Genomic DNA, 143,810 nt, shown 5'->3' on the forward strand with positions numbered 1-143,810 from the left:
GACAGATGATGCCGGGTACAAGCCTCCTCTACCCACCCCTCTGTGTCTCTCCCCTTTGTTGACAACAACCACCACCAGCTGCTTCTTGGACTGCATTATCCGACCAGTTTTGTATTGAAGCTGTGTTTTCCTGGTTTACTTGAAGGCACAGCACCAACCCCATGCCCAGACAGTGCTCCGAAGAGGAGATGCTGTTGGCAAGACAGCTGGGAGGACACCCTGGCACAGACACCTGTGAGGTTTAGGCATTTTCCCACTCAGCTTGGCCATGTTTTAAGAAGCCAGGTACATCCCAGATGTCTGAAGGCACCTGAGCAGAGAAGTTTAGCATGAAACCTTTGTACTCAGGTGTCTCTGGGGCCACTGAGGTTTGGTTTAGGCACCTCTGCCTGTTTGCTGGCTCCAGCTCTCACAGTGCAGCTCCCTGCTAGGCCAAAGGGCACAAACGCACGTCAAACTGAAATGTTTCACTCAGTCCTGGTCACGTGTTTGGAGATGGTGTTCTGTCTGAAAAAGACTCCCAGTGTTCATTCACTGGTGTTGTTCTTTTGGAAAACTTCTCTGTCTGGGAAAATACTGGATACTAAGAACTTCTATCCCAATTTATCGAGGAGAAGAAATATCCAGGTGCTGGACAGGGCTACAGCCTACAAGACCACAGCTCACAAGCAGCTGCTGGGTTTTGCTTGTCACTAGCCTTGTATTAAAAGCCAGGAGTTGCTCCACGAATCAGGGGTTTGAGGTACAGTGAAACCTGCGTTCTGCCTTCCCCTCACCCCCTCCTGGCATTAAAACCTTGAAGGGCTGCAGCACACACAACAAAGGAGAAAGCAATAGGAGAGCAGCAAGGTCACACATCTGCTGCTTTCCACACTTTCTTATCTCTGACATCACGGGCCTCAAGGTCTTTCTTCTCATTAAAACAGCTGAATAATTGCAAACTGTACACAAACTGACTAAACCTGTGGCCTTCTGCCTTAGTCATAATATGGGATGTCTGGCTAGGGAGGATGTTTCTTGGCGAGGGAGGGTGAAGGGGCTGAAGAAATGAGCAGCTCTGTGCAAACGCAGCGCGAAGCTGCTGCCTCTGCCCCTTGGGCTAAGCTGCAGGACATCCAGCCAGGTGAGCGTGGTGTCATCGATGGTGGTACTGAAAGCACCGGGATGTGACCCCACTCCACCCTCAGGAAATGCAGGGCCAGCACCAAAATGACTTTGTGGAGGGCTGATTTGCAATGATCCCACCAGTGCTGCCTCTAGTAGAGGTTTACTTCGTTAGCAGTGGAGACAGAAATAATAGGCCAGGGAAGGGAAGGGGAATTATGGACTGAAAGAACTGTGGAAAATCAAAGGATAAGACATGTTATGGATGCAGAGGCATTAAAAAATGACGGCAGAAAAAGCAAAAAAATTACCTAAATCATCAAGTGTTTTGTACAGCCTGGATTTATTCAAACGATACCAGCCTAAGCTGACCTCAGGCCCCTCTGTCTCTTGCATTGCTTCACATCTCCGTGGTTTGGACAGTCCAGTCACTTCTCAGGTCTGACCATTGCATGCACTCCTGCTGCTGCCTCTGTGGCTGCTGCACCTCGAACAGCTGCCACTGGGATTTCTGAAAACCACACCTGCATCCCCCACCCTGCTAGTCCCGATGAAATTCATTAATGGCAAGTCATTTGTCATGACCTAACGTGGGATGTAAAAGATCTATTCCTGGTGGTTGCACACGCCTCCCTGCTTGGTGATTAGTGTTTAGCATCTGGGAGTGCAACAATCTGGGAAAGCTAAGGCATTAGCAAGTGGATGGGGGTGGTCTGCTCTGAGAAAAATCATATGTCTATTGAAGTAAGTGGATAAAGATGCTTTCGAGGTTCCAAACATTTTCCTACAGGAATAGAAATGATTGCGAAAGATGAAAATCAGGAAAAATTGTGTAACAGGTGGCTACTGACATCAGCAGCTAAACACAAGTGTTAGTGGTTTTAGTCCTTCCAGTGTTATTTGTGAAGCTTTGAAGGTGCCAGAGCACAGCTCTGGGGGTCTCCCACACAACACTGGCCGCACAGCTCCTCCCTGCATTTTGTCCCCCTGGGGAGCCCAGCAGCTTGCTGCCATTCTGCTCATGCTTCACTGCAAAGAATGTAGTTGTAAGTCCTCACATCAATTTTTGTTTTCTTTTTTTTTTTCCCCCACTTAATCTGGCTTCAAATTCCACTTCTTTATATTGTGTCTTTCCCTACCAAAAGTAAGTGGTGTTTGCTATGTGACACAGTTTCCTTCTGAATGGATTTGTACCACCAGCAAGCCAACCCAGCCTTCTTTTAAAAAGCTGGACACTGACTGAGAGATGCTGCCTCTGATCTGTATTTTCCTGCACATTCTCCACTTTTTTGGTGGTTTTGGAAATCTTGATCCCAGAGCAAGAGTCTACTAGAGCTGTCTTCACTTCGCTGAGACTTGGTGAGACCCCATTACAACCTTCTCATCCTACAAAAGCAGTACGGGCAGAGGCAGAGATCTCTCCAGTAACAAGAATGCACAATTCTACAGGTGCATTATGGGTTTATTTTTACAGTATTTTTTCTTAAAATGATGGGTCTTGACTGCTGCTGGAAGGAAAGTTTCAAACGGATCGAGTTTTCCTTGGAAATGAGCTATCTAGCAAGTTTTCTCTTTGTGACGGGTTCTTAGATCAACATGCTGCTTATCTGATAAAACTCTTATGAGAGACAATTTGTGGCATGTTGCCCCAGTACCATGGCACAGTCCTTTTAGCTTTACTCAACTGCATGAAGACAATAGAAGATGACAGTGCAAATAGTAAAGAGCAAATGCTCCCTGCGTGTAGGTATCTTCAGACTATCATTCCATGGTTTGAACAAACAGTCAAATATCTACAGACAAACAAGCAAAAGTTGGCAGGAATTAATGGTCCTCTGGAATAACAATGTGCTGTGGGAGTACTGTTATGCATCCTGAGTTGGACAACTGTGGCAAAATTTATGGTTTCTCCTGCAAGAAATAGCTTATTCATGGATTACTGACTCTTTTAAATTATCTTCCTCTGGGTCCTGCCTCTTGGCTAATGCCCACAGGCAAAGTACAAAGAGAATAAAAAAGATGCAAACTAGCGACAGTGATGCTTGGTATAACTGCAGGATATATTAAAGCCTGAGTGGAACAGTTATTCCTTTTTAAATTTCTAAACATTTCATACAAAAAGAATTCCAGTTCTGATGGGATCAAATATATTGAAACAAGTCACTAAGTCTTCTGCATTTCATGTAGAGGATGAAATTAAAACCTGTTATCTCAACATTTTACTCCAAGTAAAGGATTCAACTAATGAATCATCATCTTTGGCAAAGTGAACTTTCCTGGAATTATCCCAACAAAGCCCTCCTGAATATCAATTTTGTAATTTAAAATAAGGTAGCAGCTCAGGTTAATACTTTGGTATCAATATGGCAAAAATCTTGTAATGGTAAAATAATCTGCAGAATAGAATTTGTCATTCCTAACCACTACTAATGAGAAAGAAAAATAATTCAAGTCTATGAGCTGTTGCACACAGAATATCCTTTAGATAGCCTTATGGCTAATGTATATCTGCTGGTATGGGTACAGACACATCTCTCTTACATATGTATAGCTTCAAACCCATGGAAGAAAAGCCACTCAAGAGCTAGAAAAATACAGCCAGATCAAGCGTGATAATGTCAGGGGTAAATAACATTCAGAAGTACAAACTCACTGGTAGGTCTTCCCTAATGATCAAGGTGGGACTTCCACAAAATTTTGTATCCCCATGCTCAGGCCATTCATGTTTGACAGCATTTCCTCAGCATCTGGCCTGAAGCACTCAGCCTGTATGCACTGCCCTCCCACCCCCAGACACTTGTCCTCTACTAACAGAAAATTATCAGCATTTATTACAATGTTGTCCATAATGGATTTCAGCTGCTGGTGTCCCAGGGAAGCAGGACTCCATGGTCTCTTGCTCCTCCCCTTATCAGGATCGTTCACATTGCTGCAGTACCTTGGGATCTGGGGATCTGTTGGTCTTGCTGTTGCACACACACAATTGCACACACACAAAACAAGGCAACATCGTGACCTCTAGGATATGTATTATCTAAGTAGATTCCATAGCTCAGAGGCAAGTGAGCTCATGTGAAGTCCACAAGGCGAGCAGAAGTGAGCAATAGAACCAGAGTTTGCGCTATCCCATGCCTGTGTTCTGAGTCACTGGGCCCAGCATTCCCATCTTTAGTGCCTTCCTAACGCCCTTCCTCCATATGTGCTCAGTGTGATCTGGAACAGCAGGCATCACTCCTGGGAGACCTGATCTCTTGGCTGCTTCCTCCTCTGGAAGTGGCATTCAGATCTTCCCCTCTTAGCATCGCCTGAAACATTCGTAACTGGAGTCACCTTTCAGGTGGCATCAAACACCGACTGAGACAGATATCATGTTCACCCTCTGCCCCAGTGTCAGTCCTTCTCATCTCTCCCTCAACAGAGTGTGCAACTTTTCAACAACAGTGGCTGAAAAGTGGCCCAGTGCGAAAGGACCGGGGTGTGCTGGTTGGCAGCCAGCTGAACAAGAGCCAGCCTGTGCCCAGGTGGCCAAGAAGGCCAATGGCATCCTGGCCTGTATCATCAATAGTATGGCCAGTAGGACCAGGGCAGTGATTGTCCCCTTGTGCTCAGCACTGGTGAGGCCACACCTCGAGTGCTGTGTCCAGTTCTGGACCCCTCAATTCAGGAAGGACATTGAGGTGCTGGAGCGTGTCTAGAGAAGGGCAGCAGAGCTGGGGAAAGGTCTAGAGGGTAAGTCCCATGAGAAGCAGCTGAAGAAGCTGAGGTTGTTTGGCCTTGAGAAAAGGAGGCTCATGGATGACCTTATCACTATCTATAACCCCCTGAAAGGAGACTGTAGCCAGCTGGGGACCAATCCCTTCTCCCAGGCAACAAGTGGCAGGATAAGAGGACATGGCCTCAAGCTGCACCTGAAGAGGTTCAAGTTGGACATGAAGATGAATTTCCCCACAGAAAGGGTTGTTAAACATTGAAACAGGCTGCCCAGGGAGGTGGTGGATCACCATATCTAGAGGTGTTCAGGAAATGGCTGGATGTGGAACTTGGTGCCATGGTCTAGTTGACAAAATGGTGTTTAGTCAAAGGTGAGACTGGATGATCTCAGAGGTCTTTTCCAAACTACTTGAACTTGCAATTTTGTGATACATTCCTGATCCTAGAGTTCATCTATGGGATCTCAGGACATTAACTGTTGCAGTATTTACATTCTTCCAAAGAGAACTGGACCCTAAACTGGTACTCTAAACAGCTGTGACTTAGTTCTAGTTTAACTGAGGCAGTTTCTACTAACCTTATGCTGCATTTTATATTGATTTAAACTGAGAAAGTAGCTCTGAGTACATCAGTACCATGTTACTAACCCAGTCCAGGGCTAGGCATCTTTAGCAGGGCTTGTCACCTTGGACCCAAGGGGCTTGAACTACTCCTGCAGTCAAGTGGTTCTTGTCAGCCAGCTGTGGAGTTTCTGCTCTGCAGTCTCCTGTGCTTTGGGTCTAAATCTGGAAGTCACTACATCTAGGATGTAAAATCACCTGTGTCAAAGAAGTTTAAATACAGGCAATGTTGAGGCCTTTCCATGCAGGAGAGTTTTTCAGAGCAAAACATTCCTGATGAACTCATCAGCTTTCAGAACAGGAGGTCCTTTGATAAATTAATGTAATCTGCTTTAGAGCTGACCCAGAGGTTTCCTGCATACAGTGCCTCATCTGCAAGAATGACCACAGAGGAGCCTTAATTAGGTGTGTCTTTAATTATTTATTTATTCAGAGCACACATTCATTCACATTGTATTCACCGCGCTTTGGTCAAATCCCAAGTCATTGTCTGCCTGCACACAAGTATTTACCCAAAGGTATGGGTTTAAACTGATTAACTCACTCTGGAGCAAACGCCTGTGTAGACACTGATATTGGCTTAATACCTCACTCAGAAGTACTCTGAAGTTGGCTGAGGTCTTGTACAGATCCTCTTCTTTGGGAGTAAAGTGTTTGCACAGGGGCAGGACTCGGCTTTACTGGGTTGTACAATGGCTGGGCTGAGCTGATACCAGGCTGACTGGAGTGCGTGGAAGCAGCAGGTCTGGAATTGGGCTGCTGGAGATCTGGAGATGGAGGACCTCAACTGCATTCCTGGTGGTGGAGACTGACTTTGTTTTTCCAAAGTTTCAAGTAAGATAATGGTGTTTTAGATCAAGGTGAGCGAAGGCTGCCTGTAGCTTCCCCTGGTAGGATGTGTCCTTGCCCTGTCCCACAGCAAACTCATTTGCTTTGCAAAGTGCTCACAGATGCCTGGAAGTGGAAAGGGGTACAAACCCACCCCTTCTGACCCAACTCCATTGCTGATGAACCACACACACATTTTCTGCCACTGGGGTTGCCTTCTCACTTAGGTCTGCCTCCTGGCTAATTTAATCCTCCTCATGCAGGAGAGAGACCAGAGCAGTAGAAGAAGCACACGGCTTTATCAGCTCCATTTCTTCCTTCAGCTTATCAAAAATGAGCTCCCAGTTGGCTTTGTTTGACTTTTAGGGTTTATTGAATTTGTTGCTTCCCTTCTTCATTTTCATATTAAAGGGTAAGGTTGGGCTGTGATCCTGCTGCTGTAGCCTCCAGCTCCTGAGCTGATCCTACGAGCTCTAATTGCTCAGCTGCCTGATGTAATCACCAGAAGGTATATTGTGTGTGTGGCTACAGGCACTTCATATTTTCTACCCAGCCAGATGAAAAAAAAAAAATAAAAAAGAAGAGAAAAAAGTCAATTGGCTCTAGGTCTGTCAATAGTGACTAATCAGGTGCTGTACAATTAATTATGAAGGGGTGTCATTTTAAAACAATTCTGAGGTGGGAAAGAACAGGCCTGGGCCCTTTACCTGCTGGCACTGTTTGTGTTGCTAAGCCAATCCAGGCTGCGTCCTCTATTTCATTTACCTTTTAAACTATTGCCCCCGCATAAGTAAACACTTTCTATAAAGTGTGTGTGTGTGTGCATGCATGTGTGTAAGTGGGTGGAGGGTGATCTGGGAAGCTCTCCACCCTAGAAAAGAAATTAATGATGGGGAGGAAAAAAAGAGAGACCAGCATAATTTGGCAGTAATTTCTCAAGAACGGCGGGAGATAATAGCAGGTGGATGAAGCAGGAATAGGATGAAACAGTCTGGGGCTGAATCCCGGTAATCAAAACTGCTGTGAGAGACAGAGATGGAGGTGAGAGGCATTCCTGTAATGCAAATGGCCCTTAGCAAGGAGCCTGGGCTCCCCAGCAGCCACCTGCCAGCGCGTGTCCAGGGGGCAAATCCCTGTCCCACCTAAATTGGCTCTCCCAGGCTCTGCCGCCAGCAGTGGCCAACACCTCCCACCCACTCCCCTGGAGATGTGGCTGCAGAGACCAGGATGGCATTCCTGCTCTTCACCTTGCTGGCAAAACAGAATTTTCCCTTACAAAGCAAAACTCATTTTTCAAGGAGGACGGCAAGGGAGCTGCTACATTTCAGAGCTCGGCTTAGGGCACTGACTGGGGAAATCGTGTGCGTGGAGGGGAAAGAAGGGCAGTCACGGAAACGACAGAACAGCTTTGTAGAAACAAAGTGACAATGCTAAATGACTGAGCTTCATGGAGGGAGCCGTCAGTCATTGAGCCTGTGATGACACTGTGTCTGTTGCCTGGAGTGCTAGAAGATGGGCTGGAAATGTAGAATCAAGGTGGTTGGGGGAAAGCCTCTGCTGGGACCACCTCCCTGAAGATGCTGACTTCAAGAGATCTTCTGGAATGAGGAAAGGGGACAGGGTCATTGTGTCTAGTAGAAAAAATTAGAAATACCCTGTCCAACCATTTAGCTTGCTAAACAAAATGGCCCTTTGGTCAAAAATTCTGCCTGCAGCACTTGCAACTCTGTTCCGTGGGCAAAAAAAGGTAAATTCCTGTGTGTGAGAGAGTGTATAATTGCTAAGATTGCTTTTTGCTATAATAATTGTAGAATTAGATGGATAATTCTGGATAACAATTTATTAGCAAATTTATTTTAGGAACAAAATGCCAAGGCACAAGAAACCCTGTCCTGAACTTTTCAAAATCAAATATGTTGACTTTGCTCCCCAAAAATTAATTTTATTCATTTTACTGGTTAACATTTTAAACAAGAACAAGCATTAAAGACAGAGGAAAACATTTGATCAAAATGCACAATTATTTCATCTAATGGGAAGATTTCTAAAACCTTACTCAAAATTAGTTTCAGAGCTTTGTGTGTATTTCAGTATCAGTGCTGGCAGAGTCCCCGTCTCCCCAGTCTTCAAAAACCCGTGTTAAATTGGCTTTGTTAACAGTGAAATATTTAGTACCCTTAACCTCTGTTTCTGTCAGCATTTTGATGACAGCAGCTACTGGATCCCAGCCACAGCATTTCCTTGCCCTGCGTCAGAGGACTTTGAAATACGACGTGAGGAGGTTCGGTTTGTTGGGGTAGGGGTTGCCAGCCTGGTTTAGGTCAGAAGTCTGGTCAAACCTTGGTCCTGGTTTTGAAGCCTCAGCAAGTCTTGCACCAAGAGAATGGAAATGCATTGCCCAGAGAAAGAGCTTTACCCTGAATCATCCCAGAACCAAGTCAGTGCCCGAAGAAAGGCACCGTGGCACTGAGCAGTGGCTAACCTGGGGTTACACAGCAAAGCAAAATGAACGGATGTAAAAGTGGAGCTTACAACATAAACATGTGCTCAGATACTGGTGTAATGAATGTAGTATAAATATTTAGATGTATTCCTACATCTAATTCTTATACTCATCATTCTTATGTCAAACGGTTTACAGAAGGCAAGACTATAGTTCAGTTACAGGCATGGCTTCATAATTCTTCAAGTTAATTAAGGCATCCAAATGTGCCTCATGTCTGCCGCCTCTGCTTTGTAAATGGCACATACCTGTAGGTAATTCAATGCTTTTCATAGCAGTGACAGTAATGGCAGTTTAGGTGTCCAGCCTCAGGGAAAAGAAGCAGCTATGAGTGTCATTTGTACAATAAACAGATTGTTGCTTGCACTGTGCATGTAGACGTCATGTAGAGAAAGAATTAATTTGGTTTGGGATCTCTCTGTACTGAGAGTCCTGGTGCTGCTGTAGGTGCTGAGTGGTGCCCTGCAGATGGGCTGTTGTTATGCTGATGGGTGCCCAGGGGCGCAGGGACGCCTTTGCCAGCCGTGGTGTCAGAGCAAGGGGCCTGTGGGGGCCACCTGCCCAATACAGCTGCAGTACTGTGTGGCTCATGTTGGCCCAGAGCTCCTCTCATTGCTCTGTTTCTTTCTCTGTCTGTGCCTTTATGCATAAACCGTAACTGGCTGCACAGGCCAGGGAGGAGAGGGGTGGCCTGTCTCCAGCTGGGGTGTCCCCTTGCAAAGGAGACAGGAGAGCAGGCGACAGGGTGCCACCCACAGCAGAGATCTCCTCAGGGACCTGAGGGTGGGCTGCCTGTGGTGGTCCCAGAGCCTCACTGGCAACTGAGATCTGCTTGGTGCCAGGTGGGGAATCTCCCTTTGCCAGGGGAATCCCTACCCGGCCACTTCATAGTGTTTTTAAGGACAGCAAGGATCCTTATCACGTTTCCACATCTGCTCCAGATGCTTTGCATTCCAGCAATGCTCCACAGAGGTGCTGAACCCGACAGCATCTCTCCAAAGAGGACTCACTTCTTGCCGCCTCGGCAGCTGTCAGCTTCCTGCATGCAATCCAAGGGGAAGGGAGCGGCCGTGCTCTCAAGGATGTCCCTGCAGAGCTGACAGCAGGTGACACAGCCCTGCCCCTCAGCCGTGTCAGCAGGACCGTGTGTGGCAGCAGGAGCTGTGTGCGCAGGAAGGCTGGGCTGCCTGCAGCCAAAGTTCAGACAAACAGTGGAGAGCAGAAATGGTTTCCGACCCAGTGGCACCAAGGCCGCTGTGGCCACTTTTGGGTTTCACCTTGAAGCGCAGCCAGAGCACGAGGCGCTGCTGGCACTGGTGTCTGTGCAGCGGGGTACGGCTCTCGGGGAGTGCTCTGTTCCCATAAGAGACAATAATTAATAAATGCCACTCACAACGTTTTCCAAAGTGCTAATACCCATCGGTCCCTAGCCAAACTCCACTGCTTGGCCATCTCATTGCTGTGTGGGGTACCAGCATCCCCTGTTTTCCATCTCTCTCCCTCTATCTCCCACATCTGTGCTGTTCCAGGGCTTCTTTCTCTTTAAGAGGAAACTCCGCGGAAGCCTAGCTATTCAATATTGTTTCATATTATTTGGTTGTGAAACAATTTAATTTGTTTATGGCTCTAAAGGTCAGATTTGACTATTGCCCAAATTTCTAAAGAATAAAGAATGCATCAGGGACTGAATGGGACTTCATGGCATGATCAACTGGAGAAAAAGAAGGGGACTAGTGAGAATATTTAACTGCAACAGCAAGGCAAACTTACCTTCAGCTCAGGTTTAAAAGCCTAGTCAATCATTACACATTTTTTATTATTTATCTGGTACAAAATCCCCCTGGGTGAAGAAGTAGAAAAACTTACAGGCCGCACTCTTTCAAATTTTTGGTGGCTTACTCAGCATTTTTTTTCCCTCTGTCTCAGGACAGTTGAAATGGTATGGGCTGTGATGGTGCCTGTGGATAGATAAGAAATAAAGTGGAAGAACATTGTGGTTGTAGCTCCAAGCAGGGATGTTTGTATCAGTAAGAGAGCAGGGCCAGCCAGGGACTTTGAGAAGGAAGGTAATTCTCACACAGTCATCAGAAGACAAAGGTTGCATTTACACCTGGCCAGAAGGTTTAATCATCTACTATTTCCAAACATTGCAGGCTCACAATCTGTTGTGTCTGAGATCATAAAACATAATCACAAACTGGAGACAAGAGACCTGGGGCTTGATTGACCAGACCTTATCTTTTTCTTCGTTCTTATTTTTCACTCAATTTTCTGCCTTTTTGGGGGGAGAAGAAAAAAAGATGCTTTGGAAAGAACTTGCTTAGGTCAGAAAATTCTTGATGCAAAAAAAATCTGAAAACCAAGGATAAATGGGCAATTTTCATTCTTCTTTGTCTCACTTGTGTCAAGAGCACTTGGGAGACAGATAACCTGCCTGCTAAGATCTGCCTCCCAGGCTTTCAGGGAACAGAAATTGTGGTAAAGGGACCAAAAAGAGAGAAGTATTCAAAGAGAACCAGGTACAAACCTCTCATAGCAGGTCCCACCACAAAAACAACTAACATTCAACCACCTGAAACACTGGGTGTAGGTGGCTTTCATCTGTCTTTGGGGGAAGGGTGAAATTATGGTAACATTGAAAGATAATCTGGCGGTGATGGGAGGGTTTCTGGGTAATGTTAGCCACATTTTTGCAGTTTGAGACTGTAATTGGTTTCCTCTGTACCTGTGAGGTTGGTGAGGAGGTTTATGATGATCAGGGTCTCCAATAGCACAGAAATTTTGGGGCAGCATTACTTCTGCTTGCCTCGCCCCACTGCCTCCGCACGGCGACCGCTCTTTACTGTCTGCCCATGGCCAGGCTTGCAGAGAGGAGCCAGGGGTTTCTCACCTGATATTCCTGACGTTTCTGGAAGAAAGGGTGGAAGGGCAGTGTCCCAGCCCCGGCTCCAGCCTGGCTCCAAAGCCTTGTGTCGGCATCAGGGAGGGACCCTGGAGTCGTGGATGTTGCTTTGCACCTCGTTTGGGCGTTACGGTGCGGATTCATCAAAGCGCTTGGTGCTGGGAGGAAGAGCTGGCCCTGTGCAGATGAAGGGCTGCCCTCGCTGACTTCAAAGGGGGCTGAATTTAACCCTTTCTCTTCAGTGGGGTTTGAGCTCCTGGCTGGAGCAATTGCACGTGCTGTTTCTGGATTGGGACCTTCCTCTCCTTGTTTGAAAGGGAAAATAAATAATCCAGTTGATTTGCAGTAAATCATCGTCTAACTGATGATGCCTCTGTGTGTTTTGTGACTGGCAGCTCTGAAACTTCCCTGCGTGAAAAAAAAAAAAAGAAAAAAAAAAAAAAAGAGTGGGAGCAATAAATAAGAGCTTTCCCAGGAGAAGTTCATTAAACAAGGCAGGCTGGAGAGCCATCTGCCCCTGGCACTGCCTGGTGCTTTCGCAGTGTCCCTCACCTGGCTAGGGCTGCCTGCCACCTGATGAGAGTGGCATCTTTGATGTCGTCTAGGGCAGCAGCCATACCCAATTGCATAATCAAGGTCACTGGAAAATTACACAAAACTTTGCCCAGGTCTATTGGAAAAAAAAGAAAAAAAAAAAAAAAAGTGAAGCAAAAAAACCCCAACTCCCCCCCCCAAACTCCTGCTCATGCCACCAACTTGCTACTCTGTGTGACTACACACACAGAGCCAAGCTGCCCCCTTACACTGCCCTGCAAGCATTGACAAAAAAATTATATTATCCACATTAAGGCAATTGCAAATTTTCCCTGGTAGCCACATGAATCCCTGTGGTTTTCCCTGTCTTTCCTTCAGCTATAGTTTCGAGTGGATAATAATGATGTGCAAATGCAAGAAGTAATAGTCTCACGCTTTGCATTGCTGAATGTTGACCTTCTGAGGATTTTAAGAATCAGGGTGGTGAGTTTGGTTTCACATGCCCTTAGGAGCTATCGAGTCTTTCCAAGCCTTGATAGAGAAAACAGCCAGCTTGAAAATCTGTAAATGAAAATAAAAGAAGAAAAAAATTCAGAATTTATCTCCAGAAAAAGAGAATTCTTAGAGAATTTTCTGTTATTCCTCCAACATTTTTCCACTTCAATTTGTGAGTAAAAGAAAGTCATGGATGTGGCACAAAGAGGAAGAACACATAGCTTGAAAGAAACCAGGGCTAAAAAATGGACCAAGAAAAAAGTACAGAAAAATTGAAGGATTTTCTTTTTTCCTGCCAAAAACCCTGGGGAGAAAAAAAAAAAAAAGCCTCTGAGTGCCTTGCTGGGCAGGTGCTCTGTGTCAGGGAGGGTGCACGTCCAGCCCTGTTTGCCCAGCTGAACTAGCAAGGGCCATGTTTCCCAGTTCCTGCCTGCTGTCCATTCAGTGGGGACATCCTGCTGGTATTACACCACCAAAATGTGTCACAAAAGTCCAGGTGGTGGTGAGCAAGGCACTGTGATGCCCCTTTGAAAATCTTACACCTTTAACTCTGAATTTACACTTCTGACTAGCCCCCTCTTGCTGCCAAGTCATGTCTGGGTAATTTGAGTTTGTCTCCTACCAATTTCTGTCCTGTAAAAGCTCTTCTTCTCCAAGCCTTTCCCGGCTCCCTGAGGAGGGTTGGGTGACTGTCAGTATTTCTGGTCATGAGAATATTGTGGCAGAACTTTTAAGCTTCTCTTTCCATAGACCCAGGTAAATGAGTGATATGAAATATCTGTTGTTTCCCAACTTCTGGAGTTCAGGTATGCTAGAAACAAAGCCATCTTTCCAGCCCACAGCAGAAGGGCCTCTGTCTTTCCGTTCTTCTCATCATACATGGAACAATAATTTGAGTCTGTCATCTTGAAAAGTTTGAAAGTTTAATAAACTCTTTATCCTATTTTTATTTGCGAGGAAGCTGTTAGTAAACATCTCCATGGCTTTTGAAGCCAATATCACATCCTCTGAAAGAGAAATCAGCCTCCTTCATCACATCCTTAAGCCAGAGGACTTAATTGCAATATAGGAGTCGAAGGGAGGTCACAGTCCATCTTACTGAATTTCCCTTGTGCTCTCATTTTGGTTTTTAAATTGACACAGTGGGTAAAGATACTCAGGACACAGACATTTGTATGGTTGTACTGCTTATATTATCTCTGATGGGCACTTTGTTATGTCTTAAGTAGTTTTAGATTTCCATCATCTAATTTCATGCTGGAGAAAGAAAAAAAGAAAAATCTATCCATCCTGGAGAGCTCCTAAATGCCTGCGGACACCTTCCCACAGATGGCTGGTGTGCAGCCAGGCATTCCACTTGATGTCAGCTACCAGTTCCTCTGTCACCACAACAGAGTCATTTGCCAGTTTATTAAGGAATAAGACTTACATTACAACTGGCAAAGCATGTAGTAGGTCAGTCTCTCCAAGAACTTTTGGTTCCTTGCTCAGGAATGAGATGAAAGTTAAATGCTGGGGTTGGAAAGCACAGAGAGGAGCTAGCACATGGAGATCTTGTTCTCCCTTTATTAAGAGAAACTGCAGCAGGCCCAAGGAAGTTCCTTGTTTAGCATTTGTTTCCTCCAAGGGCTGTTACTGATGGTTTAGCTCTTGAAGGCTTCCCTCTGCCCTTCAAGAAATCACCCTGCCCCCATGAAAAGGGGTGGTTTTGGGGCTGGGTAGCTGGGAGCCACACAGAGCCAGCAATGTCTGCACGTGCCCGTTCCAGCTACGGGGTGGAAACTTGTTGGGAATTTACAGGAATCCAGCTAAACCCACGCCTGGCCTATTGGAGTAGTGGGATGGCTCTGGGGCCATGGGCAGGGCAGGGGCCTGGAAAGCCAATAAATCCAGGAACTCTGCTTGCTTGGCTGCTTTATGCAGAGATGTAACAGTACCAGCTGGGACATAGCCCTCTCGCACATACCTCGAGCGTTTACTGTCACCCTCAGAACATTTCCTGGATTAGCAGAATGGCTCTTCAGCTATAATTTTTGTTGAAATATCTTGCTTTAAACCTAGAGAGCACCAATGAAGGCCTCAAATCTGTAAATCAGCTGCACTTTGGAAAACAAATCATTGCAGTGGAGTTTTGCCAAGTCAATTTTCTGTGCTCATTCATTATGTAGTTTTCATTTTATGAGCTGATTTAAACCAACCATGCTCCAACTGTACCAGTTGCATCCTAGATAGGAGCCTGATTTACACTTTGAAAATGTTAACTGTTCCATGGTTGCATTTCCAGGAGGAAGAAATGCTGCAAAGAGAGGTCGTTTGGCAGCACCCATAGGCCTTATAGACGAGAGATTGCAGGTTGCCTCTGCTAGCCTGCTTGAGCTGGTGTAATGTTATTAGTGGAGAGAAAGCTGTGATGTTTCCATGTGCTGCAGAAAGAGGGATGTCTTCCAGGGAGAAAATGACAAAACAGCTCCAACTGTGATTGCCCAGTGGGAAAGTAGAAGATAAGAAGGTAGAGTGGAAGAAGTATGCATGGAAGTAAAGGGGCACCTGGAAAAAAGGGTAGCAGAGAAGAGACAATGGAGATGTTGCATTAACATCTGCAATTTGTGAAATGAACAGGAAACATCCATGGCCTGTGAGAAGAATGGGAAGAAAAGAATGGAAAATTTTATACATATTTAAGTGGCCACATAAAACTCAGCTCAACAAAACTGTGCCTTCACCCAGGATGTCTGCAGGGGCATGGTGAGATTGTGTGTCTTCAACTGCACTGTAACAGCCATTAGAGAAGATGGAGAGCCATGATTTTTCATCTTGGCTTTGAAGGTTTCTGTATTTCTAAGGTTTCCCATGGTAAAGTGAGACAAATTTGGTAAAAAATTGCTTGGTTCAAACACTTAACTAGCACTGCTAATAAATGTTATTAACCTTAGCTATTTATTTTTTGGAAGTTAATCCGTTAGAAAAACCTTCTCTCCCATTTTCAGTCTGCCCAACATGTTTTTCCCCTGGTCTCCCTGTGAGATCAGAACTTTTTGATTGTGGTAGTGGGACTGAGCTTCACCCAAAGTAACTTTGTTCCAGTGACAAGCAAGGCAAATGTGAAAGTGGAATTGCTGTCATACAGTACAGTTTCCACGCCATTTTTGCTGTTCCTGTAAGTCTGTGTAATTACACTGACTTTGAGATGAACCCCACATATTCCTTCCTTGCTCATGGAAAAGCCTTTCAGTCTTGTTCAAAGTCATTATAATAGTGCTATATCTAAGAACACACAATTTTTTACATCTATCATAAAGCTTATTTTTAAAGAAAAACTTTCTTCAAAAGGAAAATGGGCTGCCTTGTTATTAATATTGCAGCATCCTTGTTTTCTTATCTTGGTGAGCAAAAAATATCAATGTACAGGGCATAGGCTTATATACAGAAATATGAAATCCAGAACTAGTATATGGGCATGACTGAAAAAAAAAGAATCTGGGTCTGTAAAATTCTCTGATTTCAAATTTGTCCACTCATAGGATTAAGGAGATTTAAAACAGTTGAACAGATTCACATAAGAACAATTGTTATAGCCTCTATCAAAACAGCACTATTGATATCCTCGTTAAAATGCTTTATGCTGCCAGAAGCAGAATGAAGAAGCCTTTGTGTAAAATCCCACTGAGTCCCCTGTGCTAAGATTTTAAAGAGCTTGGAAGGGCAGCTGTTGGATATGCTGGAACTCTGTGTTTTCCAGCTTCTGTGAAATTCCAGGTACATGTCTCCTAATGGTGAATAACGGGAATAGGTCCCCTTGACAAGCTCTTTTATGTGGATAGCAGTTAGGAATGGCAATTACCGTACTTGTTAATCTGAGTAACATTTACATTGGCCCATCTCTGATGTTCCTCCTGCTACTGCAATTCCCTTTCATGTAGTCAGAAGTATGTATCCCATCATCCTTCTAGGGAGGTGATCACAATTCCTCACTTTGGGTATGTCCTTCCTTCAGGTGGATCCTTAAGAGATTGTTATCTACATTTCAATGCCTTCTTCCTCCCTGCAGCTGTAAGCATCTTAAGCCACATCTTCCTAGCACCTGCCTTGCTTTTAGTATTTCCAAGAAGTCATCCTGGTGGGATATCGAGGAATTGAATGTGGTGCCAGGGGTGTTGAGCATTCCCCAATAAGAAGGCCAATTGCATTTTACAGGAGAACAGTTGTGCAAGGATGGGCAGGACAGATGGCTGAACCTGCAGAACAAGTTTCAGCCATAAATGCTCTGAACACCGTAAACGTTCGGTAGCTTTTCTTTTTTTCTTTTTGAAAGCAGAAATATATTTGGGAAGTACTTGTTCAAACTACAGACTCGGTCAAATATTAACAAGTGGAAACTGAGCGGGGGGAAAAAAAGATACTTTGAAGGGCTCAAGCATGTGTGGGTTCTTGCTGTATTTGCCTAACTATAATCACCGGGGCCACACTTGCGACAGGCTGAAATGTTGCTGTGAATAGAAAGTATACACTAAGGGTTCTCAAATATGAAAGTGGGGCTGGAACAAAGAGCAGGCACCAGACAGACTTCCCCTGTTAACGATTGCTGGCCTGTCACCCTGGTGCCAGCAGTCTCAAAAATCCCGTTGGGAGCGGGCGGCACTATCTCGCCCAGTGTGACGGGGCTGCTTTGAAACCCTGCCCAGAGCCTCGCTATTCCTCGCTACCGCCTCGTCCCGGGGGAATGAACATTATCTCTGCGCTTTTAAGAGTGTTTGCTTTAAAGATGATTTACCACACTTGACAATTACCGAATTTCCTAAATTCAGCCTGAGGTATTGTTGTTGTTGTGTATCTTGCGCCGTGCAAAGCAGCGCCTCAGCCGCAGCACGCAAAAGGTCACCGTGGCTCAGTGTGCGGCAGGTTGCTCTCAACATATGCCCAAGGTCCTCCAAGGCTGTTTCCCTCTGCAGTCCCATGGCTCAGGATGTCAGTGGAGACATGGAAACCTTCTGACTGGAGGGCAGAAGAAAACAAAGCTGTAACCCAGTCTTGCAGGAACATCAGCGCACCGCTGAGTAAGGATTCCTCTCAATAGTGTAGCATGGACAAACAGACAGGTGAAAATGCTCCACAAAGAGTTTTCAACCTTTTTTTTTCCTCCTTGTATTTTTTTTTTTTAAACCATATTTTGATCCCGGTAATCAATGGGGTAGCATCTCCAAAACAATACCTATGGATCAGTAATGAATGTGACCCATTTGGTGCTAATGTGATTTTCTTTATGCTGTTGCTGGCGCAAGTGCTACAGGAATGCTCTTCCTCCACTCAAATGTTAAGCAATACAAGGAGTAATTGTTTCATTTGTATTTTGTTGGGAAAACTACCAAAACCTTTATGTTAGAATATTTGACTACAGTGTTAACAACATTTCCCTGGACTGCTGCTTAATATATTTTTAATATTTGTTTTCCATATGTTGGTTTTTTTAATCTGTTCTTATTAAAGTCTTCCATGTTTTAGTAATTTTGTCCCTGTGTTTCTTTTGAAGAAGGCAAGTGTGTGTACTGAAAGATTAGATTATCCTGTTAAAAAAAAAGAGAGAGAGAAAAGGGAGAAATGTCTTCAAAATGAAGCACATCAAAAGTAAAAGTAGGTGACAAATGTTAATATTTGCAAAGTGCTTCTGCTTTGATCCTGCATTTCTATTTTTTTAAGAGCTTGACAAATGTGTCCTGTGGTTTGGCTCAAACCTCTTTGCCTGGTGCTTTACTTGACCCACAATCCATTTGATCTTCCACTTGTTTTTCCTTCTGTCCATGAGGCCTCTGGACCTGATAGAGGCTAGTTCTTATCTTCCACTAGCTGCTGTTCGGGGAAATAATTTTTAATTTTTGGTTGGATTAGGTTATTGTGTCTATTTACTTAGGCAGTTTCTAAAGAGATATTAACTTTGCTGTTATTTGGGATGGTTCCCTCCCCATTTCCATGCCAGTAACAGCTATATCAGATCAGCATCTGCTTTGGCTGATTGACTCTGGCACCAGATGCGAGGAAGACATGGATGCTGGAGTGCCTGACTTAGATGGCAGGCTGCCACTTCGTTTCTACAGTACAGTTTCCAGGTGTGCTGCATCCAGTACCTGAGCCTACAAGTATTTAATATACCAGACACTTTCAGGGGCTCTGGACTGGCTACAGCTGAGTAAAATGCACATGCTTCTACAGCCCCCAAACATCCATCTCAGTCCAGCTGCTGGGATCCCAACCCCAGCATCATCTGCAGGGTGTCTGATCTGCTTCCATGGTGCTGCTTGCACAATCCCAATATTGCCCAGCTCGGTAAGAGCCATCCTACAGCCCAGCAGCCTGAGCAATCTGGAAGATGCTTCTACAAGTATGAACATTGGCCATAAAAGCTGACATGTGATTTACAGCCTGTTTTGTAGCATCAGCTCCCTTATTCCCCCTTGGGAGACACTTCTACCAAGAAACCATAAGCCACAAACCACAACTGAGGGAAGCCTGGAGTTTTGAGCTGCCATTTCAGCCAAGTAGGCCAGGAGGTGCAGCATCTTCCAGCCATCCTCCCTTCAGACCACTCCACTAGCTCCAGGCAGAAGGCCACCTCTCCATGTCTCTTCCTCAGGAGCTTTCTCCTGTCTTTAAACCAATGGAGAATAAACCATAAATTGAAGGAGAAGATGCCTGCTTATTTGTCACCCTACAACTGAGTGTGCCCCCATGGTAGTGCTGCCCCAGGGCCTTGGGTGCTGACAGTGAGGTTGGTGTTATTGATGCTGCTCCCAGGTTTCAGGACACAGTACATCTGTCAGGGCTCCCATGTGCTATGCATTTGCTTTCTGGAGACACGTTTAGGATAGCATTTGCATTGCAGATGTGTGGCTCCATTGCACTCAGCTTCTGTCCCCATAAAAAGCTATTGACAGAGTGAGATCAAGTCCACTGCCATTGCAAGAGACATGTATGTTTTGAATAAGTGTGAATGTGAGGGATGAAGGGAAGCCCGCTTTTGGGAGCAACAATTACAATGTCTTGCTTAATTGGGGTGGTTAGTCAGGATGTTATAACAATTGTAAACCTCTGCAGATACATTTATTGTCTTTAACGGCAGTATGACACCTGCCAGCTCTCCAGCTGTTTCCCTCTCCTGCAGAATGCATGCCTTCAAGTGAATGAAGAAGAGAAGGTATTCAGCAGAACAGAGCAAGGTTCAGGTTTTCACAGGTACAATTGTCTGTCAATTAAAAAAAAACCAACCAAACAAAGCGCATAAAAATTCTGAGAATGAGGAAAATTGTGATGATGGCACTCAGAGATTCAGAAAGAGCCTTGCTGGGTAAACACTTCAACACCATAGTGGCCTCCTTTGTGTTTGTCTATCCCTTTCCATTCACTCATTTTTTCATGCAGAATAATTTCCTTTTGCACTTAGAATTATGTGACTCCTTTGCCTGTCAACTTTGTATCTTCTAATACTTTATCCATATTAAGACACTCTGCCTTTCCTGGGGTGGCAGAATACTTCTCTTCTGGTGACAACTAATTTCTTTTCTCTTAAAAAAAACCCCATAACAACAACAAAAAAATCATAAAATCATTCAAAAAATGGCACCAGGATTTTGCACCTTTCTTATTTCAGGGAATATCTGCAGCCAGATCAACTATTACTTTCCAAAACTGTTTTCACAGGCATTTCCTGAAGACAGGCTATCAGATAAAATGCTGACTTTAGCCTTTTCTTTATCCTCAGCCCAGGGTATTTTTATTGCTCTTGTTTTTGCAGTTTTTCTCTCTGGGTTTTGCTGAGAGCACTTTTACCAGTACATATTCTCCTGCCAGTACCGGAGTTCTGGTACCACTTTCAAAGAAGCTGTGCACATCTCTGCTGGATAGATGCCTGAAATTTATAGCCAAACTAAATAAAACCATTAATCACAATAAAGGAATGAATTTGTTGGGGGTTTTTTTGGGGGGGTTGTTTTTTTTGTTTTGGTGGGGTTTTTTTAAGACAGTCTTTGCAAGGATTCCTCTGCTTGGAGGATGTCTCTGATGGACAAAGGCTGCTGTAATGTCTCTTATTCCACCTTTCAGTCTACAAGAATGCAAGTGGAGAGTGGAAATAACTAATTCTTGGTGCTGTGCTGGGGTCCTCTCCACCAGCTTGCCAGCCTTGGAATGTCAGAAATATTGTCACTCTACTTCTGAGCAGGTCCAGTCAATATTTAACTATTTGGTTGTTTCTGAGGCTACAGGTCTGCAGCTTTTCCACAATGGTTATCATCAACTGAATGCAAGAGGATGTACAAAATTACCCCTTAAACACAGTGCTGCTTGGTGTGGAGTAAAACACCCAACAAAATGACCCAAACCGTGTGAAAGGGAGGATGTAGAATAAAATATTATAATACTAAATATTTCAGAAACAGTACGGTTTCTCACCTTTCCAGTAGCTTTCTCTTGTGCTTGCTCCACACACTGTTAGGTTGATAAGCAAATTTTTTTGCATTTCCTGAGGAGAAGACCAAACATAATCCTTGTGCCAGGCTACTGGTTCAGTCAGCAATAATTGCTTGATTTGCATGAAGATAAAAGCATTGCTAAAGGGAAGGGTGTACATGAGATTGAGAATCCCAAAATGCAGCCTCTCCAGGGAGCTCCTCTTTTTCTTGGACAAATGACTGCTGCATTGTGTCTCTGAAAAAATGTGTCATGTGGGAAATGAGAACTTTTGAACATCCAAGCATCTGGATCCCAAGAGAGAGAATTCCTTCCACTTGCTTGAAATCTAGATGTTTCATTTCAGCTAATTGTCCTAATTAGTTGATGGCCACAGAGATTTAATGGCAAGGAGTGATTTAAACTGGTTTAGTCTGGACACTAATAAGAGGCAGAAAAGGACAGTGAGGAATGCAGTGAGAGGAAGAGTATCAAGCATCTCTCTGAAGATCACCCTCTGAGATGCTTGTGCTCTGCATGTGTACATTACTGCTTCTACTTAGCACTTGTTACTTCCTCCACAACCAAACTGGCATCCCAACACTTCAAATTCAGTCCTGATTTCCTAGTTCTGGTTGTGAGGTTGCTTGTGTAAGTAAGTTCTGTAAGTGCATGTGGGGGTTGACCCCCTCCACAGAGAAGGGCTTACTGGTTGGTGTGTGAGAAGAATTCCTGTACCTCTGTGGGGTTATTTTTCTCCTCTGGGTCTTCTATTTCAGCCCAAGCACAGCCTTGGTGGGGAGATTCCCAGCACCATGCCTCAGACAGAGCCTAACCCAGGGGGGACAATGCCAGCTGGGGCCATCACAGAGGACCCCTGAGGCTGGGCTCACATTCACTGGCTCTTCTAGACACTGTGCAAGATGGAGAAAGTCTGTCTTTGGCTTTTGTACTTGCAGAAGTAGGAGTGGCTTTTTGCCTTGGCTCAAGCAGAGCCATGAAGCCTCCAGGGAGGGTGGAATAGCAAGAAGAAAAGTCTGTGCAGCAGTTTGTAGAACAGAAAGTTTTATAAGTTGAGGTGGTTCAGCATTGTTATAACACCTGTCAAGGGTAGGAAGCAATACCTTGACCCTTCCCCAGTGCTGCTCAGTCAGGTGCTGATACAGTGATGGATGTTACTTACACAGGGATAAGGGGGAGGCAGGAGGAGGGGCTCATTCTTTCCAGAGAAACATGTTACAAAAAAGGTGCAGTTTTAGCAGGTCTGGAAATGCTGGGCAAGAGTAGGAAAGGATAAGCGTGTTAAGGGGAGAAAAATGAGTACAGCTCAAAAATAAGCAAGTAAGCAGAGTTAATCCAAAAGCCCAGACTTGAACCAAGGCTCAGTTGTTTGTTTTTGTTTTGTTTTTTTTTTTTAACTTGAAGTTGGCATGTGCATAGATATCTTACATAAAATATTTTCCATTTTAAGGAAGGAAGCCATTGCTTCTGATCTGACCAGAATTGGCTTGCAAGGTGTAGCACCGTGAAATGTTCAGGCAGGATTTGTAGCCTGCCTCGAGATGGGAAGTACTGGAAATCCCATGAGAACTTGTGATTCTTAGTTCCATTTAGTTCCATTTTGGAGGTGCAAGAAATTTATCTTGATCCAGCAAGACAAGTAGCCGTGTCTGACTTTTACATGTGTGAGTAGCTGTTTTATTTTTGTGCAACTAATGCAAAGGCTCAGCATTACAATAAGCGTTACACAGGTGGAGAGATACCCCACAAAACCCATCCTTCCTTTGTGAGACCCTATTAGGTACCCAGGTGTTTGTGAAACATCCAGAGTGAGATGGATGCCACCGTCTTGCGAAGTTTGTTCTCACCTCGAGCTGCCTGGGTTCAACCTTTTGCCCAATAAGATGTCACTAATATAAATTATGCAGGTAAAACAAATAATTTTAATTTAATACCAGCCTCTCATGTAAAGCCTGTTATTGCCTTCATGCAATTAACTGGTAACCAGCAGGGCTATCTGAACCTCGTGCATTATTTGAGGTACCTGCATGTTAGCATTAATCATACACTGCTCAAGACAAGTCTTTAAAGGGATGGGGAAAGATGTAATCTTCTGCCTGTCCCTTCTGGTATTAAGAGTTTATCTTTCTGCTTGATGTCAAAGACAGGAGGCTTGTTGTGCATTGTTTTCCCTCACAGATGACTGACATAGGCAGTGTCCATCAGCAGCACAGCCATCTATTTATGCTCTTGCCCTTCCTGAAATTTGCCAAAGTGCTGGCATGCAGGGGAGGAAGTCAGCTGTCGTTCTCACAAAGGGGAGTCATGGTGTGCCCTGACATTCCTCTTTGCTCCCTCATCTTCCATTTGCTGGTGTCTGTTGCATTTGGAGCCAAGCAGCTCAAATAATCTTCATTTCCCCAATCTGAGTTGTAAAATTTACGTCTTCCAGTTGATGGCCTCCTCAGAAATAAGCAAATCAGTTCTGCCAAAGAGCCAGTGGTGGAGGCTGTAAGTGGAGGTCTTAGGTAATCTGTGGCTTTTATTAAAGGCTCCTGTAACTCCACCAGGAAAATGGTCATCATGATCTTTCTTTTGGTCATTAGTGTGGCCATAGCCAAAACCCAGTTTGCCACAGATCTTTGTGCTTTGGGCATGAGAGCTCTGGGAGCCTGGTATTCTGCCTTGCTTAGCTCTCCTGTGATCTTAAACAACAACAAAACATTTCAAGAAAAAAAAAATGAGGGCTTTTTTCTTTTTTTCCCGAGGATAAATGGCCTTCCATGAAACACATCTGAAAATTTCCAGGAGGCCCTGTGGATTTTGACCCATCACACCCTATAGACCCAGGGTTTTTCTACTGAGAGCAGCTACAGAGGTTTTCTGTCTGGTTTGCTTCTCTCCTGCCTTCCCCCACATCCTCCATTTTGCCTCTTGTATTATTACCTTAAACAATGCCTTTTTGGAAAGCATACCCTTTTGAGAGGTGCTTTGTTAAAAAGCAAAACAAAAACACAAACCCAACAGCAAATAACAAACTTCCCCGAAATTCCCACAGAAACAAATAAGACAGCTTTGAAATTGTAAAACACTGGCACAGGGTGAGTGCCACTGATCCCAGAAGTTACAGCCCTAGCAAACCACAGTTGCCCTCCAGTTGCCCTCCTGACTTATTTTTCAACTTCCATTTGATGCTCTTCCATTGAGCTCCAAGGTTTCCAGGCTCAAGTACCAACATCCAGAGAGACCCGAGTGTGTACAGAAATAATGTTCCCTCTGCTCCCTCCCTCCCTCCCTCCCTCCATATCTTGGCATCTAAAAGGGTTCCTGAGGGACGTGGCTACAATGGGAAAGGTGCACTACACACTATGTGCTTGTAAGTGTGTGGACAAAGGAAAGCTCAGAAAGGCCCCGCTGAGCTGGAGCAGCTGGCACGTATGAGGACTGAAGGATTTTCTTCTGTAAACCAGGAGCTGCTGTTCTTCCTCCCTCAACCCTCACGACCTTCCTGGGAAGAAACAGAGTAGGTGCCCCACCTGTGTAGTGCCACATGCCCTTAGCTAACCCTCAAACCTTTTTGCAGCAGAGAACAGCTGAGCTCTTCCATTCCAGGCAGAAACTTGGAACTCCTTCTCTCCCTGTGTCTTGACTACCAGATAAGTATTTTGTGGTGGGTGCATCAAAATAACCACACCAGGAAAAAGTGTCCTCTTTGCACTGCTCAGTGTTCATAAAGAACAGACAGATGAGTAGCAGGGGAAAAAAAAAACTGTGTAGTTCTTTCTCATTTCCTTTTGAAATTGTTCATGACTCTTAATGTTACAATCTCACCAATTGTTTGGAGACCGTGTTTATCGTCTAACTTTTGGAAGGACCTTAGGACTACTGAATTCATTATATCACTGCTTCTAGAGGAATTTCTGTATTTTAAGCTATCCTCTGGGCCCAGGGCTGTATAAAGTGTTCACACACTTTCACTGTGTTCAGTTAGTGTGAATACGTATTGAGGTTTTTTTATGTCCTGTCACGTCTGTGGTGTTGATATCACAGGACTGATTTCTCTTGCCAGATACTCCTGGGTAAAGCAGCTTGTGTGAGTATCTTCCAGCACATGCAATTTGTGTGGAGGGAATTGTATGTGACCTTCTTTGCATTGTCCTACTAATGACCCCTTCTGTAATCAGGCAGAAATCTTGCTCCTGAAGAGTGGGAGGTAGGACTGCTTCCATGCTGGTCTGTTCCTGGGCCCCCTCTGCACAGACATTGCCAACAGTAACAAATTGCTCTGAGTTATGTGCAGTGCTTCAGTGATGTGGACCAGTTATTTATTAGAGAGGGAGCTGAGACATCAGCAAAGGGCAAAAGAGTGAATAAAAGAAAAATCCCCAATCATATGAAATGAAGCTGCCTCGTCAGGCAGGCTTCTCGCAAAACTGCTCTCTCTTCTGGATCACACCTTCTTTATCTATGCAGGGGGGATCACATGCAGAGTTTTGAAAGTAAACCCCTTAAAATAAAGGAATGTCCCCAAAGGCTGCGGATAAAGGTGACAGAGTTGGACTAAACTGCATTTCCAGAGGTGGCAAATCAGTGATTTATTGCTTCATTAGTCACAGTTTCCTCAGCACAAACCTGTCTGTGATACTGATTGCCTTGCTCAGAGGCACCTTTTGAAGATGTATGATAAAGATAAGGGACCTCCTCCCATGCACTTGGAAAGAAAAGGCAGCTCCAAAAGAGTGAGGGCCCCGTCTGGTAAAAGCCAGACCAATGGAGGTCACTGAAGCAGCATTCAATGCCAAGAAAGTCCTGTGTTTGTTTTGACTGAAAAGAAACTTCCAAGTTTAACACCATGGGTCTATAATGTGGGCATTCCAAAAATGGGAGGAGAGGTCTTTATGGTGGTTCTTTATGGCTTGGTATTCCAACAATTCTTTAATGTTGATGTGCAAAAGTGATGCCATTAGACTACTAGTCTGCAAACGTAATTAGGTTTCACCCTCATCGACTGAACTCAGTTTGCCCAGCATAGGATTCTTGCTCTTTTTCTTCCCTTCAGTTACTTAATGGTCACCCATATCAATACTCAGTGCATTTTCCTGATGCAGAGTCCTGAAGGACTGGAGGTGCTCTGGAGAGGACACTGTCAGCTCTTGGAAAGCAAAAGACTTCATGGTCAGAATGGGATGTGACAGCAACATGACCCAGACCTGGAAAGATCTGGAGCAGAAGAATTGGTGGGAAGGGGTGTTGATGCAACCTCCAGTGCAAAAGGCAGGCTGTGCTGAAAAAGGGCGTCTCACTTCCTGGGCCTCTGACTCCTCACCAGAGAGCTTTGTGTTTGTCTGATGCACCAGAGAAGTTGAACGTGGTTTTCAGCAAGTGTGGCACATGTCCCTGGGAACAGAGACCCAAGGAACTGGCGCTACTTGCTAAAGTTATCCCTCCAAAATCCTACAGCACATTGGAGAAGTGACTTTCCCCAGGCTTTTTCCATTAAGAAAGAGAACTAAAGTAGGCTGTTACATTTATAGATGTAGATATGTGAATTCTGCTGGGGAAAAAAACAAATCTGACTATAATGATGGCTACAATATGGATTTGGGTCCTCCTAATCACTGAATTGTATCTTCAGGATAAGCGTTTGAAGCAAAAAGGGAGATTGGCTTGGTTCATGTCTGATCAGCTCCTTCCCAACAAAAGCATTGTGACAATACCCTGGGAATCAGTGAGGCTTTCAATTATGATCTTCAGAGGTTCTGAGGGCTGTACCTGCAGGGATTTGCTGCTGAGACTGCAAAGCCATACGTTGCTTACCTGTTGGCCACCTGTATGCAAGGCAGGGGTTGTGCATGCCTTCCACGGGGACAGTCACTAGCAGACCTCTTATTTGTGAAATTGTTCATTCTGTAAAAATAGAAATACATTTTTAAAAATGTTCTTTTTTTAAGTTATGGACTTCTTAAGTATGGCATTAGCTTTCTTTTCCTCTTTCTCTTCCCCCCCCCCCATTATCTTTTTTGTTGAGTAGTGTAATAAGTGGACCCGCTTGATTTCCCTCCTTTTGCCTCTTCCTGATATTTCAACATTTCCTCAGCTTTGGAGGCTTACTGACCAGTTAAAGCAAAACTAGGTGGATCGTGGATATGTTTCACTCACCAGAAAAGAAATGTCTGGGGACGAGGGCAGAAAACTTTTCCAAGTGATTTAGGACAGCTCCCAAAATCAGATGAAAATAAAATCTAGTGAGACCTGAAAACTAAAAACAACATTCAAAATCCAGCTCGCCCAAGACAGTACTTCTGTTATTTGGCCACCTAGAGCAGCAATGCTTAAGATGCTTTTCACCACCTTGCAAGCATGTAGTGAAAATTTATGGGAAGCTGCAGCATTTCCAGTCTGACATAATGGACATTAATGCTTTTTTTTTATAGACATCAGTAACAATGTGTCTAGATCCACCCAAAACCCTAAAGCCAAATCAGCTTCGAGATGGAAAAGAGGCATTTCATTTTTCCTCACTTTCACTGCTGGGACAGACAGCCTTCCTCCCTTATGAGGTAATTTAATTTTCACATTATGCTTTATGGGATATCCTTTATTTACCTAATGTTTTCCTGTCAAGTCTTTTCAGACTATGAATCTTGTATATTTCATATACACAAAGGTGACTTTTCCTTCCTTTAATGACCGTGGCTTATCAGTGCAGGCAACCGATACTGGACTCATAAATATGTCACTCTTGGGTTTGCTGCAGCCCCTTCTCTGCCGTAGGACTGTTCCTTGCTGCTTGCTCCTCCCTTCAGCTCGCTGCATATCCCTGGTCCGCTCAGCCCCTCGGTGCCGTTGGACTCACCATTGGCTGGTATAAATAAATCACTGATTTAAGCTATAGGTGAAAATCATTGTGAAAGGAGCACCCAGAGGAATGCAATACAAGGTCAGCGGAGCCAGCGCCTTCCGACTCCAATTAAACATTTCCTGTAAGTCGGTGCCAATTGTGCATCTTGTAAGAACATTTGAAAGCGGGAGCTTGAACTCTCTGGGACCCTCTCGCCTCGAAACCTGTTTCCTGTTTAACAAGATTTAACGAGTACAACCAAACATGCGCCATCAGCAACAAAAGTCATTGTGAACGGCCCCAATGTGCAAAGGTGCTGGGTTTCCTCTCGGCCCCGAACGCCAACCGACCCCGTCAGGCAGTCACAGGGTGGCTGCAGTGCCGTGGTGCTGTGCCCTGGTGCCACAGGACTGGCGTAGGCTCAGCCCTTTTGCTGAGAGAGCCGGAAGAAAGAGGAAAAAGGCAGCCTTTTCAAAAGGGGTCAAAACTTGTTGGGTGGAAGCTTCAAGAGTTGGTCTTGCTGTCCCAGGAGTTTTCTACAGAGGATGGAATAACATCTACTCTATGCTGTCTGCCTCTTCAGCGTAAAACACAGCCTTGCTGTGGTGCAAGCCTGCTGCATGATGCCTTGAAGATATCACTGCAGTCAAAGACATCACCTTGGGGCCTGCAACAGGCTGTAGCCCAGGCCGAGCTCCCTGTCCAGGCAAAAGAGATGCCAAAGGCAGAGATCAGCCAGCTTTTGATTGTGCAATCAAATATGGGGAGAGTGGGCATGAGAGCTCCAAAATTTAGAGTCCTTCTGGTTGAAAATGCAAGGGAGACACTGAAAACTTGTTCACAGTGGCCAGGCACTGAGAGCACAGTACTGCTTCCCAGAGGGCTGTACAGTGGTAGGAGGCATCTACAGACATGTGCATACATATGTATCTATATATAAATAAATAAATAAATATATATATATATATATATATATATATATATATATAATTCTTACATGTAAGATACATATGAATGCAAAAAATGTGTGTGCTTATTTATCTACATGCATCCAAGTGTTCTACATTACTGTGCACTATGCACATAACTCATACTAGAAACTGTTGGAACACACTCTCTGCATCTCTCCGTATCTCCCTGGTTCAAAAAGCCCGGGACTTGGGATGAATCCTCTGGTGCTCCTGAGGTAACAACAACAACAGTAAGAGGAACAACAATCCCATCAGTTTACTGAAAACTGTAGTGTCATCCTACAGCAGAAAATACACGTCTGACTAAAGTTTCCAAGTACATAGCCCATGTCTTGCCTCTCATCTGCAATCCACTACTCTTTCCACCTGTGTCATCCCTACAGTAGCCAACAACCAGAGCAAGGTCTGTGAGCAAAGGGAGGACATGGGTGGAAATGATCCAAAGAAATGAAGTGGAGCCTAATGTGATGCCGAGAGCTCGGTCCTCAATGTTGCTCACACACTGAAAATGGCATTGCAGCCATGAATGTTAAAATTAAATCTTTAAGGCAGTCAAGAGCTTGATATATAAGATTAATTTAAACAATTTTCTCATTGTTAGGGAGGAGGAAAAGCCTGAGAATTTGATACAGGCTCCTTGGCTATGTACTAAGTGGGTCATCCTTTATTTGAAATCTGTCATTATGGGATATAATTCAAGTTCAGGGAGGGCAGCACTTTGCTGAGAGAAGTCTCCTAGGTCTTTTCTTAGACTCCCTAGGTCATGCTTAGACAGGAGCCAAATCTGCCCTCTCTGCCTGCTGCAACACAGAGTGTCAAAATAGTGAGCCCATTCTTCAAAGGAATGTCTGCACAAGGCCCTCACCACCCAAAGCAGAGATGTGCTGGTGTCCCTGCCTTGTGGCTGAGGGGTGGACAACTCATCAGGTCCTCTGGGTTGGTCTTCTTTCCTCTGCAAACTGCTCATGACTCTCCACCCCCCTGCCTGAGGCAGTTATCATGCCCCACGTCCCAAGATCAGCCTCTCTTGTGCCCGTGTCATGAGGCATCTTTCTTCATCGTCCTAAACTGACTCCAAAATAATTCTTGGTGTGAAAGCAAGGCATGTTATGGTGCTCTGCAGACTTCAGCAAGGCCATCCTTTCCTGCTGTCTTATCACAGCACAGGGGCAGAAGTTAAATATTCTGGGACCTTGGGATCTGGCACAGCAAGTGAGAGCTTTGGGCACTTCTCCAGCAGAGGAGTGTGCAGGAGGAAGGCAAGACTCCTGCTTGTGAAATCTACAGTTTAGCCATGCAGCTTGGAGGAGACCTTACAAAGTACCCACAGGCAAAGCAGTGGCACAGGGCAAGACTGCACTTTGTCCTTGAAGGGGCTCTGAGTCACAGTATAATAGACATGTTTAGGGAACCATGAAATCAGCACAGCTCCTGTCAGCTCAGGCTGAGGTGGCTCACTTGGTGTTAGATGAGGGAAGCAGCTCCCAGCCTGAGGAGCCTGGTGCCTCACTAGGTAATGTACTGACAATGCAGAGGAAAGAAAGCTGTAATCTATTTCCCTCTCACAGGTGGGAAACTGAGGCAGGCTATGATCTTGTTCTCCAAGAGTGTGACTTGGATTTATATGAGGTCTCTGGAGCACAGCTGGGCATTAAAATCAGAAACTACTACTTATGTCTGCGCTCAGGAGGAGGAGGAGGGGATGAGCTGACTGGCAAACATTTCCAGACAGACGGTGGAGAGGATTAGTACAAAAGAGGATGCAGATCTGGGCTGTTCAGCTGCCAGCAAAAAGGAGGGGAAGCATGGCCAGGCAGCTGGTGGAGAAACAGGTGCAGAGAAGGTTTCCTGATAGCCACGCTGTCATCCTGCTTTGAACCCTCAGCTCCTCAGTAAATCTTCCCTCTTGGAACTCTCTCATCAAAGTTTCATTTCCTCACGTTCCTAAAATAGTTCTTGATAAGCAACTTGTCATGCTGGTAAAGCCCTTTTGGTTACTTTTCTAGAAATCTATTTTCATGTTTTCTCACTGGGCTTCAGCTGCTTGCATTCCCATGCAGAAAAAAAAAGCATTGGTGAAAAAAAAGTACAGCCAAGGCTTAACACAACAAGGAGGTGAAGTGTTTATGTTTAGTAGCACAGCAGGACCTTGTCTGTCAACTGAATTTCCAAGCACTGACATAAAATTATAGTGGTAGAACTCACACCTAACCAGAGGGAGAGGGGAAGGAAAATATGAAAATATGTATATTTTTAGCATGTAAAATATATGCAGGAAGTACATACTTTGCACTTTCAGTGGCTTTCTGTGGGCATTTTGTCTTTACACTCCAGTCAGAAATGGAATAAAACAGAGGCGATCAAGCTGCAGTTTTCAAGGCCCAAGGGGAGCCTAGGCAAAGGCTCTTGCCATGCTCAGCTCGGAGATACACTGGGGCTGTGCTGGCACGGGGCTCCTGGCAATCCCAGGTGCTGGGGGAAGAAAACTGGCAGGGTGGATTTGGTCTAACATGGCTAAATGACACTTCAACCAGTCAACATCCAAATCACCCCCATCTCAAAGGAAAGCAGCAGGGAATGCCTGTTATCCCCAAACAATGAGCTTTTGCCAGAGCTCCTCCCTCAGCGTTCCGATGCCCTCGGCGTTGGGTTGTCCCATGGCTCTCATCTGGAAAAGTTTTTGACACATATGAAAGCTTGCCTGGGGAAAAGTTGGCCATCCTGCTTTGTAGGGCAGGAGTTTTCAGAGACTCATAACAATGTGGGAACCCAGGACTATTACAGGAATGGGGGAGCTGAAGGGAATAAACAGATTCTGGGTGGGGAAGCAGTTGGTTGTACCTGGTCTTTTCAGGTCAACTAGCTGCCATTCCTTGGGGCAAGTGCAGAAGTCTCTGTATAAAAATCTACAGTAAGAGAACAAGAGGTGATTTTATTGGCATGGCACCAAGAAAAAGGATAAAGAATTTGATCTGGAACGGTTGGGCTGCATCATGGCAGAAGAGCCTGATGAGAGCATGCAGGGAAAGAGTCAGTTCTCTTTATTTGAGCTCAGACAAAAGTTTTGCTTCTTCCGAGGATTAGGAAAACACGTATCAAAAGTCTTGGTTTTTCTTCTGGGTGATTCTTAGCTGATTTTGATTGTCTAACAACAAATGAAATATCTAGTGCCAAATCTGTGTCTGTCATTAGAGAATTTGTTTCCACATGAGGTGTCAGGACTATTTCATGGGGTGAGAAAGGCAGAATGAAAATTGTGCTTGAAGTGGCCTGCTCACAATAGCCCTGCTTTTACATCCTCAGCGATATGGAAAAAAAACCTGGGCACTAGATGCAGGTAAGTGCTGTCTGGAGCCCTCAGAACAATTTATCCAGCCTGTCAACTGGTCCTGGTAGCCTTTTTTTTTCCCCCTGGGAATCTATTGGCATCCCAGATGAACTATTCTGGTGTTGCAACCTGCCCATGTTCACCATTTTTTTCAGGACTCCTTTTTCTTGGACACAGAGCTGCTAGGAAGAAGCTGCCACTTTCCCAAAGGATCAACATTTCCAGTGCTGATTCTCTAACTATTCCAGAGGCCTGCACCTTTTCTTGCAGGTGACAGGCAAGGGACATGTGTGTGCACACATGCAGCAGGTCTGCAGCAACTCAGTGTCTCCAGGAGGGACAGTGCCTGGCTCTCTGGGTCTTACAGCTCACTGAGGGGAGGCAGTGCCCAGACCTCTGCTCATACTGCAGGACAATTCAGGACTTTTCTGAATGGAGACGTGGAAAGAAGTTCACAAGTTTAAACAATATTCCTAAATAGATAGGTCATCACAGTGTATCTACCCCACCAGCAAACAGCATATTTCTGTTTGGTTTTCATGTATTTCTTCCCACTCAAGTCTGACACAAACAGAAAACACTGCCCCCAGCTTTGCCCAGAGATGACCTCTGGGCAATACAGCCTCAGAAGTACCCAAACTGCACACACCCTAAACACAGACACACATTTTTCTAGAGTCAAGAAGTCTTTTGTGTGGGTTTGCTGCAACTTACAGGCATCTGGGAGGGAATCAACCAGGAACCAACACGGTAATTCCTCTCCTGTACATCAGACGTTAACAAAATAGGCCAGTACCCTGCTTTTTCAGACAATTGCCCTGTGAGCAAAAGCCTTGCTTCCCTGGGATCCAAGAGATCCACCATCCTACAGATTGTACTAGAAAATCACATTCATTTGGCCTGACTACAAACTCTGGATCAAATCACTGTCTCACCTGGGTTAATGGTAGCTTCTCATTGTTACTCAGAATTTCTCTTTGAGTCTCAAAGCAACACAAGAAGGCTGCATCCCAAGATGCACATGGGAGTGATATTTATGTTATCTTAGAATTTAAACATTTCAATATGGGGTATTTTAGCATCAGTGGTGTATAATTTTCCAATTTACTGAAGATGGGTTCCCTAGTGATGCGAGGGGCTCCTCTCTGGTGCCTGACCATAAAGAATGTTTGTTCCCACTAGTCTTAACCGTAATAATTGCAGCAAATTGATTTTAAATAGTGGACCAGGAAGGTCGGCAGAAAAGAATTACTTTTTTGTCTATATTCCACATATTAAACATTCAGAATGAAGAAAATTGAGAGTCATCAAAGCACCATTTCCAAACAGACTTGCATCATTAAAAAGACATTTGGCATCGTAGTTCAAGGTTAAGTTTGTTCCCAGAAGATGAGGTAATTTAGTAAAATAATAAAGCTCCCATTAAACAAACCCTGTAATAGAACTGAGCCTTAGCGGCTGCAAAGGAAGGAAACTGTAACTTCTGTCAAAGCACAGAGATGAGATTAGCGTTAATAAAGCATTCCTCACAAAGCAGAGTGATAGTAGATGGGGGAAGGCACATCCAAATAGCCCTCATTTCCACAGCATTTCCCTTCAGATATGGGCTTTTTAATTAGCCATCGGAAAGAAAACTGAAAGTGTACTTTCTCCTTCTCGGTTTCTCCCTGGCTATTAATCTCCGTGCTGAAAACAGTGCCACCAGCCCATCTTATTGTTATTAGCTAGTGGAGACGTAAAAGAGCCACATTCACAGTGCTTATCGCAGCCCAGAGGTATTTCCTTTGTGTTATGAGGAGTATTTTGATTAGTTTTGGCTGTGTCTGCAGGGAAGACACAGTTTATATTTTCCACAGCTAGAATAATTTCTAGAAATACAAAGATTTGTTCCAGCACTCGCCAGTATTTATTGGTAGGGTTTAATGATTGAAAGAGTTTCATTGTTGTGCCACAATTGTTCCTTTTTTAACTCCTCTTGGCTTTGTGACTAAGTTTGAGGCAAAACATTGATAGTGGGTTGTTCCTGGAGTAGGTTGCTGATTTTCAATGAATCATTAGTTTGAGGAATGCAACTTCTCTCCCCTGTGACTGCCCTGTCCACTGGCAGATGCGGATAATCACACATTTAAAGAGCCACAGAGGGGGTCTCTTGGGAAGGATCTTAGAGGGACATCAAATCCTTTTTTCACTACATCTTGACTTCACTTAAAGTGTTTTACCTCCTTTTAAGAGCACAGGTGATGGCAATTCTCAAGTTTTCTCTGGTGGATCCCGTATCTTCCATCTGTCAATGGAGACAAAATATTCCATTCCTCTTTGCAGCACCCTAGTTTGTATTATTGAAGTCCATTAACTGAAGACTCACTCACTTTTCCCTTCATTTCATGAAATACTCCATTTCATTCCAGACAACGCAGCAGGTGGGACCTGGGGCCACGCAGCAGTTTGAGGTGGTTGCCACTGGCAGATGCTCTCAGTCATGCTTATGCTCCATGCTCCCCCAGAGCCAAGTCTGTTTGGAAACTGTGCTTTGATGACTCTCAATTTTCTTCATTCTGCAGGGGGAATCACGCGTGGCACTGTGCTGGGCAGGAGCTGTTCCGCCCATCCCATTTCCCTCACACAGCCATGCACAGGCAGACGAGCAGTCACAATATTTTGCTTTCCAGTAAGAAAAGCTCCTGACTGGTAAATCTGGTCATAGCAATCCAGAGTGACACAACTCAGTGGCTCCCTGTGGCCTCTTACCACATGGAGGGGAAAGGGAAGAGTAATGCTCTCCTTCCTTTCTCTGCAGGAAGATGAGGTGACTGGGCTGACAGCCCACAGGTAAGAGCCATGACAGCATTCAAAAGAAAATTTGCAGCAAACACGGCCGCTCACTTGTTTCTGAAGTCTCATCAAAGGGAGACAAGAAGAAAAATTACAGTGCTTCCCAGGTGTGCAGGTTTTGCTTGAGGGAACTGATGGGAAATGTAACCCACTTTTGGGTATAACAGGAATAACACACACTTGCACTTTCCTTCTTGAGGTTGCTAATTTTGCATGACTACTTTAGCTGAGGAAACCAGATTTTAAAAAATCAAGTGCTGGCAAAGTTCCTGTTGACTCGAGGAAACTCAGAACTGCATTCTTCTTTGGTTTATCTTTTGTTTCACTCACAAACCTGAAGCAAGAAGAAGGTTTAGGAGTACTAATTTGGGATCATTAGGAGTTCCTAAATAATTTCATCATGACCTCTATTGTTTTGTATGTGGAAAATTTAAAAAAACAAATCAAAACAAAACAGAAACAAAAAAACCCGAAACAAAACCAAAAAAAACAAAAAGCCACACCAGGGTAACAATGGAAAATGGCCCCCTGATTCATGGATTCCTGTCACTTCAGACATTTCCTACTCTGACAGACTAGGAATATAGCTCCAGAGGAAGGATCAGGGTACACTTCACTGTGAGTTTGTTTTCTGACACTGTTGTTAAGCTGTTCAAGCGCTTTCACTCTCCACAGTTGCTATTACCCTAAACCAGGCAGGTCAGAGTTTTGCCTACTTTGGCTAATGCAGAAGAGACCCAGCTTTACTCTCCTAGTTGAGCCATTGCAGGTGGCATCTCACAAGTGGTAATAGCTACACAGGAGCATCAGAGAGGAAACATTCTGCACCTCAAGGCTGGGTAGGCAAATGTCAGCACCCAGGGCTGACACTGGCACCCAGGAACTCAGAGACTGGGTGCCTGAAGCACCCTGCTTCTCTTTGCCTCCCTTTATCTCCAGTCTCAATAGGGCAAGAACAATATTCCTCACGTTGAGGCACTTAGATACAGCGAGCTAACTCTGTATTTATGGAAGGTCTAGAGCAGATTCCTTCCATTGTTATAGCATGTGCCTCAGAAGAGCCCTTGTCTACTGCAGAAATCTCCCTGCACCCTACAATCAGGGGAGCAATAAAAAAGGTATCTAAAAAATGTGGCAACAGTGCATAGTCAGCAGCGCTTGAAAGCAAAACAAGGTCTTCAGGGAGCAAAACAAGCTTCCCACTCTGGAAAAATTCCTGAACCCCAGTTTCCCAAAACGCCATGGCAAAACATAATTGTTACGGCTCTTCCTATCTCTAGCATCTGTCACTGAAATGGCCTGAATGAAGCTGTTATTTGGAGTGCGTAGCTCATCCAAAGCCTCTATCAATGAAACCACTTAATTGCTTTCTTTGGGATATTATGCAGTTGGCTTTTCTGTTGTAGTTTTCCTTGTCAAGGCGATAATCTTGTGACTCACTGTCATGAGGGAGGCTTCTCTTTCCTGCCAGCCATAATCGTAATCCACTCACTCCTGGGTCTGTGCTTGCTCCTGCAGATGGGAAGACACCTTCTGACTCTGTTACTACCTGCAGGAACACAGCAGAAACTATTGCTTTCAAATGAGGGTAGTGAGGAAAGGCCCCTAAGAGAAGCTGGGTGATGAAGGTAATGGTAGATAAAATTTCTTATGCAGTTCATTAATATTGAATCATTTATTGGATAACTATTTGGGAAGTATCGCTACATCTTGATTTCAAGCGGAGAGTTGCCTGTGGAATCCTTCATAAATACAAGCCTTCCCAGAGGCTACCCCAGACCTGAGCCATTCTGCCAAAAAATCTAACTGAGGAGCTCTGTTCACAAGGGTGGGGTTCCACCCATCCCTCTCATTTGCTGTAAAGCAGGTGCTTTAAGCTCTGTGAATGTAAAAAGTGTGTTCCTGAATGAGGGCTGGCATGAACAAGCTCCCTTAAAATCCTGAAAATTAGTTGTTAAGCTGATTCCATTATTTAGATTCTCTGTCCAACAAAGTACTGCAAAAATTCAGGAGCTCGTTTCAATTAATGCTGGAGGCATTTAGATTCCAAGGTTTTTAACATGCTGGGGACAATAACCAGCCTTTTTGGAGGAGGTTTCTCTAGGCGCCTGCTGCTGGCAGCTCTCAGGGATGGGATATGAGGTGAGGGAAGTCTTTGAGGGTGCAGTGCAGCATTTCTCTTCCTACTGCAGATGTTTCAGGTCTCCCTTTCTCCTCTCTTTCTCTTTCATGCTCTACTCTCTTTCTCTTTTTACCTTCTTTCCTTCTGGCTCCTCTCCTTCTCACCAGGCACTGAGGCTGTGTAGCACCTCCCACGATCCGTAAGAAGCACAGAATATCAGGTTATAAGTGTCTAGCAAAGGGTGTTTAGGTGGGCAGTCAAGCTGAAACACAACTTTTGGAGGAGATGTGCTGCTTTGGTTTGTACTGAATTTTATGACAGATCATGAAAGCCTGCTCCATCATGGCTGCTTCCCCACGGCCAGGCAGCTCCAGCAAGCCAAAGGGAGTGGTAGTTTTACTTGTGAAGCCACAAAAGCAGGCTTCATCTCTTGCTCTGTCAAAGTTTGCTGCCTTTGCCAGCTACCAGAGCTTATTCTACTGCATACCTATTAAAAAGAAGTCCAGGATTTATTTTTTTCATGGGGTTGACCCAAGCTGTCGGTCCAAGAACCAACTTTACAAGGGGTGTGTGATGCACACCCACCTCAGTGGTGATGGAACAGAGCCCAGCAAAGCTCTGCAGGGTGCAGATGAAACATTCCCTGGCTCAGAGTGAGACAAAAAGGTGATAAACAGCAGCACCTGGGGAATATTCCCCTTCCCACCTACCGCCACCACCTTCTCTCTTTCTCAAAAACACAAATAAGCCAACTCAATTTGCATTTTCATAGCTGGGAGTGATTGCTAAATTAATGAGCACTGCTATTTATATCTAAATAATAAGCAGTCCTAAACAACTGCTTGGAGGCATCAGTGTGGAAGGTAAGATTCTGGGCTATGATTTGACGAGTTTCACGCAGCACTTGTTGTCTGAAGAAAGAAAATCCATCCCAACTAAAAAAAAAAATAAAAAATCTTTACGATATTTCAGACAATCTGAGGGGGGAAACTGGAATAAGAAAGTTATGTGAGCAGTGTATACAGACTTGGCTTGCTTACCAGACTATACTGGACTGAACATTATTCAGAGGAAATACTTTTGCTAAGCAGCTTCCTTTAACCATCTGAGGTGCCACAACCCTGCTAGGGACTTCAGCATTAAGCTGTCCTGCACAGGGTGCTCAGCATTGTTCCCAGAATGTGTGAAGAGCCCTTGCAAACCAGCTCTGTCCTCACTGCCTTTGGCTGACTTTCTGCAAAGTGAATCTCTTGGCTTAGTGCAGAGCTTGTGAGGCCACTTAAATCTCTCTGACCCCTTAATGAAGTTTTTAAAAGGGCTTCATAAATCTTCATCACTAAGAATTGCTTAAAGCCCTGCAGGGTTTCTCTAGTGGCATTAACCACTAAAACAACTAGACAGGCTCAGGTCTATTTATTGCATTCATCTTCATTATTTCATGGCTTTTCCTCCTTTATAGTCTTTTGCATAAGCTGCAACCGAGAAAGGGAGCTCAGTAGTGGGAGCTCTCAGTCAACACTGCCTGTCTGGCAGTTTGTAGCCATCCACTGTGACTACATCTGATCAGTCTTCTTCTCTGGGATGTTTACTGTGCAGGCAGCAACTAAATGTTGGTCATTTATCCTTCCTTTACATAATTGTGTTGTTCCTCATTAGGGAAAGAACCTCATTTTTGTCTTTCCTGTGAAAACATACCTCAGGTCACAACCTGACAGCTTCAAAATGGATTAGTTACCTGCCTGCCCTTCTATTTTCTTTTTTTTTTTCCTTGGAATTTTGGCTGACTTTGATAATGGCTCTTTATGAGTAGCATGAGTATTCTCGGAAATAACTTCCACCTAGATGGATATGTAAAGACTGCTAGGAAAGTATGATTTTTAAAAAATCTTCTCCATACCATGTATTGTGCTCTCCACAGTGAGTCTGTGGATTCTATATACCCTGTACAGGTTGTTTGATTCTTCACCTCTGCAAAGTGAGAACAGAAGAGTCATGACTGAGGCTCACAGACAAACAGAAAAATACTCCAGTGAAGGCAAAGCTACTGAAACCTTGAAACCATGGTTTCAAGACTAATTCTGCAGACAATTAAGGACAGAGGCTCTAACAAGCTTTTGAAGGATTGGAGATCCTTGTGGTCCAACATGGTCCAGCCAAGCTTGGGCTGTCCCATTCCATCACAAAATCATACTTTTGTGAGCTGGATTATTTTCTTCTTCTCAGGTGGCATTTTGTTTATGCAATCAATATATGGTGGAGTGCTGTGGAAGCTCCACTTTAGAGCCATTGTGATGTCATTTTATTTTGTTTTAAATTTATTTGGATTACAAGAAGGTCTCAGGGACTTAACCTCAGGGAGGATGGAAACAGTGTGCACAGAGCAGAAGAGAAGCATTATGCTTCTGAAGGCCAACAAGGTCTTCTTATTGAAGGGCTTGACACTGAAATATTAAATTTGCCAGAAGTGCCAGTTATGATTAGAAAAAATCATCTAGGTTCCTAGTCTGTTTCAAAACTGGAAGAAAAAGTAATATCTGATGAACATGGGGGAGGCTCGAAACTCAGATTGTGATGTGTGAAGTGAGTTACTTGAGGCATTGAAGGAGAATCCTGACTCAGTTGAATTGGTATTTCTTCCACCGAGGTTAGTGTGCTCCAGATGATGTCATGCTGCGGTGCTTTCACACGTGAGCCAGTCAGATAATTGTTTTTAGCATAGGGAACTGCAGGATAGGTTATATGATGCACTGATGTCTGCTCTAGAAAGCATTGGTCAATAGCATGCTAGGGACACTCTTTACCCTAACAAGGATAAGATTAGATATTATCTGACTTCCTGGCTGCTTAAAGGCTATGCAAGTTCACCCAAGTGCTCACTTATATAGCTGTTAACAAAAATTCAAATTAGGTCATGGCTTTCAAGTCCTCAAAAGACCAAAACTGAAGGCAGGGGACAGAAGAAGTCAAAGGGCCAACATAGCCTGAGGTCTGTAAAATGTCAGGAAGTTGGAGAGATAATAAAGAAGGTTTCAGCAAGTGACTCACGCCCTGTGCTTTAAGAAAAGATGGAAGAATCCTAAATTGTGGCCCAAATGACCTGCCAGAAGTCCTCACTCGGTCCTGAGTCCCACACACAGCTTGATGGTTTGCATGAAAGCCAAACACAAAAGGTCTCTGCAGTGAGAAGAGACCTGGGAGGGTGGGTGGGTGGGTAGGTGGCTGCTGTCCTATGCCCAAGGTATTGTCACTGACCATATGCCTGCTCCTGACCCTGTCCATTTAAGCCTTCCACTGCCTTAAAGTTGGCTATCTACATGTCCTTAAGGGTGTCAGCCTGGGGATTCAGCTGAGGCTTCACAAACACTCTATTTCTCGGTGATACGGCTCATGGTGGTGGCATGAGCTGATGTAAAGGAGCCAGGCAGGGGGAGGAAAGAGACATGGGACAGGCTCTCCTATACTGGGAGTTTGGAGCAGAGATCCTTCATGACCATGAAAACACTCAGGAAAGGCAAAGTTTAAGTTCATTCAGTGAACTATCACACCATAGTCCTATGATACACTGCCTTTGCCAGCTAAGCTGCTGCAGCCAGCTCCTGCCCCAGATGCTTGTTCCCACCTCTGGCCTGCAGTTTGTCACCTCCTCAGCTGTGCCAAAACAACTATGCGTAGAGCAGTGCTTAAATCAGCACACTGAAGTGATGGAAGTTAAAAATAAACTCTTTGTGGGAGGAGCAGAGGAAGAGCTATTTTTAATTGTAATCACTTCAATGGTCTTTCTTCCAGTCTGGTCCCACAAGGAATTTCATTAATACAGCTGGGAGAAGGCAGTGGATTGCTGTGCTGGCACTGGAGTGACTCCTCCAGGCAGAAGAGTCCCTCCTGGCAGGGGGAAAAGATTTCTGGAGCCAGGATTGCACCAGGGCAGCGTGCTGCAGAATTGTACCTTCCAATATGCAGAATAATGACTTCCCTACCTGAGACAAAACTGCACGCAGGTGTCCCAGGCTCTCCATTAGCTATTCTGTCTCTCTCACAGCATTCATTAAAAAATTATTGCATGCAAGCCAGGATTGTCATTAATAAAAACAAATAAAGAGACACTGAGGTTTTTTCCTGTTTTATAAACAAATACTCCTTTTAATCATTCTGAATACTAGCCTCCTCCACAATTTACTATAGTATGGTTAGATGTCACCCATTAAAATCTATTCAAATACAAAATGCACAGTAAATTGAGAATTAAAAAAACAACAGAAGAGATGCAAAACCAGATTTTATTTAATAAAGTTTCTTACATGATGAAGAAAGGAAATATTTATATGTTCCTTAAAAAGCATTAAAAGTTTAAGGAAAAACATCTGAAAAGAGTTCAAACAGTTGCAGTGCAGCTACAACATGAAAATTCACAGAATAATTCAGCAACTTACTTTTGTTTTGGCTTTGGTCATTTCTGTGCTTCGATGATCTTCTCTGTGAGTGAGTGACATGAGCAAAGCCTTGGCAATGTCTTGTGTTCAGGCATCTCAGTGTTTTTTTTCTGTTTGAACATGAAACACCTTCACTTGCATTCAAATGTTCCTGATGCATTTTTCCAGAAGCTTTGTACCAATGAAACATGTGAAACACGAGCAGATCTCAAACTGCTGTCACCTTTTGAAATAAATAACTAATTACACTTCTTTTTGTGAGTCATTAACATTATTAAAAGTTTTTCTGTGATATTGACTGAGTTTCAAAGCACTTCTCAGGAAAATGGGGCAGTAGTTTAACTTCCATCACACAGGACAATGAAGTCGTATCCTGAGTCCCACATCAAGGCATCCCATCCTTCTTTTGGGAATTACGATCTATGCTCTGGATCACACCAGTTCCTGAATGCTTGGGTGTGCAGGCAGGATTTAAATTTAAATTCCTAGACTCTGAGTATGTTTAGTATGTCCTTCAATTCTCTTCTAATAAATAGAACCAAGGACATAGTGAGTCAGTTTTGTAATTAGATTATATAATTGTTTCATGAACTCTGTACAAATTACCTCTTCTCTGTATTGTTTCTGCAGTGTATTGTTTCTCTTGAATAATATGGCACATATCCAGTGTATATTGCAGTCAATAAAGTACCCCAGTTTATAGTTTGATGGCCCAGTAATAAATAGCTGACATCAACAAAATTAATGAAGTCATTGCCCTTTTTAGTAATATCAGTACTCTTCATTTAGACCACCAAATTTATTTTAAAATATGAGCATGTTTCCGTAAAAGCATCTCTTTACATTTTTTTATTACCAAGAGGTAACCACAGATGAGTTCTATAGCTCAGGTTTCAACAAATTTGTGATTCTAAGCTTGACATTAGCATGTAACGATGTAAAGGAAATTGCATTTTATTGCATTTTAATTAAACAGGTCAACTTGAGCAGGCCTTTCTCCAGGAGAATTCCCATCAGAGTTTAGTCCTTCATCACCAGATTTTATTTACCTCTTGAGCTTTGCACAGCAGGTTTTAGCCTTCCAAATGGAGGACTGATAAAGTTATTTAATCCATTAAGCACTGTATTTTTGACACATGGAAAAAGTGCTGGTTTGAGTCCATACTCACATTTAGCATTCAGCCAAGGTCTTCCAGGTTTGTTCCTGTTCATTTGGTCCAACACCATTAAGTTCAGCTCCTTTTCCAGCTGAGAAGTTTGTTTTCCAATTCTCTGCCTAGGCTCAGGATAGTCAGCTCTGTGCTCCACAAGTCCAAATGCTGAGCAACAGTTAACTTATTTCAGTACAGAGTATTTTTAATATTCTGGTAGCTGCAGCACACAATTAGTTTCTCCTCTCTACACTTAGTAGGGGAATCACTTGTGAAAGATATGTCACCTTCTGGACCTTAGAGGTACACATAGTTCCAAGCAGGCACAAGGAAAATGCATTCTTTCCACTTCTCGCAAGGAGAAATGAAGTGAACTTGTTTGGAAAATTCCTGCTGAAGGAAATGTTAATCAACAATTCTGTGGAAGCTATCAAAACCAAAACCAAATGAATTTGCAAACTTAGCACAGGTCACAGACACAGCTTGTGATTTGAGTAGTAACTATTCTCCTAGGCAGTAGGAACTAAAATAAGAGTGCAGCATAAATCCTGGGTTCAGGCTGAATTACACCCCTCTCCAATTCCATGAGTGAAATATCTTGGAGCATATTCATGCAAGCCCCTACCTTTAAAGTAAAACAGTTTAAAACCTTCAACCCAGAGCACAGGCAGCAGTTTCAACCAGCTTAGGGGTTGTTGCTTTCTCTGTGCCCTGCTGACCAAGGAGAAAACTAGAGGTTTTGCTGTGGTTTCTGGTGGCTGAGAAAGGATGAGATGCTGAAGGCTTCTGGTCCAGGCGTGACAGACCTTTCCTACCACTCCAGATGTGAGCCTGTTACCAAACTGAAAGAGAAAAAAAAATACAGAGCACTTTTTCTGACCTCTCAAGATGAACCTTGTTGCTTCTTTAATTCCAAGCTAATTTTCTTTAAAGGGCTAAATACTTCAGAAACAGCACAAAAATCTTAATTTTGGATAATATGAAATGTTTTGATTGATACAAATTTTTTTGGAGGGAAAGAGTTTGGCTTAGTGTAGAAGCTGAAACACCTGATTTAAGTAGTGGTTGGTAAAGCTGTGTCCCTACAGCTCAGCTGGGGGTCTGTGGGGAGTGGCACTGCATAGGATGTCACCCGTGGGGCATTTGGGGGAAAGCTGAAAATAGCCAGGGAAAAGCCCTCCAGCCAGCTAAGCACTGCTGAGTTTTCATCTCCCAACACTCCAAGGCTCTGACAGCCCCAGCTCTGTTGCATTTATCTGTGACGCCATGAGATGCCACTGATGTCAGTGCTCGTGGTTGTCCTTTCTGCTGGGGTCACTGACCCCCAGAATTAAGGGCAATGGAAGTTTATGAGGGTGTGCTGGCCATGGAGCTGGATCTGCCACCTTTAGCGTCCAATGGCATGGCATCTGTGTCATAAAGAGGTGCTGTTAAACCTGACAGAGCCTGACATAAATAACAGAGAGCACCTACATTACCTTTACTGGCAAGTTCCTTACAGGAGCTATGGTAGCTGCTGAGCTAGTGCTGATGAGGTTTGTTTGGGACCAACGACTTCCAAGCTGTGATAGCAGAAAACTCTGCATTAGCTGACCAAATATCCATCTGAAGTTTGTATAAGAATCTGCTTAAAGCCAGTTTAGTGAAGTTGAAACCATGACTTGCAGGGCCGAGCAGCAATTCTTGCTGGTAAACTCAGAAGTGAACCACTGGCAAGGTTTATTTCTGCAGGAGGTGTTTCCATGGAGGTCTGTGGCACTGGCTCTTCGTGTTTAAGTCATTGTGACCAAGGACAAATTTCAGCTAATGAGTAGCCTTAGACCTTTTTAGAATCTGGATAAATGAGCAGAGACACAGAAGCAGGGCTTCTTTGTAAGCCCCGTTTCACACATCCTATCGGAAAAAAAGCAACCTACAGTAAAGTTGCAGAGAAAATGTGCTGCTGAAAAGCAAATAATCGATGTAAATTTATACTAAAACTGTGTTGTTGGGGGTTTTTAGAGTATTATTATTTCAGAAGTGAATATTAAAGTTGTGTGCTGCTGAACTTATGTTTGGTTGTCATTGGCAAATGCCAAATGCATCATCCAGGTATCATCCTGGTTACTGATGAATGTTAGCAACTCTCTGAAGTTATTCTATTACACTGTGGCATGGTATTTTCTTCAGAGTTTATCGAAAGTGAATAGGTCCATTTTTTATTTTTTTTTACCCTTGGACATAGTAGTCACTCTATACATCATATTGATTTACTCTGAGAATTGCTTACTCAGAAAAAGGCTGCAAACTCTGTCCATATTAAGAATACAAAAAAACCCCACCAACCTCGAACCTCAGTAAGATGAGGATTACTCCTATCTCCTTCGTTACTGTGTTCCATCTGTAATACTAAAACTATTTTGTCCATCAAGAAAGACAAAATAAGAAATTATTACAATGTGTGTATGTAAAAAATGTAAGAAATTACAGCAAGAAACCTTACGGATACTGGACTATGCTACCTCTTGCTCTTCTAATTGGAATGAAAAGAAAGTCGTTTGACTCTTTAAAGCTCAGTCATCTGTGACCTCTTAAAATCAATCAATACCAGCAGGGGAACAATATATTACAGCCACCTAGTTTGGGGACGATCGGCTTTTTAATTGTTCTTTTGCCTGTTTGCAGATACCGGCGTCCTTTACTATTGAATTGTGAATTCAATGTGAGCAGCAATAAAGGATGCATAAACCCAACCTTTTCCTAAAGTAATCGAAAAGTGCGGATTATTTGCGTGCCCTCTTTGCTCGTGGAGGCTTAGGCGAAATGGATAAACACTGGCAGTGATTACATGAACGAAATGGAAATTGCGGTATTCCCACGTGGAACGTATATATTTATACTTCTAACTGCAAATAGAGGGCTGTGTCCGCGAAGCCATTAACACCGAGGGTAAGAAAAGCAAAAGGAGATGAAGGCGTCGCCTCCCCGGAGGTGAATTAGCAGCATCCCTTATCTTCGGGCCGATGGGGATGGGACCCGCCCGGCCGGGACCTGCCTCCGCGACTCCCTCCGACACCTCCATCTATCAAAAGGAGGGAGAAGCCTGCGTCTGCGGGGATGACAGGCAACGCCAAGGGGGGGTACACGCATTTTGCCTGTCCATGGGGCCCCACAAGTCTCGCTGGAAACCTCTCCCCATCTCCTCAGTCTCCATCCTACCTCCCGTGGCATGCTCGCTCATACCTTCCCGAGGCAGGAGCCGTTCACTTACTTTTGATAGCAGCGAGGAGCAAGGCTATTAATAGGCTATCTAATTACCCCGAGCTGCTAACTCTGAAATCTCTCATTCTGTGATGTGGTTGTTTTGATTTGATTTTCCAATCTAGTAGCGCTTGCATGTACAGAACTGGTCAGACTCGCTCTGGAAGATATTATTTTAACGTTTAAAAAGCCACTTTCATTCCAAGCAGGAACAGAGTCCCCAAACTTTGACATTTCACACGAAAGCAGCAAGTCGAAACATTATGAGTGGGGATGGAGGGAAGCGGTTTGCTTAGCTGAGATTACGAATGTCGTTGTTTGGGGGGTTATTATGATTATTGTTCACACGTGTTCTCAGACATTTCGGTCAGGCAGGTAAATGGGGAGGAAAGCGGTTTCGAAAGGGAAGGCGAGAGGTTGCCACGATGCCAAGAGAAACGGAGCGGCCCCGCCGGAGCTCAGCGTGGACACGGCTGAAACGGAGCTACTCCCGAAAAATGCTTCCAAGAGAACACATTCATTTTGATCTGTGGAAAACATTTCACTGGAAGATTGCGACCTGTTCTGATGGTTTCTTTTATTTCCTGGACAGAGAAGTAAGAAGACAACTATGAGGGGGGTTTCCCGGCAGGTTTCGATGCACGCATAAACCGATATTTCCTTCACGGTGTGCGGCAGGGGCGACAACCGTCCCAGGGAACAGTCGGTGATGTTTTCTGTTTGGTTGTTTTTTGTTGGTGTTTTGTTTAGTTTAGTTTTTGTTGGAGTTCTTTTGGGAGGGGTGGGTTTAAGTGGGAAAGAATTAACTCTCTGTGCTGCGGGCGTGGGGGCGGAGGCAGGATAGCTAATTGCAGATCGGATTTGATATTGCCTAACATCCGTGATAGGGAACGGGGGGGAGGATGAGGAGAAGCTCGGCTCTAAAGCGCTGGGGAGGAGAAGTGCGGCTCCGCCGTGCCCCGCGTCCCGCCGTTCCCGGCTCTCTCCCACAACGACCTCTCGCAGCAAGAAACTGTTCCCTGGGTTTTCCTGTCAGATCCAGCAGAAGAGAGCCCTGAAAGCCTTCCCCAGCGCCCAGACAGGAACGGAGAGTGATCCCCACGGCTCCAGCCCGGGAGACGCCGCGGCGGGAAGGGCTCTGGGCTCCCACCCCCCCCCTCCCCGCCTCCCTGTTCCCCTCGACGGGGCGGCGGGAACCAGGGTGGGAGCCTTTCCTTCTGGCCTTGTTGTCTCGAAACGGGTTCTTTCGCTAGGTGTGAAATCCGATTCGCACACAGAGTCGAGGCACTTGATTTATCTACAGTTGTGCGCAGAAAGGGGTACTGCAGTCAAAAATATACACAGTATTCGTCACCGCAAGCAGTGAGTGGAACACGGCCGCACTGCTTTGTAGCAAAGGCATTGAGGTGCCCGTGGATAAAACGGTCAGAATGAGTCCATTTTAGTCACCGATTCTCAAAACACTTAAAACGGCCAAGGAGCAATAAAAGCAATCCCTAACTCATTTTCAAAGTCCCTGGGTGTGTGCTGGAAAGAGACAAAACCTGTGTGCGCCTGTTGGACAGAAGCAGCTAAATCGTGTTCTTTAGGGTGCTGCGCGGGTCCCGGCTGCCTCCCGGTCACCCCGGGAGCTGGAGGGCATCGCCTTGGTCCTGCGCGCCCCACCGGGGCTCGGCGTGCGGGTACCGCGGAGCGCCGGCTCCGGGAGTCAGGTTACGCGGCAACAGGAGCCTCCTCCGCGCGTTTTGTTGATTTTTTTTTTTTTTTTTTTTTTTTTTTTTAGGCTGAAATCATTAACCAGCAGGACCCCAGAGACTGGAGGGAGGGCAAATAAAAAGAAGCTACCGATCGTTATTTTTAAAAAGTCCCCAAACCTAAAAACCCCCAACACAACAAAAAAACCCAACCACACTGAAACCACACACTTGGACACGTATTGCATAAATGTCCGTGCGGGGTCTCTGCTGCCTGATGCTTGCTTGAGAGTCAAGTGTTTAAAGACACGGTGGAAATCACCCAAAAGCACGCAGCAGCCGGTCACCAGTGACCGGGAGGCCGCTGACTGCAGTGGGGAATATCCTTCTGCCCCGCTCCCCGCCGCCGGGCACGCCTTCAGCCTGGGGGGAGCCGAGCGGCCGGCAGAGAGCGGGCAAGGTTCCGAGAGCCGGGTCAGGGTGTCCTGCTCCACGGGGCCTGGAGCCTGCTGTCGGCGACAAGCAAGGACGTCTGGAGCTGAATCTCGGCCTCTGAGCACCCGGCAGCCCTTCGTTAGGAATTTCGGGGAAAGAAAAAATAATCCCTCCTCATCCTTGATGGTTTGGGGGTCCGTCCTCACTGTGGTACACATCTGATCTATCGCAAAGGGCGCGTTCACCGTGCCCGCCCCTGCTCGTGCTGTGGTGTGTAGGGGATCTCGCTGCTTTGGGCGTCAATTTTGGCTGACCACTACCCTCAGCTCCCCGGGCTGTCCCACCCGGCCCGAGACGGAGGTGATGGGTGGTGTCAAAGGCCCGTATCCCTCTGAAATCCATCTCTTCCAGGGCTGATGCGGATTGCTCCGCCGGCTTCGGCCGCCGTTCCTACGCGGGGGCTTGAGCGCTCCGCGGCCGGCAGCTCCGCGCTGGGCTGAGCGCTCCCGAGAGCCGCCGGCGCCCCGATCGATATGTCCGCTTCAATGTCACAGCCGCTGGGCAATGGAAACAGTCCGTATCGTGGGGTGGTGGCCTTGATAAAAGTATATTTTAAGTAGCGCGGATAAGCGAAGGGGAGAAGAGAGGGGGAGAGGTGCCGGCACGTCGCCCGTAATAACCGCGGCGCTTATCAGCCCGGCCTAAACTCCCCAGCAGTTTCTAAAGTACATTAAGTTACATAAACACGTCTCGGAAAAGAATACACTCCAGCCTGCGATAGTCACCAAAGTGACCCCTCGCACCCGAGCCCGTCGGGCCCCCACGGCCGCAGCGCCACGGGAGAATCGGGGCCCGAGCCGGCGGGCGATGCCCGGTGCTCCCGAGGCTCTCCGGGCCGAGGGGCAGCGAGGGTGCGGCCGGACCGAGCCTTCCCCTCCTCCCTAGTGCACCCCTGGTAAGGAATCACGTTTGCAGAGACCCGAGAGTGGGGGAAGGAGCAACAGCTCTGCGCTTGCACACGGCTTACCCCCAACCCTTTTTTGGGAGGTTGAAGTGCCCGCGAGGGAATTTGCCTTAATTGGATACGAAACTTTTTTTTTTCCCCTCAATCTGCCTTCTTCCCTCTTTGGCCACAACGACCACGAGCGATGGTCACCTCGTTGGCACCTCCTCCCCGGCGGTGTCTTCTCGAAACCGAGCACCACCCTGCCCTCAAAAATGTCCCCGCACATGCACCTCCGGGTACCTAAAGCAGGCATGGTGCAGGAGACACCTGGGAGCCTCCCGGAGCCCCGGGGTGAAAGCTACGTCAGCAGAGTGGGATTTGGGAAAGGAGTGACGTAATGAAGAGTTAGGAGTCTATGATTTGAGCGGTTCCACAGCAACCCCGAAACGAAAAGGAGTGGAGAGGAAAGGGGTGACTGGGAATGGTTTCCCACGCTGGTCCCAGTTTAAGCCGGGTTTTCTTATCGTGTTTATCGGAGGAAATAAAATGAAGCTTGCAGCCCGGGTATAACGTAAACAGGCTAATCGGCAGGGGAAAAAACCAAGGCGCCTGAGTGTAAAACACGGGTCACTTTGGAGCCAGAGAAAGAGGCGCCTGCCAGGCCAACGTGGCCGTTCTTCCCAGCCATCCTCACCTTTCGGGCAGGCACCCTCCGGGCCCAGGCGGGTCCCCACCGCCCCCCACGGGCTTACATAGGCACCGGCAAACCCCTCCCAACGAGCAAAGCCCGTCGCTTGGAAAAAAAAAAAAAAACCAACAAAAACCAAACAAATCCTCACGGTATTTATCCCTTTATATCCCTATATATACCCTTTATGCGTGTTTGAAACACTCTCGTGTTAAACTGGAGAAGGGGCGTCCGAAAGACTGAAAAGAAACGCGAGGTTTAAAGCTCGGCTCTTTTCAGCTCAGAAATTTGTAGTGGCAGCACCCAAGCCGGGGAGAAGCGGCTTGGGCATCGACTCCCGCGGCTTCCGCTGTGCTTGTCTCTCATTTGCAGGTAAAATCCACGGCAAAAATGTTTTACGTTTCAAGCTAGGATCGGAAGACGAGCCGTGCAGAAAACAAATCACTGCCCTCTCTTGCAAAAGCTACTTTTCTATTAAATATTGCACTCGCTAAAATACACCTAAAAGTAAAAAGGAAAAAAAGTCGCTTCAGCCTGGCAGGGTGACCGGTATTATTCAACGATATTATTTAGAGACAACTGACAAGAAAGGAGTATCACCTTTAATAATACAATTTAATAAAGAAACGGTTTCTCGGGAAAGTGATTGTTTTCCGATCAAACCCCTGCCGCGCTATACCACAAAAATTAACGCGCACAATAAACTTCCAAGTCACAATCAGTTCACCCACGCCGGCAGAGCGGATCGCTACAGCCGTACCCCCAGCACTGCAAATTCTTCACCTCCCGTTCACCTCGCCTGGAAAGACCGAAAGAAAAGCCGTGCCTACCCCAGGAGCGACAGCACCGCGCATCAGCAGGTTTGGGCTCGGTTTCTGTCGGGAGGGCTCATGCCTGCCGGCTGCCGAGAGCCCGGCTCTGCTCTAGTCCAGCCCTTTGCCGCAGATGACTTTCTGTACAAACTGATGATGACAGATATCCAGCTGATAACCTCTGGTGAACGAAGTTATTTTAATTTCCAGTCACTTTCCTGCTAAGTACCATATCAGTTTGTACACAGCTGAGATAAGAGGGTTGAGGAGCGGGGGGGTAATAAGAAAGAAACAGAGGAAAAATGCCTACCGCCAGCTGTTGGGATGGACACATCCCACAGCTTGCTTTGGCTTCACCTGATAGTTGGGGCAACTCAAGGAGGAGCCACATTTTTTTTTATCTCGGATAGCTCGGATTTTGACGAGCACAAACTATAAGATTTGATGGACGGATGCGTTCGCCTGGTCGCTTAGGGCGAAAGCAGGCACATTCCCCCCCGGGCCGCTGCCAGGGGACATTCGTTGACATGCCGGGAGGCGCGGAGAAAAGAAAAAACCTTACAGAAGTTGAATATTCACCATAAAAAAAAAAATACGGGAAGGAGGGAAGAGTGTGTATTATTTCTGGGTTAAAATAAATTAAAAAAGAAAAAAAAAAAAGAAAAAAGAAAAAGGACTGGCAGAGCCAGCTCTCTCTGCTCGTTCCTGCTCCCCGAGCAGGGGTCCGTCGCCCCTTCGCCGTGGGCGCCCCGAGGTGCCCCCCCGCCCCCCGCCCCCGGGGCTGCGGCGGCCCGGCTGGCCCCGGGACTGGCACCCCTGCGGAGCCCCGTGTTTGTTTAGGGCTGGCCGAGCCCAATCAGGGCCGGCTGCCTGCAGTTTTCCGGCAGGGCTGTGAGAGGCGCCTCCTCTCTCCTTTTTATACATGAGCCGCCGGCCGCCGCCGCCGGAGTCGCCGCCGCCACTCGCCCCCGCCGCACTGGATTTACCGCCCGACGCGGCCCCGCGCCCCGGCCCCATGCGGGGCACCGGCATCAGGTTTGGCCCCTCTCTTTCCTTGCCTCGCCGCGGTTTCGCTAGTTCTTTCTCGGTCTTCCGCCGCTGCCTCTCTGCCCTCGGGCGCTCCGAGGAGAGCGCGGCGCGGCGGCGGCTGCCCCTGGCTGGGGGAGCCCAAGGGAGAGAGACTGTGTGGGCAAACATCCGAAGCCGCTGCCTGGAGCTCTTATCTGCCGGAGCCTTATCTTCCAGTTATCTCGCAGGAGGGAGAGACGTATTTGGTGCCTATCTGCGAGGGGGCTCTGTGTGTGTCCTGTATTCTTGTGTCTGTGGTTATCTGGAGTGCCCCGAGGTGGGCTGAGAGCGGAGAGCCTCTCCTTCTCCTGCTGTCACTTCTCTGTGTCCCCTTTCGCTTTCTCCCCCTTCTCCCAGGGGCTGGGCACCGGGCTCTCTGTGTCTGTCTGTCCGGCCTTCCTCATGCTGGCAGCTCCGAATTGACACGGCTCGGCTTGGCACGGGCGTCACCGCTGCAAGGTGCGCTGGGGCTCGGGGCAGGCCCCCAGCCGGGGCTGTCCGCTGGATCCTGCCCCTGCGGCAGGCACATCCCGCCTGGCCTCGGTCCGTGTCCCGCCGCCGCCGCGCACACTACGGGCCCGGCCCGTGCGCATCTCCCGTCCCTCAGGGGCCTTTCCCTCCTCCTCCTCCTCCTCCTTTCCGTGACCTTGGGCTGGAAATAGGCAAACAAGCGAGGCGATGCGCGGAAGAGCTAACATCGCTCTCCGGCGAAGTAACCTTAAAGAGATCGCCTTACTAATTGTTTTCTCGGTGGAACCGAGTCAAATGACTCATTCATTGAAATAATCATAACAGCGGCAGCAGCCAAGAAAGGGCAGAGACAGGGAAAAATGCCCCCTCGCCCCCCTCTGTCCCCACGCCCTTACGCCCACCTTTGCCCCGGCGTGCTTCATGTTCAAATCCGCAGCCGGGATGCGCAGGGAGAGGGGAGCAGCCCTCCCGCCGTGCGGAAAGCGGGGCTGGAGCCGCAGCCCTGGCCCCGCGGGACTGGCGTCTCCCGGCTCGTCTTGACCTGGGCTGCCTGATCCCATTCCGCCGGGGCGAGGGACAACAGCGCCGAGGCGACATGACTGATTAAGCGCTCAGAGGGGCCAGATAAGCCCTGATGAATCTCATTACGGGAGGGAGACGGGCTGTCCTGTTTGCAAACTTTGTTATTATTATTTCTCTCTCCCCCACTTCCCCGCTCTTTTGTGTCCTCCCTCCCCGCCCTGCCCTGCGGATCCCCCCCTCCACTCCTCCTCCTCCTCCTCCCCTCCTCGCCCTTCCCCATCCACACCCAGCGGCTAGAAGGGGACCTGGATGGCCGTGGCTGAAGGCGGCTGGTGCGCGGTGAAGCGGTGCGCTGCGGACGCCGGCGGTTCCTCCTGTCCCTTCGCGACCAGGGAGCCGCGCCCGTCTCCTCCTTCGCCTTCCTCGTCCTCCGGCTCCCAGGGTGAACGCGGATCCTCCAAGACCCCTCGGCCGGAGACCGACGGCAGCCACCGACCGGCCCCGCCGCCGCCCCCCGCCGCCGAGGGCAGGTCGCTGCTCGCCCCCTACGTGCACTTCGGGACCCCCCACCCCTCCGGCCGTCCCAGCTGGGAGGACATCCTGCTCTTCGCGGACTTAGACCAAACCAACAAGCTGATCTGGTCCAGCCGCGGCCCCAAGCTGAGCGCCCTCGGCGCCGAGCAGCCCGAGGAGATGTACCAGACCCTCGCCATCTCGGCCGCCCAGGGCCCCACGCCTTACGACGGATCTCCGGGCGGCTTCATGCACTCCACGCCCAGCTCGCCCGTCTACGTGCCCACGACCCGCGTGGGCTCCATGCTGCCCACGCTGCCGTACCTGCAGGGCAGCGGGGCGGCCCAGCCCAGCCACCCGGGCGGCGGCCACGCCGTCTGGTCCCAGCCGGCCGCGGAAAGCCCCTCGTACAGCAGCGGCGGCGGCTCCCACCCCTCGGGCCGCTTCCCCTATTCCCCAAGCCCGCCGGTGGCCAACGGGGCCTCCCGGGAGCCCGGCGCCTACAGCAACAGCCTGGGCGCCAGGGACCAGTACAGCCCCCTGGCCCGGCCGCTCAATGGCTCCTACCCGGGGCCTTACACGTCCTACGTGGGGCCGCAGCTCGCCCCTGCCTGGCCCACGGCGCCCTTCGAGAACTCCATGCTGCACTGCCTCCAGGGCCGGGCCGCCCCCATCCCCGTGCGGGCACCCAGCGCAGGTAGGAGCCGCGGGCAGGGCGGGCAGGGCAGGGCAGGGCAGGGCAGGGAGGGTCGCCGCATGCCGGGGCTGCCCGCTGCAGGGGCGGCGGGGGTGCCGGGGACGCGGGGAGCGGCGGTAGGGCCGCCCCGGCCAGGGGCTCGCTGGCGAGGGGCCGCCCCGCTGTCGGTGTCGGGGCGGCGGTCCCGGGACCACGGCTGTTCCGGAGTGGAGGTAACTCCCGTCGTTTGTGTTGGGTTAGGTGGAAAATACACCTCCAGAAAGCGGCGTTGTTTGGAGTATGGCAGTCGGGGTTACCAACCCAAAGATCCCAAAACGAATTGCCCGGTGTAAACTTAATTTTTAATTTTTGCCAAATCAGTACATTCCCGCTTTCCTTAAATGCAGTCATCTGGACAAGAAACGGTGACAAATTCACTGCAAATTAATCGTTGTTGTATCGTAGAGGAAAATTGCAGGGGCTCACTTAACCCATTTTGGATTATTTAAACTATACAACACTTTGCTGCTTCATTAAAAAAGCAAAGCAGCGAAGCAAAACCTCGTATATGAATAAGGAAAAGTAATTTATAAACTGCTGCTAAAATACAGCACCTCGTGATGGGGTTTTGCTTTCATTTCCGAGGTGTCCCATCCTTATTTTTTGTTTAAGTCAAGGAGATTCTCGGTGTCATTAAATCAATTGTAGAAGTGGAGTTTGAGCTGCGATGATTTAGTCAGAGGTAGAAAGATTAACGATTATTGCAATCTCTTCAGCTTTAGAACAAATCTATGTATATATAAATAGAGGTTTATAGAGAGGTGTGTGTGGCTATGTACCTGTATTTATATGTACATGCTCTGCATATATTTATTATGTATATATACATATTTATGTAAATATATGTATGCACACAGATTTGATCATCATTCACTTTAAGCATAAACTACCCACCAGGTGCATGTATTTCATAGACACCGTGATTTTCTCTTTCAGTGCGGTGTTGCAGAAAATTACCCCACGGATTTTTGTCTTTCCGTAGGGCTGTACACACAGCGCTCCTCCCGTCTGCCGATGACACCCTGTAGATTTAATTATTTTAATCCTCCCACTTGGTGTTTAATATCCTGAGAGAGGGAAGAAAAAATCAGCTGTAGCAGTGATAGGAGAAGCCACATCTCAGGGTAACAAGAAAGCTGAAAATAACTTTTAAAAGTTATAGCGTGAAACTAGGTGATGGAGAGTGAAAAAAATAAATCGTGTTTTTTTTATATTTTTATTTTTATTTTGTCGGGAGAGACGTGGCGTTGGAAAATCTTACGGCAGGGAGAGGAGAGGGGTGCGTAAGAAGGAGCGGAGCAGTGCAGGAGCCGGGCGCTGGAGGAGGTTGGGGCAGGAGTGTCAAGGCAGCCGAGGAGCACGGCAGCCTCCCCTGCTCCAGCGGGTCTCTCCCGCCCTTGTGCCTCCCTCCCACCAGTGCTGGGGGCCGGAGGGGCAGGGATTAGCCTTTCCATGAGGGAAGGGACGGGTGCCAGGGCAGCCGCAAAGCGGTGTAACGTGGGGCGAAGCAGTCTGGAGCTCCTGGGCCAGGCGAATTTTCTGCTCCCGTGAGGCAAAACGCGGCAGCAAAGCCGAAGCTACGCGTTGTCCCGTGTCAAAACTGTGGAAAAATTGTAGCCGAAATGTATTTTTTACGGCTAAATATTAGGCAGTTTGATAAAGCTTTCTTAACGGTACTCGTAGAGATGCTAAAACAGTATCTAAAATTAAAACTTTATTTTGTTTTCTTTGGAAAAGTGTAGTACTCACTCTCTAAGGGGAAAAATATTTGAAAATGCCCGAGAAATATTGTCACGGCAGAATTTCTTTCTGCAGGCACGAAGGCAATGCTATAAAATAAATAGCCGAGACAAAATACTGTTTAAGTTCCAGCGTCCTTGACGTCCTAAAGATTTTTCTGGTTACAGTCTTCAATGGTGCTTTTAGTGCAAAGATTAATAAATCTTAGCGATGTGCTAAGAGCTAGGAGCTGACAACGTGAGTTGAACTGTGCTCCCTGGACTGTGCCGTGTGCCCGTTCCTCTTTAGCGCCTAATAATTCGCAAACGGAGGGAGGAGAGAAACGTATTTGGGTGGGTGCGGGCCAAAAGGCCGTCTCTTTCTCAGCTCAATGCCCGCCGTGTCACCGCAGCCCCGTCTCCGAGGCTGCTCGACCTTTACGAGCTCGCTTTCGCTGTGCAGTGGAACGTTAGAGAATAACTCAGTGATGAATTTAGGCAGGTAGCAGAGGGAGGAAATAAAAAATCAGTGACGAAGCTCTGAGTCTGAAACATACATTCCCAGACTCGACTCGAAAGCTGCTGTAAAAATCCAAACATGTCCTTTTATTATTTCTGCACAACGTGGCACAGTCTATGTAAAACAAGTATTTATTCTCCTCTCCCTCGAAATATGGAAATATGGAGAGGTGAATCAGAACAGGGATTTGCATGGGTGAAAGTATTAGCTTTTATAGGTGGGTTTTCACTCTCTTTTTTTTTTTTTCCTTTTTTTTTTTTTTCCTCGCTTTTATACCTTTTTTTCCCCCCTCAGTGCTTAATAACTATGAAAGCAGGAGGCACAATACAGCTTATTTTTCCATTTCCTCCGCTTCCTTACAAACCAGCTCTAATTTGACCAAATAGCCGAGGCGAAGCAGCCACTGCCCCTCGCTGCCTTGGCACACCAGAGCCCCAAACGCTGCCTCTAGACTAGAAGCTTTACTAGTTGCGAGGCATTTAAAATAAGAGTTAGGGTAGAAAAGTTCTTGCCAAGCTTCGACCCTGGGGAATTTTGGGCAAAACGACAGCCCCTCATATCCAGCTCCCAGGGTGGCTCTGGAAGTGGCTATTCTGACAGCCACCTCACTCCCCACTCTGCTCCCCTCTCAAGGCAAGTGCACCTCCCTTTCCGTCTTGTGTGCACCACGGAGGGGGTTTCGCCCCTCGAGCGGACCCCAGCCGAATTTCCCAAGGGTCAAATCCCGACGGGAGTGGACGGCGGGCCGGGGCTGAGCCCTCCGGCGGGCCGGTGTCCGGGGAGCGCCGGCTCTGCTCCGGCTCGGACAGCAAGAGCTCCGCCGGGGCCGGCAGCGGCTCTGGCACCTTTAAATAGATAAAAAAAAAACCTCTCAAAAAACCAAAAACAAACCCAAACCCAAACAAACAAACAAAAAAAAAAAAAAAGAAAAAGAAAAAACCAAGAATTTTGTAAAAATAATATCATCGCATGGCCGCCGTCCCCGCCGGGAATTGCTTTTCCGAGGGCCGGTTGCTCGCTCGCCCGGGGCCCGGGTTTCGGCGGGGCCGGGGCCGCGCTGCGCGGGGTTACACCGGGCTCCGCCACCGTGCCCCACCGCCTCTCCCCTCTGCTCCTGCCCCCAGAGCTGCTGGAGGACCTGTCCGAGAGCCGGGAGTGCGTCAACTGCGGCTCCATCCAGACCCCGCTGTGGAGGAGGGACGGCACCGGCAACTACCTGTGCAACGCCTGCGGGCTCTACACCAAAATGAACGGCCTCAGCCGGCCCCTCATCAAGCCCCAAAAGAGAGTGGTGAGTCGGGAGGGAGGGGAGGAGGGGGCCGAGAGGAGCTTTGCCCCAAGGAACCCCAGTCAGCTGTAGCCAGGGAGAAACTTGGGGCAAAGCTGGGGGAGAGCAATCAGTGTATTAGCCTGGAGATCCTCTTGGCTGCAGAGCTGTAGCGGGGCTCCTGAGCAGGTTTGCTGGCCAAACTGGTCACTGTGAGGGGTGACAGGGCTGGCAGCCTTTGGGAACCGCTTTGGACCCACTTTCAGGCTCTGAGCTGGCAAAATCTCTCTCTGCCCCATTGTGAGCTGCATACCAGGCATGGGCCAGCCTGGCTTTTTGAGCTATGAGCCCCATTTGTGAGGGGGATTCAGTGGCTTGGAAGAAATTTGTGCGGGTGATGTCAGACATTTCCAAAAGAAAAAAAAAAAAAGAAAGAAATCAAGGTTGGAAAATGTTTGTTCAGAGGGCTAGGAATTTCTCCAGACCTGCTTTGTTTGCTGAGAGCTCGATCCTTGGGAATGTAAGCAAGTTTTGTATATAATTCAAAGAAAACCAATTGTTTAAACAATGATAATAGCCTTTGTTTTGTTTTACTCCTAAGAAATGAGCGGCAATTTTTCTAAAAATATACTCCTAAAACTAGGGGGGGAAATAAATAGCACAAACCAGAGCCCCTGTTTATAACTCAGGCTGGCACTGAATAGGCAAGGAGAAAATTTAACAAGCGGGAAATGCACATTATGTTTAGCAAATCTGGGTGGAGGTCAGCAGACAGAAAGAATACGCTCTTCAGTAATGGCTGTTACCGAGCGAGCCACAATAAATCACACCACTATAATCCAAGCCGATGTTTGGACCCTTGTGTATGGAGACAGTGTATCAAACCCATCAGCCTCTCAAGCCCCTTTCAGTCATGCCAGCTGCTTTGCTCCGTGCCTGTTTTCCTTGGGCTAAAACACCTACTGTTCTTTATTTCACAACCGTTTGAATTTAGTGCTCTTACGGGAGCGAGGGGAAACAAGACCCAAACACTCCATGGTCGGAACAGACAGTAAGCGCTAGGGAGCCAACCCACCTCTGCTTGAAGACCTTTCTTTAAGCCAAGGAGTTAATTTAACTTTAAGCCAGAGGTTTACTGCTGCTAGGTGTCTGTTTTTCCTAGCTGGTTGTCCGGTAAATTTCGTGACACAAGGTGTTATCTCATTAGCGGGGACAGATGCAGCGGAGGGGGCCAGATCTGCCGATTGTCTCAAGCATCAGAGCCCGACTTGTGGCACCCTGGCCCAAGGCAGATTTCAAGTAGCTGACACCCTCTTCTAGCATTTCTGTGTGTTTTTTTTCTTTTTTTCCTTTTTTTTTATTTTTTATTTTTTATTTTTGAGGGAGGAGTGGGGGTGAGGAGACTAAAGCAGAGTGAAACTACAGCCCGATTTCAGCCTGACACCTCAGCGAAATAACTCTGAAATAGCTCTGTGTAACAATCCCTACCGAGTACCCTGGCCATAACTATAAATCAACCGTGACTCTGTGTTCATACAGTTGGAAATATGTAGGTGAGAAGGGAAAATGTTTTGAAAACGCTAAACATGTTTAGATTGCCCCAAAGTTTCTGATAAAATTCCTGCATCAGAAAAGTCATTTCAGCTTCAAAACATGCCAAAGCTCCATGTCTGTTTAGACATGGGAATGAGCAAAAGGTATTGAAATAAAATGTATGAAGGTTCAGAGCAGGCTGCATAGGAAATAGAAAGATTTAACAGAGTGAAACAGCTGACAGCATTTCACTTGCGGAGAAAGAAAACGAAGCATGTGTGTTACAACCAGCTTTCTTTTACTCAATGTGATCACGTAAAACACGTATTGAGTTGAGGGCATAATTTGAGCGCTGTGTGCGTACATATTTAATAACTAGGTCAAAAATTCTGTTTTCATGGTCCTTGGATTTTTTAAGATTAAAAATTGTGTATTTGTGTACTTCAGCCTATATAACACTTGGCTGGGTGGTTAGCTTTTTTTTCCTGCGCAGTTAATAATGGATTACTGATTCAAGATTACAAAATTTGTATTTAATCTGTAGCTCTTTCTGAGCTGTGGTGTAAAATGACGGCTTACTGCTAAAGACACTCAAACAGACAATATTTAAGAAACTCAGTTATTACTCTGGAATATTCTTCATTCTCAAAACATTTTTATCAGTTTCCCCAGTGGCAGGCAGCCCTGTGGTATCAAAGGTGACCCAGTTATGTCTAACAACCCAGCAGTAAATGATTCAAGAGGAAGGGCATTGTACCCTTAAGTTAGTAATTTCGGTTATGGGCACTTTATGGTCAGAATAAGATTAATGCAATCCTCTAAAACTGACTTCTCCATGTAAACTTGTTCAGCTGCCAGACACAGAGCTAGGCACAGATTTTTTTTGGATTTTTTTGACAATGCGATACTTTGAAAAAGACTAGATTTATGATGTAGCTGGAATTCTTTGCTTGTGATGAACGTAAAAGAGATCAGTTGTTACAGAGACTTTTATAACCCATTCACCTTCATTTCACATGTTTATGAGGACTGCCTTCACTTATGATATACAGCCTGTAGCCATAAAGCTCTGGGTTATACGGTTATTTCTGATACAGAGTTGCTTCATCTTGGCTCCAAACTCCACGGAAGAGTGTCATAAATGGCTCATTTGCAGTGGGAACTTTGTTGTCACCCACCGGCTTTTCTGCTGGCCGAGGGAGGCTCTGCTCTGAAAACACCCTCCCAAGGCATGCTGTTTTTTGTACAATGATAAAATGGGTGATGATAAAAAGACCTTTTTATGAAAGTAATGCTGTTGTATGTGTTACCCCTGGGATGCCCAGGAAAGTTTTCCCCAGATGTCGTGTCACTGAGGGCAGGTGATTAAATTGGCTAATTTTTCCAATGAGTCAGGAGTATCAGTGGCAGATCAGAGCTGCCTCTTCACCCACCATGCAGGGGAGAGGGCACTGAACTGGCTGGAGAGGCAGCACGGGAGTGATGTGCCTTCTGTTCAGCTCGATGGAGCTGTAGTGGAGATATTTCCTAGCTGTCCTGCAGGAAAAAGACCCAGTGCCTGGTGGTCTGAACAGACTTCTGGTCACCAGCTCCCAGATGAGAACTTTGCCTCTGCTGTGACTGCCCAGGATTGAAAGACATTTGGTACCTCTTCACACCATCTTTCCACTCTCTGATAAGAGGATAATTCCGTTCTAATTTTGGGCAGTTGCTGACAGATACTATAAAAAAAGGGCTCCTACCATCCCCGCCATGTGTCAAAGGACTTTTTAGAACCATAAAGACGTAAATCATTCTCTTTTGCCCACCTGTTTATACCCATGTTTGCCTGTGCTTGCCTCCATCCAGCCTTCGTCGCGGCGGATGGGCTTGTCCTGTGCCAACTGCCACACCACGACCACCACCCTGTGGCGCAGGAACGCCGAGGGCGAGCCCGTCTGCAACGCCTGCGGCCTCTACATGAAGCTCCATGGGGTGAGTGGCTGCTTCGCCAAGGGAGATGCCCTGCCAGCTCTGATGCTGCTTTGGGGCAGGGGTGGTCCTCAAAAAGACGACCGGCGATAATGCATAGAGCAACAGAAAAATGTGTGACATTAGAAGATGATAGTACCACTTTAGCTTGTTATGCTTTTGACTAGTTATGTGTTTGCCACTGTAGTTCTCTCAATAGATTTATATAAAGAAACCACCTCTGGATGAGCAGCAGTGGTGTTTTTGCCACTGGGATTTAAACCAGCTCTTTAGTAGGGAAAAAAAAATCCCTAGATCTTAAATGAGACAGTTTTTCATGGACAGACATAGCTATGCCAGCAAAAGGGTGTAATTCAAGCCATAGCTACACCAGAAAAACTTTAAAGGCAACTTCAGCCTTTGTTGGGCAATAACAGAGTAAAAAAAAGCTCTGTCCCGAATGTGATAGAGTGTGTTTGGGGTGAGACCCCTGTGGATTGTGTTACAGTCAAGCATAAGTGCTTGAAGAGCAAGGGCATTAGGAGTGAATGAGACGTGGTCTAGCCTTCAATAAAATGTAAATTGTGTCACAGGTTTAAATATTATAAGGATAGAGAACACATGAATTGTTTTTCCTCAAACTGGTGTTAAAATATATTTTAAGCCAGTGTTTTTGTCGCGTGATTATCATTGCGATGAACACAAACATGGTTTTTGAGCACATTTAAATATAAATTTATCCCTATAAATATAAATTTAGATACCATAAAGCTGTATTATGGGCAGATCTGCTTACAGGAACAAATACTAAGTCAATTCTTCTATTCTAAAGCTTCTGTCCTAAGACGTTTCCTCGTGATGATCTGGTTTGCAGAGCTGGATGAGGACGATTTTTTTTCTCACATACATTCTTTCTTTCCAGAATGAGGCACTGGAGATAATTCCTAACTGACTGGAATAATAAATCAAGGATCAGATATACCCCATCCAATTTAATTTCTTATGGCTTACTGCCAAATGATGCTGGTTTTCCCTAATTCACTGCTGTTTTCCTGTGAATTGATTGAGGGGTTGAAAAAACGATGAAGTTTGCATAGAGAAAAAACAATTATTTCCCTACTTTCTTAATTCAGTTACGACTCCCCTTGAATCAAACTATTGTTTTGCCCGAACAAAATGCAAATATTTTTTAGAATTAGTACTGTGACACAGAGAAAATTGACTTGCTATACAGACATTTGCAACATCACATCTGGTCTTGCAGTGCATTTTGATTTTTGATTAGAGTACATATGCAACTCTCTGATTGGTGTGGAAATTTAATGTTTTTCAGGTTCCTCGGCCTCTTGCTATGAAAAAAGAAGGAATTCAGACGAGGAAGCGAAAACCTAAGAATATAAATAAATCAAAGGCATGCTCCGGTAAATATAAAATATAAGAAAGTGTAGCTGCAGTAGTTCGTAGTTGTCTTGGTTTTTTGTTGGGGTTTTTTTGGGTTTTTTTGTTCGTTTTTGTTTTGTTTTTATCTTCTCTGTCTGGAAAATATTTATTTTTAATACCGATTCCCAATTTTCCAGGTAACAGTACTACTGCAGTTCCTATGACTCCGACATCCACGTCTTCTACTAACTCAGATGACTGTAGCAAAACTGCTTCTCCCGGCGCACAGACTGCAGCCTCTGGGGTAAGTGTCTGTATCTGCAGGCAGCCGATCACTGGGCAATGTTATCACAGCTTTTATCTTATCTAGCAGAACAATAATCTAAACAAACTTTCCAGTTTTGTTAGCTGATACTAGAACAAGATTTTCGGAGGATATTACATAAAGCTGTAAACAGAACGACAAGCTGAAGTACTTTGCAAACCTTCTTGATTAAGATCTATATAATTTTGATGATAGTTAGCCGCAGCTTAGCCGCAGACATTTTGTTTTTAAATATTCAGGTTCTTGGATTTCAAAGGTTTACTTTTGGAGAGAAGACAATAAACCATGCCCAACTGATCCTTTTAATAAACAATTATACATACATACATACATATATATATTTATATGTATATATTTATGCATTATCCCAATGGGTAAAACTCACAAAAACATTATCCTGCTGTTTGAAGTAAATCATACAGGCTTTTGTTTTAAACGAAAATGTGCAATTAAACCCTGATCCAAGCTCAGCTGAAACCCTGCTGATTGCAGTGCATGGGGGTTCAGCCCTCTGCCAGTAGAGGGTTCTTCAGGGGCCAGATGCTCAGCATCTGGCAGCACCAAGCTCCAGAGGAGCACCCGAGGAGTGCTGATCATCCCTTGCTTTAGCTTTGATCCTTATTTTACATCATGTACTCCAACGATCTCAAACTTCCTTTCTTCACTCAGCATGTGTGATAAATACTACTGCTAAAGTTGTGAAGCTTAATGTAGATTAATTTCTAACCCCTTGGCTGTACCTATCCAGATCCACACTCACTTCTCAGACTTCTGTATCCCTTAATCTGCCACATCATTTCTTTGAGAAACTTTCCTAATGTGGCTTTCTTTAGTCCTTTATTAATGAAAAGAAGACATTGTTTATAATAGCTATTTTTCAGTATGTCTTGGATTTTCTACATTCAAATTACTTTCAATAGTTTAATTTCTGATGTACAAAGTTTCATTGTACAAGGGGAAGAAAAACTAATTTTTTAGCAAATGCGATTGTTTGTGGACTGACAGGGCCACCCATTTTCAGAGGCACTGGATTTTGGGTTTGGATCCTGTGAGACTAGGATAGTACTAAAAGGGCTTGTCTTTGACATGAGAAAACCCTGTCAATCCAGTAAAATAAACAGATCACACCAAAAAAAAAAAAAAAAAAAAAAAAAAGAGAAACACTAACTGAAAAGTTAGTGAACTGTTGCAGTTTCAGAATTGGGTTGCAGACTCCCTGAAAGAGCTACTATGCACTGTTTAGGCTCGCCCTTGATATTTGCAAAGGAAAAAATGTAGCCAAATTTTCCATAAATTTTCCTTGCGTTACTTTAAGCAGTACTAGTGATCCTGAGCAGTGTGGTGCAATTTATGTAACAGATAGACAAGGAAGCACAATCCCAGCCGAGACTGAGGCAGCACAGCCATGTGCTGCTCGGGGAAGGAGAGGCCATATAGATGAGATCTCATTTCCACTATGCTGCTGCCTTCTTGGCTGGCTAAAACCTGACTTCCTTTCTGTGGTATTTTTCCCTAGAAGGGCAGATCAAACACGTTATTAATAATCTTTATGTTATTATTTTAGTAGTACCATTTTTAATATGGTTTTGCCAGAAGGAGTTGTGTGGGTACCAGGGGAGAGGAGTGCAGGGGCAAGGTTTCAGGGCTAAAAGACTCCTTGAAAACTAGGAGTTAGCAACTAGGAGCAACTCCCAGGAGGGACCCTGAGGCTGCTCTTAGTTACATGATTGCATCCCCAATGACAGGACTTCAGTTCTCCCTGATTTTTCTATAGTAGATCAGACTGGGAGAGGACACCTGCGCAACAGCTGGGAAAATCTGTCCCCTTATAACCAGCAGGCAGCATGGTAACATGTGCATAGCCTTTTCCCCACCATGATTTGATCAGATGTGCCTTGCATATGCAAAGCACTTGCAAATACCCTCTCGTGAAAAATTTCAGTGAACGGAAGTGATGGAGAGGGGCTATGACATGCGCTGAAGAGAGGAAGTTGCAGTGGCAACCAGACGTATGGGCATCCCTGTGACTCCATCCCAAATTATGGGCTACTGATCTCCCACCCCTGTGCCCCAGTCCCAGATGTATGTGAATGAAAAGAGGATTTCCAAGGGAGCAGTTGTCAGAATATGTCACGGTCATGGTCATCAAGCTTCTGGCTTTGCCCAAGCATCTGTAATTCAAAGGGTTGAGGACTTGGGAGGCTGGAAGTTCAAAGTAGAAAGTGGTGGCTGCTAGGATGGGCTCCCATTGTCCCAGACATAACTTGGGAACATGATCACTAGCTGCAAAGGATGCAAAATAATTTCTAAAGGGTCTAAATCCTATGGAAGGGACTGAGCACTCATAAAGCCCATTTAAGCTGTTGTGAGTGAAGGGATGTCAGCATTTTAGAGCAAGGCAGCCTGTAACCTAATCACATGCTGAAGCAAAGATGCTCTGCTAGACTTCTGTTCTCTTGATTATTTTTTCTTTTTCCTTTTGAGTTGATCTATTGATAGATCAAAGGTTTGCAATTATTTCTAGAGTAGGCAATGGCTTTGGACAAGGAGAATAAACTTCTCCAGCTCATGTCAGGCGGGAAAAAACAAACCCTCAGATGGATGAATCCAGGCTCTGTAATCTTTGCTCACTTTAAAAAGTCCAATGTTGATTCCTGACAGTGGTGTTGGTGATGTTGCCGAAAAACAGGCACCTGCCTGAATAGCAAACCTGGCTCGTTCCTGTGCCTTACACAACTGGCATGGCAACTTGTTTTTGTTTTGCTCTGTTTTTGCTTCTCTAGCCTTTATTCTGCAAAGAGGGGGAAAATGCCAAATTGACATTAGGCAGAGAAATCTGATGACGTTTTAGAAACTGTTGTGTGAAATTCACAGCAATGTTGTTGCTAAATGAAACAGAGAAGACGAATTCCTCTACTGGTACAAAAGCAATTTATTATGTCTTTTGTGGGAGGCTGCCAAAAAAGTTTCCAGTTATGTAGAAATCTAATGGAAATGAAATTCAGCAGAATTCATTTGTGTCAGTAACATTCACTTTTTGCCCTACCTTTCTTTATCTCTTTTAAAGTAAAATAAAGAAGGGAGGGCAGAAAAAGAGGAGGGCAGCAATTACTCTTGGCAGTGTCTTTGAGACTATCCATTTCACAAAGGGAATCTTATATGATGCCAATTCTGAGACAAATTAGCAAGAACCTTAAATGTTGATTTTACATTCTAGCTGAAGTTTAAACATTTAAGTGATACGATTAATGAATTGCTGTGGGGGCAAAGTTGATTTCAAACATCCCAAAATGTAGAAGTGTTTGGATCAGAGATATTTTGTTGTCCCATTGTAAAGGGGCTATTTGCCAAATTCACATCTGGATCTAGGATCTAGGCCTATTTCTGTTTTCCTAAGCAGTATAAGTACTGGGTGTCCTGTGTTACTAATATGGAAAGGGTCCAGCTGCATGAAATATGAAGTTGCCTTACGTCCCCATAAAAAGAAGATTTGGAGGTTTTAGACAGCCTGCATCTGCATCTATACCTGCTCTCCCTTTGATGCTGCTGAAACTGTACAGGGAAAAACTCCACCAAATAAATTGCTACATGAAGGACGTGGTCTGCAGTGCAAACCCATCCATTTCCATGCAGGGGCTCCAACAAGTGTGATAACCAGAAGGACTTTATTCCCTTATTAGGATAAAGGCAGTATGAAACCTGCTTAAAATCTGCTTTTTATGGCAGGACATGGAGGCTCCTTGAGCCACAACTGATGTCAGAAAAATTCAGCAGCACTAGGGGAACTCTTCTTTCAGAAGACTCTCCTGTGTCCTTTGCCTCCAGTTTGGAGTTTTCTCAAAAGGACCATAATCTCACACCACAGAACAACTTAGGAGGAAAAACTAGTGCTTACTTCCCTTGGATGTTTACCGTGAGAAGTGGTTCAGGACTGGCTCTTCAGTTTTGTAGGGTGGGAAATGAGAGAGCGGACTGAGATGGCCTCGGCATGTGGTGAGCTAGCAGGAAAAATGCAGTTTTAACTGTCTCGAAAATGCTGGGCAAATGAGGCTGGATTAAATGAATGGCTTCTCCTGCATTTGCTTTCTCTTTTTTTTTTTTTTTTTTTCTGTCAGAAGAAGAAGAGTGAGCTGATTAGAGGTAGTTTTGTTTGCTCCTGTTTAGGCAGTAAATTGATAGGACATTCATGCTGGCTACGGGGAAATCAGCCTCCTCAGAGTACGTCCTAAGTCTGGATGAACCAGAGATTCAACGTCTTAAAACAATGTGCCAACCACCTGGATATAGGGGAGTTGAATATCCAGGGGTCCTTCAGATTATCTGATGATATTAGTCCAGTTGTATGGAATAATTTTGCAGGCAGACAAAAGGGGACAGAGTTTCCATGAGGAGGGCTCACCAGCATGGCTGGTAGGACTTTCACCTGGAAAATGGGAACACAGTGCCTCAGTCCTGGTATGAGTAAATATTTATTTAAACCAGGTGGAATAAGATCAACAGGAGGCATGAGGAACGTGGCAACCTAAAATACCAAAGAGCGTGGCAGACAAGGCAGTATGCTGGGAGATATGATACTCCAGACTCTAGTTTAAATTTTTCTTGGTCTCCTACCTCTTCTGCATCAGTGCTCAGTCCTGGACGAAATGGGAAGCTACTTTCTTCTCCCCACTCAGTTTCATACACTGAGTCTTTTTCTTTTACATTGAGTAATTTTTTTTGCTCTGTATATGTATCCAAAAAAAAGACATTTCATTTTTATATCAAACAGAAGGAAGCAATCCAGCTTTTTTGTTTCAGTGGGGAAAAGCAAGGAAAAAGTATTTTTGCTTCTATCCCAAAATCCTATATGCACATGGACGCATACCTTTTGCTTGGTTTTGTTTTATTGCCAAAGCAATAAAGCCAGTTACTCATACAGCCCTTGACAGCAGTGGGTCATCAGTTTTCCAAGCCATGCTGGAAGTTGCCTCCCTTAGGAAATTAATGAAGTATTAACCACAGATTTATGTTGCTATAATACAAAGGAGAGATTAGAAGATATGTAAACTTACACGTCTGCAGTATAAACAAAAGGATCAATTGGACTAGCAAGAAATGACAGCTTTGTGTACTAAGAGGGTCGTTACATCAGTAAAGAAAGCTGTCATTTTGCAGTGCCAAGACTTGCTCTTTGGATTCCAGGGAGTGACAGTGTTGGAAAAACGTTCTCTTTGTGGGGATGGAAGTTATTGCAGGGAGGCTGAGGCTGGAAAATTAAGGACTCCACCAGTTTGCCACAACACTTCATGTGTGAAAGAATTCTTTGCAAATGTATTTTAACTGATTGTAGATATCATTTAAGTGTTGCGAAAGTAAACTAGGCTGAGGAGGAAGAGACTCTCAGCTGAGACTCAGCTTATTGCTGACTTAATGTCCAAAATTCATGGAGCATTTTGAACGTGTTAAGTGGCTAGAGCAAAGGTCTATCTGATAGACCAAAGGTCTAGATCAAGGCCCTTTGCCACCCCCTCCAGCTGTCCTTGCCCAGCGCATTTCCCTCTTGGCTGTGGAGGTGTGGGGGAAGGCCAGAGGGGAAAGTGTCCATCCCCTCTCCCTGCTCTCTGTGGTGGGCAGATGGTGCAGGAAGGAGTGGGTGGAAGAAAGCAGGAGTCTTTCAGCCAGAGCTGCTGCTGCTGCTGTTCCCTGAGTGCTGGCAAGTGCAGCCTGAGCAGCCTGGTTTTGATGTGGAACAGCTTTAGTGGGGGTTAATTTGCCTCTAAGGTCCTCATGGCAGGTTTGGGTGCAATCTATTGTCTCTGTGGCTCTGGCAGAGATCTTCCTCTGTACATGGTGGGCAGGTCCTCTACAGAAAGGCCACCTCAGATACAGACCGTCTGCCTAGAGGCTGACTCATGACCACCTGGTTTGGGTAAAAAGAAAAACCTTTGCAGATAGAAGCACAGCCTCTCTGTTTGTTTGGGAGGCAGGCTCTTCCCAGTGGGCTTCATTCATTTTTTTCTTCTGAAAGCTGACCTTCAGTTGATTATCTATGCTATTATCAGATTTCACCAATTAAAATAAAGGCATTATCTTTTCATAGATAGAGCCAGTAGCTGTGAATTAGACCCCATTGACTTCATCAGCATTGTTCAGCTTATTTATTTCAGCTGAAAAAAGTCCTGTAATAACTAAGTGCAACTTCTGTCATCTTTCATCCCTTCAAGCTGATAAAGTAAGAGCAAAGGTAGGGAGGCTCAGGAACAGAACTGTGATTCCGTCACGTCCTTTTCATGAGCCAAAGTTTGTTTTCCATGTCTCACTTTGGGAGCTGCCCAAGCTGCCTGGATTTGTCATGACATTGCCGGGGTGGGGTTTCCAGGCCTGGCAGTCCTGCCCGGGTCCTGCCCGTCCTGGCTCAACAGAGCCAGAATCTGGCCTTGGACAGGCAGGGATGGGCAGTCTTCAAACAGGACGTGCCTCCATGTCCTCCCTTCTGGGGTGCCCGAGGGAGGGGTACCTGATAACCCCATATGGAAACTGTAGGTCCCTGCACCCCACCTTTGCTGGGCTGAATCAGGAAAAGGTGAATGACACTTTCCAAGCCCGGAAAAAACAGGTACTGATAAGATATTTGCCTACCAGAACAGCAGTGGCAAATATGGGCAAATGGGAGCCTTTCAAAGCAGCTCCTAGTATTTTTAGTTCCAGGTTTAGCAAACACCACTCAACTAATTTAAACCCTTCTTCCACTGGGGGAGACTGAAGCTGTTAAAAATTATGTCTATTGTGCTAACAGAAATGTTTGAGGCATTAGAAATAAAAGGAAGGCTTTGAAAAGCGAGGCTGATGGAAGACCAGGGCTGTATACAAAGGTTAGCATGGAACCTGCCTCATTGAATTCTCCATGCACAGTCACAGGGAAAGAGGATGCAAAGATTGGTTGTCACTGACTGACAACGGTATGTTCAAGGGAGTGATAAAACTTTTTTCTTAGGATTAGAGCTGTTTCAGTAGGTTTTGGGGGACAGCTTTTTTTTCCTTCCTTCTCTGCATTTCTGGGTAGTGACTAAAGGAGCGGGATCAGGTTTGATGACTGGGTGGAAGAATACTGGTGGTCAATCATTTTAATTAAGAAAATACTGGAGCCCAGGCTATTTCAGACAAAAATGACTGCTAGCAGTGAGTATCTCTTTCAGAAGGTGAGGTTTTCCCTGGATTAAGCACAGCAACCAGAGCCCTGCTCCACACCATTTGGAAATTACCTTTGAATTAATGAAGCCTTGCTTTTCCTATGTCAGGACTGCTCGCTTGGCACAGCTCCAGGAGAGCCAAGAGCTCTACTCTTGTAAAATGATTAAATATGTATACTTCGTACTTAAACAGCAGGCAGGAAGCTTCTGCAGTCACAGTTTAGGAGAGCCTTTTTTTTTTTTTTTTTTTTTTTTTAGGAATTTCATCCAAAGACTATCCATTAACAAGTAAATTAAGGCTTTAAAGTTGACATATCCAAGAGTTAATTTTGCATGAAGTCAGCTCTTAAACATTTCCTTTATCAGGTGAAAATGTTGCCCCTTCTCTGTCTGGCACTGCGAATTTTTCCTCTTTAGCAGATCTGCTCAGCCTCATGGAAAAAATGATTGTTCCTTTGTCTTTTTAACTCTCCATTTCTCTGTTAAAATAAATGGACTGATTCCAGCGTGGTTCAGAGGTTCATCTCCGTGCCTACCAGGGCTTTCCTGCATGTTGTCTTGTGCAGTCAGCAGAACAAAAATACTCCTGCTTCAAAGGCATAGTGTTTCTCCACTGAAGATTAAAAGAGCATCTCCTTTAGTGGCCAGTCCTACAGGGAAAAAGTGATTTTGGCTGATGTTTTGAAGGGTCGGGAATGATTGTAAGCATTTCAAGGGCTGAAGAGCCCAAAGAAAGCTGCTTTCCAGAAGGTGCTCCGTATCTGCTCCTGGAGAATTAGGATGTATTTGGCTTCTTCCATGGGGACAAAAAACTAGAGCTGCCACAACTCCCTGATCACATTTTTTGGTGTTGGCAGCTGTGTCTTTTCAGTAGGGGGCAGTGGGACACATGCACATTTCCTTCTTCATCATGAGCTGATTTCCAAGTTTTCTGCTCATCACACGGTTTCGTTTCTACCTCTCCAAAAAGAGACATCACTGCCATCAGCAGGGCTGGGTGGCTGGGCTCAAGCTGAGACATTTTTTTGTTTCAGAATTTCAAGGCACAGGGGCAAGCAGAGGGCAAACCCTGTTTTTGAGCAGAAATCCTGTCATGACGGCCGTGCTTCGGGCCCGCCGTGCTCTCACTCACGCCCCAGTGTGTGCAAAGTTCACCTGCTCAATGAACCTCTCTTTGCTCTCCCCCTCCCTGCAGGCGAGCTCGTCGGTGATGTCTGGCCCAGGAGAGAGCACCAGTCCTGAGAGCAGCAACCTTAAGTATTCAGGTCAAGATGGGCTGTACACAGGAGTCAGCCTGAGCTCCACGGCCGAAGTGACAGCATCCGTGAGACAGGATCCCTGGTGTGCCCTGGCTCTGGCGTGACCTGGTGTGAGGGAAGCTGGATCCTGGCAGCCCCCAGACATCTGCGCAGTTTCCTGTGTGGAGCGGTCGCAGCGGCAGTGAGAGTGCTGGCAGAGACCATTCCTCTGAAACAGTTTTTGAGCCTTGGTGGCAGAGGTGTTTTTCTACTTCTGAAAGAGGCTTTGCCAAAGCATCCAGTTCCTCATCTATGCAAGAAAAATGTAGGGAAAGCAAATGACCACCGGGGATAGCTAATGCAGCCTTACACTCTCAAAAAAACCCTTCAAAACCCCCCTAAAAAAAAAAACTCAAAAAAAATACAAAAAAAAAAAAAAAAGGAAAAGAAAAAACAGCAACAAAAAAGAAGAGATAAACCCACACCTATTGATAGATTCCAGAAATACATCCTCAACTTACCCAACAGTGCTGCCTTTCTGATTATATAGTTGTTTTCACTCTCTCATCACCCTTTTCCCTAAGAATTTGGTGGAAGTTGTCAGTGTCGGGGAGGGAGTAGCAAAGACTTTAATTGCCAGAGATAGTGAGATACTTTTCAATGAGTGTCAGAAATGCTTACAGCTTGAGTTGACGCAGACTTCTCGCACCGAAGATTCGATGTCTTCACCCCGTCAGACCTCTCCTTCTGTGCTCTCCATCTTCAGCGTGCCTTGCTCTGCTGTTCAGAGCCCAGCTATGTCCCTGGAAGAAATCACAATGTTTGGTACAAGTCCCACAAGGTCCAGCTGGTTAAGGAGATTTTGGGATTGGTGTTTTTTGGTGTAAAATATTTACTCACTTTTCAAGACTGCGATATAACTTCTAAAGTACACTGTGACTGAGATTTTGAAAGTCCACATTTCCTGGCTGAACTGTGTAGAGTCAGTCAAAATTTGTAAACAGGGTAGCAATCAGATATTTTTCTTCCATATATACAATAATTTTTTTAAAGAAGTGCAATTTGCGTTGCAGCAATCAGTGTTAAATCATTTGCATAAGATTTAACAACGGTTTTTATACGAATGAATGAATGTAAACATTTTAACTTAATGGTACGTAAATAATTTAAAAGAAAAACTTAACTAGGCATCCTTAGGCTTTTTAGCGCAACAAAAATGCATCCACTTTCTGTATCTCCAGTTGTTAAAGCAAGAGTTTCAAAGAACAAGCCTTCTCTCAGGAAAATTGCCCTAGCCATTTGCTCCAAAGTGTTGTACAAAAATGCAAATGCATCCCCAAAGGGTTTTTTTGCCATTGAGTAAGTGTGTGGTGGAAAGAAACAAATTGCAATGAAACTTTACTACCTAACTGATACATATGTAAATACTACAGAAGATATCTAGGCATCTCAAAAATGTAGGATGCAATCTGTATAGTGTGACTGATGCATAGTTAGGTCAGTTTTCATTGGTTTTTAAGCGGGACGTCATTTGGAAAGTTGTTTCATCAGAGCTTTACAAATAAAAGGGTATCATTTTAGATTTTTTTTTTCTGTACAGTGTGCCTTTTCCTTTGTCTCCAGCACAATTGTTAAGCTGCATTAAAAGCAATGGAAATGTACTTGGTACAGGTGGCACGTCTGATGGCTGCAAGGAAGGTCTCCAGCTGAGGTGCCTGCTCTGCCTACCTAAGTCTGCGCTGTGTGATTTTTCTGCAATTCCCTTTACTACAGCTTCTGATGATCTGTAAAACTAAGGCTTCCACCTACCAACACAGGCTCCTCATGGGCACACGTGAGGTTTTTGTGATGAAATTCTGGGGAACTGAGCCCATGCCCTGTGAGGACTATCATTTTTTTGCTTGCCCGTCACACCGTAGCTAAAGGGTGTGACCCAGGTTCCCTGAGTAGGCAAATATCAGAATGTTACCCACTACAGATGTAACTGCTGAATGGCAGAGGCTTTGAGTGCTTTGCTGGCATCCTCCTGTGGCCAAAGTTGAAGGGCAGAAAAAACTAAAGGCACTGCTGCTGAAAAAAGAAGACAGTGAATTTTAGCTACCTGGGGAAGTAGAAAACCTTTCAGTGGCTCTGAGGACTGGTTCTCTTAATTTCTTATTTCTTTGGGGCCAGAGTAATTGCCAGGTGATTTCCAGCTATGGCAGCAGTGCTCTTGGAGTGGGAATGACCAACCTCCATAGCCATGGAGTGGCTGTCCCTTTGTCTCTCTATGCCAGCCCTTCTTTTGGGGTGATTTAGGATAGCTCTTTGGCCTCCAGTGAAGCTATGCTTACGTGCACCAGCCAAGAATCTGCCTCTTGGTTTTCCAAACCTGACAGTTGGGGCCACCTCCTTATGCCTGAGGTGTTGTGAGGACCATGGGATGAATGCTGCAGCACAGCCTCGGGAGGAAAACTGATCCTAGCAAAAGGGATCAGGCTGAGCCTTGCCTGGGGTTTGAGCTGCTGTGCTTAGCCAGGAGTGGGGATCTCTTGCCTTTCTTGGTGGGGTTGTCATGCCATGCTCACTGCTGGGTCACCTCACGTCCTGGCTACCTGTGGGTTCATGTAGCCACGTGCCCCAGCCCTGCTAGCCCTGGGGCCATGTGGGTTTGGATCTGGTGATTTACAGAAATAAATACCTATCTAAGTCCAAATTGAGCCATGCAGAGAAACACTGGGCTTAAAAAACAAAAAGTGTGAACAAGAAGGTGGATATCTTTCCTCTGGAAGCATCTACTGGCTAAAATGCCCCTTATTTGTGATTTAAAAGTGTTGACACAACTGGATAAAAAAGCTGTTGCTAACTGGCGTTGCAGTGTTCAGCCTTAGCTAGGGTCAGCATCCTTTCTTGCTTCCCTTTTTCTTTTCCATTTCTCTTGCCGGGGTGATGTTCAGTGTGCCATTCTGAAGAGCTTAGCACATAACCCGTACCTGCTGGGCGTGTCAGAGCTGCATTGCTCAGAGTTGCCATAGAACAGGAGGTTTAGACCAGCGTGTTCCAGTGTCAGGCTGCTGACCCAGCAGAAAGTGTTATCTGGCTGCTGATGCTCTTGCTGGTGGCCTGTGGACGCCACGTTGCCTTGAAACCCTGCGGCACCTGTTTAAGAGGGCTCCTAGGAGGCCCTGCTCCCTTCTCAGCACCACCTTAGCCCAGGGTCTATCATTGGGTGGTTCCTGCCGATAGTAAGTCTTGCAGGGGGGATATAAAGATGCCTTTTAAAAAAGCCTTCCTCTTGGATCTGAGAATGAAAATGCTCTTTTAGGTGATATGAGGGAAAAAAAAAAACCACCTAGAAACCCCTAATATTTCATAGGGAAGGTGTTTCCAATTACTTCTTATCAGAAAAAAAAAAAAATCAAGAATGGAATGCTTTGCCTCCCTGGACCAGAAGCACAGCTGTCAGCTTTTCAACTCTCTGTAAGAGTCAAAGGGGATGCAGCACTACATTGCCTTAGTGAAAAGGTGCTGAGGACCTCAAAGCCAGGTTCTGTGGAATGATTTTACATAGAAAAAGACTGCGAGAACGTACTTTCATACTTACCAAATCTGCTCTCCAAATGTACTGATTGCTGGAGCTGCTACCCCTAGACAAAATAAAAGTTTGGGTTTTTTTTGTTTTTTTTTTTTATAATTATTTTACATTTTAGTCCTGCTGAGCCAGCACAACTCTGAGAGTGTGAGCTGGACTTAGCTCTGGCTCTTATATTGCCGATATCACTGCTCCTGCTGGATGGCCTGGCCAAAAGCTTTCCTCACTTATCACCATTTCTCTGAAGTGACAGCCCTGGGCTGGGCTGCAAAAGAGCAAAGAAAGAGCTTGACCATGAGTTTTGATTACTAGTGAGGCTGAACAAGCCAAGTTGGCCTCAGAACATCTTTCTAGTACCAGAATGAAGCTCCAAAATTGACATTTGGAGGTGTGGGGGAAAAGGCATATGGCCATTTTTCATGTTAGCACCTTTTCTCTGAAAAGAGTAAAAATTAACTACTAAATGTCCCAGGGCATCTGCTTCAGGGTCCTCCATCAAGCAATATTAGAAGGCTCAAATTTGCTTGAGTGGCCCCTCAAGATCAGACTGCTCCTGTCCATGTGGGTTACCCTGGCCTCCAATCTTCCCTAGATCCTGTTTTAGGAGTATTCCTGACACCCTTACCCAGAATCATATTTTCTTCTGTTCAAAGTACTTGAAATGAGGTCCCTACTGTGGCTCAGAGTGGTATTTTTCATCATGGCAGTGAGGGTGTGTGCTGGTGTGGTATGAGTGGGTGCAGCTGCCAGGCTTGGGTTGGTGACCTGGAGAACCAACCCAGGCAAAGAGAACCAGCCTTGGACAGGCTGCCCAAAGGGAGTAAAGGGTGCCTGGCTGTTTCCAGATATGCAGGTGAGCTTTGTTTCCTGTGAATGATCAGAGGGCAAAAATCTGGGTGTGACGTGAGGAGCCAAAGTAGCTGATTTTTGTTTTGCTGCTGCAGAGCTAGACAAAGACATACATCAGCTCTGTAGCATTTGCCATACAGAACTTGTAATTTAGTGTCTGTTCCTGCACAAAAATAATATAACTTCTGCTCCTTTCTAAGAGAAGAAGGGATTTTTGAGTGACATCCTGTCCTTGCTATTGTGAGCCTTAGTTGAGCACAGGCTGCAGAAACCCAAAATGGACTTCAACTCTTCCTGTGTAATCACAGCTCCAGATCTTCCTTTATCCATCTGTCATGAACTTCATTCCTCACAGATCCTCCAGTTCCTAAGTCTGTATACACTGGACATTCCAGGGTTTTGTCAAACACACTGAATTCAGTATTAAAATATAGGGCAAGGGTTGTTGCAGTGGGCCAGTGAGAAGGAAACTGAAGGCTTGAGGAGCATTTTCATGTGCCTTCTGCTCCATATGTTGCAAAAGGCTTGAGGCCTCCACTACATATTTGTAACATGTTTTGGAAACACTTCTTAATATTTCCTCAAAGCTATCTGATGGAAGTTGGTATATCTAGGAGAGGGGAGTAGAATTTCACAGAATCACAGAATCATTTAGGTTGGAAAAGACCTCAGGATCACCAAGTCCAACCTTTGATCTGTAAATTTAGATGCCTGGGTGGACGTGCAATCAAACAAGAGTTGCCAATGTTGTAGCCAAAAGTGCTTATGCACTCCTTGAACAAATAATCAGGAAAATAGCGAGTAGGAGTAAGGCGCCAATTTTACTTTGGAATGCTGCATCCAGACCTGGCATCCACATTTGAAAAGGATGTTTAAAAATTGGTGAAGGTAGGGAAAAGAATCACTAAAAGGATTTATGAACTGACGAAAATATCTGGTCTTGATAAATTTAAAGACCAGTTTGCTTAGGGTATGTAAAGGAAGACTGAAACGTGACGGGTGTAGTAAGTTCCTTCGTAGAGAGAAAATCATAGGTGCTAAGAGGCTTTTGACCTTGCAGAGAAAGACATAACAGAATCTAGTGGCTAGAAGGTGAAGCTGGATTAATTTTAAAAAATTATATAATTTCAGCTGAAACAATGAACATAATTAGTGATGGGAGCAATAGCAAGGGGAGAAGACTAGAGCTCAATCTCCTGTTGCCTTTGCAACAAAGCTGTCTGGAAGATCAGCTTTAGCTGACCAAAAGTGACTGGGTTCAGGACTGAGCATGTTGCATTTACTGCATCATGATTTATAGGTTGGATTAGTTTCCATTTGGTCTGAAACCATATTACTTTTTGGGATTAGACCCAATGCTGAGATCTTGAATTTTTGTTGTTATTAAAAAACCCATGGCACTCTTCCTGAGAGCCGTGGTAAACACTGTGGCGTTTTGACCCAGTTTCAGCATAAGTAATTATTTTCTTGCATATCTAAAACATCCTACTTCCTCTCCAAAACTGTCCTCCATCTTTACTGTTTCCCAAATACATCCTGAGTCCCATAGAAGAAAAGTTTCGGAGTTGAACAAACAAGACTTAAAAATCTGTCCCCTCTTACAGCACAGCACAGAGACAGGGGATGCTGAGCAGCCCCTTCTCTTGGAGAAGCAGGAAGGAAACCTTATCTGAAAATGGCAGTCTGCAGTCTTTAGTCTGTGACCTTTCAATGCTGTGAAGATCACAGCCTCAAGAAGGAACAAAGGTGTGTGGGTCACCTCAAAAATGTGGCAATTAAAAAAAAAAGACTGCAATGAGAGGTTTAATTAGTGCACTGAACCCCAACTGGAACCCTACTTGTTCTTCTCATGGGAATAAATGACACTTAAAATATTGCTGCTTTTTGTGCCTTGTTTAGAGAGGACTCAGTCTTGTGGCATGAGAGGGAGAGGATGAGCTTTGTCTGTTTGGCTGGTTGTGTATCCCATCCCTTTGCAATAGAGAAGAGCCCAAACCATCCAGGCAGATCCTGGTGAGTTCCCACTCTGAAGGGGTTTTGGCAGATGTGCTTCCCAGGAGCGTCCTTCCTGGCAGCAGAGGATGTGCGTGTTTGGCCAGGGCTCTGGGGAGGGGAGAGGGAAGGAGGCCTGCTGGAGGGGAGATCTGCCCTGCCTCAACTGCAGCATCATGAGGAGCTGCTCGTGGGCAGCCTCTGCTCACAGTGACTCAAGGGGCATGAGGACCAAGGACCTGAATCTGGCCTTCTCTGAGCCTGCAAGGACCTCTGGCAAGCTGTGGATCCTCATCTTTTATGTGTGCATGTGTGTGTGTGCACGCAGCGTCTTCATTTTCTTAAAATGAGATCTTTTAGTCGATGTCTTTTTTTCTATCATAATCCACACTTAGCGGTGATTGTTCCATTTTACCTGAATAGAAATTTATTAAAAATGGAACGGTGGGGACAATGAGCCCCCTCTAGATCAGTGACAGAGGTGAAAAGTGGTGCCTGTGAGGTCTGGGGTGACCCACCTGTCCCAACATTGTGCACACTATGCCTGGATCTTTCTATTAGTTGGACAAGATACAAGGCATACTCTGCTCTTCACAGAGCTAATGAAGTATGTCACAAGATTAATTTGATGCAATTTTATTTTGAACTATTAGAAACCTTTCAGCCTGAAACAGGGCCCTGAAGAAGCAATACTCCCTTCCTTATGATAAGGTAATGTTCTGTAGTTTCCTGTAACTTTGACATGTCTTTTTTTTTTTTTTTTTCCTTTCCAGATCAAAGCAAGAGACTAGAGGCTGAAAAATAGTATTACTATTTTAACAAAAGGAAAAAAATGTTGCTCAGAAGTTTGACTAATAAAATGTTTGTTCTTATTGCAAGCACCAAGTAATACCTTCAAAGGTTTTTAAAAAATGTGGCTAAACTCAGAATAGGCATAGAATAATTTTACTCTGTACACTTCAGGGACTGTCAGAAAATTAAAAGACAACTTCTCAAAAAAGAATTTATAGGATTAAATGTGTTCTAGGTGGAAGGAGGCCAGCAATGTCTTTAAAGTTAGAGCTCTCACTTTGTTTCCCAGTCTTTTGCTTTTCTCTGGGTAGTGATAAAGTTTCTGGGACTAAATGAAAGCTTTGTGTAAGCAGGAAATTCAGGGGAAACAGCTTGTCTTTCTAAGTTTCAGCAAAAGTAAGAAACTTCAAACACAGATTCCAGCAGTTTTGGGCTTGGTAAACAAGATGCTGATGTCTTAAAATTTCTCTGTGTCAGAGCTCATCAGGGAAGACATGGATAGCCACTGACAGCTGTGTGCTGTCCCCCTTCCCCAGTATAAACCAGTCCTGATCCTTGTGCAGGTAGCTAGGGATATAAGCTGGAGCCCTGACTTCAGCATTGGGCAACAGGATCAAATCTGTCACACTGCAAAGCACTCTCTTATCTAAAGCAAAGGATTAGCATTTCTGAAATGAGCCACATATTAAAAACTCAGGGAAAACCTGGAAGAAACTCATATTTCACACCAGTTATATACAGAGGCACTGTGATATTGGTGTACACTCTACTTTTCCTGTTCCTGTAAGGCAACCTAAGAGGTGGCCAGGATGCTTCACTTGTATTTCAATGTGCTCCACTGATGAGGAAACCTATGGGAGTGACATGTTAACCCTGAGACTTCAGCCATACACGATTCTGAGAAATCTTACCCTTGCCTCTCTATTCCCACACCGAGATCTTCCATATCCCTCCCAGCTCTATGTCTGCTTCTGAGACAGCTTGCACTTCGGGCCCAGAAAATCAGTTTTGAGCAAAAGATGTCCTGTTGAAAGGAGACCAGATACTCCCCGTGGTTAAAAATAAATGTATATGCTAACCTAATCAGCATGGGTGGGTGGGAGGGAAGTGAGGTAGTAAGGGTCAGGTGGAGCTCTACTGATGGAAGGCATGGAAATGCAAGGCAGTGGGAATATACCTTTTCAGGGAGAAGACTCAGCATTCAGTTGAGGACAGTTGCAGCACAAGAGAAAAGCAGGACGAACCAGAAGCTGTAGTGTGATCAGAAGATCAAGTCTTTTCAACAGGAGCTTTGGAAGATATTTAAATTGCTGTTCTAAATTAATGAGTTGAAAGTATCTAGTTTTCAAAAAAAATCATTTTCATTACAGCCAGGCTTCTTTGACAGGAATACAAACATTTCGCAGAGCCTCTTTGGTTGAGAAAATGAAATTTTTTGATTATATCTTCTATTGTAGATTTTCTGATAGCAGACTTCTTACTGGAGCTATGGAAAATGTATAATTTTCCAAACTGTGTTTTGCAGTAATTTTGGTATAGTCTGCTGTTGCCCTGCTTGCATGAGAAAATGTTTATAGACATCCACAAGCATTGTGGCTACATGCTGTCCTGAAGACAACTGCCCCCAAAAGAGAGTCCTCCAGAAGGGCATATCCTGGCCCATAAAGTCTATATGAGCTTGGGCATGTGTAGAGGAAATGTAGCCCAGATTAAATGAATCATTGAGGTAAAACCCCTCTAAGCAGAGAGGGGTCTTAGCTCTGTAAGCAGACAAGGTAGAAGCACTGTTGGGAGACAGCTGTGATATCTGAGCTCTCTTAATCACCTAAGCTCATTAGCCATGCTGTCTTCATCAGGAGGTGAGTGGGGGAAAGGAGAAGCCACCAACACTGCTTTTCGGGGGTGTCACCCTCATGCAGGGTGGCCTCTGACACATGAGCAGCGAGGCTGTGTCTCAGCCAGCAGGCTTGGACAGTGTGCATCTGGAGAGGGCTTCCCCAGCCCTAGGGAGAAGGGAGGTTCATTTTCCAGCCACAGATAAGATTAGATTCACTCCTCTGTTCTGTGTGTACTGTTCTGCTTCTATGAATTAAACACACAGCCAGAGAACAGGACAGCATCCTTCCATCAATAAATACAGAGCAGATAATATCAAGAATGATTGTGAGAATTTCATTGTTTGAAAAGTTAAGCAGTGGATTTGAGGCATGCAGTATGTTTTTAATTAGCATTATTATTTAAAGTGAGCAATACTGGACAGGCTCCTTGAGTTCTATGATAGCATATTCATTAGCTAATCAGCAGAGCTATTATTGAAGTATGCCCTACTTTGTGGTACTAAAGTGCACACACTGATTTACTGGTAAGGGTAATTAAAGAGGCCATATCATAAACACCACTGACGTCATGGAATACTGCTCTTTAACCATCTCTCCAGCTAACCCTTCCACATGGAAAACCAGATATTTTGCAGCTGACCGTCACCTGGAGTCAAGCATTCATTCTCCCTCTTCTAGCATCTCTGCAGCTTTGTGAACACATGGCAGCAGAGGATGCATTTATGGTTTCCCACACCCGTGAAGAATATGAATTTGAAAGTCTTTCATATACCAGCCTTTGCAAAAGTCTCAATGCTGCTCAGAAGCTTTGTCACAAAGCAGTCTTGGGCACAAGTTTCAAGGAGAGCCTACACATATCTAATCTATGTTAGTCAGAGGTAACTATGGGGCTGGGGAACTCATCAGAAAATAAGAGCTTTCCACAACACATCCCTTGCATTTAGAGCTTTGCTGAAGGTGGAAACACAGCCCCTGGTGGTATATTCCTTTCAGGTTCTAAATGGACATCTAATGTATAAGGAGAAGACCAGGTAGGTTGGAAGAACTGTAGCTAAACTATGCATTCCTAACACATATCTCTAAGTAGCTCCGCATATGGGCTGCAAAATTTGGAGGACCTTCACACTGAAGTCTGAAAATAAGGGGTCCTTTCCATCCAACTGAGCTGGTGGATTGTAAATGCTGTAGAGGAAGGTGGGTGCACGAGTGAGCAAGGGAACATCAGCTCAGGTGTGGGTTCTTGCCTGTTTTCCCTCCTTCCTTCTTCCTCTCCTTCCTCTCCTTTCTTCTTCCTTTCCTTCCCTCTTTTTCTCCCTCTATGCTTCTGTTTCATCCCATGTATTTCAGTTGTTTCTTCCTAGCTACAGGTCTGTCACCCATATATTTCTGGACAGTTAGGGGAATCAGAGTTGAGAATCAGAAGATCTTTAAAGCCACAGCACCGAATAAAACAACTTCCTGATATTTTTCCACCTCATTTATTAGATTCTTCAGTATAAGAAAGTTGTGTCTGTCTTTGCTGGATAATCATCTTTCACTGTCACAAATGAAAGAAGCAAAAAAGATATATACCAGTAAGAAACAAAATGCAAACCACTTTATTTCAGAATATGGCAAAAATATTTTTATATTTCCAAGTTATATATTCTTGTTTATCTTAAAGATGCCTGTTTCCACTGCAGATGACTGGCTTCATTTGTAATTTAAAGCAATGGCCAAAGTTCTGTTTTGATTATCAATTACTCACTTGAGTTTGCTCTCTGTTCAAATGAAAATTACCAAGCACAATGGGATAAGCCCACTTGTCCAGCCAGGGTCCTGTCATGTTTTCCTGTTACTTTTGATCTGGAAAATGCTCTGTCCTCCCTCCACAGCTCAGACATACAGTGGGGTTTATTATTCCCATTTTATGGATCAACAGGGATTTGGAAAGCCTCTGTAGTTTTCCTAAAATCTCACAGGAGTCATTCACAGACAAGACATTTACTGAGTATCTTTTAGATCCTGGGTAATGTCCCATCTGGGGACCCTTGCAGTATCCCACCAGTGCCAGGACACGGGTAGTGGTGTGTGACAGCTCCTATTAGTGACAACATGGCATGGCATGGTTTTGGTTGGGATCACCCAGCATTTCCCCAGCTGTTGCCCCTGGTTAGGGAAAAGCAGCTGGGCCAGGGACTGGTCCTGGTTTGGATTGTTGCCCTCCTGCTCTGGAGAGTGAGAGCTTAGCCAGAGGGACATTGGATGTGCTTTGCAGTGCTCCTCCTTTAACTGTTCCCTGGCCCATTTTATTTCCCAGCATAGGTACAGCCACTTGGCATACATTTGCGGTTTGTGTTTGTCTGCTGGCACGGAAGTGACATATTTCAAGACTGGTTGGTGAAGAAAGAAGAGGAAACATGATATGAAATGTGGATGAGTCTTACGTGACCCTGAGCCAAGCCCTGCCTCAAGACTGGGGATATGTTTTCATGAAGGATTGTGATTCTCTGCCCATGCACTGTCAGCACAAAGCAGAGATAGGCCCCAACACGTGACTCTTTAGTGACCAGTTTGAATGGAAATGTGTGATTTCTGAACAGATTTATTGTGCAAGCAAAATGTATTTGCTAAAGATTACAGCAGTGTGTTTGCTCCTAATGCTGAGCCTAGGAAAAAAAGACTGTCCTGTGTGACTTTTCATAACACAGTGAAATAAGGTCTGTGGTGTCAAATACCTGCTTTAACTTTGTTAGCCCTATCCCACAGACTGCATCACGGGGATCAGGCAATGGAAGCAGAGTCGAGCTGGGGATGCAGAGACCCCTCTCTGGCTCAGACTCCAGCTCCTGACCCCCTGTGGATGGGGGTGATAGACCTATTTACCACTCACATAGCTTCAAGGTCTGTGCCAGCAGTGGAACCTACATGCCCATTGTTCCCTGACCTTGTCAAAACTCTTCTCTGCCCAAGTGTTGGTGGACATCAAGGAGTTATTTGGCCCACTGGGGTCCCTGGAGTCCTTCCCTAGCCTTCCTCCAGCTTCCTTCTGCCACCTCCTCCTCAGGGTGTCAGGAGCCCAGGATGGTCTGCTGTTGGGAACCAGGACTCAGCCTTGGACCTCTAATTAGTCATTATTGCTTCAGATAGCCAATATCATTACCCTTATATTAGTGGTGTCACGTTGTATAATTGCATAGCTGGAAGGTTTGTGGAGGAGTTAGAACTGTGATTCTGCTACGGTGACCATTACCCTTGAAATGCAGCAGCTGAGGAGCTGGGTCCCTTTCCCTTCAGAGCTATTTTTCAGAGTGGGTTCATGAGCATTTCCACTGAAGATAACTCATAGTTCAGTAGGCAACCAACCCTCCCGGGCTGAGGCCATATGTATTCTGGAATTGGGAACCACATGGGTGGAGGGCAGAGGTGTCTCAGGCTTTTTGATGAAGGAAAGTGGATGCAGAGTGCCATCTGGGGAATTCCATAAGTCTAAACCGACCCTTTTCCTTTTGTCTTAAAAAAAAAAAAAGATTTAAAGCACTCTAGTGACTGATCTGCAACATGCAGACCTCAGTTTGGTTTGGAACTGAGATTCAGACACACTTGTAGACAAAAATTAAAAATTGTGATCATATAGGCATACTCGGGGTCAGCTGATAAAAATAATTCTTTTGCCAGTGTGTTGAATCCAGTTACCTGTTCCATCACTCAGTTTCCCTGGCAGAAACATTCCTGGGACTTTGTTTTTGCTGATATTCTGCCGCACTGTTTGGAAATAGAAATGCGGCCAACTGGCAAGTTATCTTGGAGTTGTCCTTGTACAAGGGAAAATGAGGCTTGATTTGGTCTGGAAGTCTGCTAACATTTGCTGCCATGGCATTTTTGCCAGTCTTCATGACGCCAGCATATGGAGGAATGCTGCAGCACATGTATTTGAGGGGGTTTGTTTAGTGTAAGGGTATCTGTAGGAGGAGTAGTTTCCTGAAAGGAACAAGTGGAGTGGCTGACCTTGCACTGATTCTGCTGACAGTTCCTGCTTGAAATAAGGTTGCACCGGTCTAGTGCAACATCACTCACCTCCAGTCAGGGAGTTTCAAACTGTTAGGAGACATAAAAGAGCTATATAAGGAGTAACACATCCACAGGCATTCCTCTGCACCAAACACGGGATCTGAGCACATGAAGGCTCTGAAACAGCTCAGCTCCAGACTGAGGGTTGCAGTCAGTTTATGAAAGAAGTCTCTCAGGTCTGCACATCTTCAGCCGTCAGAATTCAAATCTAGGTGTGGATCCCAGGTCACGTTAAAGGCAAGAAAATAGAAAATACCCTGAAATAGGAATCAAAATTATCTCCAAAGTACTTGTTTTGCAAGGCCAGCAGGAACAGCACCTGCATAGCTGTTACTCAAAAACATGAAAATCAAAAAGCATTGTTGAAAACTGATTTAAGGGGCTGGGCAGATTCAGGTGCAAGGCAGGAGACTGAATGTTTTGCCTCTTTGCCCTCATGCTTTATGCCTTGGAAACCTACCTATGTCCTGCCTGTTAATGAACATCTGCTTTTGATTGTCACAAACCCATATATCGCAGTAAAATAAACATACCTGATCTCCACTTGGGAAAGAGCCTATTGTTTCTGCTGCACCAAGTTCAAATATTGCTTTTAAATCAGAGATGGACATTTTTTTTCTCACTTGCCTAATAGTTACCTTTAAGTGCTAAATGACTCCATCAGGAATTATGCTTCTGTGTTTGGACTAGCTGCAGGACATGGGCTGAAATGTTGCCTTTTCTTAAGTGTCTGATGGGTCCTCTGTTGAAGGACAATGTCCTGGCTATACCAGCTGTTGGTGTTAGAAAATAATTATATCTTTCCAAAGCTAATTCTGCGTTAGTCCAGCTGGAGACTGGACTAAATGCAAGTGACAACAATAAAACATGGCCTTACCAAGTCTGTTCATCTTAGCCGGTAACTCTGAGCTACTGTCTTTTTTGAAGCCAATTGTTACCATTGTCTATCTGCCTGATTTCATGTCGGACAAGGGCTCCAGAAACCTGCATGATAAACAAATTGGGTAAAAAAAATATATGTGCAGTCACCATGAAAGCTGTGCAGGACCAGATCTCCTGGCTCCCCAGAACAGATAGACCTTGACATGTCATTACATGAAGTTTGATGCTTGGTGACCTGTCAGTCTTATTCTACAGTATGCAAATCACTGTTTCTACATGTGGGAGAAATCAACATCTATGGGTTTCATGTTGACTACTGGACTATATGATCATGACCATTTTTATCATGATTTTGGTCTTGCCTTAAAACAGCACTGCATGCAGCTGAGGTTCCTCACCTTCACATTTTCAGGCTTGGTTTCAACCAGATTCTGCAATTAGTTGTGAAGTAATGGGGGTAGGAGTGATTTTCTACTTGAGCAAGTCAAAGGTTCAAGATTTAATCCTGCTTATTTATATATTTATTATGTCCTACCTAGATGGCAGAAAAACCATTTAGCAGTTTAGTTGTAGAGAAAGCATCTGTGCAAATGTACTGATTGAAACAGAATACCCTTCTAGTCCAGTACTCTGTTACCAAAGCTGTTTACAAAAAACGGGCTACATGCTTGGGAAACATGAGGACAGGACACATATGTATATTTTCCTTAAAGTCCCTTGCACACTGACCATTTTCAGCTCAGAATGTTTTGGACTTTTCTAGACAGCACAGTTTGTTTATCTAGTAGCTTCCAATGGATCTCTTGTCCAGAGCTTGTCCTGTTCCTTCCTGAGGCACAGGTTGCTGCATCTCCTGCAAGAGCCAACACTTCCTTTGGCTTGCTATGAACCCTGATCCTATTTGCTTTATTTGATGGGTCCTAAGTCATCTTTCGAAGATGCTGTGGACAGCTGATCCTTCTCAAGTCATTTCTGACAGATGACTGCCTTTAATGTCTCAAAACCTGAATCCTGCAAGAGCATGTGGTCCACATCAAATTGACACTTCTGATTGCTATTTGAGAGGAGTGTGGTTTCCCACATGCAGTGTTTTTCCATCAAAAGCTGTGTTCATCTTAGGAGAGCCAGTTGTGAGAAAATGGACAGAAGTGGTTTAATCCATAAGGAAGCCTGCGCTGCAGAACTGGCCTCTTTGTGCACAGCACGTCTCTTAGTGATATCCAAAATCATCAAGCCAAAAGCAAAAGCACAATGAGACTGTTCTACACCCTGAACCTGCCCAAAGGCACAGGACTTGCTGCTGAGGGGAGCAGTTGGCCAAAGGCACACCACAGCTCATAAGGAACATGTTCAACCTATGTCTGGACACAGGGCCAGCTGGAAAAAAGAGGATTTCTCAAGGATTCCAGTGTATCTTCTGATATGCCTGGTTGGGAAGAAGTATGTCTTGGAAGATGTTTTCAACTCTCTCTGTTGTGCATTTCCTTTTTGGCTTTCTGCTCACCAGTCTGTCCTCACAGGAAGTTTCTGCTTTGCTAAAATTAATGCATGGCTGCCTCCTGGCAGATATCTCCAGTTTCCCAGGTATTGGAGGGTTCTTCACTCACATCTCAAATCTAGGTCAAATTAGGCCAAATCTGTGCTCAGATGGGTGCTCTTCCACCCCTTTGAGTTTCCACTCAAAGACAGTCCATTGTGCATAATTTTTTTCTTTATCTTTTGCCCTTCTCAAGCATCCACCAAAAACGGATCATGATTTGTGCTTAACAATCATGCAGCTGCAAGAATACAGGGACTGTAGAGTGGGCAGCAGGAGAATGCTCTGCCATTACTTATTACTTATCCTCAGCAACTGAGAATACTCCACAGAATGACTCAGTGAACTATTACCTCACATTTCTCATGTGAGCAGCATCATGGAAAGGCTAGAGCAGCAGCAGCCCTCACCTTCCCCTGCCCCCAAAGGCAAACGAACCATTAATGGTGCAGTAAAGCAGCAGAGCAAAGGTGTGTTTGCCGCACAAGGCTGGTCTCATAAAACTGAACTTTGCCCAAGACTGAACAAAATTGTAAGAAAGTCACAGTCAACAATTAAGGACATGTTTTTTTATATGGAAAAGTTATTTATGACCTTCATCTGGCATTTTATAAAGTTTTAATTTTGTTACACAACATCCATTCCTTTCATGCTTTGGCAGGAGAGATGTCAAGGCATTAGGATAGATGCAATAACCACATTTTTTTAATGCTTACTTGTTACTGAACTACCTTCTCCTCTTTAAAGTGTTTTATGGTCGAGTTACTCTATTTGCATAATTACTGCCACATCACCAGTCAATCAATTTTATGTGTTTCTCTCCTAAACCAATCTAAAATATGGTACGTATATAAAAACATCACCCATGATTATACAGACTTCACATTTATTATTGCTTCAGGTCAAAGATATATGATAAAATTACCCTCTGTTACTTCCCCCTCCCTTCCCGCTTCTTTAATGTACAACTCTGAACACTTCCTTTAGTATTGTTTATCAGTAATTTTATTTTTCTCTGAATGGGAGACAAAAGAAAATAGTAATGGAGCTAGTCAAAACAAAGCAAGTAACTACCACAAGCAGCTATGAGGATTGCTCATTTTTACGAGCATATGGAATCACGAGCAACTGTACACATTGATAGACTTGTCACACAGACATCTGCAGGAAAGACAAAATATTCCCACTTTCTGGGTAAATTCCAGACTTGAAAAGAAGTGGTTCCAATGGAACCTGGACTCCTGTGACAGCTGAAACTTGATGGTTTTATTTCACATCTTGGTGAAATATAAAAACCAAGAGAATCCAACCTCAAGTTAGATGATGTGAATGACATAAGTGTCATCAGAAGCCAAGATGAACAAATTCCTTTCTGCCTTTTACATACCAGTTACATAGTGTTGCACAATTTGTTGCTGTTATAAGTTGCACCATTTGAATCTTGCCACCAGTCCATGTACAGGGAGAAAATTCAGAGATACTAGAAATCATTTATAATGAGAAGAAGTACTTCATTTCTTCATGGCAGGAGTTAGCTTCCAGTTATGAATTATCATAGAGTAAACAATCTGATATGTTCTCCAAAATTTTTTGCTGATCCTTGCTAATCTTCCATCCAAGGTACACCACAACGGACTTGACTTTTCATCCTTCTTACTGAGGACTTACTGAGTGTAAAAATCACTTTTTGAAGTGATTTGAAGGGAAAATGAAAAACTAGCTTGTTTCCTGCAAAAGTAAAATATAACAGCAAGCATACTTATCAAAATTCTCGGCTCCAGAAGATCCCAAACAGAGCCAAAAAAAAATGTAATATCTCACTTCTGCTGATGACTAATTTATCTTGCTCTCCTCGGTGTCCAAAGTATCAGTGCTGTGTTTTTGTGTTTAGATTCAAATTCCGATGGATCAGAGCACAGCGGTTTGAAGTAAATGGCATAATTCCCACTCATTTTCATGAAACAAGAATTTACATCTGCTGCAGTAAAAGGTTTCTTGGTTCTCACTACCCTGGTCTGGGTTGTGTGATCCTCTGTTTCTATGTATTGTACTTTAGCTCATTGTTGATTCAAACTCTGCTATTTGCATGCTGCTAAGAAATAATCCAGTGTGCTTTAAATTGGAAAACTCTAGAGGCAACTGGAAGGTGAGCTGATTGCTATTTGTGGTTTTAAAGTCAGTTCTTCATTGCTGACAAAATTTTTATAGGCAAATAGCGGTTTCTTTTAAGCAGCTTACATGGCAGCTGTTGACAGCTTCCTTCAGAAAGCCAAGCTTCACCACTGTACAAATAATGTGTTCAGTCTTATCCTGACAGGGACAACATTATCAACAAGCTTCTGCCTTCTGCTTGATAAAAAAGGCCTAATAAAGCAGTCTTTGTAAAAAACATACCGTGACAAAAGCAGCACACAAGCAAAGACAAGGTAGACAATTTGACTAACTCATACTGGGTGAAAATTTGAGGTAGATACTTGTAGGTAGCTGCTGATCCCTGCTTGAGCTGAGGGATTGGACCAGGTGACCTCCAAAGGTGCTGTTGTGGTTTAGTCCCAACCAGCAACTAAGCACCACACAGGTGCTCACTCACTTTCCACCCATCAGGACAAGTGGGAGGAGAATTGGAAAGGTAAAAGTGAGAAAACTTGTGGGTCGAGATAAAAGCAACTTAACAATAATATTATTACTACTAATAATAACATAACAACAACAATAATACCAATCATATAATGAAAATGAAGATTAAAAAAAAAAGAGTGAAAGCAAAATAAACCACAAAGAAGATGAGTCATGCAAATGGAAAACAACTGCTCACCACCCATCAACTGGCCAGCCAACCTCTGAGCAGCTGCTCCTGGTCAACTTTCCCCCCAGCTCAATAAGTTAAGCACGACACCATACAGTCTGTGATACTCCTGTAGGGTACCACAGCTGGGGTCAGTTGTCCGGGCTGTGTCCCCTCCCAGCTCCTTGTGCACCCCCAGTCTCCTCAATGGTGGGGTGGGGTGAGGAGGAGAAAAGGCCCTGAGGCTGTGTAAGTGCTGCTCAGCAATAACAGAAACATCCCTGAATTATCAATGCCATTTTCAGCACAAATCCAAACTGCAGTCCTTGTAAGCTACTATGAAGAATGTGAACCCCACCCCAAACCCTTGGGTGCTTCCAACCTCCGCCATTCTGTGATTCTGCAAGTACTTAATCCAAGAGAAACCACTACCTTCCCAGCCGAGCCATATGTTTTTTCCTCTTCCCCAGGCAGTGTTTCCTACCACCTACCAAACCTGCAAGTGTTTCCAGTGGTTTTGCAGCCCTTCCTGGATCCTGACAATGTGCTCATGTGGTTGTCCCTGAAAGGCTGGGGTATCATACACCTCTCTGTGAACATACAGCAATGCTCAAACATAACAAGCGTGTAATGCAAAGACTAATCCATCTTGCCCCTCTTTTCCAAGCATAACACAAGTTCCTCTGCTCTTTTGAGCCAGATTCTCTTAGGCTCCAGGGTGCTTTTTTGGAGTACTCTTTCTGGAGGGCTAAGCAAGAAACTGCATTAAGAGGCTGTAACTCTGCACTTCTCAGAGCTGTGGGCTTGGTCTCCTCAGGAGAGAATCCTTGATTTAGGAATTCACTTCCCCCTTCCTGTGAGAAACCCTGGGTTTGTTGACTTTCCCAACACACTGCACAGGCTATCTATTTACTCAGGCTTTTTCTGAGCGGGTGGGTTTCGTGTGGAGGATCTTTAACATTTCCGTGTGCTTGCATTTCTTTGAAAGACATCCCTTTAAATGCTTACAAGTTTCCAGGCTTAACTGCTTGTCCCTTATGACTCCTAAAAACTCGTAGATGGACTAAGATAGAAAAAAAAATTGCTTTCCTCCCCACACAAGCCTCTGTACCAGTTCTTTAGCAATTAAGGGAGGAAACCAGACTTCCTCCTTCTCAGGGATGCCAGAAGTTGCTGTCCCAGTCCTTGGCAGTGCTGGTGCAGGAAGCGCCCCTCGTCCTCAGGCACTCACATCCTTACAGTCTGAGGAGAAGCTGGCAGATAAGTGCAGCAGGGCCAGCCTTACCAACAGGAACAATCTCCTGTGGAGCACTTCGGAGATCAAAAAGGATGTTCTGTTATTAGCTGGGCTCTCCAGCAGCTGCAGCAGGACAACAGGGGCCAAGGCAGCACCAATCCTCCTGCCCAGGGAGGCGAGGGAGGAAGGATGAAGGGAGCAGGGAAAGGGAGAGTTTTGGACTGAGTTGATAGCAAAATAAAATATTTTTAGAGTTGTAAATCTACTAGATAAACTAATCTCAGGCTTTATGAGATTCCAGATGAAATGCAGGGATATGCCAAGCTTCTAGTTTTTATTTCCAAATGTTGAGTTAATTTGGATCCAATCTGAGCCAAATTTTGCCTTAGTGTAAGCAGGTGCAACTTCACTGGATTGAACAGAGTTACACCCATTTACAACAGGGATGGATTTGTCCTGAAGTGATTTAAATAGGGCAGAAAAGAGCACACATGTTTCCAGTGTTTCATCTTTGAACCATGAGATACATGAATTAAAAAAAAGAAGTGTTCTCAGTCTCTCTCACACAAATTTGTGGCCTTGTGGAAGGCTCTATTTAAACACAAGAGCTTACTATCTTTCCTTCTTTTGTTCATTTGTTCATTTGTTGCCACTTCCACCCACTCTCTTTTCTTCCTCATCCTTGCTTTTAATCCTGTAATTAATACAGTACATTTTTTTTTTTTTGCAAAAGACATACCACAATTGTGGATGAAGATTTTTGAATTCACATTTGAATTCACATTACCTAGATGTTATCTCATTTCCTTCAGATTTCAGTCTAATTATATACTGAAATAATGCCTAATTTGTAATTTTCACTGCAATTTTTGTGGGCACAATGTTTTTTCCTGTTCTCTGCATTATTTAAAATAGAAAGCAAACTATAATATTGGGAAATACATGCCTCCCACCAAAACCAGTGACTGTTATTTGATTCCCTGCTCATTTAATAGTAAGCCTGAACATAGAAAGCAATCTCAAGTGTAGAAGATAATAAATGATACATTGACTTGACACCACAACTTCTTTTTAAGACAGAAAAATAGGTGTATAACCACAGATGGAGTGAAAAACAGTGCAGATACAACTGTTTCCTTGAAGGGTTTGGAGAGGGAGGAGAGTATCTGTTGACTAACTATCTCCATTTTGAAGTTTTTTTTTCTGTCTCCTGCTCGGGATTTTTTCATCCACAACACTCTGGCCACTCACTGAACAGTCTGGCCCTTTGGCTCAGGTGAGAGGCAGGATGGCAGGATGGCAGAATGGCTGGATGGCAGGATGGCAGGATGGCAGGATGGCTGGATGGCAGAATGGCTGGATGGCTGGATGGCAGGATGGCAGAATGGCTGGATGGCTGGATGGCAGGATGGCTGGATGGCTGGATGGCTGGATGGCTGGATGGCAGGATGGCAGAATGGCTGGATGGCTGGATGGCAGGATGGCTGGATGGCTGGATGGCAGAATGGCTGGATGGCTGGATGGCTGGATGGCAGGACTGCAGAATGGCTGGATGGCAGGATGGCTGGAAGGCAGGACGGCTGGATGGCTGGATGGCTGGATGGCTGGATAGCAAGTTCTGCCCAAGGCGTGCAGTAGGGCCTCAGCTACTGCATAGTTCTCACAGATCCAACAGCAGCTCTGGGGTGCATCTCTGGAGATTGGTACCACCTGGCTTTTATTCTCCAACCCAGATATTCACAGCTGACAGCCTCTGGCTGCTGCCCCGTGCCCCTGGGGTGCGTGCAGGATGGCTGTGCGTTATCCGCTTCCTTCCTCATTGCCCCCTGCCACCACACAGCCGAGGGAGCCCCACGGTCCCATTAAGGAAGGAAGCCACTAACCTGCTGCCCTCTGCCTTTGTGGGAAACATTCTCAGAGCCATCAAGGCTCAGAGGCTTCAGGGCTTATTTTGTTCAAGTGGGTGGTGAAAACAAAAGTGCATGCGTTAGGTTGCCTATTTGTGCCTGGCAGCATGTTCTGACCAGAAGGTCAGCTATTATTTGCATGAGTAACCATTTTTCACATTTCAGCATGTCTGTGAGGAGCCCAGGAGTGTTCAGCATCACAGTCAGGGCGCCAGCAGATCCCTCCCTGCCAGTCACCTTGGCACGAACACCCACCTGCTCCAACACCAGGACAACTACACCGGGCAGGTCGTTGGCCACTCCTTGGCTCAGCACTTCACCAACACCGATGAAGATGCAACTGGGCCTGAGCAAAAGCTCTGGGTTTACCTAGAGGAAAGAGAAACATGCACTGTCTCATGGGGATGGAGCACCATGTGAGCTGAGACACTTTCACTGCTCTGAGGTCTCCTGTGGCTCAGCTGACCCAGGCACTACAAGCCTGGCCACTGGCACCAAGGCTGACCACCCCAGTCCTTCCCAGGCAGCACAGCTGTCTAGTGAATTGGCTGGGTGAGAGTCAAACATCTTCAGAGCTTTCAGAGGATACTCAGTGTTAATCCTTAACAGCTAGGAAAATATGAACCTTCACAAAGATGCATATGAGAACATCTTCTGGACGTTCCCATATGACAAGATACTCTGTTCACACTGTAAATCCAGTAATTTATTCCCCTTAAATGTCAAGTGATACAGGCAAAGCAATATAGATAAAGGTTCCAGTGTCCCTGAACTCACAGCAGCCTTTTAGCAACAACAGCAGCTTTGGCTGCAGAAAGTACTTTAGGTTCAGGCCTGGAGGATGTTAAGCCTCATCTTGCACTTCCCCTTCAGCCATCCCTTTTGTTACTCAGGTTAATATTCTTGGCTAGAGCAGCTCATGCTGAAGGAAAAGGAACAAACATTTAGTCTTTTAAATGATCAGCCCTATAGTTGCTCTTTCTCTACTAGGGCAAAAATTTTACCTAGTCTGCATTCAGCATAGGACTTAAAAGAATTCCTGTCTCAGGCACAAATGGATCAATATGCTCTTGGACTTCAGTAAGACAAATCTGTGCATATGCCATATCAAAAAGTGTTTAAAGTGAAGAAAGATAGAAATAAACCCCAGTAGTGACACAATTTCTATATTTTCTTGTTGTAAATGTATTACATTTGAAATAATAATAAAAACTTGCAAGGGGCTGGGCAGGTATTCAGAATATGATATTTATCTGCTACCAAAGTCCTTCAGGATAAGTTTTTTTTAGAGGGTTGGTAGTTGGTTGTTTTCTTTTTAAAATTGTTGTTTGTTTGTTTTGCTGAGTGGGTACATAGATACCTCAGCTACATCATTGTTTGAAGGATAATATAAGCGATGGTAAGTCCTTCCCACTTGGAATGCTAAAATGGATTTGACAGGCAATGGTCCAGGCTCACTTCCATCTGTGACACTCTTTCAAATGATTCATCATCTTGAACATGAAAGTAACTTGATGATGTTATGACTTACCCCTAGATAAGACAGCCAGTTCATCTGAAAGCAATTGCTCCAACTGACTGTCATGCAGATGCCTCAACAGTGACACTGGGCATTTGCTTATGCATTTTAATATCTTTCATGTGTTTTTTTACAGGCAGTGGGATCTCAGACCTGGGCAGGATGTTGGTGTGGAGGAGCATACAGCGTCTGCAACACTACCATGCAACATCCTAGGTTAAGTAACTAGCCTTACTGCTCCATTTATTTTTCAGCCTAATAAATCTCAGTAATTCCCAACTTTCCTTGTTTTTGGATAAGTTAAATAATACAATTTCTTATCAAGTTGTAGCTTGCATTTCTATTAATTCTTCTAGGAAGCTCAGAAGAATAAACTAATAGTCTGACAAACCTTGATTCCTATCTACAACTCAATGCTTCAGCCACCCTGCTTTGGCCAGGAGGCTGGGCCAGGCAGCCTCCAGGGCTCTCTCCCAGCTAGTGTGACTCCGTGAGTCTAAAATGTGACTCTCTTAAAATGTACATATGCTTTTGGCACACTGCAGGTCTTTTCGGAAACCTATGTGGGTTTGGCTTTGCACAGCTATCAATATTTTTTTAAGGCAGTCACCTTAGCCCTCCCCTTCAAAATTTAATCCTGTCACCCAATTTGGCTCTTGCAAAGAAATACTTTCTTTAACATCTTCTAAATGTTCATGCTTTTACTTCAGTCACTGCTGCCCCTGTAACTTTGAGGTAAAAGCCTGTCAGCCCTGAAGTTAATATGCATTTATTCTTGTTTCTGTTTTTTACATCAATAATGCTTGATTCTCTCAGAGACACGCAGGCTTTGGGGTCTCTGTGGTTCTTAATCAGAACCTAATTAGTGTCTAGTCACTGGGAGGAGACTCGCGGCTTAGGAAGGCAGGGGGCACAGAGTGTCTCCAGAATATCCAAAAGTCACTTTTGACACCCACCACTATACACACATACTGCCTTCTCCTTCATTCAGACCATGCTTTATAGGCAGAGCAATGCTGTCTATTTCCTGTGAACATGTGCAAAGCCTGTGGCTGGATTTTCTTCCCTTTAAACTCAGCCAAAAAGAGCAGTTCTCACTTTGCAAGTGTTGTCCAGCTGATGGGCACAGGCAGAACAAGGAATGTCTCCTAAAGCAAAGTGTTTGCTGCAGGCTCTAGAGCATGTGCTAAGAGAGTGATGAATTCCCATTTCCTTTGAGAGAGAACAAGGCAAACTCTGCTTTTAAAAGTACTCAGATCTGTTAAATATGTGCACAGATATTCCATTTCCTCTTAAATAGATACTGATAAATCAGTAGGACACAAGCACCAATTCTGATACTCCAGTAGAGCTGTCACAAGTGAAAGAGGAATTTAATCTCATATTTTCATAGATCTAATCTATCCCATTCCTCTAGTTGCTTTGAAATATCCAATTACATCTGACTTAATAAAACTGGAAGACATTTATTACCATCATTAGTGGCTTGGGTTGAAATCAGCTGTGAAATTGTGAGCACATTAACTTGCAGAGAGCTTAGCAAGCCAGAAACCCATGGAACTGATTTTCGAAATGGCTGCAGAGCTCTCTTGCTGGATATGGAGCTGCCGACACATACGGCTGGCCTGGGCTGTGGGGCAAGGAAAGGGACAAGAAAAATGCTCAGGCCTCTTTCCCAGGCCCTTTCTTGTGTCTCTGCCCTGAGCTGAGCCATCTCCCATCTTCCACTGGAGAGAGGGAGATTGAAGCTCTCAGGGAGGGATCAATTTTTGTTACTTAAAATTGGGTCATTTATCCTGCAAGTAAGAAGGTAAATATAAAATACAGACTAAGTTGCTATTTTCATTGCAAGCACAGGTTTATAAAGAAAAACTCTGAAAAGGGGAGAACGTGAAAAGATCTCATTTTCTCACACATTTCAAGACAGTCAACGAGACGGGAGCATCTGTGAAATCTTAGAAAGAATATTATTCCACAGCATCACTCAGCTGTCAGGTATCATACTTATTTGTTATCAATTGCTAAAATTCCAGAGCAGTCTTATTATGGCTGCGCTTCCATCCTTCATAATTTACCCATTAAGCTGCAGTTTTTCTTCTTTGTCAAGTATTTGCCAGAGGGAATTTTCCCATCGTGATGCCACAGACAGCATCATGCGAGAGGACTAAAGATGTGCCCAGACATCCCCAGTTATAGACAGCTGCAGGGGTAGACAGGTGAATTTTTAGTTTTTAGTAATTGCTGCAACAGGAAAATCAAGACACTTAGCAATAAGTAATTGTCAGGAGCTGCTTTGAGTATTGCCTGCGGGGTGAAAAACCAGTTACACACCTGGGCGTTTTGCTGCAAGAAATGTTTTCCAGAATATTTTCCTGTTAATCTATACTAATGCCTGCAGCATTTCACTAATCAGTCCATGCCCACACCATGTCCTCTCCTATTTATTTCATGTCTCAGATATCCATCTGCTGAAGGAAAAAAAAGTCCTTTCACTCTCTCACAAAGGTGTTGGGAGGAAAACATATTAAAGATTAGGAGGCAGTGTAAATAGTGCAGGTACTGGTCCATGCAAATCCCTCAGGAATAGAGGACATTTTTATACCTTCAAGGATTTTTTTTAAGAAGCTTCTCTTTTTGAAAAAAAGGTCTCACATTTCTGTTTCACCTTACAGTTGGTAGTTTGGCAGTGTCATTAAACAATGTAGATAGTTAATTATTTTTAGTCAAGCAATGTAACACAGCAATAAAATTTTCAAAAAGAGACCTGTTTTAAAGGTCAATGACCTCATATAAATTGCTAAGTGTCAATAAATATCTTTCAACACGGGTGGAACAATATTTGTACGCTTATGGACAGAGTTATAGAGTTTAGCTTGCTCAAGACCATTAAAGGTCTCATGCTTATGGCTGCACAATAAATGTCACCAATGCAACCCATAAAACTACGCCCATTCAGACTTGATTTTTTCAGAAAAAGCGTTGCTGGTTTTGAAAATTGAAAGTCATTGTGAAAACAGAAAGATTTTCATGTAAAGAAAAAAACAGGCAATTATCTTAGTAAAATTTGATTTTCTTTTGATTTTTCTCAATCATAAATGCTGAATCATAGAGCTTTACTCTTCCCCAAACAGAAACAACACTGTAATAAGCATCTTCTTTTGGTTTTGAACTCCTGGAAGTAAGTTATTATGTGACTGCTTACTAAACAAAGAACACAGAGGAACTTTCTAACTTAAGTTTTCTCACTTACTAATGTAATCTCTTGGAGAGGAATTACTTTTCTGTAAGATGCATCTATAGCTGCTACCTGTTGTGCCACCAAGAGAAATGTGAGAAGAAACACATCAAATGCTCTGTCTCAAAGACTTTCCAGCTTCATCCTCTGTTTGGATGCACACCTGCTAGGTGGTCAGCATGCCAGGTCTTTATGAATGGAGGAGAACATATGCAGAATGATCTCATTGGTATTCCACATGCAATTTCAAAGCTAAACAATGCATGTCTTTTATATATGATTCATCTCCTAGGAATTCATGCCTTCATGGCACCTTTTCTAAAACAGGAAATAAATATGTGTTGCTAAGTTACTTGCATGCTTTGAAAAATCCCACCGCCGTTTCTATTGTCCAGTTTGTGTTCTGAAAGCTGTGCTCCATCACAGGGATTTTTTTTTTTTTCCTTCCATAATGAATACTTCCTCCTTTTACCTTTGTCTTACTTTCTGGTGAAGATAAAGTCACACAGATTCCCTGCATGTTTTGCCTCTTAGACCTGTACCAAATGTGCCTCACATTGTACCACTTTGCTGGGAAGTGCCTAGAAGACGCAGACAAAAATTCTCCAGGCACAGACAAAACTCCTCTGGGCAGCGAGGCACCAAGCCAGTGCTGGTGACCTTATACTCCTTGCTGGAGCACTCTCTCAAGAACATGTCAATGTCTGGGCTGGGACACTTGATGCTCCAGCCAAGGCCAGTGCTTTTGCCTAGCAGCTGAAGTAATCTGCATCTCAAGGATCTACTCCCCCATCTTTCCATCTTCAACTTGATTGCACATAAACTTTATACAGTATGCAGTTTATACAGAGTTACTTCCCATCTGTACATCTTAAGAGCAGCTGTATTAAGGTTAACTAGCTTAGGAGTCATAAATAGGAATGGCTAATGTGATTGTACAAGCTTCCCCCCAGATCCTGGTCAATATTGTAACTCCGACCTGTAATGCACTCTCCCTGCAATTCCAGTACTGGGCGTCTCTTAAGCAAATACAGCTAATCACTTCAACAGGTTGCTGACTTTTATGAATTGAATTGCACAGCAAATAGCTGTGACAGTGTGTACAACATTGCCAGACAAGAAAACAACATCATTATGTAGGGAAGAATGTTCCCCAACTCAAGAGAAGAGAGAAAAAATGTTTTACACTACTTCTTATAAAAGAAAGGTGTTACTTGGGGTTGCTACACAGGGGAGAGGGTATGGGGGTGCCGGAGGGAGGTTTTTGTTGAGGTTTTTTTTTTTGCACGTGTCTGGGAAGTTGGTACTGAAATGGTGGGTCAGATACACAGAGTGTACAAACATAGATTCTGTCTCTCCATTTTCCAAGATGGGGACTTGATGCCAAATAATGTGTGATGGTGCAATTAAACAAAGACAGATAAGAAGCAAATCATGCAAGATACTCAGCCACCTCTGCAGAGACAGAGATGAGACTACTCTGAGCAAACCAAATGCATGCTGAGGCAGTGACTTTCTCCCAGCACCCACATGGGTTTCAGCTGCCTCCCCCTCACATTAGCTTCCTCCTCTTCTGCCTGAGCCTCGCAGGGTCAGGGTGCCTCTGGTCCTGGTAACCCCCAACAGGCTTGAACGGCCAAGCTAATTACCCCAGTAAATGAAACATCTTATTTCATCAATTCTACCTTTGGTAATCTTCTACCACTTCCACTTTCCACCTCTTGCCCCAATTAATTTCAATGACTTCAATTTTGTCACACCTGAAATACATTTGGCCACATCTTTCTTGCAAGGTGCAGACTGAATTTACACTATAGTAATTTAATTTTCTGAAGGCTTTGACACAATTACCCAGCCAAGCCAGCTAAGCTGTAGGTTGCTTTGTGCTGTACATTGAAAGAGCATTCAGAGCTGTTGGAATACTCTGGAAATAATTTCCCTGCAATTTTCAGCAATGTAATACAAATTCTTGGTGAAATGGTACATTAGTCACACATTACACAACATGTCTCTCTCTAATAACTTATAGCAAATTTTAGCTGTACTAAAAATAGTAGTTACAGCCCTCATTAATTATAAGGATGTTGGATAGTAAATTGCTTCAAAAAGCTTTCATGCCAGGAACTGCTGCTCCCATGTTTGTATTTGATGTCTGTATTATGAGACAAATAATGTTTCCTCTTCCAAAACCACAGGCCCTGGCCAGAATATCTGGCAAAACTCTCCTGAAAAAAACAGGAGACAGATCTTGAGGACACACAAGCTCCAGGGCTTGCCCCTGGTTTTGCGTCACTGGCTTTAGCAAGATCATGCATGGGGCTGCTGGTGGCCTTTGCAAGAAAGATCCTGATAATGCTGTAGAGAGCATGACTCTGCAGGGAATCCATTGCCTTCAGGAGGTTATTTTCAGCATGTGGGACAAAGGTCATTATAATTGGCAGCACTGCAGCGAGGTTAAACCAGCAATCTTCAGGAGAATTGTGTTTGGAAATCTGTTTGCATACAGTGGGAACACAGAGAAGTACTGAGAGAGATGATATTAGTTTACAGAAAAGTGACTGGTTTGAAAAAAATGAAATGGGAATGACTATCACATTCCAAGAATTAAAGTTACACATCCAGAGCAGCCTAAACCGACCTAAGACAGACCTTAGCCACCTTGTCTTCTCGTAGGTTGGAAAACAAAACAAGTCAATAGTATTGGGTTGGTCTAGCTCCATGAAGCAGGTTGGCAGAGAGCTGGATGGGCACCTCCCGAGCTTGTGTGAGGCCAAGGCTGGGGCCAGGCAGAAGGGCAGCATACCACAGTCCTGGTGCCCTCCCTGAAGCTGCAGTGAAATCTCCCAGGCAGATGGCAGTACAAACCCCTTGTCAAACACACCCAGGGAAAAGTCCAGCAGCACACAAGGGGGTCCTTCTTCTCCTGTAGAAACTCAGAATGAAATGGTGGTGCTTGTTTCCCCCGGGATGTAATGATGGGATGAATTCTACAAGTCTGGGGAGGAGTTAGAGAAATTCTGTGCTGTTCCCTGTGCATCAGCCTTTTGGTAACAGGCCAGGGTATTTTTGGTGGGATAGCTCAGACACTGCCCTGCTCATTGACACCTCCTTATTCATTCTAATGGCTCAGTGAAGTAAATTGCACACAACAATTGTGTGGCTCCTTTTTTTGCTTAATTCAGCTTCTTCCTATGTCTCATGACACAGGAGCCTTTGGGGATGAGTAGGGTTCCCCTGCAGCAGTAATATACCAAAAAAACCAACCCCTAACCTAATACCATTACATAAAATTTCCTTGCTAAAATACTATAGTATAAGCTGGTATAATAGGGCACCCCATGCTTTACTGTGATTGAGGGACAGATCCAAAAAACTCTCGCTGCATTCTTCTTTGTCTCAGATTTGACTGATTTTTCTCAGTGTATTGGGGATTTTGTTTCTGTTTGGCTTTGTCACCTAAGTATAGTAGTTACAAAATGCAGAATCCCTTCCCTTCCCTTCCCTTCCCTTCCCTTCCCTTCCCTTCCCTTCCCTTCCCTTCCCTTCCCTTCCCTTCCCTTCCCTTCCCTTCCCTTCCCTTCCCTTCCCTTCCCTTCCCTTCCCTTCCCTTCCCTTCCCTTCCCTTCCCTTCCCTTCCCTTCCCTTCCCTTCCCTTCCCTTCCCTTCCCTTCCCTTCCCTTCCCTTCCCTTCCCTTCCCTTCCCTTCCCTTCCCTTTGTTTATTTCCTTCAAGAAGGCCAGAAAAAGCAAAACTCTTCCCAGTAAACCCTTTTGTCTTCAAAACCCAGAGGTCTGCTATATTAAAACAGGCTAAGCATTTGCAAAACAAGCCCTCAGACATTTTCTCAATTGAAAGTAGTCAGAAGGCACAGCTCTGTCTCCACATGTGGAGCAGAAAACACTGTAACACTCCGAAGCCCACATCACATAAACCTCTCAGTTAATTGCCAATTTCTGCTGGGACATTTGAGCAACAGGACACATTCATGGGACATCCAAAGCTGCCTCATCAATTTTGTACTCTCCCATCCCTCAACTCTTTTAAATGCCAGGAGCCAGCTGAGAGTTGTGCACTGTGAAGTTTTCAAGCAGCAAGTGTGCAGCTGAGCACCTTCTGCTCCTTACCTGGGTGAGGGAACATTCCCAGACTCACTCCAGCGGCGGCGACTGTGAGTAGAGTAGCTTTGAGGAGAATTCCTCAAAAACATTGACTCAAGGACCACTTTGGTCTCCTGCTGCTCTCCTGCTGCATCAGCAACTGGGGAGCATTGCAAAACCACTGCTCCATGAAGGCAAAGGATCTGGTGAAATCAGATCTGGGCCTGGAAGGGAACTACAGCCAGTAGGAGAGCTAGGTTCTGTCCTCCTGCAGCATCACACTTCCTTGGGTGAGTGCTACCAGCATTGAAAGCAGGGAGTATATGATGAAGGAGCTTCCAGGCTTCTTGAAAAACACTTCCCAGAGGAAACTGAGCACTCCTGAGGGCCAGCAAACAGGTGTTTGCTTTCTCTTTTCTGCAGCCGGGAACCAGGGTCCTGGATAGAGCATAGGAAGATACTTCCTTTATTTGCTCTTCCAAGATTGACCAGATTAGTCTCTTCATCCAAGGTGCTGAACAAAAGTTATTTGTGTAACAATTCTTGGGCCAGCATTTACTCATTCCTAAGCTGTTAACCCCGACCTTACTGGACCTGTATCCCAGCCTGAGAATCCTGCACAGACTGGTAACAATGGCAAATCATGTTGTCAGAACTTCTTAACAATTACAGCTATTTTCATGCTTTCTGTGCTTTCTGTCACTCTACCTGTCACAGGACTTAAATGCACCCTTTCCTGGTTCTGCCTTGGACACAAGGTGCCTTAAATTTTTAAACATAGGAAGCAAATAAGCTGGAATCTGAAAAAGGAATATTAGGGTTCCCCCTTTCACCAAGGGAAGATAACTTGGTCATTGGTGAAAATGTCCTTCTGACGCAGCCCTACCCATTTTTGTGCAGTGAAGAGCCCTTTTAGGGAGGGTAGTGAAGAGGCAAGTCACCAGAAGAATGCAGAGAAGTCCCCAAAGAGCTGTGGCCTGGAAATTAGGCAGAAGATATCTTGTAGCATTGTTTGTATGGCTGCTGGGTTTCGCTTTGCTGCAGGGCATGTGGAGGCTTTTCATTTTGCAAAAATCAGCATGGAGCATCTGGGGTAGTGGCCATACCATTTAGTAGTCCCTGAAATAAAAAAGCTCTATAGAACCTATTTATCTTGACTCTTCAGCTATCAGAAATCTTGAATTGTGATTCATTTATACCCTTGTCATAAGATGACCACTGCCTCTTCCCAGGCAGCAAGTTATAAAAGGATCATTCAGCAATTTGTTGGCATTTGCAGAGCAAAGTAAGTCAGTTCCAAGTTGATGATGCTAAACTATCATTGAAATGAGATCAAAATCATTAAGGGTGAGACACTGCCAAGTCATGTTGTTATGCTGAAGTGGCATCTCCAAACCAAACAAAGGCATCTCAAGCTTTTAAGCCTGAAATTGTGACGTGGAAAACGTACTCAGCTGCTAGAGACCCATAACCGAAGAGCTGCAGGCACCCAGCTTCAACAGATCTCCGTGGGGGTAGCAGCACTCTTATCACTGACCCTAAGGCAGATGTCTAAACTCCCTGGGTGGCAGGGAGGTGGTGGATTAAGTTTTGGATCCACCTTATGCAAGTGCTTTCTGCCCACAGGCATCTTCCACCCCAGCACGGAGGGATTTCTGGGCTGCACTTTGGAAGTACATCCCTCATGACATGTTCAGTTTTAACCCCTAATTCTGCATTCTGGGTTCTGTCACTACTACTCATTGCCTGTACTTGTGGGCACCCAGGTCTGGGCGCTTGCGAAGGTTTCCTAATTGCATTGATTGAACGCTATTCCATGAATGCATGTGTTAAAAAACTTCATTTGGTGAGTTTTGTATCTCTCCTTTATTCACTTTTTTGGTGAATGATCTCCTGGCAGGCAAAACAACACTTTGTGAGCCCATATTGCAGTTCATTCACAGCACAACTCACATGTTATCCCAATGAGCCCTTGTGAGGGATGGAAATGCACTGGAGTAGGATGCTGGGAAACTGTCCTTTATTCACGGCTAACTTCAGCCAGGACGAGGCAGTTGGAGAGGCTGGAGACAAGTCTTGTGACATGTGCAGAACATTCCCTGCTGCTTGCTGGAAGAAATCTGCACTGAGTAGAAGGAGTAAGGGATTCCTGACTGATGGAAGAACATGACTCCGCTCTCTGCTGAACTTTCAGCATTGCAACTGGTGTGCTTCAGAGTCAAAAATAACTGTTTTAGAAGTGCTCTAAGACATATATTTTTTATTACCCCATTATCCTACATCAGGATCTGTGGACTAACTATCTTCCTTGCTTTGTCCTCTCCAATCCTGATTTCCCTGAGAAACTAAGGCACTCATGATGCCTGTTTCCATCTATCAGATTTTATCGGTTAAAACCATTTAAAGCTATTAATGTTTCTGCTTTTGCCATAACAAACAGCTTACTTCATGAGCTCATTCATGGAAACTAAATTAATTTTAGAGGCTAATAATGACAGATAGAGTGTATGTTATTTTTACTGAAGGAAAGATGTCAAATTCTGGGCTTAGTGGTGGTGCTTACATCTGAGCTGAGCTTGGGCCACAGCCACTGTATGCTGGTGAGGTTCCTCTGATGCCATGCCAGTTTTTCCCCTAGGGAAATTGGTTCCTCTTTTTAGGTAGGAGCATCTGCCTAATGTGCTATTTATAATGTATTTCTTTCACAGAATGTCATAGAGCTTACAACTGCATTCAGAAATGCAATGAATGAAATCAATATGTTTCTGAAAAAACTTTTTGGAAATTATTAAAATGTGAATAAAAGGATCCTTGAATACATTAATGAAATTAAGTCAGCATAAATAAGACCACATAAAAATTCACTGTTTTCAGTGGCATTTAGACTTTGATATTGATATTGGTGTAAGCAAGAACAGAAAGAGTTTTCCAAAGTTTGTAAGGACACCATGCATAAAACTTAATGCTTTTCAGACATTGCAGTTACGTATACTCGCCTGAATTCTTCTTTTATAATGGCCAAGCCATTAAAAGGAGACCTTTCCTACCCCTCTAGCATGTAGCAGCATTAATAAATCAAGTGATTTCTTGCCGGCCAAAGTAAGTTAGCCTGAAAAAAAAGTGTGTAATATGCAGGTTATATAGCTGTGATCTTCTTTACACTAATAATATCCTTCTTTATACTGCATATGTATTAGTTGTTTAAAGACAACACAAAATTAATATTCTTTTAGAAGACAACTTATGGTTGAAAAAATGTAGCAATAGCCATGCATGTAATATGGTTTAACAATCTTAAATATTCCAGACAGGAAAAGTTTTTTGTCAAAGTCTCTGACAGTTTAAACTTTAAAGCTTCAGCAAAACTTTTAAACTTTTAAACTTTGAACCTGTTTGAACTTCATTTGATTTATGAATTATTAAATGTACCACTGAAATTCACCGTCTTTATTTTCATCTAGTAAAGATTTTTTGTTTAAAAGCTACAGATGAAGAGTGGGAACTAAGGAAATGCAGCCTGAGGAGATTATAGCCCTGTTTTATCAGAACAGCATTCCTCTCAGCTGTATAAAACAAAACCCCAGTAAAATATTTAGAAGTGGGAGAGATAAAGGGCTGAAACTGGTATATACAAAAGGGTGGGGAAAATGAATGCTAAACTGGAAAGCCGGATTAGGCAAGATTTGGAAAATGAGATACCTCTAAATTAATTATTTAACTCTTCCTTCACGTCCTGATCCATTTTTCTATGTCAGGATTAAGAGAAGGGCAGCACCAGGTTAACAGTGTCTTCAACATGAAGTCGAGGGCAGTGGGAAGGAGGAAGGCATTACTTTAGCCAGTTGCTCCGGAGGAAACAAATCTCTGGAAAGGGAAATGCCCTGAATGGCTCCCAGAGTCCCGTGCCAGAGTACTAGCTGTAATTTATGTCCCGGCTGACAGGGAACCTACCTAAATCACAGCCCTGACACCATATAGGTACAAATGGGGAAGGTAAGTGGTCAGTGCCTCTGCTGTCGCAGCATTCACACGCTGCTAACCACAGCTCCCAGGTCTCGTCCCAGCACGGTCTGGGCACTGCACAAGGATCTTTCTGAAAACCTTTGGAAAGGCTGCCCTGGAAGAGGCACGCAGGGAGCGTGGCGGCAGTCTGTGCACAGGCGGCGGGTATTTATAGCCTGTGTCTGAATGAGCCTGTACAGATGCAGTTTATCTGGGAGTGTTAGATACTGCCTGCATGCTGATGATCCCTCACTAGCAGGATAAAAGGAGAAATAAATAGAAGGCAAACCTGCCCATTTGCAAAAGTCTGTGGTTTTTGGACTGCTTTGGGGTATCCTTAACAGGGCCAGCTGAGTTCCCCAAGGAAGACACACGTCTCCCTGCCAGAAGCAGAGGTGAGCTGGATAACTGTCTGGGAAGGGGGCAGGAGAGTAGCATGGGCTGTGCTGCTCTCTCCTGCTGGGGTAGGGTACCGGTGCCTTTGGGAAGGTGGCCACCGGGAAACACGGGTTGCTCCAGCCCTCCTGTACGTCTTCCAGCAAGTGTTGTCCAGGGCAATCACATTAATAGGGCCGAAGATAAAAGGGATAAAGCACACGGGGAAAACTGAATGAAACTGGAGCTGCATGAGTGCTGTAATACCCAAACTTGGCAAACATGTAATGTCAACAATGTAAGTTACAACTGAGCTTCTGAACCTGCACTGAAAGAAACAGAAGACAAAGGTGAAAATGAGGAAAACTGGGGAAGAGGGAGGGTAGAAACAAGGTATTCCTCAGCCTTGCATGCAGCCATTACAATAATCCAAGTAGCATCCAGCATCAGGTTACGCACTGAAAACAAGGTCTTAAATGTGAGAGAAACTTGATATGTGAGTATTTTTCTCTAATAAGGAGCTTTTTGTCTGTTTGTTTCCTTATACCTCATTCAGTCTGATGTCTTCTTACATGAGAGAAACTACAGTGATTTTACCTGCTTCCAAGTGGAGCACAAAATCAAGGTTATTCACCAGAGAGGTGAACAACACTGGGACACTGCACATGGACAAATGCCCTACGATGTGTCTAAGGAAGGAAGAATCAGGAGCCTTGGGATCTGATTTAAATCAAAGCACTTAAATCTATCTCATTTTGAGTGTGTTTTACTGAGAGGTTGCCTTTAAAATAAGACTACTTGACTTTTTTTTTTTTTTTTACTCTGGAGTGTATTTACTTAGAAAATCTGAAAAACTGGAAAGCTTATGGATAAGGAGAACTGTAGAGAAGTGCAAAGCCCAGCTATGGGGCACTAAATCACAGACAGACAACTGGACCAGTAACCACATTATTTCTGTAAGGGCATTCATGAGTATCATGGTTACAATCACAGAACTGGGAATTTGGCACACATTTGCTGACATTACCTAAGGAGAAAAATAATAGTGCTAGTACTTTGCAGTGCCAGATGAGTTTGCTCTTTTGTCCCAAGACAGAGTCTAGAGGCTTTTCCCTCGCAAATATGTTCAGAAGCTCAGGTAGATCAGAAAGCACTGGACAGCCTACAGAAGGTGCTGTGGCTGCATCTCCTACACAATCTATACTCACCACCCCATGGCTCTGTGGTGTTTCAGAACCAAACCACCCTATGTAGCTACGAGCCTTCAGCAATATTGTTTTACAAACATAATGCAGGCTTGAACGCTGAGGACAGTTTCTCGACTTCAGAGAAGATAGAACCATTCGGTCATGTGCTGAGACCCAGGTGAATTGGGCAATACTTGTTTCCCTCAACAGCTATTTTCACAGCCACCTGCAGCTGGCCATGCCAGAGGACTGACTGGATGCACTATGGCAAGATCCTCCATTTATTCCAATACATTTCTCTCGTACTGCCTAAGGGATGCACCAGGACAACAAATCAAGACAGAGGCTGGGTTTAAAATCTGTGTTTTCTATAGAAGCTGAGAAAGAGGAAAAAAATTGAATAATGCTTGGCTCCAAAGCTCAGGAGATTGGCAAACTTCTAGCCACTCAGTGTGGAAAAGCAGCTATCCCACATGCAAAATGCATTGCAAAACCAATACAACACCACAGTGCATTCTGTGAGCAGGTTCAGATAAGGCTTGGGTATAAACACATCCCCTCCAATCCCCAGCAGCTCTGGGATCAATTTCTCTACCAGCAGTATCATTCCAAGGTGGGCCTCTGAACCAGCATCAGAGGCTTACGGACTGATCAACACTACCTTAGGTGTGTAGGGTTTGGCCGTTCCACTGCTGAGGAGCTACTCCACACAGTTTTATCACAGTGGTATTTAAAAAAAATAAATTAATTGTCACTTTGGCTTCCCTGCAGCCTTTCTCAGTTTTGTGCACAGTCTGAAATTTCCATTGGTGCCCTGACCCAGCCAGGGGCTTTGAATCAGCTCTGAGGGAAACAGGTCAGACCAGAGTCCTGGTCTCTTGCTAAAAGCAAGCCTGTACTTCAGGAAACAACCGGACTGGAAAATTAAAACCAAAAAAAAGGAAAGAAAGAAGGAAAGAAAGAAAGAAGGAAAGAAAGAAAGAAAGAAAGAAAGAAAGAAAGAAAGAAAGAAAGAAAGAAAGAAAGAAAGAAAGAAAGAAAGAAAGAAAGAAAGAAAGAAAGAAAGAAAGAAAGAAAGAAAGAAAGAAAAAGAAAGAGAAAGAAAGAAAGAAAGAGAGGAAGAAAGAAAGAGAGAGAGAGAAGAGGCTTTTCGCTGAGGATTTTCTGTGAAATCTGTGGCAAAACCCAAGGAAACTGTGTGCATTACAGGCATTTAAAAAGTATTTAACAGTGGAATTTATGACTCAGAGAAATGCATTTTAATAGTTCTTCCCCAGCACAAAGACAGAGGAAAACACTCAGCTGGGGCAGGTAGCGAATGGCTGCTGCTGGACTCATCCACTCCCGCTTCCCCCTTGAGCTGCAGCAGAAGCACGGATAGCAGGGACCAGGCAACACTGCAAGAGCTTGGAACTAGCAAGGCTGAAAGACTCTGACAATGTGAAAATTTGACTCATAAAGTCCTTTTTTTTAACTCTGAGACCTTTCACCCTCTGTTTCCTTTGCCTTTTATAACGGTGTAAGGTCTTCTAGGCATCCCTTCCCGTGTTTCTTGCTCAAGGAAGCTGGCACCCACTGGGACGTGCCCCCAGCAAAGGGGATCTAAGGCACCTATGGGTGCACAGAGGGATGAAAGGATGGGATAGGAAATCCAAGGGACCAGCGGCACCCAGGGCTCCCGGTTCCCAGGGTGCTCCAGGCACCCCACCCAAATCAGCGTGAATTTGGACTTCCAAAGGGTGCGGATGGACTGGCTGGGAGGGGCTGAGGGGGCCGGCCGGGGGCAGGCGGTCTCTCCTCCCGCAAATTTTGGCCGGGCGGCCTCTCCCCCATCTCCATCGCAGGAAGCATTCGAAATATTTCCACCCTGAAGTGGACCCAGTTCCCCCGCCACTTGTAGTGCTTGGCAAACAGCGGCGGCGGCCCGGCACATCCCGGCCCGGCCCGGCGGGAGAGAGGGAGGGAGAGAGGGAGGGAGGAAGGTGGGTGCCGGCCCCCCGCGTCCCTCCGCGGCCCCGGAGCCCCCCCGAAGCTTGGCGTGGGCGTGCGCCTCCCCCAAGTGTGTGTTTTGGATGAGGCGGCGCATCAGCTGCCTGGTATCAGCGCTGCGGCTCCGGCGGGGCGGGATGGAGGCTGAGCAGAGCCAGGCTCGGGAGGGTCAAGTACAGGTTGCTGCGCAGGAAAGAGCCGGGGGAGGGGAGCCTGGGTCACTCCTCTCGCCGCTGTCTCTCCCTTTCTCTTTTTCCCTTTTTTCCCCCCGTTGTTCCCCCCCCCCCCCCAGCTCCTTTTTTTTTTTTTTTTTCTTCCTACCCCCCCCCACCCAGAAGGGGATTTTGGGACTATTCCATCAGTGTGGTATGTCTGTGTAAACATCATTAGCTCCTATGAGCTGACACGCTGGAGATTTTCATTTCTTCTTACAAATCGCTCCCTTCCACAATAAAAATACCATGCATATTAGGCTGGATATGTTCGGAGGGAAGATGGAGATGTTTATTCTCCTTTGATCTCTCACAAAGCAAAAACTCTTGGCAGAGGAATAGCACTGGAGACGGGAGAGGGTGCGGGTCTCCCAGAGGGCGCTGGGCAGCCTTGGGGCTGCGGAGTGAGGGCAGGTCGGGTGGCCTGGCCGCGGGCACAGTGGGATGAGGCAGAGCCGCGAGGCTCAGCACGGCCTGGGGGCACCAGCCCAAACTCCTGCCGGCCCAGCCAGGCCCTGGCGTTCAGCAGGGCTCTCCGGAGGAGCTCTGATGCTCCTAGTGAGGCAAGGCTGTTTGCGAAAATACTCATCTCCAGAGCACATCTGGAGAAAAATTGCCTTTTCTTTTTTCTTTTTTTTTTTTTTTTCCCCTCCTCTTAAATTCTCTGGGGTGTCCAGCTGCCAGTGGGGTTACTCCATGCAGGGAGCTCTGCACGCGCTGGGCTTGGCTGGGCTCCTCTTAGCAGAGCAGAGCCTCGTAGAGCCCAGCACAGCTGAGCCAAGCGTGCTATCTCCCTTGATCCACTCCTTATCTCTGGGAGCAGTTGTAGCAAGCAGGGAGCTCCAGCAGAGAAGCTTCCCTCATCCACTTCCCCCTTCTGTCTGTTTGCCCTGGCAGAAAAGCAGCGCTTTAGTAACCAATAGATGTCCGCACCCTTCTTCTTCCAAAGCCCTCTTCATTTCCCTTGCCTTGATGCCTTGGTAGGTATTACTTGCTTCCCTCTCCTTAGTCATATTGGGGTGGGGGGGGAGCAAACTCGGTGGGATATTCTCTGTGGAGCAACAATAGAATCCATTATGTACTTGCAGCTGATTTTAGTATTGCAGGTTTGTAGGTGGTTCTTTTTTTACACAAAACATCAAAATGGACAATGTTAAAGGCATGGAAGTCTGTGAGAACGAGGCCTTTCAAAACAAGACTGAGAATGTGCTGGGCTCGTTTCTCCAGCTGTGCTTTGCCCGGCTCACCAGGAGAAGGCAGCAATCTCCGCACAGCATGCGGAGCCCTCACTAGCCTTTACGGTGAGACCAGCCAGTTTTGCTAAGTCTACATCCCAAAGGCAGTTTTGGTCCAGAGATCCACCCAGATCCCACACTTCTCAGGCTTTCTCCTTTTGCTTTTGGTAATGTTTGCTTCTGCCTCTTTCTGGTGGTGTGTGTACCGAGCTGCATGAACAGCCATAGCCTGAACAGTTAAGGCCATTCACAGAGGCCAGGAGCACAGATGCAGGTCCAGACTCTGCTGTTCCCACCTGATGTCCCTGTATGAGCAGGCAGCCCTGCTGCTGGGCTGCTGCTCTTAGTGGTGCCAGCTCAGCTGCTAGCACAAAGCTGGTAAACTCCAAATGTCAGCCTCTTTTCCCCTCCACACAGCCGATCCCCTTCCACAGCACGAATTGCGAGTGCTACTGTGCAAATCCATTAGTCAGATTGCATTGGGTAATCTATCCTATTTGTCCTCTGGCGTTTTCTTTTCGTACCTCAAACCTTCTCTTCATAAATCTCTGGGATGAGGGTGTGGGCAGAAACCCCCCCGTTCCCTTGTTCCCTGTCCAGTCCCCCAGTTCATCGGCTCAGTAGCTGGGTAGGGTTGTGTCAGAGTGTTCAGCTCCTTCCTCCCACACACTTACAGTGATTAATCACTGAGGGCTCAATGAGGGAGCTTTGTTCAGATGCTGTTTTTTCCCAGACAAACTGAAGCAATTTGTATCAAGAGCAACTCATGAGAGGTTTTTCACTGGTCTCCACACATACATGGTTGTGTGAAATGGAAAACCCATGGCTGCTCCTGCAAAGGAGTTTTGCATTCAGTTCTATCTATGCATTATATGGCCATCATATCATTACATGGTATTTCTTCATGGCCTTCAAGACCTCTATTTTAGAGAACCAGCTGGCTAACTAAGGACAGCATTTTGCTTAATAAGTGTCTAAAGTCAGAGGTGAAATGGAGTTATCACTCTTCCAGTGTCTGAGGATCTAGCCCTCATTCTTTGAATTCATTTATATGCCATGTGATTGCAGGCGCAGGACCGATAGGCCTGGAGCCCAAATCATGACCAAACAGTGAAGGAGTTAGGAATCCACATTTCCCAGCCAGACATGAAAAGCTGGAGTCTTTCAATCTGCACAGAGAAATAAATGATGAAAAAAATTCATCAATTTGGCAGAACAAAGTTATGAATTCAAAAGCCTTGTTTAATTCATGTTATTCCTTTTATCCAAATAAGTACAGATGGAGATTTCAAAATGCAGTTCTCTAACCACACAGGAGAATATGCCCATTTCTAGGTTTGGAAGATCTGTTCTCATGTGGCCAAACTTGTGACTCCTTTGAAGATTTTCCTAGAGGATAAGTGTAGTCATTCCAGCTACCCTAATACATTAATTGTGTAGATAATGCTAAAAATTCTAGGCTGTATGATTTTAAGACATCTGTTTTATAAGACCAGATGGTTTCCTCCCATGGTAGGGCACGGGCTGTGACTTTACTAACCTGGCTCTTGCACATCCTGCTGCTGGTGTCAGACTGTTCAGCCCACTGAGCGATCCCATTGGCTAAATGCTTTTACAGCAGTGATAAGATGTCAGTTTTTCAGTGCTGGGCATCCAAGAATGACATTGTGAAGAAACAATGTACCCTCATTTTTAACACCAGAGATGCCTGAATATCTAAAAATTATCTTGAGTGAATAAGAAGTGTTCACTTTTGTTTGTTTTGTGGCTTCTTCATTTATTCAATGTTAATAGCTTAACAAATAGTTAATTAGTAGAAGTCTGAAACAGCAAATTTTTTTAAATAGCATTGATGGAAAGGCAATTTTAAATTCACTTATGCTGCATCACAGGAAAATAAAGCAATATTAATTTTTCCTAACTTGGGCTCAGTGAAATGAGCTGCAAATCTTTAGGCAGACTAATGAGAGCAAACCTTGGATCTGCAGTAGAATCACATTTGTTGTGATTGTCATTTGTTGACCAAAGTTTCTTAAAAGCATGCAGAAAATGGTTTTTAATAAAAGATCTTAAAAATCTCATAACTCAATCTCATAACTCACAAACAGAATTAGCCAGGCCCTCTAGAAAAATTATTTCAGTGAATTCTTTGCCTGGACATAATCCTCCTTCTCCTCCTCCTCTTCCAGCAGTATTTTTAAAGTGAACAACCACAAATTTCTTGGGTTTTCATCTCCAGAGGTTTGAAAAAGTTCACAGAAATAAGTGCTTATTTTTCCTCTTAATTTTGTACATTACTGTGAATTCCAATATAATAAATTGTGATTGAAGTGGGGTGATCAGGCAGAGCATCTGTCATTTCTGTTCCCTAGATTAGGAACCACTGGCTGTCTCTCCTGAAAGGGTCACTAGTGTGAACTTTTCAAGCAGTGGAAAGTCTTGAGGGCAGAGTCATTGTGCTGGCCACAAAGCAAATTGTAAAGAACTAAGAAGGCTTTTCCCAAGGCTAGCAGTCAGCACATAGCTTATGGAACACAAAAATTATGGGACAATCAAAAACTGAAATGGAACTTTTAAAAAGTATTTTTTTCAAAATTATAAGAACATATGTCAAATATGAAATGTAATAAACTTTGCAATGCATATGTGAAAAGCCACCAACTCCCATTTAGAGAGCTGCCTTCCAGTGACACTTTTCTTCAAATCAGTGTAGATGCAGAGAAGCTGTTGTGCCATTTCCCCTTTATATTCTTTGAAAACTTTTTGTTTGGATAAACATGTATGGAATTTCAGAAATCACATAGCAAGACAATGATAGGCTGTGTGATAGCATCATCATATGCAATTAGCACCATGATAATAGCCCTTTATATTGCTGAAATAGCATCACTGCTATGTCTTTACTGGGCAGGTATCAAAAGCAAACCTTAGAAATATGGTGCAGCATATCCCATTTGTGAGGTAAAACCCCACAAGTGATAGGGAAAGAAAAACTGTGCTTTTCTACATCTGCCTACCAACATCTCAGAGCAGGAGCTGAGATAAAGCAAGCAGGAGAAAACCACGACCATAATACCAGAGTGTGCTCTGCAGGCCTGGATGAGAGACTTTCTTCATGTTTCATCCTGCAGATGCACAGCCAGTTTGAGTGCTCAGCTGGAAGTGGGAAAGCTCTCTGTTGCAAGCAGATCCCTTGAAATGACCCCCACATTGTCCATGCTTGGGAGCTCTCTGCAATGATCTTACCCCACAAATGCTGTTTTCCCCAAAAATATACACTCTTACTTCCTCCTACTTGCAAAAGATGCCAAGAAACATGCTCAGGCTCAACATCAGATTGACTTTTGGGGGAATTGATGAATTCACTGCTTTGGTGCAATTGCTAAATACAATTTTCTTCATACCATTTACACTTTGTCTTGCCCCTGTGTGACTTTGGTCTGGTGTTGGACTCATCAGGCTCAGAATGGAAATATATGGTGGTGGTGGTGGTAGCATTGTTGGTGATGACAAAACTCCTGTGCGCTTTGAAGGTGGCAAAAGGGTTACTTTTATTTTCATTAGCAGCATTTGTCAGGGCAAGCATTATTTGGGATTGGTGACAGCATTGTCTGAACTCAGTCCTTTGGGCCCCAGTCTCAGTCTTCTACTTGGCAATGTCTGGCAAGACCTAATCACTGGTGCAACAGTTTTTAGACCCTCCAGATTTCCCCATTCAATGGTGATAATTGGCACTTTTCAGGGCAGGCAGCGCTCAAGCACCTAGAAAACAGCTGCTGGCCGATACCCTCAGTGTGTGTGGTGATTTGATACCCTCTGTGTGTGCAGTGATTTGTGCGTCCACAACAGCCCCGGGCAGCACTGCACCCGGTGCTACTCCAGTCCCAGCGACAGCGCTGCTTGAAGAGGTGTGACTTTTTATTTAGCTGCCCAGACAGAAATGGTGAGTTACTCACTCAAACGGCTCCTACCGAGATTCCTCTCCAAGTTGTTATCTGGACTGCTGGCTGCAAACACCAGCACAAAAAGCATGGCTTGGTGATCATTCTTCTTCTCCCAAGCTCATCAGGTTTTTCTCTGTAAAATTTTGCTCACATCTAAGGCTGTTTTAACATTTTAACTGTTCTAACATTTTTCACTCCTTCATGAAAATCAGGCAAATGTCATATGCCAGCTATACTCAGAGGTGGCATTTCCTCCAGTGGAACCTCCCTGGCAAGGCAAGGTCTGGGCAGCAGAACGAACCCACAGCCACGAGAGGCAGCAAAATGCCCCAAAACTGGCTCTGGGTTGTTTCCTACTAAACAGAAAGCTCCTCTTGCTGCTTCACAGCATGGCTCTCCAGGTGCAAACAACCTAGCACGTTAAAGCCTGCTGGCAAAAAAGCGAGTCTGATGCAAGTGTGACACATCGCTGCTTCTCCGTGTGGTGTGCCAGAACAGTCAGGTGGAAATGTAGACTTAAACTCAGCTTTCACTACTTTTCAGTGACTTATGGTAATTTTAACGACAATTTGTTTGATTTGAACTTACAGTTTCCTGGGTTTTCATTTCAAGAAGCATGAGAATTACTCTTTTGAGGAGGACAGAATGTGTGTTGTTATAAATGGCACTCAAGGATGGCACACGGCAGCCACTTTTCCTCCCTCCTGCATCAGCTTCCCTCTGTGGTCTCAATGATGGCAACTTAATGCTTGTTAAAATATTATTTCCTGGATCGTTCCAAATGTTGTTTCCCAGGGGAAGAAATACTAAAATAAATAAAAAATGCTTCTTTTAAAAAACAAACAACATTTTCAGGCAAACAAACACTAAAATCTGCTGCATTTGATTACACAGACAATGGAAAAGGGAACTGATGCAAAAGTTTAGACTTAACTTTAAGCAAGCCAGTAGTCCTGTAGAAGGGCTGTAAAGCGTAAAACAGTGTATCTCACGCTGTAGTAAGTCCAAGTTCAAATGAAATTATTTGCAAAGGGTATGAAATGCCTCTGCAGTTAGAATGAGGGTTTTTTTCACAGCAGAAACAAGGCAATCGTCCTCCATCATTAAGTTTTTCTAAATTCTCACAAACAATTTCACTGTGAGTACAACACAACCTTGGGAGCAGTCCTGGAAGAAATCCGAATGTCCAGTTCTCAAAACAAGATTTCAACATGCGTCACTTCCCTCCTTGGATTATTTTGGCCAAGGGTGACAGGATCAACCAGAATTCCAGGTTACAGTTCATTAGTCCATGACAGCTAGATTATCACTGTCTGCAAGTAGGGCAGTTCTGGCCATACACATTAGGATCTTTTAAACATTTCCAAGGGTACTTATCTTGATGCAGTTTTTTGTGTCTCTGAACAGCAATAGAAGCAACTAAACCTGAGCTGTAGGTGTAATCAGCTAGTTAAAAACTGAAATTTTATAAATAATAAATTCTGCCTCCAATGCAAAATTTCAGATGTGCAAAAGAAGGTTCTTTCAAATCAGGCCTCAGAAATACACTTTCAGACAGAGCTGGGTTATTTTATACAGTTTGGCTTGGGTTTGTACTAGGCCAGAAAATCAGAAAAAAAATGCGCTTTAAAATCATCCTGAGTTAGTGAAACAAATTATCAAGAGCATGGGTGACTAGTCACTGGGAATGCTTTACTCTGAGAAATGGTGAGTACTCCATTGATGTCATCAGATCAAGGCTGGACATCTTTCAGGAAGGCTTTGTGTCAGATGAGAAGTTACTGAGCTCAGCTTGTGATTATTTCTACATCTGAATTTGGAATGGTTGACAAGGAGCCTGAAAAAGTGATGACAAAATGTGAAAGCAGGTTAGTGGGGTTCCTTTTTTCGTCTCTCAGTGTAATAGAATGATTCTGGACCCAAGAATGAATTGAGTGTTGCCTGAAGTGTGGCTGGGTCAGTACAGCTCTCCACTTGCTCTCAGCGCGGCGTTGACTCAGTAGTGCTGACAGCAGTAAAAAACTCATTTATTGATTGTCAATGAAGTATCATTTGGAAATGCAGTCTTCAAACAGAAGAGAAAAAGATGATTTTACATCATCATCATGGCTATCACCATGTGTAGCTGCACTAAGCTGATCAAATTGTCTCTTCTGTTGTTGTTAAAGATGTTTTATTTTTAAGAAAAACTGTTCCCATCTTAGAAGAATTAAAATGCATCCTGGAAAAGAGACTGCTGGAATCATTGCAGAAAGTAAATTCTGTATTTTATTTAACTCTTTCGCCCACATTCCCATGGGAATTGTGTAAAGATGAGAAGAAAAAATATTAAAAATATACAGAAAATGACCAAAAAAAAAAAAGTGAAAAGAGAAACAGAAATTATTTGTGTAATTGAAAAATACCTTGAAATGTAGGAGGAAACAATTTTTTACTGCCCATTATCCCCAGGCATTACTCTACAAAAACAATACAAAAACATTTCAGCCTGTTCTAGCAATGACTTAGTAGGGCTGACCCCCCCACTGAAAGCCAAAGCAATGTCTGTGGCTCAGATAAGAGACAGCAAGTCCTATTTTGAAGGCAGCCTTTTGCAAAGGATGAATTCTACTGCTCAAACAGATTCAGGTGTCCCTATCTAAGATGAGACAGACACTGCAGTGTCATCTCAGCAGCAGTGTTATGTCTGAAGATGCTCTTTCCTAGTTTTGGGTGCATATCACCCTGGTGCATATCACCAGGTTTGTTGTGGGGCCCACTGGCTTGGGTACAGTGCAAACTACACCAACAAGGCTAAGCTTTGCTTGCAGGGTTTTGATGGCCTTTAAATTGACACAGTTTTAAATATGCAGACAGCATGGAAGAATGGCATTTGCTCTTAGTGTCATTTTCTGTAACAGCAGGGCAAGTCAGCATTCAATGACAGAATAAAAAGCTGCAGAGTTAGACAATAGGTGACACATGGACTTTGTTTTAGTTGGTATAACTCCAAAACTGTATTCCAGAAGTTTCTGAGTTCTTCCAGTCTTAGAGGTTCATGCTGACAAATGTGCTTGGCACACAGTTAAGAGATGTGATTTTGAGTCACCTCTGTTACCAGGTCTCCCAAGCACATGAGGTCTCAAAGGTGGACTCGGACTCATTTCTTCATTTCCCTGATGCAGACAGGCTATAAGAGCAAACTAGAACCCTGGGTTTTTAGTTCCACTGAAAGAAGTGGTCCAGACCTTTGTGGTCAAAGGCACAGAAGCTGCATGGGCTGTCTTACTTGAGGCAGAGGAACTCACCACGTGCACCAGAAGCATTTGGAGCAGTACACAGCTATCACAATAGGCCAGGTTTCCAGGGATGTGTGAAACATGTGTCTGCTTCAGGAGACATTTAATGTATCTGTTGACTCTAAGGAGGTCTCAGCCTAGTCCTTCTTCACTGCTTTGTAGCACATTGTGAAACCCCACAGGACTGCCCACACTTCTTAAATTGTGTGCTTTATCCATGGTCTTTGCAAACTCCACCACCACCCCTGCCCAGAAGAGCACTACCAGTGAGGTGATTGCCTAAAGCCAACAGCAGGGTTTGTCTTGTCTTCCATTCATTGCCACAGATGATTCTACACACTCAAGGGGGCATTTGTGGGTGAACAGGACTTGCACAGACCATGTTAATTCACGAGATTTGGGGAGTTTGTATGTCCAAATGGTGTCAGAAAACTAAAAATCTGGGGTCCTGTCATCATTTAATGGATGGAAAATACATTTTAGATTTCAAGTGTAATCTAATACTCTAATGTAGCTTTCAGAACCATGTTAACATAAAGTCCGTATGTATGTACTGCTAGGGTAGCATTCTTTACACAGCATCTTTATGCATTATTTATGACTGCATCTCTGTTTTAAAGCATGATGGGAAATTATTTACTTCCTCTGGATCTCATTCCCATAGTTGGAAATGTGTGTGGAGATTCCAATGCACCCAAAGGACGGTGCATGAGATCCCAACAGACTCAATGGATGTTACACGAGAACTACACAACGGAACCACTTCACAGAGGGTTGCACAAAGCAAGGCTAGGTGCTGCTTGAATCCTGAACTAATTTTTCTCTTCTTTTTTAATGTTTCTTCTCCTAGAGTTTTGCCCTATTTGCTTTCTGAATTCTTACAGGTACTTAAACATTGCGTTTGGTACTGAAACTGGGCCCTGATCTTATGTGATAAAGAAGGGGAACCCTCTGAAAAAATAACCCAGTTGTAGCACCAGATAAATTAGAAATGCTCTCTGCTGTCATTCAGCAGAGCCATGTGTAGACAGCAAATTTTCACAGCTATTAAAAAAAAAATGTGCTATTCAGTGCAACCTTGCCATCTGGCTTCTAGTGCTGGATTCCACTACAGTGTGCTTCTTGAGATTACACTCATCTGCCAGCCTCCCCCTCACCTCCCAAAGCACTTAGGAAAACTCTTCTGGGAATAGAAAGTGAATAATTTTATTCCAATCACCATGCAGCTAACTATACATGGTCATTAAATGAGGAGACATTCTCCTTCTCACATTGGAGGCAAAGGTTTTCTTGCTAGTCATAAATAATGAGTGCTTATTGGGAAAATGAAGCTGAATGAATTGGGGAAATTTACTGAATAAATTGGTATATGCTATCATGCTGATGGCCAGGCAAAGATAATCAAGTATTAAAACAGAAAACAAGTGTAAAAGCTTGTAGATTTTACATTCAAAGCTGAGGCTTCTTACACCATCTTTATTGGATGCAGTTGTTCCAGATGATCACAAGCATCTTTAAGCACAGGAGAGAGAGGAAACATTTACCTCTGATTTAAAGAGCCATGAAGCCAGCACATTGCACTGGGAATAATTGCAGTTTGCTGGGAGACCTTGCCTCCTACAGACAAGGGAGTAGCTTTAACAATCCCAATGGCCTCAGCAAACTTCAGGATAAAAGTTTGCAGGATGAAGCCCTAAGAGCTGGCAAGGTGTGGAGCTTTCCTGTGCAGTTCCTGTGGTCAGTCTGGGAAATACCAACATTCAGGCAGAGGAAAGTGCTCTTGCTTGTACCAAGCACCGCCGACTTCAGCTGTGGGAGACCTGCAGAATGCAAACTCCCCAGGGGCACCCACTCACTTGGCAGCTGCCCCCTCCTGTCTGCAGTCCCAGATGACTCATGCTCTCCTCACGCCCTCTCTGCTGCCTCCTTGATACTCCCTCCAGGCTCCAGACAGTTTGCTGAGCTAGAAATTCCCAACAACACACCACGGTTCATGCAGTTCTGACCCCAAAACTGAAATTCCCAGATAGCTCAAGCTCTTGTTTTTTTTCTGATCTGAAGGTTTAGCTCCCTGACGACTCAAATGCACCCAGTCTTTTTCTAGCATGCATTAAAAAAAGCTTTGATAAGTTTCATTCACCTGCAGCTCCTGTCTCAATGTCAGGACTGCCAGCTGTAAATGACAAAAAGCATCATAATACACATGCTCCTAGCTCTGTTCCACTCTGCAGTCATGATGCTTACTTGAAGAATATAATGAACTTTTAATTTAGTGTTTTGGAGTCTTAGAATAAACCAAAGCTATGCTTCCAGGACCTTAAAAACTCAAACAAGCCCCAAACCAAAGAAACCAAAGATTCTGAAAAATTCCCAGTACTCCTGGATCTTAGCATTTGGTTAACCATTCAGTTATCAGGAAATTGGAAATTTCTCCTTAGTTCAGCTACTTCTCATTCAAGCTTAGAACTACATAATAATTTAGGATCCCAACTTGAATCTAAAATTTGATGGCTCCCCCTTTAAATTTTGATGGCTTTCCCCTAGCTTTCTTGGTGGTTTTCCAAAGTTTTCTGGACCTAAAATTTCTTATATATAGCTCCTAATGGAGGAATTCCTCACTGAGTCCTAAATTCTTGCTTGGGTTCTCAGTTGTCTCCAGTTATTGCTCCTGAGACTGAATTTATCTTATTTCATAAATAGAGGTCTCTACTGCCTCCTGCTCATTGGTTGATTTTCCTCAATAGCTGACACTCCCCCATGGTTTTGTACTCTACTTCCTAACCTGCCAAGTAATATATGTTATTCATAACTCCATATGTGTGTTTTGATAGACCACTTCATTGAGTATCTTTGGTCCTGCTGATGTCACAGATCTGTTCGTTTGTCAGGCAAATAGTCTTCCACTTGCCAAGACTTCAAAGTTTAATGATGAAAAATGCATTAGGAGAACTATATATCCTTGAATTATTTTTAAACTCCTCCTTTTCTGAAGGATACAAAGTTTTATGAATTTACACCAGCTGTAATTTTGGTCTCTGGCAAAATGAACTGCCCTAGTGTGTCCATCTTGTTGGCTTGGTGTGTTTCTAAGCTCATTTTCAACATCAGACTCAACCACCCGTAGCATTCTGAGTCTTCAAGATTATGCTAAGAAACCACCAACTTTCAAAGTCTGCAGAAGAGAAAGCCCAAGTCTGCCTGATGTAGTAGGGCTGGAATTCCCCCTTTTTCAAACTATTTACCTCCACCAGGTTTACAGCCCATGGCCTGACCTCAGTCACTACCAAGCCCAGCAAAATGCAGTGACATGGAGTGGACCCAGGCTACAGGCAGCAACAAGAATGAAAAGCAAAGGCTGTGACAAGCTCTGGCTGCTGCTGAAGTCTACCCTCAGCACTTGCACAGCTGACGCTTTTCAGTGTCCCTCAGCTAGCTGTCAGCATTGCTCTTTCTGTGATACCCCTGCCTACATGGCAGTGTTGGAGTAGAGCAGGAGCTAAGAGCAGAGACTAGACTGCTGATAGTCCAAACTTGGCCCTAGTCTGGTGCCCTGTGATTCACTCACACACTATTGTTGCCTATTAATAATATGCTTTTTCCAAGACACAGAAAATGAATTACTCATAGATAAGACACTGAAAATAAAGTCTTGTCAGCACTGTATATTTAGAAAGTGACTGTGGGACAAATCCAGGTCAGTCCTCCATTCAATATAGAGTTAACACCTGAAAGGATTTGCTTGCTGCAGGGGACAGTACCCAGGAGTACTCATCACCTTTCCCTCTTGCCATACACCAGCTATCTGGACCCGTGGCTGCACCTTCATACAGAATTCCACAACATGGAGAGCAAAGCAGTGAGGTGAGAAACCAACACTTTTGATGTTCTCATTCTGACCATGGACAGTGAGTTTCCTGCAGTAAGCCAGGAGTTTCAGAAGTTTATTGATGCTTTCCTGGACTCCTGCTCACCTCTCTTCCTTCCTCCATCGCTCGCATGTTCCTTCTCCTCCAGGAGGACAGAGAGGGAAACAGGACTTCTGTATCTTCAGCACCAGACATCTACTGAACTGATTTTCCCCAAAGCTTATGTATGGATTGAATTTCAAAAGCAGCATCTATAGGGGTTGTTTTGCCTTCTCAGAAGACTCTAGAATTTCTATCAGTACCCTTGTCAGGGATCACAAATTGTTTTCATCTCAAGGTAGAGAATTATTCAAATTCACCTCTTCTTTACTAACTTTTGAATCATGCCAATCTGCATCTAGTATTAAACTGAATTTCTGTATTCTTTACACAGGTAACTGTGTAAAGTCTGTGCATCAAGGCAAAAGGGTATGTGAGCAAATGTAGTGCCCATGCTGGTAGATCTTCTTGGCTGATGGTGCATTGAGATTGTGGTGGAGATGTGAAAATATCAATTGCCCCCAGATTGCAACTGGGGACAAATTTCAAGTCAATATAGTAAAGTATTAATGCTATTGAACAAGGTATTTGTAGTATTTCAGTGAAAAGTCCTTTCTAAGTGTTTTGCCTCTCCTGGGCCAGAAAGATGAACTAAAAATAAGAAAGGTAAAGAAAGACAAAGAGGGCAATCAGGGTATAAAGAGCACTTCTGAGGGAAGACTTAAAGAGCCTACTCGGATGAGGAGGAGAACTCTGAGAAGGAGGACATTTATATTAAGTACCATGAAAGGGGTACATCTGTTTAGAGTAAATGGTAATACCACTCCCTTTGGCAGTAGGACCAGATCCCAACTATCTCAGACAAGGCCAACATGATAGGAGCAACTTCAGAGTAATTTTTAAGTCAGAAGTGCTGAGTGCTTGAGCCTCAGCTGAACCTCCAGGTATGAAGTGTGTCCCGCTTCTCCTCCCTTTCCAGCCTGCCCATCCATCTCTGTGTATGGTAGATTTTGCCCACCAGCAGCAACCAACAGCTCTCTGCTCCTGACTTCTGGCCCTTCAGCATCCCATTTCTTTCCTTTAATGTGAGTGATGGTGACTGATCATGTCCTCACTAAGTCTTTATATCCTGAATAAACATACGGCTTCCAGACCAGCCAGTGCAGCCTGCTGTCCTGTGGCACTGGGGACAGCTGATCACTCTGTTTCTTCAGCCCCAGTTGTAAATCCTGCTGATCCATCACATGTTGCAAAAATTAATGTTAAAAGGCTTTTTTTTCAAACATCCCTTCACAAACAGTCAAGGTAGATGGTGTTCTGCTCAGCAAATATCTTTACATCCATGCCATTGCATAGTTTCTCTTTGTACATGACAAGAGACTGACAGTGTTTTGACATTATGGATTGTTGTTGTGACAACACCTAAAAATGACAGCTTGGTTTGTATCCCAGACAATTTATAAACATTAATTGCAGGAACATACAGGAATCATGGTCTGTATTTACCAGAAAATGTGAAGAATCCTTCTAAGATCAACATGCTGTGAGTAACAGATTCCTCCAGAAGCAACCACAGAATGTAGTAAGAGGAGTGTTTCTGACAGAAATGCAGTCCCTAGCAATTGTGTCCATAGAAAGTAAAGATGTGAGGCTAGGAAATTGTCTATTTATGAGTGAAAGGCCTTTCCAGTGACAGTGGGAATACTGCACTTAAAAACAAAAACTACATACAGAAACACCTTACTGGAATGCATTTTAATTTAACTTCAACTAAACTGGGAATTCATTCCTGTTGCTCCTTTGATGTGGCAGTAGGCAAGTGAAAGAATGTTCACAGTTTATGCATTTATCTCTGGGAGAGGCAACCCTAAATTCCTTGTGAAACTAGTCTATTTTTTGCAGTGGGAAATCCTTTTTCACTAAATTTTCTTTGCCTGGATTTTCTGTCCATCTCATGTTCAGGAAGATCTAACATTCATATAAATTAGAGGGACTTTCACCTACCCATGGCCAGTTATATGTGTGCACATGCAATGCCAGCTCCACACATTGAGCCTGAGCGCTTTGGAAAGAAAGGAGATGCAAACCTAGTGCCTGTGAACTGACAGAGAGTGGACAGCCAGGGCAATCCCAAGAAGCAGGCGATACTAGGCACACAGACAGGTCCAAAGCAGACATGAGCTCCTTCTGTGACTGAATTATGGCTGGAGTCCTTACTTGAGAGTAAAGACCTTGAGCTGCAGACATATTGAGACACCCACCTGCCTCTTCAGTGCCCTGGGCAATACCTTGGCACCTCAACAGACTGTGGCATCCCAGCTGTTGTCAAACCCTGCAGGTCTCTGGATCCTTTAGATGCCTTAATGACCCTTATGTCCCTTGTCTTGCTCCATTTCAGGTGACACAAGAGCACTTTCATGCAAACGCCATCCTAGAAGAAGCTGTAGGAAATTGATGGTAATTTCTGTATTGATGGTAATTTCTGTATCCTAAGCCAGTGCATCCAGTCACATTAGCCATCCTCCCCCTTTCATTTCTGCTTCACAGGGTGGAGAAGAGTGATGTCCTATGCAAGCAGCTGACCAGGCTTAGAATAGAGGATTTCTGCCTTGGGAATTCAAGATGGGGGAGGAACCATCTTTTACTAAGTAAACCACATCATACACTCCCATCCCGCTTCTTGCTTCATTTTATTCTTTGCTTAGGCAAACACTCTAGTCTGTTCCAAAAACTCTTTATTGCATGTATGTGTGTCTCCTTTTTTTCACCAGGACACCAAGCACTGATTTATTACTCAAGTGTAAACAGGACACACACTGTAGTGTCCCTGAATCTGCACTGATTTTCTTTGTTTTCATGTCATCCAAGGCACTCACCTTATTTTTCACACCCGAAGGACTTTGAATAGTGGTGTTCAGCTTTTCCATATACAGTGGCAGGGATTTTCCATGATTACCTGTCCAGACCTCCACCTCACAAACACTGCAATAGCCTGCTCATATTTGTACATGCGAGATATTTTGGAAACATTGACCTTACCATGAGCACATGGCTCTGAGGGCTCCCCAAGGAAAGGTGGCATCAACAAGCTGCTCCTGTCTTTCCCAAAATTTCCTGGGGGGCTGAGTGAGGAGCCAGCATGTGAACAGTCTATGTCTACTCAGAAAGCCTTTATTACCATGCCCAGGTATGACTGATACTCACCTGGAAATATGATGTGGTCCCTTCACAGCAATGACTCAAATGTCCTGCCTTGCAGTAGCCCACCCGAGCCCCTTGGGCAGCAGGCACAAGAACCACTTTTAGCTCTTGCTCTCAGCTGTCAGCACTACTTCAAATTACCCAGATTGCTTCAGATTCTGATTTAGGCAGGCCTTGGACTTCTGTCCTGAGACAGAAAAAATAAAGTCATTTCAGATTTTACAACACAAAATTGATTTTAACCTGTATTTTGAGACAGGCAAGGGGACACTTTGTTCAATGTCTTACTTTTCCATGTAAACCCCTCCCTCCACCCCAGCTGCTCCAACACTATTTTTGTCTGAAAAATTCAGACAGAATTCAGACAGAGTAAGGGAATTTCAGGTTTCCATTCAGTGGATTCTCAGTGACCTCCAGCTGCTCCCTGGCGTTTTGGTGAGAGGTGGGTGGTTTTAGGGTACCAATTAGTCCTCCTAAACCGGAGCTCCGTGCCGTGCTTCTGCAGGGGAGCACTCAGGCTGCGGTACAGCCCGGGGGACAGAGTGACGGGGCATGGCAGTTACAAACCTGTACTTTCATCAAAGGTAGAGCAGAAAAAAAACCCAAAACCAAACAGCAGCATAAAAAAAATCTAGAGTTCCCTCTTCAATTTCTGGCCGCCACCAATAAATTATTAACCCCGGCGATTAAATTAACATCTAAGAGAGTGCACTAAAGCTGGCGCGCAGCTTCCTCATTGCGCATCCCCTCCTTGCCGCGGGTTTCCTCATTGCACATCCCGTGCTGGCGGCGGTGCCAGCCCCTTGCTGAGCGGATCGGCGGGCGGGGAAGCCGCGCGGGGCTGAGGCTGCTCCGAGCGCCCTCGTGTGCCGGCCCAGCCCCGCCGCCCCGAGCCCCGGCCCCTTCGGGCCCCCTCCCGACCGGCCAGTGCCAGCCAGGGCTCCCGCTGCACGGGACTGGCATCGGCAGCTCGCCCCCAACTCGGTCGATTTGCGTCTGGGAAAGGAAAATAGAATTAATAAAGGGTAGAGGCGAAATAAAGCAGTAATGAAGGCAGCCCTCCGTTCAAAGTGAATGAAGAAGCCAAAGAGGATTTCTCTCTGCTTGCAAACTCCTCTCCTGGCGCTGTGAAGCTGGACTTAGACAACTCATTTAGTTAGAATAAAATTCAGTTTCATTCACACCTCCACCCTAGTCTTCTCATTGCCAGTGGATTCTCATTCTCAGTGCCAGGATGTGATTATTTTTCTTAGGTTTGTTTGAATTTTTTTCACCTTGAAGCAGGTCGCTCCCATTGACCACAGACCTGCCAACACACCCGTCCAGCAGAAAAAGGTGTGAATTTTTCTTCTTATTAAAATCACAGCAAAGCAAACACAAACCCCAGATATGAAATATAAATAACAAACAATGCCCAGATTGGAAACTTTCTAGAGATTACATTAGACCCTGGCAAGGCCCCTGACTCTGTCAAAGAAGTGTTATCTTGAGATTGTCAATGCATGCTTCAGGGTAAGAGTGACTTTGTCCCCAGAGACCCAAGGGAACATAACAAGTGACATCAGTCATATTTTGGAGACTGCAGAGCCTAGTGTCACTAAATGTCAACTAAATCTCTGTACATGGCTCTCTTCAAAGAGTCATTCCTGAAGTGCTGAAAGGTGAGAGGGGCTAACTAAGCCAATTAAAGAAACATTTACTAAGTAGGGGAAGGACACGATGATGTACAGACCAGGTCCATACCTATTTTGTTTTCCTTCAGTTTCCATCAAGACCAAAGTGGGTGGGAAAAAATGCCCCTTTACCAGAGGTAGGACATCAGCTGACGAAAGGCAGGAGGCTTATGCCAAAGCAATGGCCATTTCTTTTTACCCTAGAGTTGATCTTCTGTCTGTTCCACCTCAGCATTCCTCGTGAGCCAGAGACAACACACCAGAGACAACACACCAGTCTGCCCAAACACAAAAATAAAGCACTAGACAGGCTTCTTTGGGAAAAGCAATGTTACATGTGAAAGAGTAATTGCAACTGGAATTTACAGGAATGTTAGCCGTCATGTCATCAGGTCACATCCTGATCCTACTCACTTAATTGTAAATAAAGAGCAGTCCTGGGGATATGCCAGCTATGGCAGCTCCTTATTAGGCCTTTATTCGTAAATCTGATCTCTTCAGAAATAATTAAGTGGAGTGACATTTTATGGTATTAAAAACAAACTTTTGTATTTTCTTGGTGAAACCAGTGTTTTTCCTTTTGCAGAAACTGACTCATGTAAAAAGTATCCACAAAGGAACCATGCGAATATACTCAGGGATACAAATAGACTGGGCTTTGTCAATCAGTCCCCTGCCACTTTACAGACAGGACAAAATTTAGAGCAGAGTAATTGCATAGTTTTGAGCACCGTGGAGGGATGGAGGCAAGGTGTTGCAGGTCTAGCTGAAGCAGTTAATGAAACAAGCCCTTATCCTCTGCCCCTGCACTGGGGGTTACCATTTCCACATTAGGGTCTGGTGGGGCGAAGGGACAGCACGTCCGGAAAAACCACCAGCTCTGCTCACCTGAACTAAAGTGACTTTGCTGACTTTGCACTGAAACTGATTAGCACCAAGTCTATTCATTTGGCTCAGCCGACGGCATGGCAATCCCCCACCCAAAGGCACTGGCAAAAAGGAGATAGGCAGTAATATCTAAGTTTAGGAAAGCCCCTTTTTGAAAAAATCGTGAATCTGAGGTTTAAAGGGAAGAATTTGCACACCGCATCCTTATCTGGGATCTGAGTTCAAGGCTGTTTTATCTCGGGTGTTGGTTCAGTTGGGTGTAGAGATAAGTCCAAGCTGCGAAGTTTGAATCTGGACCAAATTTCTCCATGATTTGAAAGTGTTTGGTTCCATCATTTTGGAAAGTGCCTGTCACTAGGTCTTTTAAGCTTAGCAGCAGATACAGACACACTAAAAACAGAAATAAATATGAGGAAGTCACTGTAGCTGCATCCAGCTGAACCCCCAACACTTTAGAGAGTCACTCATTTATAAAGAAAGAAGGAATAATAAAGCACAAACAATAATTGAAACATATCCAACATTTCAGTCAGCACTCATTCCATAGTCGCTATAAATACATTCTGCTAACGCTGGAAGTTTGGGGCAAAAACAAAAGCATAGGCAATTAGCTGTACTTGTTGCAATTACAAGACATTTGACAAAATATTGCTTGATATTTGAAAGCATGAAAGAAGATCTCTATCAAAACTGTTTGTTTAGTATAATGACTATCTATCTATCTATCTATCTATCTATCTATCTATCTATCTATCTATCTATCTATCCCTGTGGCAAAACCACATCATTAGGTATAAAGTAAGGATTATAGGCAACTTCAGGCAAACCAAGACACAACAGAACTGGGGTAGAAAGTAGAAAATATGGAGAGAGATGAAAGCTCTATTTAGTCTGTACACACTGGGAAAATAAAAGATAGGACATTTGGAGTCATCATTTCAAAGGGCCCTTCCTACTACATTCACAGAAAATTTGGCTTCTTGTGATAAACACCTGAGAAGTTTGGCCTCAAACCTGCAAATGTTAAGCAAGGGCAAAAAATTTTTAAACACAGAGTTTGATCCTGAGCCTGCTGAATTCCATGGAAGAGTTTATCAACATTGTCTGGCTTTTGTTCAGGCTTAGAGTCATTATTACAATTACTGACAAGAATGTAATACCACAAAGCAAGGTTTTGCAGACGAACAAGTGCTGCTAATCTTTTTGCTGCATCTCAGCCTTGATTTTTCTTCGAGGGATAACTTTGCTATGCAGTCATCTTGTTTCTCTTGGTTGACAAAAAAGTCAAAAATTGGACATACTCCATATGACCCTCTTTATTACATTAATTTTACACATATATTGGCATCATCCAAACTCAGTAGGCAAGTGTTTGGCCTCATTTTAAGAAATGTGAAAGTGTTAAAATTCAGCTGAAAATGAAAGTATCCAGACTGTTTATTTTTGACACTTCGACAGTGGGTAAAAACATGACTGAATTGTAGTGAAGTAGCAAAATGGAAGTCTTAGGAGAGTAATACAGTAGCAAACCCAGCTAATCTCCAGTACTACAGTCTTCCCAGGACCATAATATTTCAGGATCTCATGAGCTTTAAATCATTTATCCTGCATTCCTAGGAGCTAGGTGAATAAAAGATCTGTAGGTGTCAGGCACTGCTCGGGATGTTTGTGGTTGAACCTTGGTCTCCAAAGCCCTCAAGCAAGGCTCTCATTCTAGACTGTGCAGTGAGAATCCTGGAAGAAGTGAAGGCTATGTCTCACTGCTTATTTTTACTTTAGGTGAAAGCCAGGAGAGAGAGAGCTTGCCGGGTAGGACATGACCAAGGCCAGGAGGGCAGGAATTATGGAAAAAGAATTATTGGAAAACTTAGAGAAAACCTAGCACAAGTATGCAATATTTTTCTTTCTGTTTTCCTTGCCTGCTTTTGAAGCAGGGCTGAGTGTTTTGTTTCTCTGTGTGTGGAGCTCTCCCCATGCTGTACTTTCCTCTACAATGATTTACAAACTGCTCTCCTCTGCTTCATTCTCTTTCTCGGGGAGATTGCCAGTCCTGTCAGCATTATCCTCTGACACTTTGGTCCAGAAATATTTCAGGATCAGACATGCTTTCCTTGCTTTTGCTGCCTATATTTCTGGAAGGTCAATGAACCAGACAATGCTTTGCTCTTGATGGTGTGATGCCAGTGCAGGACAGGGATGAGTTAGCAGCCACTTAGTCTGCAGGGCATAGTACCAACCTCACTCTACAAACAGTAGCAAACCTGAAAATCCAGGGAAACAGGAAGCCTCTTGAAGTGCAAACTGTTCCCTTATTCAGACCTTCTGGCTGTAGCCGCTGATGGAAAGGAATTTGCAGCAGGAATTGCAGATCAGCCTAAAGCTCCAACTATATATAGTCCTGCACTGGTTGGGGGGAAGGAGAGGAAATATGGCAGGGAAAAGGAGAGCCAGGAGTACTCTTAATACACAAAACCCATGTTGAGAGTAGCTAGGCATAATTAATTAATGATGAGTTTTAATGGCTGGGTTTATGTGTTTAGATTCTCTCTAAGTAAAGTTGAAGCATGAGAGATTCTGTATCCAGAAGACACGTTACATAGTTGTGCATATTACAAAAAGAAAACACATGTGAGTACCAAATATTACTCACTGAACAAAAATAAAGCGAATGACTCATATAAAACAACTCTATAAACAAAAGTTGCAAAATGCCTGGGAAAACTTAAGTAATTCAATTGCTAGGCATTATGTTCCACTCATGTGGTATTCCTGTAGCAGGCCTGAAAAACTTATGGGATGCCAAGGGGACCTTAGTGTGAACTGCAGAGGAAGAGCATGAAGTTAAGGGCTAAGTGTGCATGATAGGGTCATCTTTTCCCCGGAGAACATGAAACAGCTGATCAATGTGGTTTCAGCTCTCTCGTCTCTTAGACAAACTTGCTTTACAAGGAGATGTAGCCAAAATCGTGGATTTCCTGCAGTTCTTGGACAGGACCAGGCTCGGAGTAAGACTGGAGACGTGGGATTTTCATTTTAGCTTGTGTCAAAAGAATCAGGAACATAAAAACTGATTTCATTTCAGCAGAATAACAGACTACCACCAGAAATACTTTTGCAAAGACGTGATTTATGACTGATGTTCATTTTGACAGGACTCAGCTCTGTCTAATCCTATGTATCATTTGAAGCTACTTCCAGTGTCAGTGCAGGGTTTGGAGAGTGCTCAGGGGCTAGTGAAGGTCTAAATCAAACTTGAACCTGGGATGGCAGAGTTTCAGGATTGGAAGACCTCCAGAACCTCAAAGTTTTTCACTATCTCTCTTAAGGTACCTTCATGTATCTTCTCCCCTCTGCTGTGACCTCACCAGTCCTCTAAAACTACTGTGTCCTCCTGGATTGTGGCAGATTCATTCTGTGAGAGGTTTTACTGGAGCTGCTAGTAGAGCACTAATGTCCGAAGAGTTTCTGAAACGCAAACCTGCCTTGACATGTACGTAAGAGCTAAAAGGTACTTCCATCTCTACCATTTCCATGTTCATTTAGAAGAAGGGAAAGCCCCCTCAGAATCCTTGTGAAGTCTAGGAGACTTGAAGAGTGAATTTTGAAGGCCCGAGCTATTAAGGCTGGGTTGAACTCAGAACTGAGCTGACTTGTACATCACTTCAGTGTTTCAGCTTGTCTTCTGCACATCACACAAACATAAACCCTCACACCAGTGAGATATGTGGTTGGAATTACACTGGAATTGAGATTGTCTAAATTTAAAGTGTCAGAAACTACAAGTCTGAAGTTCTTCCTTACACAAGTAACATTTTTGCTGGCAATGTGATGCTCACTATCTGCTACTGTAGACTGCTTAATGTGACATTCAGCTTGACACAGTGGTATGAAATACAGCAAAGGTGACAAAGTTATCTCTGCCCTTGTTTATTGCCTGAATTCAGTTCCAGTGTTTATGAGACAAAGAAAGCATTCCAAAAGCAGGGGAAAAAAGATATTTAATTCAATAGTGCATATGAATAATACTTGAAAAGACAAATAGTGTTTGGTTTGGTTAATATATTGCTCATTAGTGAACCACAATACAGACATTTTTTAAAAGACTGCAATCACCATGACAACCTGATAACATTTAGTCACATCATTTCCGAATATGATTATCCTCCTTAAAAACTTTTCTTTTTTATGAAAACAAAGGGCAAATTTCAAGTCTGTGGTCTGTTCTTAAGATAACCTGTAAGTTCCCCCTTTAAAAAGTACAGCAATTCAGTGGGAAAATGCAAGGAGAACTAAAAGAAAGCTATACCTGGAAGAGAGGGAAGATGTACTGAAATTGTAATCCCAAGTTCAAGGAAAACCATGCTGTCCTACCCTGTAAAATCCACACATAGGGGGTGATTTGCACACATAATTTAGACTTTATGTGTTAACTTTAATAGGATCTTCATCACGGTGTTGATCCCATGATGGAATGAAGGATCAGCACCAACTAGGCAGATGTCACTGCAGGAATAAAGGAGATGGAGACTGAGACCTTTGGGGACACTCATCCTTGCAGTCCTTCAGTAGCACAGCAGGGACACCAGTTGCTAGTTCAGACCTGAAGGATCTTCTAGGCAGGACTGTCTGGTCTTCAGGCAGACTTATCCCTGAAACTCTGAAAGACTTGAAATGCCTCAGGGTGCTGGGCAACAGATCATGTTGGGCATCCAAAATGTGTTGTTATGATGGAAAGAGTGGGGAGGATGTTTGCTCTTTCTGCTGTGGGCTGGAGCTGGTCCTGGCCACGGTACACAAGGCAGTGCAGCCATGGGTCAATGTGTGCAATGCTAACAAAACAGAGGCAGGCCAGCCCCCTGTAATTCACTCCTGGGATGAAGGGAGGTCACGCTTCCCGGTTTTCCTGAGAACATTACCTACTTCATTTTCTGAAGCAAACGACTTTAAGAGCACAGTAGCCCATGTCGGCTTGCAGCTAACATAGCAAAATGACGTGGCTTGATAAATAGGTTGAATTTTATCGGTAACCTCTGCTGTCTTACACTGATTTACTATCATCATCTCAGGCACTGCCAAATTATTATTTTATTGGGAAGGAAAATAGAGGTACCACAAAGTGACACTTATTCCTAAGACGAATTTGGCAGGCAGCCGTGATAAGAAGGACTCAGTGGCCTGAGTGTGATCCTCCCAGTGGGACGGCTGCAGTGTGAGGATTCCCTTACTAGGATACAGCGGGAGCGGAGCCTGAAGCCCCCTCTGGCAGGCATCCATGGCATCTCATTAGGTTAACACTTTTTTGGAGAAAATGTTTGCAAGCTTCAAATGTGTGCAAACTTGCAATCGGACGCATAAGTAATTGTGATTTCCTGACAGAACTTGTTACAATTAGTTGGTTAAGCACTTCTGCTTCTGGTCCAGGCAAGATGACTGCCAGCAAAGTCACTGGTCAGGAATTTGCAGAAAGCCAAGGAGAAAGTGTGCAAAGGCCATCAAAATAAATTTGGTCTGGGAGTCTGAATTAATTGAATTAATAGTCAAAAGGGGAATAATCTGTTTTTATTGTTCAGATGAATATAGATAGAGGACCCAAAGCAGTTACTTGAATTCAGAAAGCTTTGGACTTAGGGATTCGGTTTGTTTTACGAAGACAATTGGGCCAGTTGTCTTAAATATATTTGATAGTGAAATTTTGCACCATTATTTCTGACTTCTCCTGTACCTCACTGGGCAAAAAATACTCCCAGACCTTGTTTTCATGTGAACCCTGGGTTTGATTCCCCCTTGAAGTCAGGCAACATAGGTGCAGGGCTGAGCAGTCGCTCCAAACTGCTAGCCTGCTTCTTGCCTTCCCTGGTTCCTGGCTTTACACAAGAATGTGTGGGATGAGGAGACTTCATCAGGACTATTAATAATGGAGGTGATATGTAAGACCTTCACCATTATTGTCCTGACTGCCAAACAACCCGCTCAAGAGCTTGAACATTGAAGGAAAGCAGGCAAATGGTCTTGAGCACGGCAGTGTTGCCAGGGTTCAGGCTGAGAAGGGTCTTTGGGGAGCCCAGTCAGAAAAGCACAGATCTCCAACAGGTTTGGTGGGTGTTCTGCAGAACTGCAGATGTCTTGTGGGTGCTGGCCATTGCTCCCAGACTGATCACTGCTGGCAAGGCTGCTTAGCCGATGGCCAGCCTGCCAGATTTCTGTGACAGGAAGAAAACACCCAACAATTATTCCTCTTACTGCTGTGTATGCTTTGTGGAGAAAGCATGGCTCTGCTCAGATGGCTGTTGTTCAAACACAGGAGCACTTTTGGCACAGGGAGCATTTGCAGGCCCCTTGCCTTCAGGTTAGCTGAGGGGACACCACAAAAGGCTACAGACCTCCAGGTTTTAGGGCTTTGGTGTGCCCACAGGTGTTCTCAGTGGGATCACGCTTTAATGTGAGCACAATTAAACCATAGCACGGTGTTTGTCAGGGACAGCGGCAGAAGGCAAGCAGCAAACAAGGGGCTGTTTCCACTCCTTGCAGCCTTCCTTGCAGGCTGCTGAAGTGTGTTTCCCGCCCGGCACTGCTGCCAGTGGGATGGTGTTTGGGAGTGTGGTATCCAAGGCAATGCAGTGCCGCACCAGGCACCAGCCTCCAACCTTCCAAAGGGATGCTGAGCTCCACTTGGCCCTCTGCATGGTAGGAGTGGGAAAAAGGGCCGAGCTTTCTTATCTCTTATTTCATAATTTTATTGAAATATTGTGGCTGATTAAGTACTTGAGAATGACTCTTCATGCAGTTTTGGTTTTGCAAGCTCCTTAGGGGCAGGTCCTTATAAGCCTGTGTTCTCCATTTCAGTATGAATAAAGGAGGCTATTTTAAACCGGCCTTTAGGAATTACAATTACGAAAACACCATAAAATTATTCTAAATTCCCCTCCATACACTCTAAATGCTGTCACACTAACCTTCTTCTGTTTTCAAATGATAAAATCTTTGTTCCTTAGCTAAGGACAAGGATCCAGCCCAGAACTGCACATTTCATAGCAGTTATAAACTCCTCAAGACAAGTGGCTCTAATGGAAACAAAAACAACTCTGTAATGGTAGCAGGTGCAAAATGAAACAGTACATTAAAAATAGCCTGGCTGCATTCTCCAGTGGCATGAGTTCTACATGCATATCACTCCAAAATAATCCATTTATCCTTTCTCCCCGTGGCTGCAAGAAGCCAGTCCGTGCTGTGAATCCTGAGGCTCTGCAGGCACGGCTGTGAGAACTGAAGCAAAACCACAGCCCGCCAGCCCGGCGCTCCCTTCTGCCTTCCTTTTAGCATCAGAAGCCAGTTTCCCCTGGCTTCTTCCTGCTGCAGGTGGGGAAAACACTTTGACAAGCCAATGCACCTCTTCAGCCTCTGATAAGTGCTGACTTTATTCCTAGGAGTATGAGTTTAAGTTAATTTGCATTTTGCTAAGCATGAATTTGGCTCTGGAACTGATTCTGTTGCAGTGTTTAGTGATCACAAGCTACCCTGGGGTTTTGAGACCTGAGCAATTTTCTGTGGAAAAAGAAGCATATTTCTCCTTTAAATTGCCAGCATTTCAGGAGCTTTCACAGAACTCAGCTTTCATAGACTCCACCCAGCCTTTCTGCAGCTTCTGCCTGCCATTTCTTCTCTGGATCCAAACCTTCACTCCATCTTAGGCTTTCTTTCTTCTCATTAGAACTGATTTGTGGTGTCATCTGGTGACCTCACACGATATATTTTAAGAATTCCTCTCCATGTTTGCATTTGCCAGTCAGATATTTGAGCCAGCTGACTCAAAAGCGACAATGAACCTAAATGCTGCCATGGTGCTAAAATTATGGAAAACAGTCTTCGAACCTGTGGATGCATTTTGTGGGCAATCACCCAGCTTCATCCAAGTGAAGCTTTTGTTTGCCCTCTTCTTTGCTGAGGGCTTCTCTGGGTCTTGCTTGACTGCAAGAATGCAAGAATATTCATTTTGTTAACAAGAGGAAACATCTGAATCAAAAACTTCCAGGCAAAATGAAAAGTTCCAAGTAGTTCATCCTCATGCTAGTTGTTAGGCAATGGGAAGAGCTAAAAAATACCATTTTAATATTGTTAATAAAAGCAGCCTTTGGAAGTTGAGTTGTTGGTCGCTCATATTCATTTTTTTCCCCTGGGTTGGCTCTCATGCCAGATTTGTTGATCTCAGCAGACAAGGTTGTAATACCAGGGAAGACCCAGAATAGACAAATTGAACCACAGCCCCAGTAATTTTCGTGGGGGCAGGGTTTGTCTATAGACTTCCTCCTGTGATCCAACATGTGTCTCTGCTGCTCAGTACAAGGTCTGTCAGGCCATGTTTTCAGAGGATGTCAATGAAGTTCATCTGCTGACGGCTGAACATTGTTTTATCTAGATAAATGTCTCACAGGGCATTTTCCAGCAGCTTCTGAGCTGCAGTCAGTGAGCCCAGAGATATGAGGCCCTTATTGCAGTTGGTTTATATCATCCATCATAAATCAACTCTTCTAGTGTAACTCAGTTTGTCACAGCTTAGTGCAGTCATGTTATGCAGACCTGGGTGCCTTGCTGTCACAGGGACTCACCCATGAGAATGCAGATGTCCTGGGTGCTTGGGGACCTGCTCCTGCCCCTTTCCTAAGGGGTCCATGCTGCAGAGATGATGTCCTGGCCAGCATGAGCAGGTCACTTGTGGAGCTCCATGTGGAGACACTTTCACCTGCTGAGGTTTGCCCATAATGAACAAAACCAGCTAATTTGCCTAAAATAATATCAGCCTTTCAAAGCAAACATGTCAGGACCCATAGGAAAGCTTGTTTGACTCTCCGGTAATTGACTTCTCTTCTGTGTGGGGCTGGTCGCTGGGTTTTGCCCAGTGAATTCAATGTTTAGGACACCCTACAGTGGAGAGGAGAAAAGGCTTTGCCTGCCCACCTGCCATGGTCAGGCAAGCTCACCTGCAATGCATGTTTTTCAGATGCTCAGGAACACCACAGAGTCTAAGCAGGGAATTACACTGACAGAGCCAGTCTGGTGCATCAGCATTTGCAGCCTTCTGGAGGCACCAGCAAAGTGACTGGGGACACTGGCCAGCACTTGGTTAGCCAGGTTTTACTGGCAGATGGTTAACACGGCATAGCCCTTCCCCATGGCTGAAGAGTTCTGTAAGCTTGGAAGCCTTGCTCATATTCCAAATCCATGCTCTGTTTATATTTTCCTTGTCCTGAACAAAAATTGGCCCCATTGTGTGGGAGCAACACTGGAAAAGAAAAACAAGAAACATCCACTGAGGGAAAATGGATATTGTGGGAGCTGAGGAAATGCACATACTTTGCTGATTCCATTTTCTGATGATGTCAGAGTCAAAGAATATCTCTTAAAAAAAAAAACCTCGGCAACTTGGAATCAAAAGCTCTGTTCATCACAGTCTGTTGTTAAAAGAAGAAATGTAAACACTCTCCCTTGCCATCCCCCTCTTCCCCCCAACCTCCAAGAAATTAAATCTGGCTCCATTTGGATGGGCCCTCAGATGGAATCAAGAGTATGTCTCCAGGGAGGGAGGCGTTAATGTACCGGGGGAGGGATGGAGCGGGGGGGACAGGAAAATTTGATTGTGCTATGTGAAATGCAAGGATTCAAGCTGCTGCTTCTCATGGAGGCTGAAGAAGGGCAGCCTGACACTTTACAGATTGGGTGTAATACACAGGAAATTTGTCCTTTCTGCCAGAGCAGTCTAGGGATAGGGCTACCCACACCCCTCCCCAGCCACTCTGCTTGGCTGGTAAAAGCTCAGGAGAAAAGGGTTAAATAAATGTTTGTGATATGATAAGGTGCTTGTTTATTCAAGGGATGACAGATTATTGGCTCCCAAGGCAGGGTTGAAAAATAGTACAAAGGAGCTGGCGTTCCCTTCACTGATGTGATTTCCTCCTAAGGTTTTGCTCTTTGGTAGGAACAATATGCGCTGGGAATTAAGAGGGATGACTTTATTTCAGACTAGAACAGACAGACTAAGAGCTGTTTTCTGGAGTCACCGACTATGTTTTTGTTTTCATGGGTTGCTTTTTTTTTCAGTTTTTTTTCCTTTCAGCTGAACGACTTCTCCCAAACTCTTTGGAAATGGGGTTATCTCTGATCCGGGAGGAACACCCAGCATGGCAAGCTGACTAGAACACTTCAGATTAGGGGTTTGACCCTTTTACTTTGTACATAATTTTCTATTTTATCACCACGTCTCTGAAGCTAGCTCCTGCTTCACTGCCCTTGGATAAGAGCTCAGGTCCTTGCCGAGGGCTGCACATAAGTCAATAAAAGCCAGGCATTACTGCAGAGCTCACAGCTGCCAGAGGACTACATGCAGGTCTTGCAGACCAAATTCTCCTTTTTTACAAAACTGCTGGTGAAATCCAGAGCAGCCTTCTTTTATTCAAGTGCATTGCACAGACACTGGGCTGCAGGGTGCACCCGGCCAGGTGCCTCTGTGACTGTACCTCTGGCAGTGATGCTGCACTGGGAATGTAGGGCCAGGCCCCTGCAGAAGACTGGCAGATCCTGGACACATTTTGAGCAGATCCTGGACACATTTTATAGATAAAGATAGAAAAGGTGCCACTATGTACCGCAGTTTTAGATGCCCTAAAATTGCCTCAGGTATGGGCTGGGGTGAGCTTCCCCCTCCACCACAAAATGTGTTATTCCAAGGGGCTGGGGAGGATGTCAGGGAGAGGGCACTGTGCAGGGTCAGGGTCTTCCTTCCTGACCATGTCGCTGTCTGGGGCCAGCAGTGATGGCAGCAAAGGCCTGACCACTGTGAGAGCTTCTGCACACCAGGAAGAGGTGGGGATTTGGGTGACATCAAGTGTTTCCCACCACTTGTGTCACCCTGAAAGTGATTCGCCGGCCAAATGCCCGCAGCAACAGGATGGCGTTCCACCAGCGCCATCGGCCAGGAGAGCTCTTCACATTGAAACTTCACATTATTAGGACAAATACACATTGTCTGGTCGCAACACATCAAACGGCGAGGGGAGGGTTCCTCAGCAGCTCGGGACGTGTGTGGCAGCTCGTCGGCAGGGACGGCAGCAGCGGAGATGCGGCTGCGCTGTCATCAGCGCCCGGCGGTCCGCCGGAGACGCAGCAGTGATGCTCAAGCTGCGCCGAGCCGGTGGAGCCGGTGCGCCTCGGGTACCGCGGGACAGCACGCTAGAGGCTGCTCGTCTGGAAAAGCAGGCAGCAGTTCCCATGATCCTGGAGTAAATGACAGTTAAGCCACACATTTGTTTTCAATGCTTGGATCTGGCACTGGATTTCTTTTTGAATGAAAACTATGCCAAACATCTTTTATAATTTTTTTTTTCCTCAAGCAAATATGTGAGCAATCCAGCAGCAGAGTGCCAGAAACATTTGCTTTCCTTCCTAAGAAGTGGGGTAAAGGAAAAAAAACACTAACCACACACGCACGCAACAGATTTTATTTAAAGGCTTAGAAGAGGCCAAGTCACTTTAAACACTGGTAGGACTGGGCTATTGAACTCTGCTCCTGTGTGTATGTGCATGTGCAAGGGGAGAGTAAAAATGCATGTGTTGAGGTGTGCATGGAAAGACTTTAATGCTGCCTAGTACTTTCAGGTACTGCACTACCTTGCAAATAACTGTATATGCATAAAATTAATGAAAAAAAAATTTAAAAGGGTCTGAATCAAAGCTCAAGGACAGAATTTGGCTCTTGGAATGAGAACTCTGACTCATTTCATGGGTAAGCTCAGGAGTACACTATGGAGCTAGCAGATCCACATGTGTCTTCCGTGCTGCAACAGCGTGGGCCCAAGCAGCAAAAACACTGCTCCTAAAATCCTTGGAGCCGTACACAATCATGGCAAACAAAGATCAAGCAGGGGTGCAGTCTGCACTAGAAGGTGGATTAGTGTTCAAAGGCCGAGTCAAAGGAGAAAGGAGATAAGGTGAACGGTGTCATACCAAAGACAGCTATTAAATGTTGTGGTAATCTGCTGAGCCACAGCCAAACAGAGCCTTTTCGCCTTGTTGGACATGAATAACTCAGGGACAGATGGGAGCTGGGAGGGGAGAAGGGGGTGGGTAGGGTATGGAGGGGTGAAGGTCTATCTGAAGGCTTGCTCCTCAGCATTTCTAGGCACACAAAGTCCCCTTCTCCTCTACCCTGACTGGTCCTGCTGGAGCTGCTGTAGTACCTAAGTGCCCCAAAGTGCCCCACCTTGTAGGAGGCTTAGCTGAGCATTTAATTTGGAAAGGACTCACCATTCCCTGGTCACTCATGTATGCTATGTGGGCACCCTCCCAGCCCCAAAACCCAGAGAAAAGGGGTCTGTAAATCTTGTTTCCCCTACAGCTCCACACTGTAGCCTCTGCAAATGTAACTCTTCTGTTCCTAACAGCATTTAATCAGGAATGGTCAAATAATTTGTACTGGCTTAAATCTCCTTTGACCCTCCTATTAAGATATTTCTTCTTAATTAGAATTCAGTTTGTAATATCTTAAGAGAAATTCTTTGTCAGGTTTCTGCTACAATATTTCATTATCATCTGTTTAGATTTGGGTTTTTTTGTGCAACCTTAATAGCTATCATGATCCTGATATATGTCTGAACAGTATTTTACTTCCAGCTTCTCACTGTCTCTATACCTTCTCCTATGCTGTTACAATATTTACTAGGACGAAGAGGCCAAATCATCCTAAATCCAAGTCCTGTGCTTATTCCCATGTCACTAAAAAGGCATCAATATTATTTTTCCTATACAAGAGCATCACATAGTCTTTGAAATGCCACTTGCCCCCCTTCACCCTATGCCCATGATGTTTCCCTGGGCAGTTTACTGTCTGGTGTGCTGTGGATCAAGTGCTTAGGAAGGAACATTGCCTACATTCCCTAGAGGATTGTGTTTGGCAGTTTAGAGCAGGTATTTCTAAGATCTTTTAGAGAGCTGTCCCTAGTGCTCCAAAACTGAGTGGTGGTAATGTTTCCCTAGTTGTGGCGCAGTCCTGTCCCTCTCTGTGGAGTGGAGTCAGTTCACACCAGGGGCTGAACTGGTTTGAACAAACATTGTAAAATATCCAGCTCTGCAATGTGTCAGTAATCTCTGCCAATAGAAATATTCTTACATACATCCTTCAGTCCTTCATCTGCCATTTATGTTTATCTACCAAAAAAAAAGGGGGGGGGGCGGGGTTGTTGGAATTTTATTACAGGCACATACTCCTTCCCCAACCTATATGAACATATTATCCCAATCTAGAAAGCAACAGCTCAGGATGCACATAATTTCTCCTGTACATGGAAAAAATAGTGTATCAATGGGATTGCGTATTTTTAGGTCCAGCCTTTGTTTTCAGGATGCTCTTTCAATCTGTGGGTCAGGTTAAGTCAAATATTTCCATTCAGTGCTTCACAGAGAACAGACACCCCTCTGGCTGCTGAGCCATTTCTCTTTTTGGACATGAAGTTGGTCTTCAACCAAGCCTGGGTAACAGGTTAACAGAAAGTCAGGGGAAGGTCTTGTAGGATGCAATAATTCTTCGCTAAGAGACTATGTGGAACCAGAGGAGAAGGAGGTTATGTCCCAAGGCTGTGTCTTTGCACCGTCCTCAGTCCCTGCTGGGGGAGACCATTGGCTGAGGCTGAGCACTAGACCCTCACCCAGGCTGTTGGCTGGATTCTGAACCCAAAACCTTGCTTGCCAGGTTTGCACACATCAAAGAATGTACTGGGCTATAAACCCCAATGCCCAGCCACATCCAGGGCTGTTTCATTTCGTGGGGAAAGGAGTCAGGGAGCTCTTGACCCAGTCAGTTACCGTATCTCCAACTCTCGTCCCCACAGGCCAATTTTTGCAGCCCCAAGCCCAGTTTCGCCACCATCCTGCACCAAAACAGCGCCACTGAGTGTGGCATGTGCCCTGTTTGCCCCTGCCCAACATGGCACACAGCCAGTACATTCTTTCTTTGCTTCAATCACTGTCATGACTCACAGACCTCCCTTATACTCCCCACCCGAGGGATCACATGCTGAACGCAATGATAATTTGGTTGCTGATGCAGTTCTGTGACGACAGGGATCACAGCCAGTGAGATTTTGGTTTGGAAGAGGAGGCAAAGGCTGCTGTTTACCTCATCCCCCAGCTGCCAACAGCCACGGCTTCCTGGCACTGCCTCTGGGGTGATGCACAGCCTCCACTTCCCCAGCACGGCTTTGTCCCCTGAGAGGTGTCATTTTGCCCAGCACAGGGGCGATTCCTTCAGTTACAGGGAAGCAATCAATCACATAGGCATACTGTCCCCGGCTTGGTGGCACTAGCCTGTCTGGGAGCACCCCAGTTCCTCCTTCCTGCTCCCTGCCAGATACAGACAGCTCTGCAGGAGAACTAATGGTGCAGCAGCTGCCCAAACTTCTGGAATTTCCTGGCTTTTCACAATCTTAACATCTCATTAGCGTTTATTTGCAGATGCATATCCTTGTTCTCTTCTCACACAGGCTGCTGTAAATCACTGCCGAGTCTGCTGCAATCACTGCCGTCACCTCAGAAGGGAAAGGCCAGTTCCCAGAGGCAGAGGGACTGCTGCAGAAGCAGCGTCTTCATCGCCACAGCCTGAGCCTCCCAGCTAACTGTGCCATCTCCCGAGGCCAAAGTCAAAGCCAGCTCCTCATTTGATACTTTCCTTTCATCACCTTGTCAAGCACTGGAATAGGCTGCATGGGGAGGTGGTTGAGTCACCATTCCTGGAGGTATTTAAAAGATGTGTAGATGTGACACTTGGGGACATGGTTTAGTGAACTTGGCAGTGCTGGGTTAATAACTGGACTTGATGACTTATAGGTCTTTTCCAACCTAGGGGATTCTATGATTCTATAGTCTCTCCAAACCAAATTCACACAATTTCATGGACTTGCCCTTTGCTAGCTTCTACTTGGAAGTAGGGCCACCACATCACCTTTTATTGGAGCAATGGATTCAGCCAGCCCTTTGATAAGTGGAAGAGGTTTTGGCAAACACACTCTGAGCAAGCAAATACTTTATCTGAATGCAGAAAGAAATCATTAATATTATATGCACTAGAATGGCATGTGGCTTTTTTTTTCAGCTGAGTAGGAAATAGTGAGGTTAGCATGATTATTCCAAGGTTGAAGATCAAGTGGCAAAATGGTTAAAGTGTAAACAGGACTGGAGAGAGATGAAACAGGGAGCGTCTGTCTTCTCCTCATTTCTTCATGGTGATCACTCATAGTCAATATTTTTGCTATGATAATAAAGCTGCATTTTAAATAGAGATTAGTGTTGGATGAATTGGTCTCCAGTTATTGCTAAGAGTACAACATTGTTATGTAATGTCACATTGCACAGTGTCAGTTATTGCATCAAATGTAGATCATCAAAATGACAGGAGAATCTCTTCTGCTGGAGAAAACCCTAACCAAACTCTTTAATAGGATTTCATCTCCTCTTCAGTGGGAGGCCCAAATACCCAACAGTGGAGGAGAGAGGCAGAAGAACAAGAGATCTCATTGATCACTGCCTTGAACCACAGGTGATCATCATTGTCCAGCTCCACATTTAAATTTTCCTAAGCCTCAAACTTTTCAAAAGATTGAAAAGACTAAAGCACAAGCCTGTTGGCCAAGCTACATCCTCTTCCTCATGCTGCTGCTGAAGCTTTCCAAGATTTTGCCAACACATCCCCTCAAGTTCCTCTGAGAAGGTGGCCCAGGTACCAGGTGGCTGCCTTGCCACCACCCCTTCATTCCTTCCATGGCGTGGCCAAAGCTGCCCTCAAAGAGGTGCTGGCACAGAGAGGTGCTTTAGCCATCCCCACCTCCAGCATTTGCTCAGGGATTCAGACCCTCACATTACAGCCAAGCCTTGTTGCTGAAAATGAAGCTCCAGAGGAGCCTTTTCTACCCCACAGAATGGCTTCCTGGTGCGGTGTCCCAGCTGCTGCACCCAGCCTGTCCAGGCAGAGAAGGATATTTGCCTCTTGTGCTCCTTGGTAAACATTCCTCAGATAAAACTGAGTCCATAACTCATCAAAATATACTAAATTACAGGAAAGCTGTAAAAAAAGAAACCTATAAACTGTGTGCAGATACAAGATACACTGAAAGACGCAACCATAAATCAATATACACCTCATAAGAAATCTTCCTATACTTAATGTGTACAAAATATGAAGCAAATAAATATATATCATTGTATATTCCTACAGGCTGTTTTGGTTTGGGTTTTCGATTTTTTTTTTCTCTCAGCTTGAGATTAAAGCTAGCATCACAGATTTATTCTAGTGGAAATGCTGATGTTTGTGTGAAGTGAACTCTTTCTTTGTTTATGTAACCCCAGGTTTTCAGCTACTTTATCAAGTCACTACCTCTTCATATTTGCTGGCTGGCAGAAAGCATTAACTTTGTTCCACAGCTCTAGTTACTGTCAGGATGATACAACAAGCATGTGGTTAAGGGGGTATTAAAGCAGCAAAACTGTCCTGTGAGGGTTCCTGTTCTAAAGGTGGCAAACCGTGCTGTTGGTCTGTGGGATAGATGTTCTACAAAGGAGG

General features: G+C 44.7%; 1 protein-coding gene and 2 long non-coding RNA genes across 6 annotated transcripts; 1 reads left to right on the top strand and 2 right to left on the bottom strand.

Moving 5' to 3' along the window:
- Positions 1-5,876: 5,876 nt before the first annotated feature.
- Positions 5,877-17,679, bottom strand: LOC119698303. Its single transcript, XR_005256103.1, has 6 exons — positions 17,485-17,679; positions 12,636-12,763; positions 12,221-12,338; positions 11,657-12,076; positions 10,633-10,724; positions 5,877-10,119 (listed from the first exon to the last, which is right to left on the bottom strand). It is a non-coding gene; the product is annotated as an uncharacterized LOC119698303 (long non-coding RNA).
- A 1,787-nt stretch (positions 17,680-19,466) lies between these two features.
- Positions 19,467-51,280, bottom strand: LOC119697298. 4 transcript variants are annotated; one of them, XR_005255815.1, is made up of 5 exons: positions 50,642-51,280; positions 41,658-43,650; positions 27,293-27,392; positions 26,951-27,040; positions 19,467-19,931 (listed from the first exon to the last, which is right to left on the bottom strand). It is a non-coding gene; the product is annotated as an uncharacterized LOC119697298 (long non-coding RNA). The 4 variants fall into 4 exon arrangements; XR_005255814.1 differs by lacking the exon at positions 19,467-19,931 and adding an exon at positions 21,147-21,206; XR_005255817.1 differs by lacking the exons at positions 19,467-19,931; positions 26,951-27,040; positions 27,293-27,392 and adding an exon at positions 33,087-36,654.
- A 223-nt stretch (positions 51,281-51,503) lies between these two features.
- On the top strand, positions 51,504-74,430 carry GATA6 (GATA binding protein 6). Its single transcript, XM_038127917.1, has 7 exons — positions 51,504-51,658; positions 52,975-53,894; positions 57,296-57,462; positions 60,820-60,945; positions 62,255-62,342; positions 62,499-62,605; positions 70,991-74,430. The coding sequence occupies exons 2-7, from the start codon at positions 52,994-52,996 to the stop codon at positions 71,156-71,158; spliced, it is 1,557 nt and encodes a 518-aa protein (XP_037983845.1). The 5' UTR covers positions 51,504-51,658; positions 52,975-52,993; the 3' UTR covers positions 71,159-74,430.
- Positions 74,431-143,810: the final 69,380 nt, after the last annotated feature.

Source organism: Motacilla alba, chromosome 2 (assembly GCF_015832195.1).
Source record: "Motacilla alba alba isolate MOTALB_02 chromosome 2, Motacilla_alba_V1.0_pri, whole genome shotgun sequence".
NCBI classification, from domain to species: domain Eukaryota; kingdom Metazoa; phylum Chordata; class Aves; order Passeriformes; family Motacillidae; genus Motacilla; species Motacilla alba.

What these genes read in the sequence shown, in the direction of transcription:
- GATA6 (XM_038127917.1), top strand. Translation starts at nt 52,994, where the DNA reads ATGGCCGTGGCTGAAGGCGGCTGGTGCGCGGTGAAGCGGTGCGCTGCG. An exon ending in TCTACATGAAGCTCCATGGG is followed by an intron (nt 60,946 to 62,254) that starts GTGAGTGGCTGC and finishes AATGTTTTTCAG; the next exon opens with GTTCCTCGGCCTCTTGCTAT. An exon ending in CACAGACTGCAGCCTCTGGG is followed by an intron (nt 62,606 to 70,990) that starts GTAAGTGTCTGT and finishes CCCTCCCTGCAG; the next exon opens with GCGAGCTCGTCGGTGATGTC.